Genomic DNA, 144,179 nt, shown 5'->3' with positions numbered 1-144,179 from the left:
GCTGCCACACGTTCTCCTCTACAGTCTATTCTTTACTGTAAACCCAGAGTTATTTATATACTTATCTATTTTTAATTTTTTAATGTTTTATTCTAACTTTTATTGGATATAATTGACATATGATATTGTGTAAGTTTCAGGTGTGGTATGTATTGGTTTGACACATTTATATATTGCAATATAATTACCATGTTAGCGTTAGCTAACATCTTTATCATGTCACATAATTATCATTTTTGTGTGTTGAGAAGTTTGAAGTTTGTAATACAGTACTGTTGAGTATAATCACTGTTATGTATTAGATCTCCAGAACGTATTTATCTATTCGTTGCAAATTTGTATCCTTAACATCTTTCCAACTCCCCCACCACCTAGCCCTTGGTAATTACCATTCCACTCTGCTTTTACAAGTTGTTTTTTTAAATTATATATATAAGTGATATCATACAGTATTTGTCTTCCTCTGTCTGACTTATCTCATTTAATATAATGCCCTTAGGGTTCATCCCTGTTGTCGCAAATGGCAGCTTTCTCTTTCTCTTTCTCTCTCCCAGAGCAATTTACTGTTAAACATAAATCAGATCATGTCATTGACAAACCCAAACCATTTAGCAGTTTATTTCATTTAAGGGGAAATATAAATTCCTTAATGCAGCTTACTGGATCTTTCAGAATTTGACCCTGCAATCATTTCTGCCTCTACACCATTTCTCTACACCATTCTAAATTGGACAGCCTTGAGTAACCCTGTATATCTTCCATTTTCTCAAACTGCTCTCACCAGAGCTGTTTCTTCTTTCTGAAACACATTTTTCGCACTGTACTCTTTTGACCTGCCTAAATCTCATCCTTCTTCCACATCTCAAATTCTTAAATATCACTTCCCCAAAAGACCTTGATGACCTCTACAAGAGTTTAGCCTCCTACCTATACATAGGCATATCTTGTTTTATTGTGCTTTGAAGATACTGCTTTTTGCAAATTGAAGGTTTGTGGCAACACTGCATCAAGCAAGTCTATTCACACAATTTTTCCAATAGCATTTGCTCACTTAGTGTGTCTGTGTCGTGTTTTGGTAATTCTTGCAATATTTCAAACTTTCATTATTATTATATTTGTTACGGTTATCTGAGATCAGTAATCTTTGATGTTACTATTGCAAAAAATTATGGCCAATGAAGGCTCAGATAATAGTTAACATTTTTTAGCAATAAAGTATTTTTTTAATTAATGTATGTAGACTGCTTTTTTAGACATAAGACTATTGCACACTTAATGAACCACAGTATGGTATAAACATAACTTTTATATGCACTGGGAAACCAAAAATTTCTGTGATTCACTTTACTGCATAGAGGTCTAGAAATATGCCTGCAATATCTCTGAGGTATGCCTGTATTATAATATTATCCTGTGGTTTCACTATTGCAACTTTACTCATATTTTAATTAAATTACATATTTAATATTGAATATCCTGGATAACAGAAACCTTTGTGAATATAGAAACTTTTCCCTTTTTTCTCTCTCATATCTCATAGAAGAATGCTTTATGTTAAAACAACACTATTCAGTAGTTAGTGAAAGAATATTATGTTTAACTAAATAATACCTTTAAATGAACAATCACATATCCATGAACTTGTATCCAAGATCAAGGGCATAGAGAGTGTAAAAGAAAAACAAAATAAAATTAAAAGACCTCTTATATGACTATTTCTATTGAAAGGACTACAGCACTGATATCAGCAAACTGACAAGAATGATTACAGATCCTCTTTGACTTATGATGGGATTACGACCATAAACCCATCCTAAATTGAAAATATCATTAAGTCAAAAATGCACTTAACACATCTGACCTCCCAAAAATCATAGCCTAGCTTAGCCTTCCATAAATGTGCTCAGAACACTTACATTAGTTTATAGTTAGGCAAAATTATCTAACACAAAGCCTATTTTATAATAAAGTATTGAATATCTCATATACTTTATCAAATACTGTACTGTAAGTGAAAACCAGAAAGGTTGTTTGGTACAGAATAGTTGCAAGCATATCCATCATTCACACCACATGGCTAACTGGTACCTGCAGCTCACTGCCACTGCCCAGCATCACGAGAGAGTATCACTGTACATCTCTAGCCTGGGAAAAGACCATAATTCAAATTCCAAGTATGGCTTCTACTGAATGAGTATCACTTTTGCACCACCGTAAAGTTGAAAAATCAAAAGTCAAACCATCATAACCTTCTGGATAATATTTATTTTAAAGGCAGCAAGAGCTCTAAATCTTGATATTAGGAGGTACTGATAGCAAAATTGATATTTTAGGACATAGCAATATCTTTGCCTAGCATCAGCAACATAGATGCCATTTTTTAAGTATAAAGCAACTGGAGACATCACCAAGGTAACCGGTGGAGAAAATTAAAAACATAGTATGAGGCAGTGGCCAGCTAGGAAGACATGTTTATAGAGTAATTGTGAGACAGTCACTTGGGATTTCCAGGCTGCTTGGGATAAATCAACATTGGATAAAGAAGTTAATTTCTCACAAGTAGATGGACTGAGATATTTTCCTTTTAATACTCTGACCCTATTAATATTCTCAGTTTTGTGTTTGTGTGTAGCATAGGGAAAATCTGAAATGAGATTGCATGGAAGAACCATTCTTCTGTTGGTAATTTTCCTTAACGAAACCTTTCTGGAACCTGGATGAGAACATTAGAATTTATTATCAAATTGTATATTAAAAAAATGGAGAGCTGTTATTGGAGCTGAGAACATTTTCTCTTTTAGGGAGCCATTATATATGAAACTTAAACTCTAAGGTTCCTTCTGAATATACATTAATCAATGATTTTCCTCTCTGTAAAAACCTGGGAAATATTAATAGATATACAAATAATACACACAAGCACATATACAAATGCAACTTCTACTTATAATAAGATATACTAAAATGTTTTAAAGTAAGAAGAACATGATAGCTGAAGTCAAGACAATAAGCAAAATACATTAAGGAAAATGGCCACTGTCCAGGAATATAAGGCAACCACATTACAGGGAAAAAAACAGGAAAGAAAATAAGGTAAATAAAGAGAAGGGAAGCCTCTGAATTTTCCATAAGTTAATGTCAACATCTTTAATCCATATCTCCTATCACAGATTAGCAGAACCCTTGCTAATAACATAAATGGAAGAAACTACAAACTTCAGCTTCATAAAAGTAAAGCCCCTCAAGAGTGGAGTGTCAGTTGGGGATTGTGTGGAAAGAAAATAAAGTAGCAGATCCCTAGATGTGACAAAATCACTCCATATCAAAGGAAGGCCCATTCTAAGTGACTAAATACTGGTGTGAACCTTTTGAATCAGAGCACTGACTACTAGCATTTGAAAGAAAGGGGTTTGAAAGAGCATGGGAAAATAGGTGGAAGAATACACTGCAAACAATTGGAGTAATTTGAAAGTAGACTACATATTAGTCAATATTATATGAATGTTAAATTCCTTTGCTATGTTGATGGTAGGGTTGTTGTGTAAGAGAATACCCCTGTTCTAAGGAATGGGTCTTCAATCTTTTCTGCAAATGGCCTGATAGTAAATATTTGTAGTTTTGCAGGTCTATGTACAACTATTCAAGTCTGCTGCTCTAACATGAAAGCAGGCACAAACAATACATAAATGTATAAAAACGGCTTCATTCCAATAAAACTATTTACGAATACAGCTGATGGGCCAGATTTGGCCTATGGACCACAGTTTGCCAAAGCTGAATTATTTAGGAAGGAAGTAGCACATCTGTAAGATATTTCCCAATGATCTTCTCCATACGTACACATACACACACACACACACACACACACACACACACACACACACACAAAAAAGGACACTGAGCATGTGCTAATCACTGAATTAGGCACTTAACACATATCGGCTCATTTAATCCTCAGGACAAATGAGGATATAGATATATATAATAAAATATATGCTCCATTCTTATTCCCATTTCATAAGTAAGAAAATGAAGGCACACACACCTTAATTAACATTTTGAAAATCACAGATATAATTATTAGGAGATCCAGAAATTGAGTCATGACAATCTAATTTCTGAGTCTGTGACATTAATGGCTTAAAGACTTCTGTAGGAACACATAAGGTGTAATTTCAGTTCTATAACTTAAAATGTGATCATAAGCATACCATTTATCCTTCTGAGCTTTGTTTTACCACAACTGTAAAATGGGGGACTTGGATAAGAGACATAAAAAATTCCCTTCAGTTCTAAATTTCTAAGATTCTCATGACCACATCATGCACATTTTCCTTTTTGTTTTTAACTCTTTTTAGCCCAAGCTTCAGTAAAATAAGAAGCATGTACATAATGTCTTCTTAGCTCTTTTAGATCGAAAATTGTATGAGTCTATGAAAAGTCATTGCATCTTGAGCCAATTACTGACCTGAATATGAATTAGGTCATCACTGTTTAATGGACTGCATTCTCTGTAGAAGCTCTTGCATTGCCCTTGTATCAAGCTCAGAGGAAAACATCGACACTGATGTATCTGGTGCCTTATCAAGATTACTGCACTGCTTGTTATGTGCTTCGTCACAAAATCATGCCGATAATTATGTTTAATCGTTTTACTCAAGAGCACTAAAACTAATAGCCCTTGCTTTAAGCACACAAAAATCTATAGAGTCTATTCAGAAACAGTGCACTACTTGACATTCTGTTTCTAAGAGGGTATGAGATAATATTAGAAATGTCTACTCTCTGGGGCCCAAGGAGGGGAGAAACAGCTACAACATTGAGGGCTATATTGGAGGTAAGGCTACTGCCAGAAGAGAAATTTTCAACTGTAGTACCATTTCTCTCAGCTGTTGAGTCAATTCAATTTAACATATAAATAGCATGAAGTATTATATTATCTAATCCTATAAACTAAGCATGAAAACTGTGATTAGTCAAATCAATATAGCGTGGTATAAATAACAGTCATAAGTCCAGAGCTCTAGCCATCTAAAAACTGGAACAACTTTGTTAAATTTCTCACTTCCATCAGTTTTACCTTACTTTGATATGGTTCTCCAGACAAGGTGCATGATACAAATAAAAACCTTGTTGTCTGTCTGTACCAGTTGATAATACTTTGGTCAATATACATATTTCTATTCATACTATGGTGGTTTTGATAAAAAATCTTATTTTACAGATCCTATGGCTAAACAAAACAAGTATTAAAATTCTTTTTCCTTATGTCTGGGAATATAATCCAGTCCAAAACTCAACTTTGTATTCTATATATTTCTAGCAATTTTTTAAAGGCTAATGAACACCAATACCTTATTATATTTTTAATGTAATTAGCATGGGTGTAAGATATGACAAATTTTATGAGAATCAACTCTCATTTAATGGCATAGAACTTCAAACTTTCAAACTATCATAGTCTCACTCTTCCAGGCTTCAGAGTTTTTCCTCCATGGGTGGGAACTCAAGCTCAAACTGGGAAATTGCACTCACAGAACATTCCTTAGTCTGACAGTGCCAAATACTAGCTCAAGGGGTAATTTGCATGTCTGAACTAAGCCCCCAGTACCAGAGCTAAGAAGGGAGGGATCTTTGTAGAGCAAGAAAACTCGGTACAAAACATTTCCAGTTACTACCTTTCATATCTTATAACTATTACAAGGCCATTTAACATTTGGGGATGATTAAGTTTTCACACACTTTTCTTCCGTGCTAACTTCTGTTTTCCTTGATTTTAAACAAAACAGCTGCTCCTCTGTTTGCCTTCTAAGGCATTTGGATCATCAAACAGGCATTTCCATTTGATATCACAGGCTGGTACTCATGGGTTTTGCACTAATTAAAGATGATAAGGTGAAAGTGAGACAGAGAAGGTCCAAACCGTGTAAGAGTGTGTATTCCTCAAAATAAGCAAATGTTACAGTAACTTTAAAGTAACCCCTTGACACTTTGAAGTTGTCTGCTGCACTGGCAAGTCTAAAATGAGACCCAGTCAAGGCAGGCATTAGCATGTCAAAGAATAAACTTCATTTTCACTGTGAGGACTCTATTTGAAGTCTTGTGCTCAATGGTGTGGTACTCAGGAAGCAGCTGAATTGCATGCTGTTATTCCAGATGTGCATTGTCTCAATAGAAATACAATTTCACAGTCATTAAACATGTTAGGTTCATCAAGAGACGATTAGAGCAGAAAGCCTGACAGAAGTGCTTCAAAATCCTGATAGAAGATTTGTCTATTAATCAGTTTATTGGTTTTTATTTCCTTGGTATTAGACTGCTGTTTCTATGTATTGTTATCAAATTAATTAGCCTTGTCTAGTTCTACTATTGAATACTGTACAGAAATATTTTTAGTACTAAGTATCTGTGGCATTATGTCTCAGTGAAGCAACTGCAATTATTAGCTGAGTTTCTTTTCTTCTGAAATGTATATCTAGGTACGTCTTAATTAAGAAAAAGTTAGTGTGCCCAGAAAAAGCCAACCCATGCTGGTATAAATACATAACTCCATCTTTGCTAAATCTTTTCACTTAAGATAACATTGGCTTCTTGTCTTTAAACCTAATTTCTATCTGAATTGAGTATAAACCCTAGGAATTTAGCAACTGAACTCTTAAAAGACAAATAGAGAAATAATGGGAAATTACCCTTTACCCAGAGACCACATTTTCAAAATTTAAAAAGGCAAAGACGGTCTTAGGAATTTAGGGACATGTCAATTCTTAAAAATAAATAAACACAAACGAATTCTTAAAAATAAATATAACATGAGAATTAATTTTATGCAATGGTAGGATAAAATAATTTCATTAATAATTTTACACTATTAAGGAATTTTCTTATGGCCTTTACTTTGAGTGAAAGATAAATACATTTCTGTTCACGGGCTTCCCTGGTGGTGCAGTGGTTGGGAGTCCGCCTGCCGATGCAGGGGATGTGGGTTCGTGCCCCGGTCCGGGAAGATCCCATGTGCCGCCGAGCGGCTGGGCCCGTGAGCCATGGCCGTTGAGCCTGCGTGTCTGGAGCCTGTGCTCTGCAACGGGAGAGGCCGCAGCAGTGGGAGGCCCGCGTACCGCAAAAAAACAAAAAACAAAAACAAAACAAAAAAAACCCATTTCTGTTCAAATTAATTTTATCCACGTATAATAACACGAACACGTTGCTATGGAAAAGGTGGAATGGGATTTATTCTGCTTACTTTCTAATTTTAATCACATAAAATTAGCTATTTCTCATAGATGTCACTGTATCAAAGTTTTGGAAAAGTTTTGATCAGTTTTCTTGTCCAATTATAAAACATGCTATGTCCCACTGTAGATAATTTGGAAAGTACAACAAAATGCAAAAAATCCCACTATTTAAAGAAAAATATTATCATGATGATCTCTTTTTCTGTAGTATTTTATTTTCATATATGTATATAACATAAAATTCTTGTTAGTATGCACATGTTTAATCTTGATTTTTATCAATTCTCTATAATTATCAGTACCATTTCCTCATGTTGGTAAAGATTCATCAAAGAAGTGATGTAATGACTACTAATGGCATATCATGTCAATTTATATTTATCATTTACAATTGTTCTATCATTAAACTTCTGGTTGGTTCTAAATTTTTGATACAACACAAAAAACTACACAGTCTATCCAAGTACATGAATCTTTGATCATATCTTTGTTCATATTTCCCCAATATACATTACTAAATGAAAAATTGTGACAACAGTTTAATGAAAATAAATATGCTTATTTTACCTAATTTCTCATTATCACTTCTCTTCAGCCATTAAGAAGCCATTCATTTATCTAATACAGTTTGAAAACTATTTTCATCAGTTATGCACCTTTCTCTATAGTCTTAAAATAATTTTCTCAAGATTTTACACTTCATGCCAACTCAACCTTTATGTTCAATTAAATCATCTGACATACAAAGTGGACAACCTAAGTATAGTATCCATTCATCTCTTCAGTTTTTTAGATTCAAACTACAGCTATATGCAGCATTGGAAATTGCACAATCAAGAACTGAAGAGACTTACTGCTGCTCATCTTTTTCCTTACAAGCATGATTTCACAAAGCAGAGTGTTAGTGATTATCAGAGAAAGCCAATTTATAGCTCCATGTAGGATTTTGTGGTATATAGTGATCTGAATGCACGGTGCTAAAAAGTATATTTCCATACATCTGTCCAAGGAAATAAAATATACTGGAAACCAGTTTCTCTAGTATTAATGTAACATATAAAAAAATACACTGAACCTAGTAAGAGAAATATTAATGATAAACATGTTTTTTCCTTAGTTCTTAGAAATTTTTGCTTCACTTAATTTTTAAAATATTTTTTGATTTTAACAGTAGAGGATAAACTTACTTTTTAAAATCCTGTTTTCATATTTGAATGCAACTATGAAGTAACTTAGAATATAGGAAATGCCTCGTGTTACATGGCAAATGACTTACTTTTCTAAGGTTATCTGGTAAGTGACACTACCAAGCTCTTTTATTATAATGAAAAATTGCTAGACTGACTTGTACATATTAATCTGCCTCTCAGAATTTGTGGCAAATAAACTTTAGTTCAATGTCCTCTGTGCCACCTATCAGGATATGAGAATAACTATTTTAAAATCTTTATTTTTGAATGTATTTTGTTTGTTTGTTTGTTTGTTTTTTTGCGGTACGCGGGCCTCCCACTGCTGTGGCCTCTCCCGTTGCAGAGCACAGGCTCCAGACGCGCAGGCTCAGCAGCCATAGCCAACGGGCCCAGCCACTCCGCGGCATGTGGGATCCCCCCGGACCAGGGCACGAACCCGTGTACCCTGCATGGGCAGGTGGACTCTCAACCACTGCGCCACCAGGGAAGCCCCAGAATGTATCATTTTAATTGAGCACCATATGGAATTTTCCAAGTATGCTTTTTCATTTATCCAGTTGGCTTTAAGATACGGTTTCCTTGTTGTGTCTTAAGTGGACATGAATAAGTTTAATCTATAACATCTATATAATAATCTTCTATATAACAATACTTTTCTATTCTAATTATCATTTATGATAAATGCCTCCTGATTTGTTCTTTGCATCACTTTCCAATTCCTCAGCAAGTTGAGACATACCTAACTGTGAAGGTGTAATTGTACCTGATAACCAATAACCACCTGGAAATGTTTTTATGGGAACTGCTGGTCATTTTTCTTCTTCAAGCTACAGAAGACAAATCTGAATTGAATTATTAAAAAAAAATCTCTGATGTTGTATAGTAGCATTCAAGCAGAGAACTGTCTTGCTGTGTTCACCTCCTTTTTTCTCATCTTAAAAGAAAGTTATATACCAACCCCATGAAACAAGTAGCATGCTTCTAGCCCATGGAATTTTAGTGTGTTTTAAAATAATTCTTCCATGTAGAAGTAACAACCAGGAAGGAGAAACAGACATAACAGTTGGATCTTATTTTAAAGTATTTATAACAGGGACAATGATTAAGAACTCTAAAATTCAATAGGATTCTAGATAAAACATAGTTTTATATGTATAAGCCCTTGAATAACCTAATAAAATTGAAAGATGTTAACTTCTTCATTAATATAATCTTTTTAAAATTTATTGTGATATTCATATGAGTAGAATAAAGACCCAATTCCTAGATAATAACTGTTCTCTATTAGAGAACATAAAATGATAATGTCTATTAATCAAAAATACAGATTCTAGTAAAACACTTCATCTTTAGATACTTTGTTACCAAAGTAGAAAGGAGTGGAGAAATGTATTACGTGTGTTTTTTCCCTGATACCACACACTCTCTCCTCTTCTAAGAGATTAATTAAATTAGGTCATCAGACTCGGGGGTCCTTCCTACTTGCCTGAGACAGTCTGATATTTCAGTCTTCCCCATGGTAGCTCAGCTAAGTGTCCTTCATCTACAAGTTCAACATTCTGTCTTTTCCAATTAGCTAATCCCTTTGGAAGAAAGTCTGTTTTGAACCTCATTTTTTCTCTTTCTCCTGATCCTCTATTCCCAACCGACCCACACCCCTCTCTGTTTACCCTTCTCTCACTACACACACTAGAAGCCCTGGGCACCTTATAGATAAGGGGCTTGATCTAGAATTGGTCCTTCTGCTGGATACATAACATATAGCATTCTTATAGGGAAGTAGGCACATAACGAGGAGAGTGGATGAGATTGCATTCATGTACAGCCCTCCCATCTTACTTTGTTTACTAAACCGTAGGCTGGACTTTTGACTACCAGTAGATGCCATCTTTGTTAGTCCCCTGCTTTGAAATACTCTATCTGATTTTAGTAGTGTATATCCTTAGTTTAAATAATATCTTATAGTTTAAATAATATCTTAGTTTAAATAATATCTTTAGTAGTGTATATCCTTAGTTTAAATAATATCCTTAGTTTAAATAAGATCTTAAAATAATATCTTATATCTTAGTTTAAATATCTTATCTTATATCTTAAATAATATCTTAAACTAATAATCCTTAGTTTAAATAATATCTTAAATAAGTCTGTTGACTGCAAGAAGCAGAGAGATTTATATCATCACAACTATCCAATTATATTCAGTGATTTAGACTGGGGAGCACAAATAAAGAAAAACAAAACCCTAGAACCATAAATATTATTTATATCAAGACAATAATATATGGCATGATGATAAGGCTGAGAGCAAAAGTGTGGCATTGGATTATCAAGTCAAAATGAAATGAGGTTTGGGGATGCAGCTTATTTAGAGAGAATTTGTCTTAATATGATCTGATGAAGTGATGTTTTAGTGTGGGTGGCTAAAAAGCCTAATAATCAAAGGAAAGTAATAGTTTCAGATAGCAAAGTATCTGATACTTGACCCAGTAGCAGGATAAATCTTAGAGGAAAGAGAAAAGATTTGAGTTAACTAAAGGAGCTGTCTCACTAAGGTCTGTAGGATCCCTATAACAATATAACCCCGAAATGAGTAGACATCTCTCTTCTCACTTCACAACAGAATGCAAGCTGTCTTGGTACTGTGAAGATTGAGGCTTGTGTAATTAGAGATCCTCAACTCAGTAGAGATATTGCAAGCCGTTTCAATGTGTCTACAAGTACCTGAGAGAGCAGAAGAGCCTTGGTGTTGTAACTGTTAAATTAACACTTGTTAAGTGGAGTACAGGATACCAGATACTGAGCCGAAGTTCAACAGTAGACCACAAAGGAAACTGAAATAGAGAAATGTATCACTCACAGGTCCTGGAGGAAGTACACTGCAGGCCTAGGGGCCACATGGAGAGGTCAACGCAGAGTGCAGACAGAGAGAGAGACAAGACTTGGGGCACACACCTTTATTAGAGTCTGCAGGCAGAGTGCTTTGGGGTTTTGTGGCAAACACTGGATGGGTCAATTCAAACCATAAAAGCATGATTTTGTTAAGGTCCACAGGGGTCTTATCCAAAAGGCACACAAGAAGAAGGCATTAGGAAGCAGGAAAGACTGTTGATCACAAAGTCTGTTTGAAAGTAATATCAGGAACTTATATTTGCTTGTGACTCTGTGCACTGTTACTTAGGGCATGCACTTGCATGAGGGGCTTAGTGTTAGTTTAAGGCCCCTGTAGGCCATTTGGCCAAAGAAAATGGATGCCGAGCCACCAATACCATGGAATAGCCTCACTAGACTCTTGACATTTGTCTAGAAAGAAGCCAGAATGACAGCCACAGGAGCAGCAGAAAGACCAGTATAAGAGGTCCCTTGGAGGATCCTAAAAGTAAATGCTTGGAACATACTTTCATAATGAAAACCCTCAAAAAACTAGGAATAGAAATGAACATCATGAACCTGATAAAGAACATCTATGTAAGCCCCACAGCTATCATCTTACTCAATAGTGAAAAACTGAACACTTTCTCCTAAGATCAGGAACCAGATAAGGATGTCTACTCTCACCACTTCTATCAACATTGTACTAGTGATTCTAAGCAGGGGAATTAAAGAGAGAGAGAGAGAGAAAAAGAAGGAAGAGAGGAAGGAAGGAATGAAGGAAAGAAAGGAGGGAGAAAGAGAGGAAGAAAGAAAGGATATCCAGATTGGGAAGGATGAAGTAAAATTAGCAATATTAGCAGATGACATGATTTTATATACATTAAAAAAATCCTAAGAAATCAACTAAAAAACTATAAGAACTAATAAGTTCAGCAAGACTGCAGCTTACAAGATCTCTACACAAAAAACAATTGTATTTTTATACACTTGAAATTAATAATCTAAAAATGAAATTAAGAAAACATATTCACAATAGCATCAAAAAGAATAAAATACTTAGGGATAAATTTAACAAAAAAGTGCAAAATTTTTAATGTGAAAACTATAAAACATTTTTGAAAAAAAATAAATAAGTTCTAAATAAATAGAAAACCACGTCATGTTCATGAATGAGAAGATTTAACATTGTGAAGATGGCCATAATCCCCAAACTGAACTCTAGATTCAAAGCAATACCATCAGAATCCCAGTTAACTTCTCCACTGAAATAGACAAGCTGATTTTAAAATTCTTATGACATAGAATGTTCTGCCTATGTTTTCCTCTAAGAGTTTTATAGTGTCTGGCCTTACAGTTAAGTCTTTAATCCATTTTGAGATTATTTTTGTGTATGGTGTTAAGAAGTGTTCTAATTTCATTGTTTTACATGTAGCTGTCCAGTTTTCCCGGCACAACTTGTTGAAGGGCTGTCTTTTCTCCATTGTATACTCTTGCCTCCTTTATCAAAGATAAGGTGACCATAGGTGCATGGGTTTATCTCTGAGCTTTCTATCTTGTTCCACTAATCTATATTTCTGTTTTTTGTGCCAGTGCCATACTGTCTTGATTATTGTAGCTTTGTAGTACAGTCTGAAGTCAGGGAGCCTGATTCCTCCATCTCCATTTTTCTTTCTCAAGATTGCTTAGGCTACTCAGGGTCTTTTGTGTTTCCATACAAATTGTAAAATTTTCTAGTTCTTTGAAAAATGCCATTGGTAGTTTGATAGGGATTGCACTGAATCTGAAGATTGCTTTGGGTAGTATAGTCATTTTCACAATGTTGATTCTTCCAATCCAAGGGCATGGTATATCTCTCCATCTGTTTGTATCATCTTTAATTTTTTTCATCAGTGTCTTATGGTTTTCTGCATATAGGTCTTTTGTCTCCTTAGGTAGGTTTATTCCTAGGTATTTTATTCGTTTTGTTGCAATGGTAAATAGGAGTGTTTCCTTATTTTGACTCATCTCCTAGAGAAATGGAAATAAAAACAAAAGTAAACAAATAGGACCTAATGAAACTTAAAAGCTTTTGCACAGCAAAGGAAACCATATACAAAATGAAAAGACAACCCTCAGAACGGGAGAAAATATTTGCAAACGAAGCAACTGACAAAGGATTAATCTCCAAAATATACAAGCAGCTCATGCAGCTCAATATCAAAAAAAACAAACAACCCAATCCAAAAATGGGTGAAAGACCTAAGTAGACATTTCTCTAAAGAAGATATACAGATTGCCAACAAACACATGAAAGGCTGGTCAACATCACTAACTGTCAGAGAAATACAAATCAAAACTACAATGAGGTATCACCTCACACCGGTCAGAATGGCCATCATCAAAAAATCAGCAAACAATAAATGCTGGAGAAGCTGTGGAGAAAAGGGAATCCTCTTGCACTGTTTGTGAGAATGTAAATTGATGCAGCCACTATGGAGAACAGTATGAAGGTTCCTTAAGAAACTAAATATATGACCCATCAATCCCACTACTGGGCATATCCCCTGAGAAAACCATAATTCAAAGAGTCATGTACCACAATGTTCACTGCAGCTCTATTTACAATAGCTAGGACATGGAAGCAACCTAAGTGTCCATCAACAGATGAAAGGATAAAGAAGATGTGGCACATATATACAATGGAATATTACTCAGCCATAAAAAGAAATGAAACTGAGTTATTTGTAGTGAGGTGGATGGACCTAGAGGCTCTCATACACAGTGAAGTAAGTCATGAAGAGAAAAACAAATACCACATGCTAACACACATATATCAATCTTAAAAAAAAAATGGTTCTGTGCAAAAAAAAAAAAAAAAATGGTTCTGATGAACCTATGGACAGGACAGGAATAAAGATGCAAACATAGAGAATGGACTTGAGGACATGGGGAGGGGGAAGGGTAAACTGGGATGAAGTGAGAAAGTGGCATGGACATATATAAACTACCAAATGTAAATTAGATAGCTAGTGGGAAGCAGCCGCAGAGCACAGGGAGATCAGCTTAGTGCTTTGTGGCTGCCTAGAGGGGTGGGATAGGGTGGGTGGGAGGGAGATGCAAGAGGGAGGGGATATGGGAATATATGTATACGTATAGCTGATTCAGTTTGTTATACAGCATAAACTAACACAACATTGTAGAGCAATTATACACCAATAAAGATATTTTAAAATAAATAAATAAAATTCATATGAAATTGCAAGGGACATTGAATAGCCAAAGCAATCCTGTAAAAGAATGATACAGTAGGACACACACTTCCTAATTTCAAAACTTACTACAAAGCAATAGTAATCAAGAGTTCGTGGCCCTGGCACAAGGATATACCTATTAATCAATGGCACAGAATTGAAAGTCCAGAAATAAAACCATATACCTATAGTCAACCGATTTTTGGCAGGGGTTCCAAGACCATTCAATGAGTGAAAGAATAGTCTTTCCAACAGAAGGTGCTAGGATAACTAAATAAATAGCCACATGCAAAAGAATGAAGTTGGACCGTTATGTCACATACAAAAATTAACTCATAATGAATCAAAGACTTACCTGTGAGAACTAAAATTATAAAACTCTTAGAAAAAGACATAGGTGTAAATCCTCATGACCTCAGAGTTGGCAAAAGATTCTTAAATGTGACGCAAAAGCACGAAAAAGAAAAGAAAAAAGAAATAGCTAAGTTAAATTTCGTGTAAAGTAAAATCTTTTATGCTTCAAAGGACCCCAGCAAAAAGTGCAAAGACTATTTTTATAAAGTGCAAAGACAACCCCAGAGTGGGAGAAAATATTTACAAATCATGTATCTGATAAGAGGCTTGTATCTAGAATATATAAAACTCACACAACTCCATCATCAAAGGAAAAATAGCCTAATTTTTAAGATGGGAAAAGCATCTAAATATTCTTTCTCATCCAAGGATGATATATAAATGGCTAATAAGCACATAAAAAGAGAATCCATGTCATTAGCCATCAAAGAAATGTAAATCAAAACCACAAGGAGGTAACACTTCACAACCACTGGGATGGCTAGAATCAAAAAGTCTGATAAGTACTAGAGAGGATATGGAGAAATTAGAATCCTCATACAATGCTGTGGGAATGTAAAATGATGCAGCCACTTTGGAAAACTGTCTCAGTTCCACAAACTCCACTGAGTTACCATTAGACACAGGAAATTCCAATCCTAGGCATGTACCCAAGAGAAATATCAACACCTATCTGCTAGTACTCTCTTAACCTTTGAATGGGAAGGGGTAAGTAGGAAGAGTTGTTTGGTTCACAATATAGACCCAATGTCTAGTAGAGTATTTGGCACCAAGCATATTCTCAACAGATATTTATTTAATGAATGAAAATATTATCTTTTGCAATCCAAGAAATAAACTAGTAACAAATATTTTCACAGTATATGTCATAGTCTAGATTACATTTAAGGTTTGTACTTTGTTGTTTTTAGGAAGATATGTTTCTATTTGTATCCTCTATGTATAATATTAAAATTTTAGTTTACATTATTTGTTTTATTTTATTTTATGTTATAGTATTTTATATTATTTATAATATGAAATATTAATATTAAATTTTATTCCTATATATAAAATATTAATTTCTAATTTACCCTTATATATAAAACATTAATTTTTATCTTAAATATTATATACAAATAAACATTTGCATCTGATTCCTGAGGGAAACTTTTAAGGTAAACACTTTGCATTAATTTTTTTCAAATTCTAATAAAAAGGGAGGTAACTGACTTAAATCACTAATTTATTTATTCAATAAATACTTATTTGGTGCCTAGTATGTGGCAGACACTATGTTAAATTCTGAGAGTTAAAAAGCATGTATGTTGGGGGATGGGGAGGGGGGTAAAAGCATCTAAAATCTCATGAATCTCACATGGAGCTGCCTAGGATTTTGAAAACCCCTTTGTAAAGCCAATAATTTTTGTCTGTGGTGTTTTAAAGAAATTTATCCTCTTTTTAGTATTTGTTTAAAGCTAAAGTTTAAGAGGAAAAAAAGTATTGATTTTTCTCTGCCAATTAGTTTAATGGGTACTCCATTTCTACTGGATAGAATTGAATTCAAAATGATTAGCCTGCTCTTCTGCCTCAAAATCCCACCATTTCTACTCTTCCTAAGTAGTAAAAATGGCATTTGTTATTTGATAGATTAACACAAGCATCTCATTATTATTTAATTTGTATTTATTTGGAATGATTGTGCTATTATAAGTTCATTAACCATGTATGTTCTTTTTAGGAATGTCTTTTTAGTTTAAATGCTCATTTTCATAGATTTTTAATTTACTGTTAAATGTTCTTTATAGTCAACATTTCACCCTACTAAGGTCTTCACAATGATTGACTTGGGCTCTGGAGAATACAAATACACAATACACTAAAGACAATACATCATGAAACAACAGACAATTAGGCAATAAAATATAGTCATACAATACAACAGAGGTCAAAGACCATATTATTAGTGATATATTGAAACCTTCTAAAGCTAGTATTTATGCCTAATACCTCATTGCTAATTTTCCTAGTGTAACCATTACTTTGGCAGCCTGAAAAAAGAATAAGTGTTTTCCAAAAAAAAAAAAGAATAAGTGTTTTCCATACTTCTTTCAACCAGTCCAATGTATTTGATATGAATCTCTGTATCCAGCCCACTTATGAGTTTAGACTTGTGGCTAAATGTGGCCAGTCCATAAGACTCACATTCCTTCAGGTGAGATCGTTGCTTTGACTTCCCAAGGAATTTTCAGCATGTGAAGATTCTCTAAATCTTCCAAGAACATTCTCTGGTGACCCATGTGCCTATTTTACTTCTTATCCAGCTTCATATAATTACTAATTCTCTTGCTATTACTTATCCATTGAATATGTGTTTGCCCAAACCTTCATGTATATACTTTATATTATCACACAACATTGCACTGCTGTACTCAACATTCTAAAAACCGCACGTTGAACTCCATTAACTTTTGACACATTGTATCTTTTCCCTCTAAATATAAAACTTACAACATAGCTTACATATTTTAACTTGCACTTCATATACCTATATTTTATTTCTGTATCTGACCCTCCATTCCTATAACTCTCCCATATTCCTATATGATTTGCATATCAAACCTTTGTCAGCCATTATGTTACATTGATTTCTTTGTGGAGGCTATAACTTTCAAGTTTCACAGTACACATATAAAAAAATAAATTTTAGTTTATTTATTACACCAGCATTCCCTCCAAACAGCTCCCATTTAATAGATAAGGAAAATAAATCAAAGAGAGATTAAGGAACTTGCTCAAGGTCAGAGCAATTAAAGAGTGAAGGTAGAATTTAAATCCATGTTGTCTGAATCAAGAATCTGCATTTGTCACACAACATTACATCTCATCCCAGAGTGTCAGAGACTAAGTAGCGAAACTTAGTCATCCCTCAGTCTCCACAGAGGACTGGTTCCAGAAGCCCCACATATACGCAAATCCATGGTACTTAAGTCTCATACTAGGCCCTTCATAACCCATGGTTCTGCATCTGCAGATTCCATCAACTGCAGGTTGTGTACTACTGTATTTGCTCTTGAAAAAATCCAGGTATAAGTGGATCCACAATGTTCAAACCTTTGTTGTTCAAGGGTCAATTGCAATTTGATACAAACTGGGCATGGCTAACATCAAAGGCTGTCTGGATAGTTTGAGAGTAACAATGATTTGAACTTCAGATACCATGGGATCCCTTGAGCTGAAAAAGATTGACAGCCTACTTGAGAAGCCTCAGATAAACTGTATAATAACAACGACATCAAGTCATGTTACGACAAATAGAAGCTAGATTTGGGTTTACATTAGACAAGGCTATGATCCTCCCAGACACAAAGAGGAAGACCTTGCATACAATAATAATACTAGAGTGTAAAATGAAGCTTTCTGTACACTTCATCAAAGCAACTGTGATCTAAGGAATTAACATTGAAATGGAATATCTCAAAATTCCATTTAATGATTCACTCATTATTTCTTCCTTTCTCCATAAGCCTAGACTCCACTGATTTAGACATTTTAGTTCTTAAGAAAACAGTACTTCCTTCAAGGTTCCATTCAATTGGAAAGAGCCTAATTTAATATGTGGGTAAAAGTATTACCCTGTCATTTTTGGCTTGGCATTCCATTAACCAAACCAGTAAAAAGAGAGTTTATAGTGTGAGATGATTTATTCTAAATAATTAGTGGAAATATTGTTGCTTCTATGAAAATAGGAACAAGAGGTGTGTGAATTAAAGCAAGGACAACCCATGTCTAGCAATGAAATTAATGGAGTACTACTTCCACCATAAATAGGAAGTACCAGTAAGAGTTCAAGATTCCTTAGGAGGTAAGAATAGAATTACTGTGAGGTAAGAATAGAATTACTGTAACAAACACAGAATTCAGAATAGCTGAAACATTGACTAAAAAGTATTTAGAAGCTCCACCCAGAACATTTAAATCTAAAGCAAGGATGCAAAGAATGGTCAGTGGAAAAGGAAAATCATAACTACTAGCCATGGCCAGAAGCCAGTTCCAGAAATGAGGACCCTAACATCTACCAATATTCTAAATATTTCTGTGTCATATATATATATATATATGTATATATTATCTTAATTCTCTTTATGCTCATTCCCTTTTCACACACACACACACACACACACACACACACACACACACTCAGTGTATCGTTGCCGATGACCTGTGAAATTTAGTCCAAAAGATTAAAAAGTAATCCTAGGAAAGAAAGCTTTTAATCAAGAAATCTTGTGTAGCAAGTTGGATCTTGTAATACATATGATTTAGGGGAGGAATTCAGTTTATATTTGGTTTTATGAGTGATAACTGCATTTTGTTTGGCAAAACTATTTTTTAAGTATAAGCATAAGAAGGAGGGTATATAAGAAAGCTTGTCAATGAAAGGAGATAATTTAAGTAGAACCTGTAGCTTTTATGTCGTTTCAATGAAGGGAGACATGTCCCTTCCTCTCACTATGAACCTCAAGGGAGCAGATAATTGCTCTCTCCACACCCAGACATCTAGGGCATGGCTACATTATCTATACACAGCAAATTAAAATTTCCACCTAGAACTTTAAATATAAAGCAAGTAATGCAAAAAGAACACAGAACTAATTAAGTCATGATAAGTCATGGTGCTAAATTGTCAATTAGTGACTCCCAGAAATGGTGCTGTTGAGCAAAGTAGCAACAGCAGAATTAAGTAACAGATACCCGGTGCTGTCCATTGCAATGGTGCCAACATTATCATCCTAACCATCCTGCTAAGGAATTTAGATTCCACTCAACTTCTATGGGAAGATATCTTGGGAGTTTTAGTCAGGTAATAATATGATTTGGTTAACATTCTGGAAATATTCTATCCAATGGGAGGAGAGCAACAAAAGAGACAGAGACCTCAGTCTGTTCTAATCCAGGTGAATTGATGTTGGTAGTAATTATTAAGACATAAAGACGCTAGGTAACTTTGTAGGAATTAATAGAAAAGGAAACTTTATAAATATTCTTGTTTGTTTTTATATTTCTGTTGTTGGCAGTGGTGGTGTGTAGATAAAATACAAGTATAAATGCTGTCCATTTGATCATATAAAATAAAAACTGTAGTTAGAACCAGATATGGGCTAAGTTTATTTACTAGCATATATTTATAGGCTTAATATGTGTCAGTAGCTGTGTTAAAATTTAAATATCCAAGGTAAGCAAACTAGACTTTTAAAAATTATCTATTAAACTTTGCACAAATTATAAGCACAAGGTCATGCATAGTGTCAGCACTATAAGCCACACTATATTTCCTTTGATAATGTCATAACTTTGAGAAACTGGAGTTTTTGTACTTGAAAAGAAAAAGAATCATTGTGGAAGAGGAAGTTGAGATATGCTTACTTTCTTTTGATTGTTTTTTTCCTTAAACTTGTACTTTCACACTATGAAAGTCTTCTTGATTTAGGTAAGTCTTTATTTTAATCCATCTGAAAACCCATCTTGTAATAGGCAGTTTGATCTTTATATATTCTTGCAGGAACAGAAATGTTGGACTTAATTCTCTCAACATAATTTTTTTGTTTGTTTTCACTGACTTTATCTTTGTCACACTTTTGCAAAATAACTAATCCTCCCCAGTTTTCTCCCTCTCTACTGTTTTGGAAATTGTATACTCTATTCTTTCAGGGATTTTTAAAAAAATAACTTACCATGCATATAACTTTACAAAGCCTAAATTCATTTCTATTTGTTGCATAAAAACTATCTCCAGGGCTTCCCTGGTGGCGCAGTGGTTTAGAGTCCGCCTGCCAATGCAGGGGACGCGGGTTCGTGCCCTGGTCCGGGAGGATCCCGCGTGCCACGGAGCGGCTGGGCCCGTGGGCCGTGGCCGCTGGGCCTGCGTGTCCGGAGCCTGTGCTCCACAACGGGAGAGGCCACAGCAGTGAGAGGCCCGCGTACCGCAAAAAAACAAAAACAAAACAAAAAAATTATCTCCAAATTTAGTAGCTTAAAACAATACTGATTTTAATTTCTCAGTATCATATAATTTAGCAATTTGAGCTGCTCTGCTTTGGGGTCTTACATGGAAATTTGATCATCTGGCCAATTGGCCAGGGACCGGTTCCTGGGTTACCCCAGCTAAGGTGGTTTGTTTTTACTAGAGAAGTCTCCTCTTCCAGTAGGCTAGCCCAAGCTTCTTTCTTGATGGCAGAAGGGTCCCAAGCAATAGAAGAAGACAACCCTAATGCATAAGTGCTTTTCAATATTCTGTTTAAACATTAGGCAAAGTAAGTCAAATGGTCATGCCCCAAGTCAATATAGGAGGAAATTATACATAACTGTGGATAGAAGGAGGCATTATTCATTGGAGGAGGGGAGAGTTTCCTTGTAACTGTGATCACACATTCCTTGTAAATACCATTAAGAACTTATAATATTTTAACTCCATTTCTCTTTCTCCCAGAATTACTTGCTTCTGAAATTCACTATTGTCGTTTTGAACTTTTACCCCCAAAATTGGCATTACTGTAGTTGTGTCTGTTGCTGTGGTTGTCGTTGTTACTTTATTCAGCCAATTAATGTTTTGATTTGCTTATACATTTATAATTTTCATAACTAATATCCTTACTGGCACCTCAACACCTATGGCTGAAATACATCTTCATAAGTTCCTGCAATAGTGCCTCTTTGGACAAATTTTTCAGACTTTGTTTGCTTATTTCTCTGTTTTAATCTTAAAATATTTCATCACTCTTGAAAGATAATTTTCCAGGATACACAATTCAAGGTTAGCATTTATTTTCTCTTAGTATTTTGAGGATATTATTCCAATGTCTTCCAGTTTTCAACTAATTGTTGGGTTTCCTTAAATTATGTGCACTTTCTATTCTATTACTATTAGGATAATCTCTTTGACTTTGGTGCTCTAAAATACTACTACTATGTGATTTGTTGTTGACATGCTAGATTATATTTTATTTAGCATTCTTTGTGCTCTCCATGTTTATACAGTTTTATCTTTCATAATTTTGGCACAATTCACAGAACTACCTCTTTGAATTTTTTTGCTCTCTCATCTCTCTCTTCAGGGGATTTAATTAGAAATATGTGAAAGACCTAGGGGTTTTAAAAATTTTATTTTCCATATTCCTTTATATCACTTTCCTATTTTCCAACCCCTTGGTGCTTAATGTATAACATCTTTAGGTATTTTTTTTTCTAATTTGCTATCTTCCCACCAACGATTTCTAATATTCTCTTTAACACAATTAAAATTTTTTAATACTAACAGCAGTGAATTAATGTCAAAAATTATTTTTATTTCTATAAGTTCTATTTAATTGATTTTAAAATCTGCCTGCTCACTTTTGTAATTTTAAAATAATTTCTTTATTATTCAGTGTATAATCTCTATAATATTATATTCTGAAGCAGATGGATAATACATACAGTCTCTGGAGTCGATATCTACTGTTGGTTGCTTTGGCTCATTTGTACACACTGTTGCCTTTTTTGTTCAGGCAGGATTGGAAATTTCATAATTAAGCTTATATTTCTTATATTTAACTAATCAATGTGTAGCAATGCTTATGTATTGAATAAGATGTGTATTTCTCCAGGTATAATTTGCTTAGATGGGAGTCATTAAGCATTATAACCCCTGGATTTTCTAGCCTTCTCTTCTATCATGTTTGAAGCTCATTTTGAAGCTCCTAGATTCCTAGGGAGTGCAGACTGAGTCACTTTGTGTGCCCAAAAGATTACCCTTAGCTTAGATTCCAATTCATCAGTTCTGGTATTGAAATGTGACTGAGGGAAACCTTTCTGAGTGCAGCTCAGATTTCATCTTACTATGTCACTATTCGTTGTTTTTTTTTTTTTTAACCTTAGTTTAAAATATTCCTCCGAATAGATAGATAAAATGTAGTGCATCCAGACAGTGGAATACTGTACAGCACTAAAGAGAATGTGCTATCAAGCCATGAAAATAAATGGAGGAAATTTAATTGCATATTACTAAAAGAAAGATACAATGTGAAAAAGCTACATGTTGTATGATTCCAACTCTATGACACTCAAGAAAAAGCAAAATTATGGAGACAGTAAAATGTTCAATGGTAACTAGAGGTTGGGGAGGTAGCTGAGGAATGAACACAAAGGCACAGAGTATTTTTAGAGCAGTGAAAATACTCTGTAAGATAATATAATGATGCATGCATGTCATTTATATATTTATCCAAACCCATACAATGTATAACACCAAGAGTGCACCCTAAACTATAGACTTTGGATGATTATGATGTGTCCATGCAGGTCCATCAATTGCAACAAATATACCATTGCTGGTGGAGGATATTGATAATGAGAGAGACTATGCATGCTGGGGAGCAAGAAGGTATATAGCAAATTTCTGTACCTTCCTTTCTATTTTTCTATGTACCTAAAACTGCTCTAAAAATCTTTAGAATGAAAGATAAATCCCTTATAGATGCACTTTTGGTTTAATGATACTTTTACTTAAGGTTTTATGGATACTGAATAAGGAAATTTTGATGAGAATTTACCCATAACCTTGTAATTACAGAGTCTCATGTGGCCATGAAAAGATTATAGGAAAGAAAAATCAGGAACACTATCTTCTAGATGTTCTTTTGTTGTTGTCAATTAAAACGTCAAAGATGGATCTGACTTCCATTGTTATTATTGTTGTTTTTTTACCCTTTTCCTTTTATTCCCAAAGTAAGGTGTTTTGCTGATGTAAGAGCCTAATAAATAAAGAATGTAAAAGGGAAATATTGCTTGTATATGTATGCCTTTAAAGGAACATTTGATTATTTGGTTAATAGTCATTTTCCAATATAAAGCAGGTTTTAGAATCAGAAACCTATTTTTAGTTTTCTTAATATTCAATAAGAGTCACACATCTTGATATTTATAGCCTCATGACTAAATTTTAATGGTCAAATCTGACCCTGAGTATAGTTCTGTTCATTTAATTGAAAGGAACATTACAGTGAAAAGCAACCAGGAGAATACATGAGAATGAAAAAAGGGAAAACAAAATTAGATTACTTATACATACCAAATCTATTGGTAATTTTTTTAATTTCTCATGAAGAATATATTTTTATATAAGAGATATATATCTGAGACATGCTTCCTCTCAAATTGAGTTTAAACACTCATCAAAGGGGAAAATGCAATAAAAAATACTGAGTAACAGCAAAACAAAAGAATTAAGTTGCATTTTTAGTCAATGAATTGGAAGCAGGTGTTAAACACAAAGTTCCTCATTCCATATGTGTCTTAGAGTCAAGAACTATGAGAATAAAAAGAGTAACAGTAAATTCGTAAAGATAACTATAATTTACTTCTATGGATATCTATTAGGGGAAAACAACCACAACATCAACACTAAGATTAAAATTGACTTTGTAATGCCATTTTTTTTTTGTTTCTATGAAATAAATTCAAAATTGAAGCCAAGAATAATTTGAACATTTACAGAATACATCAATAATACATCACTACCCAGATCTTCTTCAATTCAGTGATTTTAATTTTCTGTAGAACAAGTGGGGTTTATCAGAGAACTTAGCATCTGAATGTAAAAGGGAAACTGTAAAATGCTTTCTTTAAATTTGCATGTCTTTGGCTCCTGAATAGCCATCAAAGTAATTGTTTCTTAAATGGTATGTAAATCTTTTCTCCTGTGTTGACCCTAATCAAAGCAATTAATTCCATAATGAAGTCTTTCTTCACAGACACCATCTTATTATTATCTTGGTCTAAATTAATAACATCATGATAATAATTAGTAGATTTGAAATCATCTATTTCTTTCTTACAGCATGTGGACTCCTTATAAAAGAGCAACAGCAATGGAAATTAGAGTAAAACACAGCAGCTGGTTGATTGGTGTGCCCTCCTAACCTTAGCATCTGCAACATTGGCCTTATTTAAATGTGAATGTGATGTGGTTGTAATGTTCTTTGCCTCACCAGACTCAACTACTAAGTATAAATATTATATGTTACATATAGCTTACATTTACTATAGTATATATAATAGTACATATAACTGTGTAACTATTTTACATAACGTAATATATAATAATATACATGTAACTATGTGCAATTATATGTATACACACACATATATATATCCCACATATATTTATATGTATCTATTCTGTGATTATTGGAAGCATCCTTATATCTTTTTTCTATAGTTTTATTTACCACAAAGATTTATACTAATTATATTATTCATATATTCATCACAAAGTTATAATTGATATGATCCTAGCTGAGCAAAGCTAGAGAAAGTGGGCAGATCATAAAATGTTTCAAGGAATTCAATTTACATGGATCTTTAGGGTTGAGAAAAGAATGTGCATGAACTAGGTTTCTATATATTGTTACTTTGTATGATATCCTTGAAGTAGGCTTTCCTCATTGGTTTGTTTTCTTTGATGAAATGTCCTGATATCTTTACAGTTGGTACACTGGGATCCAGGAATTTTACACAGTTTTTCTGCACAATCTTATGTGGTCTGTCATCTTGGCAGTTTTGTCCATAAAAGTATTTCATTTTGTGGGTATTCCTTTTGAAAACCTTTCTCAAACAGTTTGCTATTTCTACCACCAACACGTGAAGGTGTATCATTAATTTGTTCTAATCTCATTCTCTTTGATTACTTATATGTATATATAATTATCTAACTCAAAACAAATAGCAATTATTACTATATTATTTTGTACATATTCTCACAATATTATACTTATGTTTAATATTGTACTGCTTTATGTAAAATGTAGAAACATTGAACCATGTGGGAAATTATCCCAGCCTAGATGATATAATCCTAATATGTATAATAATCTTTGCAAGATAATGTTATGTTACTTTAAACCATATGTGTACTTTAAAGACAATAAGGAAACACAGTCTTTTACATTAATGAAAAAGACCCCTTTTTCATTCCTTCCTGAAAATCCTTGTGTCATTTCCTTTTAGACAACATTTTTTAGCATTTCTTATATTACATACTGATAGCAATAAATTTTGTCTGATAATGTCTTTATTGCACTTTTATTTTTTATACAATTTTAAAAGATTATACTCCATTTACCATTATTACAAAATATTGGCTATGCTCCCTGTGTTGTACAATACACCCTTGTGGCATACCTTATACCCAATAGTTTGTACCTCCCACTCACCCAACACTATAATGCCCCTTCCCCCTCCCCACTGGTAACCAATAGTTTGTTCTCTATATCTGTGAGTCTGCTTCTTTTTGGTTATATTCATGTTTGTTGTATTTGTAAGATTCCACATATAAGTGATATCATACAGTATTTGTCTTTCTCTGATTTATTTCACTTAGAATAATGCAATCCAAGTCCATCCATGTTGCTACAAATGGCAAAATTTCATTCTTTTTTATGGCTGAGTTGTATACCACTTCTTCTTTATCCATTCATCTGTTGATGTATACTTAGGTTGCTTCCATATCTTGGCAATTGTAAATAATGCTGCTATGAATACTGGGGTGCATGTATCTTTTCAAATTAGTATTTTTGTTTGTTTTTTTTTTGGGGGGGGATATATATCCAGGAGTGGAATTGCTGGGTCATATGGTAGTTCTATTTTTAGTTTTTTAAGAAACCTCCATATGGTTTTTCACAGTGACAGTACCAATTTAAATTCCCACCAACAGTGTACAAGGGTTCCCTTTTCCTCAGATCCTCACCAACATTCGTCATTTAGGTTATTTTTGATAATAGCCATTCTGACATGTGTGAGGTGCTATCTCATTGTGGTTTTGATTTGCATTTCCCTAACAATTAGTGATGTTGAGCATCTTTTCATGTACCCACTGGTCATCTGCATTTCCTCTTCGGAAAAATACCTGTTCACTTCTGTTTTTATTCTTAGAGGATTTTTTTGAAGAATATAGTATTTCTGAGTTGACAGAATTATTTTTCTCTCAGCATTCTGAAGACCTCATTCCACTGCCTTCTGTCATCCATAGATTTTGTTGAAAAGTCGCATGCTTCCCTGTATAACATGTCATGTTAGTCCGGTTTCTTTCAGGATTTTTCTTATTTTTGGTGTGCAATAATTTGTCTATGGTATTTGTAAGTATGGTTTTCTTATGTCTTATATTTGCTGAGTTTTTTTGGAACTCTACATTTATATTTTTTACTACATTAGGAAAACTTTTATCCAATATTTTTTCAAATATTTCCTGTTCCCCTTCAGGGACTGAAATAAGAAATATTTTATACATTTTGGTATTGTCTTGGAGGTCCCTGAACCAGTATTGGTATTTTTCAGTTTTTTTATCTCTGTTTTTTATATTGGATAATTCATGTTGATCATTTTCAATTATGCTGATTCTTTCCTCTGTAATCACCATTTTGTTGTTAAGACCAATCAGTAAAATTTTATTCTGGAAATTATATATTTTTCATTGGGATAGTTTTCATTTATCTTTTTTTTTTTTTTAAAGAACAAAGCATTTAATTTATTTTTTTTCCATTTTAAAATGTTTTATTTTATTTTTTTAACATCTTTATTAGAGTATAATTGTTTACAATGGTGTGTTAGTTTCTGCTTTATAGCAAAGTGAATCAGATATATATATATAGTCCTATATCTCCTCCCTCTTGCCTCTCCCTCCCACCCTCCCTCTCCCACCCTTCTAGGTGGTCACAAAGCACCGAGCTGATCTCCCTGTGCTATATGGCTGCTTTTTATTTTTTCTAACTCTCTGCTGATATCTTTTCACTTATTACAGATATATTTTGCTTCATATTAATGAGTATATTATTATGTTGACTTTAAAGCCCTTGTCTGGTGATATCACTATTTGGTCATATCGGAGATCATCTCTGTTGACTGTCTTTTATTTTTGAGAATAAATCACATTTTCCTGGTTCCTCAGATGTAGAGTAATTTTGGTTTATATTTGGACATTGTGAAAATAATACTGTGGATAATAATGATTCTGTTATATTCTTTTTAAGGACATTAGTGTGTTTAACAAGATATTGACTTGGATAGACTCAAAATTCAAACTCTGTGACTTGGACAGAAGTTGAAAGATGATTTCAGTGTCCTCATCTATAGTTTGGTTGCTTGTAGTCTACACCAGGCATGCGGTGCTTCAAGTATCAACCAGATTTTGGAGAGTTTATACATAGAATATGGACAACTCCTCTTTTGCTTGCTTCCCACAGAAATTCACTCTGCATTTTACTGTGGCTATGATTGTACTAAACTCTGTCCTCTAGGTCTTCACACCATAAATATGAGTTTTCTTTCTACCCAAGTTGTAAATATACTATACAGAGCTACGTGTGGCCTTCCTCTGGCTAAAAGTCATAACAACAGAAAATTCACCCATGTCAATAGTCTTCTCTTCTACTTGGCAGCTGATCCTCAAAATCTACCTGGCTTTGTTTATGCTCCAGAGCATTTGGGTAGATTCTTTATGCTGTTGTTTAGTTGTCTGGGTATTTTCTACAGAGTTTTAAATTGATTTCTGCAGGAAACTCAGCCCACTCAGAGTGTATATATCTATATATATATCTGCATGCTTCACTCCTCAAATCATGTTGCAGTTATATCTTTATTAAGTGTGTAGTCTTGGATTTCTTTGTTTTTATCCTGATTACTCTTTATTGAGCTTTATGAATCTCTAAATTTATTTTATTATTATTATTAGGTATATTTGGTATTCTTAAATTTCAATTATATTGATTTTATTTTTTTCTTTCTGAAAAATATCAGTGACTCAACTTAGACCAATGTGGTCTCAGAAATACGTGGTTTGAATAGGGAATATTACAATGATTTGTATTGATGAGTAATGATTTTTATAAAACTTAAAATTTAGGGATAAAACAACACAGTGAGGTAATCATGGAAAACATCATTGTTCTTTTAGAGATGAAGAAATGGAATTGAAAGTTTTAATAATTATTTTCACTTCACAGAGCTAGGAAAAGTGGAGGCAGTACTTTAACTCAAACAAGGTTTACTTAATCTACTCCTTTCTCCCACAATACTTTCAGTTTCAAAACTATTTCTAAATTATCTCTTTTAATTAATTCTACTTGATAGATTAAATCTAAAGCTGTTAAAAATATATAGATCAAGCAGATTTAATGCCACAAATCACAGTTTCATTGCAAATATCACTGAATTCTTAGGGAGAATTCCATATCTACCCCTTGTTACACTCACAGCTTTAATCACCCTATAGGTATGATTCACCAGATCTGAGTTTAAAATATTACAAAACAGCTACTCTAAAATTTGTTGTGGATTAAGAAACAGGCTCTGAGGACATGTGATCAAATGTTTATGTATACTAATATTATTTTATCAATCACAAACAATATTAAAAAAAACATAAACTGCCACTTCTGGGAAGACAGAGTAGATGTACTTTTCCTTATTGCTTCCACGAAGCACAAATAAAAACTATGAACATTATATGTAAAATAAACAAAAGACTATGAAAGCTGGAATGAAGAAGGAAGACCAGAGAAATTACATGGTTGTGAGTTACTTGGGATTCTGTTTTGCTTCTCATTCCTAGATTTAGAGTTGAAGAAGCTGTATACCTAGAAATATAATAGGCACAGACAAAAACAGAGATGAAAAAAGGTGATACTCTCTAGTAATGGACCAGAACCAGCCTAATAGATATAAATCTTTTAGACTGCACCCACTCAATTTCAGACAAAACTGGTTCTAAAGAGATGAAACATTTATCCCTTGTCACTCTGGCTAGTGACAAGGCATTCCCCTCCCCCAGTGTCAGTGAAGAATATATAGCTTGCATGCAATTCCACCACCTCCACCCAGCAGTAACAAGGTGCTCTTTCCTATACTGAGGAGGTGTCAGAGGAGGCTTAGTGGAAAAAGGCAGGACTTTAACCACAGCCCAGCAGTAAAATGATCATTCCCACTGCATTGTCAGTGAAGACAGCATGGGAAGCCAGTATTCCCACCCCTGCTTAGGAATAAGGAAAAGCTCCTCTACCTCTTCAGGTATAGGTGGTGACCTAGTGGTGAATTGAGACTTATCTATACCTGGTAGTAGTGAGGTGGCATCACCTTTCCCCTGACAGAGCAGTAACCAAAAAAATAAAATAAAACCCAGCTAAAATATGAAAATTTAAAAGATCCAGAATCTCATAATACAAAAATCCAGGTTTCAATATAAAATGATTCAGCATACCAAGAACCAGGAATACCTCAAACTGAATGAAAAAAGACAATCAATAAATGACAACACCAAGATAATAAAGATGAAAGAATTACTTGACAAAAAATTTAAAGCAGCCAAGATAAAAATGCTTCAACAAACAACTAAAACACTCTTGAAACAAATGAAAAAGTTGAAAATCTCAGCAAGTAAATGAAAGATACACAGAAGAATCAAATGGAAAGTTTTGAACTGAAAAATATACCAGTGTTGTGGGACATAGAAAGTTACTTATTAACAGTTTGATATCTTAGTGTATTATTTAATCTTTAGTAGGTAGATCCAGAGATACACTTAGTCTAGGGTTAATTTTTTCCCATTAACTAAGGCAAGATCCTACTTAGTGACCTAAATGATACTCCCTGAATTATGAGTTTTTCTACTCTGGGCTGTTGAAAAGAGACACTACTATTGACCCTATAGGAGCTCCAAGCAATATTCCCTATAATCCTGTCAGATAGTTCTCTTCTCAGCATTGGATCACTTCCTCACATACATGTGGTTATCAATAGTCAACTAAATGTCCAAAGGGAACCATCCACAGACCTCTGGAGTTCTTGCTCTTGTAGCTCTGTCCTTTCTGATACTCTGTTCTGTGAACTCTTGCCATTTTGTCTTCCCCAGAATTCCAGCCCCACCTCCTCAAGTCAGAAGACTAATGGTCTTTGCCTGGGTGTCTCCTCTCTGGATCATGACTTAGAAACATTCTCCAGGAAGTAAGCTGGCAATCATATAGCCTACCTTTATTGTTTCTCATCATTTAGGGACATTCTCCTGCTGTCCAATTTTTTGAGTTTCATTATTTCATTTGTTCCATTTTGCATTTTACATGTTTTATGAGGAAAGGGAGATCCATTTCCTGTAACGCCATCTTAACTAGAAGTTGAAACTAACATTTACTTTTAACCTATCTGTATTTATATATTTCTAAGCTGCTTTCTTGTAGACAGTCTATAGTTGTGTCTTGATTTGTATCTTACAATCTCAAAATCTGTGCCTTTAATTGTAAAGTTTAGAAAATTAATATTTAATGTAATAATCCATAAGTTTACAGTTTTAATCTACTATCCTTCTGTTTGGTTTCTATCACTCCCACCTGTTCTTTGTGGGGTTTTTTTGGTCTTCTTTTCTGGTCTTTTATTGAATTTTTTGAATGATTTTATCTTCACTATTGGTTTATTATTTATATATTTAAAAATTTTTAAAAGGTATTTCTAGGTCTTATAGTATATTTAACTTACTAAAATCTATTTTCAAATAATATTATATCACTTCATGCACAGTGAAAGACTCTTACATTGGAACACTTTTATATCCCCTTCTATCCTTTGTGCTATTGTCATATATGTCACATCCATATACATTATAGACCTCATGATACATTGCTTTTACATTTGGTCATTTATTATTTTAAGTGTAAAAAACTAGGAAAAATATATCAACATATTTTCCATTATCAGTACTCTTCATTCATTCATGTAGATTTAATTTAACATATGGTGTCATTTTTCTTCTACCTGAAGTACTTTCTTTCACATTTCTTATAGTATCATTTTGCTGATGATTGATTCTTTCAGATACCATTTGTCTGAAAACGTCCTTATTTCACATTCAATATTGAAAAATGTTTTTTTCTGGTTAAAGAATTCTAGATTATTTTATTTCAATAAATTAAAGATATATCTTTCTTTTGTCCTCTGGCTTATATAATTTCTGATATAAATTTCACAGTCATTCTTATCTTTGATCTTGTCTTGAGTTCTTAATGCTTAGTGAAATTTGGCTGTGTTTGAAATTTTCTCCTTACCTTGTATTTAGGATTTAATTATTATATACTTTGGTGTGGTTTTCTTTATATTTATTCTGCTTTGTTTTATTGAGCTTCTTGGATCTGTGGGTTTAAATTTTTTATAAGGTTTTAAAAAATATTTGGCTATAATTTCTTCAAATATATTTTTTATCTCTCATACTTTCCTCTTCTGGGATTTTGGTTGCATGTATGCTAGTCTGAATAATATTGTTTCACAGTTCACAGTTGCTCTGTTTTTGTTTTTGTTTTTTCATTTATTTGTCTCTCTATATTTGACTTTACATAGTTTCTATGTCTTTAATTTCTATGCTGTTTTCTTCTGTGGTCTGTGCTCTGTATTAATTCCAGTGTACTTGTAATTTAAAATGTTTTATTTTTAATCTCTATAAATTCTATTTTTGTCTTTTATATATCTTCCATTTGTTATCTTCATCAGTCATGTGATTCCTCTGACTTCTTGAAAAGTTTAAGCATACAATATCCCTGTCTTTTCATCATCTCTTTTCATCACTGTGTTGATTTAAATTAAATGATGTTTTGGTTTTTTTTTTTTTGGTTATGGATTTCCCTGTTATTTGCTTGGTTGTTGTCTCTTTTTTTTTCTTTATTTTAGGTTGCACTTTGCCGATTTTAAACTGTCAGTTGTTCAATTTTGATAGAGTCCTTTAAATCATGTTTGATTTTGTTCTTATGTTCAGATAAATTTCCTGAGTTTAGTTTAATCATTTCTAAGATTATTTTTCTAATTTGTTAGAACAGGGCCAGAGTAGATTTTAGTCAAGAGGTAAGTAAATCTTACTACTAAGTTGATATAATTCAGAAGATTCTGCTCATGTATTATTTGGTCTTTCCACTCTCACTTGTATAAACATAAACTATCACCAGCCCAGTATGAGCTTCAATAGTTGTTCTACTTGCTACTTCCTGAGCCTTGAGTGAAGTCAAGGCTTCCTGTTCTTTCCTTGAAAATTCTGTATCTGGTTTCATGAAATTGTACCCTACACTTGCTTAGATTAAAATTCATTAAAAAATCAAATCAAAGAAACTCCTATGAAAATGTCTTGAACTCTTTTCCTGATAGTCATATTCTCCCTGGTACTCTGCCCTACCATTCTAACTGCTTTGTTCTAGATGAACTTGAATCTCTGTCTTCTCTCCTTAGAGAAACACAAGACCAACCTTGCTTTGGAAACTTTATCCCTGCTTTGCAGTCTGAGGAGGTGCCTTTGCACCATACATGAAATTAGAAAGTCGTGAGATCATAGAGGCCTCGCCTTGTTTAATTCCATTCTTTCTGGGATCACAGCCCTGCTCTACCTTTTTTTCCAATTTCTGAAAATCATTATCTCATATAATTTTGTTCAGTTTTATGGCCATGTATGGAAATTGATGCTGGCCTTTCTCTGGGCCACATGTCTCCAGTAAACTAGCTAAAGCTTCTTTGCATTATAACTAGTTTTCAAAAGCAACAAGCAAGAGAGGGCAAACCCTAATGCACAAGCATTTGTCAAGCCTCTTGAGTCATTTTTGCTACTATCCCATTAGCCTAAGCAAGGCACAATGGTAAAGACCAGAGTTAACAAATGAAGGGATTTAACAAAGTAATGGATATGAGAGGGGTGATTTCTTAGGAGCCATTATTGTAATGATCTATCACACATATGTTATCAAAAATTACAAGGGCTGAATAACAAGTACCAGGGGCTGTATTGATTTACTCTGGTAAAGAGATCACATCTGGAACAACAGCCGCAGTGGAAGACACCACCTGGTGTAATGTACACTAATCCACTATCTTCTTCCAAGACCCATCTGTCTGAAAAGGTAAGTTAAATGAGAGTGTAATGGGAATCCCCATCCCTGTATTTTCAAATTTTTGAGTATGGCAATAATCTCTGCAAAATCACAAGGGATATAGTTTTGCATTTGGCTTACTATTTTTATAAATGAGTGAGATCCGAAGCTTTCTAATATTCTTACTATACAACGCTCACTCCAAATAATAGGGCACAAAGTAGAAATTCCCCCATTTGCTGAGTATAATTATTCTAACTATATATGAAGAAACTGGGGAAATAAAAACAACATAGGTCTGTGGATCTGTAGTTCTATTGTACTACAGGCTTGGGTAAAAACCCACTCATCACCTAAACTTAGTGAGTATCCATTTTGACCAGTAAGTGGACTACAGTGGTAGTCTGGATTCAAAGCACCAGCATTAGTTTTAGATTACAGGTAGTGTGCAATAACCTATGAGCTACCTGACAGATGACCCTTTAGAGGTGACTAGATGAAAGATCTGTGGCCCGCATTTATGATTTTATTATATAGTTATTTTTCAAGCTATATGTACTACCCTTTATTGCAGAAACTCTGAGTCTGCAAGTAATCCAGATCTTGGAATGGTATGACTGCAATGACTACAAAGGCTCAAGGGAGGGCTATTTTCAACAGAGGTAGACTTTTCATTGTGGTAAAATATACATAACATAAGATTTACCATTTTATTTATCCACTGTTAAGTGTACAGTCCAATGGCATTAAGTACATTCACACTGTGGTACCACCATCACCACCATCCTCCTCCAGAACTTTTTTCATCTTCCCAAACTGAAATCCATACTCATTAAACAGTAACTCGACATCATTTCCTTCCCCAAGTCTCTATTAGCCACCATTCTACTTTCTGTCTCTATGAATTTGACTACCCTAGTACCTCATATAAGTGAAGACTTAAGGTTTTCTCAGGCATTTCTGGGCATGACTCTTCCCTGGGCCTCTACATGTGCTTTTTTTTGTGTGTGTGTGGTACGCGGGCCTCTCACTGTTGTCACCTCTCCCGTTGCAGAGCACAGGCTCCGGACACACAGGCTCAGCAGCCATGGCTCACAGGCCCAGCCGCTCCGCGGCATGTGGGATCTTCCCGGACCAGGGCACGAACCCATGTCCCCTGCATCGGCAGGCGGACTCTCAACCACTGCGCCACCAGGGAAGCCCCATGTGCTTTTTTTTTTAACCTGATTCCTCCATATACACAGTTGCTGTTAAATGCCTTAATTTCCTTAAGAGCCTTAATGGCACTTTTGCTTAGGGATCCAGCTGTTGTATTCTTCAGTTAGTAATCTCTTGGCCTAAACATCTACGGGTCTATAGTCCCCTTGCAATGCCAGCTGCTTACCACAGTTTCTCTTAGCCTGAGATCTAACTATGCCACTTTTGAACATCTGAATTCTTGAGTTAGGTGACATAGAAACAAATCACACAGGCAACAACCAGACAGGTTACAACATTGCAAATTCCATCCATGCTGATCTCTCTGGTCTTAGGAAGGGTACTGAGAACTGGGTCACTGATTCCCCCAAACCATGCCATGCTGGGGAGAGGGAGGAAAAAGGGCAAGTATAAGCACCACAAAATCTATTACCATTATGAAGGAGGCTTTTTCTTCATGGGGCATTTCTTTGGTTTCTGTAGATCTTTGACTAATTTCTAGAACTCTTATAAAACTATTAAAGTCAGACTCTAGTTGTTTCCATGGAGGAAGGGGGGCTTAGTCTTCTTAGAGCTTCTTAGTCTGCCATCTTGCTAATGTCATATTTCCCAGACTTATATTTTAAATTATAATTGTAGTTGTTTATTCAGCTCAAATAGAATTAATTGGCCTTCCTTTTTTATTGGTCCTGGCGACCCTGTAATCAATTAGCTCATAGATCCATTTAATATTATTAATTACCCCTCCAAATTTCTTCTTATTATAGAAAAGCATGACATTTCCCCTGAATAGTTAGTGCTGCTACTATCTGCCCCACCATCAGTTCATTCAGCATCTTCTACCTTCATCCCTGCTCTACAGAGAATAGTCATTATAGTTACTTTTAAAAAATTCTTGCTCTCATTTTGTTAATGTTTCTCTTAATATCTTGATGAAAGAGTGACTTCAGGCCCCACTGGGAAAATATTTAGATGATGATTAAGATGGTGATATGATAAATCCACTCAACATTGTCTTCTTTTTATGGTTTTGAATTCCTTGCTCTGCATTTTCTCAAGGGCTTTCTGGCATCACAATTTAATTTTGTCTCATTTATGGTAGGATTTAAGCTTTAGTCAGCTGCTTCAGCTAGCTCACTGCATCTAGAATATCTAGAATGTCACACAGACCTGTAATTTAACCTGAGTTATCATGAAATTATGTTCATCATTTTCTGGTCTGGCACTGTTAGAATCTCTCCTCTAGATTTACCACAGTTTTTGCCTAGGTAAATTTGTAAAAGTGTTTCCTTCCTTTTGATTTTGTAATTGGTCCTTAATAAAGCCTCTTGGACTTTTATATAATAGAAAAATTAAACATTTATATTAATTCACAGTTATCTTGGTTGTTGGTTACTCTCAGATGAACCTAATGCAGTTTACAAGAAGATTTCTATATAAAAAACACCTACAACTATTTGTACCAATTTCTTAATTTATTACACTAGATTTTGAAAATTAATTTTGAAACTTGTAAACATTGTTAAAAATAAATTACCTTAAAATGTAAATGTAACATTTAATGTGAATTAATATTTTGAATTCTTCATATACTCAAAGAATAGGCAAACCTGCAATAATAAGTACTCCAAAATTTATCACTAGCCTTTGACTTAAACGTATTCTGAAACTCGATGCCATGGAATTAATTCATTATGCATATTTTTTTAATCCTGGTTTTAATATATTCTTTTATTCATATACATAAATATTTTTGCATCTTCTTGCAGTTTCGTAATATTTACCCTAATTGTAAGTTTGCAGCAAAATAAAACTCTCAGGACAAACAGGGTTACTAGAGTTTAACTGTCATCAGAATTTTCATTAGGGAAAGGGAATTTTTCCAATTTAAGGTGAAGTAAAACTATAGCTACTGTAAAACTCTTAACCCAACACAATTTTATATTAAGATTCTAACTGTATATACATTATGATCCTCCCTACACACACACACACACACACACACACACACACACATCCCTATACACACATACACAACTACAGTTAGAATTTGCGTGTGTGTGTTTCCGTTAAAGAGTACATATGAAAAACACCTTTCATCATTTATGCTGCATTTAAATACATTTAAGGAAGTAAGACTGTTTCTTTGCATTGTAAGTTTTTAATTCATCTTACCCCCTACCCAATTTCTTGGTAAACTCTTGGAGGGCAGGGTCTATATTTTGCTTTTCTTTCATTGTTTACATGCCAAACACAAAATCTAGCTTTAAAGAGGCACTTAAAATTTAATGGAAAAAGCATAGGAAGTATCCTCTATGGGGTTTTTAATAATGACAGATCAAATCCTTAGTCCTGTAATCATGTTTTCTCTATGTTACAAAGACTCTATATTTATAACACTAATATCTCTTCTAAAATATACCTTCCTATTATTTGTCTTGGAAGATTGAATTATGAACAGTGAGGACAAAATCAGCCCACTAGTGCCTGTGTCGCAGACTGCCCTCTTCCTATACGACATCAATGTAGGTTAATTTCTTCTCTCTTAACCACTTGGATAGAAAAAATTACATAATTTATGGTTGGTATATGGTGGAATACCTTCAATGGTGGAGTATATATACATATCTAATAAAAAATTTCACTCTTTACATAGACTGTTAGACAATTTATCCTTTTGCTTATAAAATTTTTGTCTCACTGTAGATTCCAAACAAAAGTTTTAGGTAGAGACTTTTACGACATGTAGAAAATTCAAGTTCTTCTTCCAATAATATATGGCAGGTATCTCAAACTCTAAATTTATGGCCAATTTCAATGAACAGCAACAACAACAAAAATCTTCTGAGTCATTTTGTTAATATCTTAAATTTCACAATAAGTAATATGATTTAAAAAATTATCAGTTTGAAAATACTTCTCTCATTTTCAGATTTTAAAAGCATCTAAGGGAAATATATGCTTTTTCTTTCTCTCTTAGAATTACTGCCTTAAAATGTTTGAAGGTTCCTGTCATTTCTCTGGAAATCTATTCTTCTCCATGATAACATCCACTGTTGCTTCAACCATTCTCAAATGTCTTAAGTATAATTCTTGTCCTAAGATTTAAATCTATTCAGAAATATGTTTTTCCCCCTATTTTGTGACAGATTGTTTTCAAATTTGCTCTGAAACCAGCCACAAAGACTTAAATATAAACAATTAAAGCCCAAGTAGTATGCAAAATTGGGGCTGTTACTAAGTAATAACAACTAAGCTCTGTGAATGACTGCATTATCTTTCAGAGTATGTGTAAAATGAGAAAAAAAAAAGCTGGGAACTGGGCCCTAAAGAACTGGTAAAGAAGCCTGAGAGAGAACTCTGAAAGAAAGCATGAAGTGGGAGCATATTGTGCAAATAAAGTGAGATATTACATGTCAAATAGGAGGGTGTGTTCAGCCAAGTTAAATGTTGTGATACAGATGCAGATAGACTTCCAGTTTGAAGATTATTTCTGAAATCAGTACATTTTTGAAAAACATAGTTATGCATTTTTAGACGTACTTGTGAAGTGGACATTTGTTGCAAAGTTGCCAGTAAGTTAAACATTAAAAAAAAAAAAAAGAAAAGAAAAAAAGGAAGGAAAGAAAATATGTATCCATCTCTTTCTATTCCTGGCACACCTTATTTCCCCATCCACCCCAGCCCCAGACAATATCTATTTACATTTTACTGTCAGCTTTTTGCTCCGTGACCAAATCTTATTCTCCTACTTCCATTTTTTAAGTATTCTAACAAATAGAGATCTTTCTATTTTCCTTTTTTAATAGAAAACAATACTCAGATTTCTCTACTAATGATTCACATACCATGATCATTCCAATGATTTGTCAGAAAACAAAGAATTATGAAATGCTATAAATATGTCTTGATCAAAAAAATTTTTACTACTTCATTAATGGAATGTGTATTGAATATATTTAAATGATTATGCTTTTGCAATTGCAATTCTAGTGAAGAACTCTTCACTTAATGTTAAAGAAGAAAATCAAAATAAGGTCCTTGATTTTCCTATAGTTAATAACTTCATTAAAGTTTTATTTGGGGACTCTTTCATAATTAATAATAACATACCATGGATTTTTCTAGCAGAACAACTTTTAAAAACAAGTTACTTACATTGACATATAGAACCCTAGCTATAAAACAAGAACCTCAAAAATACAATGCCCTGTGTCCCCTGGTTACTAACTCCTGAACTGGGCTTGCACATTGCTCCTTGGACTCCAAATTTTGTTATTTTCACTGCAATAGTGACACTGGTATTATAAACAGATTTGTAAGTCTTTATGCTACTAATAGAAATGTCCATTAGATGACTCAACAAAACTAATTCTCCTATCCTCCTTCCCCATTTTAGAGATGGAAAGATTGAGATTTATAGAAAAGAATCTAACAATTCAAGGAATATACAATAATAAAATAGAAATTAAAATGCATAAGAATTGCCTTCTTTTTCTAGAGCACTTTTCATGGACAAAATGGTTTTAGTTATAGATAAGCAAATTCAAAAGAATAGGAGAATTTAAATGATGCACTTGTTTTTTTTTTACACCTGCTAACAGGTGCTAAAATCTGTTCAAATTTTATGAATAGAGGTTTCTTTAACCAAAGTCTCATTATCATAAAACCCAAGATCAAAAAGACTATGAAATATTGAGGCTGATTTAGTTTTCAAATGCAAAGCAGCAGCTGGATTAAAGCACAGGCTACTGGAAAAACCTAGGGAGAAACAACTGACATCTTTAGTCATCGGGTGAGCTCTCAGACAATGAACAGACTGATTGGACATACGGAAGTGGTAAAATTCATCATATTATTATTCTAATAAGTTTCATCTCAGGAAACTGATGTGTTGCAAGCTGCAGCAGGTCATTCTTTTACTCAGTAAAGAAAAAAAGGATGATTGATACTGGGAGGACTTAGGTAGAAACAAATTGCTTTTGCTAAGATTATATTTACTTTTTAAATAACTCCATTTATGAAAGTTTTTACTTCAAGAAAAGTTTTCTACACAGATATGTATATATAAAAATACGAATATGTTTGTATATATTAATGTATATATATGGCAATGAATGTGTGTGTATTTATTAAAAGGAAAGAAGAAAGGAAAGGAGGAAAGAATGGGATCTCAAAGCCAGTCATTAATAATCTCACTAATGCTATTTCTTATTTAATATATATTTTACTTCACAAGTGCATGAAAATGCAAAAGAAGGTCTAATTTACATATGCATAAACATGTGTACATTCATGGAAGGTAGCAGAGAGAACTCTGTCTCAACTGACTCTGAAAAGGTGAAACACCAAGGTAATACAAACAAAGAATTTTTTTAAAAATTGAGATTGATATACTCAGCTTTGATGAAAGTCCAATACAAGAAGAAACTCTTAAAGGATAATTTCATCATATGGCAAAAGAGTTGTTAAATGCCTTCTCTGTTATGCCACCTGATGGCCCTTATCTGATGATAATCTTTGCATTTATTGCTAAGAGGATTCTTTTTCTTTCAAAGTAGGAATAATTCTATCAAGCTATAGAGTGTCTTAGGGAACAAATCACACATACTTACTCTAAAAAAGAGAGAAAAGAAAAGCAATTAAAGCTGCTCCATGTAATTGCAAACTCCAGGGATGTTTTTATTTATTTTTTTAAAGAAGGTCTTAGCCTTCTCATTTAAAGTGAGGGAAGAAAAACCTAATCAGTATTAACTCTAAGGAACTAATATAAGTTAAGTATTTGAGAAATATAACAGGATTAAAAAGCAAGAAGGAAGAAGCGTGCCTTCAGGGAAGAGTTAAAATTTTAACATGTATATAATAAGGGTAGGATAAATACTAATTATTATTATTAGCGTTGATTAAAAATATGGAGACTAGAATAAAGGAGATTAGTTTGTAGAATATCTTTCAATTTTATGGGCATAATATTGTTTTTTTCCTTAAGCCATTGTCTTCATGCTCCTAATATTACTTAGTTTACTTAGTTATTGCTTTGTTTCATATATACATGTACACATTATAACATTAAAAAGTATATGCTCTTTGCAGAAAACATGGGAAAATGCCAAAAAGTACACATTAAAAAAAATCACTAATTACCTAGCTAGAGATTATCACTATTAAAATGTGTTGCATATATCTCCAGCTATTATTTTCATTTTTTCCTCAATTAAACAATTATTCGAACTCCACATACTAAGTAATCTGCTCTCCTCTGTTTCCTCATTTGTAGAGTTATAAAAAGTACCTTCATGAAAAACTTGTGAAAATAAAATGTAAAACTTTTAGAGCAATTATTGGCCTTAACTAGAATGCTCTTATCAAACAATGACTATTTCTTTAAAACTGTTTATATCCCAGCTACTGTATGAGATCACAGCTATGTGGTAGAAATATAATGTGTAAGCACCTACATCGAAGAAGAAGAAAGATCTCAAATAAACAACCTAAATTTACACCTCAAGAAACTATGAAAAGAGCAAACTAAGCTCAAAACTACCAGATGGAAGGTAATAATAAAGATTACAGCAGGGTGACTTCTCTGGCAGTCCAGTGGTTTCTTAACTGCAGGGAGTACGGGTTCAATCCTTGGTCGGGGAACTAAGATCCCACGTGCCACGCGGTGTGGCAAAAAAAAAAAAAAAAGATTTTTTTGAAAAGATAAGGAAAGGTGACAAATCTTTAGTTAGACTAATCAATGGAAAAAGAAAGAAGACAAAATCAGAAACAAAGAGAAAACATTGCAAATGATGCCACAGAAATTTAAAAAAAAAAACCTTAAGAGACTACAGTAGGTCCCCTACATACAAAGCTTCAAGTTTCAGACTTTCAAAGATGTGAACATGCATTTGCATGTCCAGTCACATAAATTAGTTCCTGTGTCTGGTATACATTGTCACGTGTGTGCGTAGTCTACAAGTGGTTATGCTTCTATCTACTTTACTGTACAGTACTGTATAGAGTACAGTAGTACAGTATCTTTATTTCAAGCCCAGGGTGTCTGGAAGCAAGCCTAAAAGCAGTGGTGATATAGCTGGTACTACTAAGAAGTACCAAGTAACAACGATGGAAAAAAAAGTGAAAATAATTGAGAGTGAGGCGAGGCAAAAAGATGGTAGTCGTCACTTGTTTTATAACATGAATCATTCAACCACTGACATGATTCTATAGAACAAGATCATGGAACACATGAAGTCTGCTGTGCCAACATTAATATTGAAGAAGCGTGGAAAAATGATGGAGGAGATGGAGAAACTTCTCAGTGTGTGGATGCAGGATCAACGTCAGCGTCGAGTCCCGCTCAGCTTAATGCTGATTCAAGAGAAAGCTAAAAGCCTTTATGAAGACTTGAAGAAGAAATACGGTGAAGAATCAGAGGGCGCATCTGCGCAAGTGCAGATATGGTAGCTGCCTGGGAACTTCCTGAAACGCTTTGAGAAATTACTGATGAAGGTGCATATTTACCTGAGCAGGTTTTTAATGTGGATGAGACAGGACTGTACTAGAAGAGGATGCCAGACCAAAGTTACATCAGTAAGGAGGAAAAGTTGATGCCAGGCTATAAAGCAGCAAAGGATAGGCTAACTCTATTGTTTGGTGGCAATGCTTCTGGCAATATGAAGCTGAAGCCTCTCTTAGTTTATAAGAGAAACCAATAGCCCTTAAAAACAAAGCCAGACATCACTGGATCGTTTTTTCCAGAGGGTAGATAGAATTGAATTCAGCAAGGAACCAGAACCTGTGCCATCAACATCAGGCATAAGTGAAATTGCAGCTTGCCCTCCATCTCCTATTGCTGACAATCCTTGGCTCTACCATCTCCCACCTCCTCTCTTTCCTCCAGTCAGTAACTCTTCTTGCCTATTCACTTGATGCTAGCCCCTGTATGCCAGCTGTTGTACAGTGCCAGTACTGTACCACTGTACTTTTTAAAGTGGTGTACTGTAAGATTAAAAATGTTTATTTTTTGTGTCTGTTTTCTATGTATTATTTGTGTGAAAAGTATTATAAACCTATTGCACTACAGTACTATATAGCCAATTGTGTTAGTTGGGTACCTAGGCTAATTTTGTTGGACTTATGAACAAACTGGACTTATGAACGCGCTCTTGGAATGGAACTCTTTCGCATGTGGGGGACTTACTATATTATGAACAATTGTATGACAACAAATTAGACAACCTAGAAGAAACTGAGACATTCCTAGAAAATACAACTTACCAGAACTGAATCAAACAGAAATAGAAGTGCTGAATAGACCAATAATGAGTAAGGACATTGAATCTGCAATCAAAAACCTCCCAACCCAGAAAAGTCCAGGACCAGACGAATCCACAAATGACTTCTACCAAACATTTAAAGAATTACTATCAATACTTCTTAAACTCTTCCAAAAATAGTAGAAGAAGGAACACTTCCACACTCATTTTATGAGGCTGGCATCATCCTAATAACAAAGCCTAATATAGACACCTCCAGGAAAGAAAACTACAGGCCACTATTTCTGATAAATATAGATGCAAATCCTTAATGAAATATTAGCAAACTAAATTCAACAGTGCATTAAGGGCTTTCCTGGTAGCGCAGTGGTTAAGAATCCACCTGCCAATGCGGGGGACATGGGTTAGAGCCCTGGTCCGGGAAGATCCCACATGCCGCGGAGCAACTAAGCCCGTGTGCCACAACTACTGAGCCTGTGCTTTAGAGTCCGTGAGCCACAACTGCTGAAGCCTGTGTGCCTAGAGCCCGTGCTCCGCAACAAGAGAAGCCACCACAGTGAGAAGCCACCACAGTTAGAAGCCAGCGCACTGCAATGAAGAGTAGCCCCCACTTGCTGCAACTAGAGAAAGCCCACATGCAGCAACAAAGACCCAGCACAGACAAAAATAAATAAATAAAATAAATTTATAAAAAAAAACCCAGTGCATTAAAAGGATCATACACCATGACCAAGTGGAAGTTAGTTACCTCTGGAATGCAAAAGTGGTTAAACATATGCAAATCAATGAATGTGACACACCATTTTGTCATAATGAAGGATAAAAATAACATGATCATCTCAAAAAATGCAGAAGAAATGTTTGACAATATTCAACACCCTTCATAATACAAACTCAACAAATTAGGTATAAAAGGAGGTTACTCTTTCTGGCTTACTTCACTCTGTATGACAGTCTCTAGATCCACCCAGGTCTCTACAAATATCATATATTAATGCATATATGTGGAACCTAGAAAAATGGTACAGATGAACTGGTTTGCAGGGCAGAAATAGAGACACAGATGTAGAGAACAAATGTATGGACACCAAGCGGGGAAAGTGGTGGGGGTGGGTGGGTGGTGGTGTGATGAATTGGGACATTGGGACTTACATATATACACTAATATGTATAAAATGGATAACTAATAAGAACCTGCTGTATAATAAAATTCAAAAAAAAAAAGTAAAACCCTGCATATTACTAAAAAAAAAAAAAAGGTTATTTCAGCTCAGTAAAGGCTGTATATGAAAAGCCCATACCTCACATGATACTCATTGAAAGCAAAAATGAAAACTTTTTATCTAATATCTGTAAGTCAAAGATGCCCATTCTTTCTTGCCACTTCTATTCAGCAAAGTACTGGAAGTCCTAGCCAGAGAACTTAGGCAAGAGAAATGGATAAAAGGTATACCAATTGGAAAAGAAGTAAAATTGTCTCTGTTTATAGATGAGATAATCTTATACATAGAAAACCCTAAAGGTTTGACAAAAAACAAAAAAAAAACAAACAAATGAAAAAACTGTTAGTACTAAAAAACTAATTAAGTAAAGTTGCAGGATACAAAATCAACATACAAAAATCAGTTGCATTTCTATATACCAACAATGAATTATTTGAAAAGAATTTAAGAAAACTATCCCATTTATAATTGCATCAAAAAGAATAACATATTTATGAATAAATTTATCTAAAGACGTGAAAGACTTCTACACTGAAAACTATAAAACACTGATAAAAGAAATTAAATTATAAACAAATAAATGGGAAGAGATTCCATGTTCATGGATTGAAAGAATTAGTATTGATAAAATACCCATACTACCAAAAATGATCTACAGATTCAGTGTAATGCCAATCAAAATTTCACTGGAATTTTTTTTACAGAATAAAAAAAAAATCCTAGAATTCACATGAAACCCCAAAGACCCCACATAGCCAAAGCACTCTTGAGAAAGAAGAACAATGCTGGTGGCATCACATTTCCTAACTTCATAATATACAGTAAGTCCCCTATATACAAATGAGTTCCATTGCAAGAGCACGTTCATAAGTCCAATTTGTTCATAAGTCCAACAAAGTTAGCCTAGGTACCCAACTAACACAGTCAGCTATATAGTACTGAACTGTAATAGGTTTATAGTACTTTTCACACAAATAATACATTAAAAACAAACAAACACAAAAAATAAAGAAAACATTTTTAATCTTACAGTACAGTACCTTGAAAAGTACAGTAGTACAGCACAACAGCTGGCATACAGGGGCATGCTTGCATCTTTGAACGTTTGCAACTTGAAGGTTCATATGCAGGGGGACTTACTGTATTATAAAGCTACAGCAATCAAAGCAGTATGGTACTAGAATGAAAATAGATGTATAGAACAATGGAACAAAACAGACAGACCAGATATAAACCCATGCATATATGCTCAACTAATCTTTGAATATTCCCCAAAAGTACACAATGAGGAAAGGATACTCTGTTCTGTAAATGTTTTTGAGAAAACTGGATAGGCACATGCAAAACAATGAAATTGGACCTTTATTGGAAAAAATAAACCCAATTGAAAAAAAAATTAACATAATTCCTGAAAGCATAAAACTCCTAGAGGAAAACATAGAGAAATAGCTTCTTAACATTGATCTTTCTAATGACTTCTTAGCTATGATACCAAAAGCACAGGCAACACAAGCAAAAATAGGTAAGTGGGACTACATCAAACTCAAAAGCTTTTTTCACAGCAGTGGAAACTGTCAACAAAATAAAAAGGCAACCTATGGAACTGGAGAAAATATTTGCAAACCATATCTGAGGAAGGGTTAGTATGCAATATATACATAAGGAACTGCTACCATACAATAGCAAAAAAAAATAATAATAATAAACCCATTAAAAAATGGACAAGGAACTTAACAGACATTTGTCCAAAGAAGACACACAAATGGCCAACAGGTATATAAAAAGATGTTCAATGTCACTAATCATCAGGGAAATGCACATTAAAACTACAATGAGATATCACCTCAAACCATTTAGGGTGGCTATTATCAAAAAAACAAAAGATCAGTGTTGGTGAGGATATGGAGAAAAAAAGAAAAACATTGGACACTATGAGTGGGACTGTAACTTGGTGCAGCCACAGTGGAAAACATTACAGAGATTCCTCTGAAAATTAAAAATACAGCTTCCGTGTGATCCAGCAATCTTACTTCTGGGTATATGTTCATAGGAAATTAAATCAAGATCTCAAAGAGATACCTGCAATCTCATGTTCATTGCAGCATTATTTACAATAGCCAAGAGATGGAAGCAACTGAAATGTCTGTCTTCAGATGAATGGATAATGAAAATGTGGTATATATATTCAATTGAATATTATTCAGTCTTGTGACAACATGGGTGAACCTGGAAGATATTATGCCAAGTGAAATAAGAGAGACACAGAAGGACAAATATTACATGCTACCACTTATATGAAGAATCTAAAATAGTCAGGCTTACGGAAGCAGAGAGTAGAATGATGTTGCCAGGGCCTAGAGGGAAGGAAAATGGGGAGGTATTAGTCAAAGGATACAATGTTTTAGTTTTACAAGATGAATAAATCCTGGAGATCTACTGTATAGTGCCTATAGTTAATAATACTGTATTGAATACTTAAACATTTGCTAAGAGGATAGGTATTATGTTGTATTCTTATCACACACACAATAATAATAATACGAAAAGGGAGTGAAAGGAAACTTTTGAAGATAATGGATACATTTACAGCATAGATTCTGGTGATGGTTTCATGGATGCACACTTATCTCCAAGCTCATTAAGTTCTATACCTTAATTTTATACAGCATTTTGTATATCAATCATATTTCAATAAAGTAATTTAAAAAAATAGATTCGTGAGCCACAATTACAAGCCACATATATAATTTTAACTTTTTGCTAGCCATGGTCAAGTAAAATGAAGCAGGTAAAAATAAGTGTATTAATATATTTTATTTAAATATGTCCGTAATGTTTTCATTTTAACATCTGATTCAATATAAAATTATTAACAAATCTGACATGCTTTTATATAAAACATTCAAAATTTGGTGTGTATTTTACACTAACAGCACATTCTAATGGGTAAACACATTTTTAAGTGCTCAATAGCTTCATTTGGTTACAAATTTGGGTAGCACAGCTCTAGCCACTGATAACAAATCACAAAATGAAACAGTTACAGTCCCTGTCTTCAAAGAGGATGTCCCCAAACATAAGTAAACGTGAAGAAACTAAAATAGCATAGCATGGTGGATAGCAACCAGAAGAATAGAGACAGATTTTTTTTTAACTTAAACAAGAATTCTCTGACAATGTGGCTGGCACTTAACACTGAGAATTTAATAATGAAAAAGTGCCTATAAAAACCTGGGAGGAAAAGCAGCAAATACAAATTTAGTACACTGCCCTTAAGGATAAATAAAAGACATTTAGTATTGTGAGAAACAAGGGGGAAAAATTCAATATGTCCAGAATGTGTTGGATGGAATATAAAGTGGATGAGGTGAGGAAAAATACTAAGGGCCAGTTCAGCAGGGCCTTAGCACTCAAGGTAAGATGTTTGGATTTTATTCTGTTTGTCAAGAGAGTCACCAGATGGACATAGGCAGGGGGGTGACATGATCTGTTCTTTGATTTAGAAACAATAACAACAAAAACAATAAGCAAAACACTTGGTGCTGAGTAATGAATGGAGAGTAGTGTGGGGAGTAGGAAAATAGAAGTGAGTGGCTTAAACAACAAAAATGTATTTCCACACAATTCTGGAGTCTAATATTAGGGTATCAGCAGGTTAGTTTCTTCTGAGGCCTCTCTCCTTGGATGGTAGTTGGTCATCTTTCCCTGCTGTCTTCACATGGTCTCCCCTCTGTTTTTTCTTATAAGTCATACCACCCAAATGGTTTTATTCAATTATGTCTTTAAAGGCCTTATCTCAAAATATAGTCACATTCTTAGGTCCTGGGGGTTAGGACTTCAACATATGAATTCTGGGGAGGACTCTGTTCAGCCTGTAACTAGCATCAATACTTATTTTCAAGGCTTCCTGTGGATCACATTTGGGTATTCTGATAAGGAGAGATGTGGTCCTGCCTTTCCATTCAAGGTGGCTAATTAATCATCTCCCAAATACATCTTCTGTTTACTTACATATACACCTTCCCATTCCTATCAGCTTATCAATATTCTACCCATCTTTCAAGGCCTGACTCATGTTATATATCCTCTTCTTAGCAAGATTTGGGTTAGGACCTAAAATGTAACAGAAAGAATTTACCAAAATCCATGGCACATTGCTTCCTGCCTCCCTTCTCTTCCTTTTTTTCTCTCCTTTTTCTCTTCGTTTTTACCTCTACGCTTTACTCCTTTCTCCCTTCCTTCCTTTTTCATTTCTAATTTCACATGGGTGGTGGCCAGGTACCGCCGAGGGGCTGGAGTACAGCCAGGGAGGGGTGCTGTACTCATTTTACTTCACTAAATATTTTCTGTTCCTGGATTCATAAAATTTACATATCAATTTGAAAATTGTTTGCCTAAAAATTTTTTAAAAATAATATAATTACTACATGTGACCCAACTTACACACAGAAAATGGCAAGGGAATAGTTTTGGATTTCTGATTTTAAGGATGTAGGCTTGACATCAATGTTAAGGAGAGTTCTCATCTTATTTGTTTAATATAACAAGAAGAAGAAACCAGATATATATGAATATAATATTTTATAATATTATAGATATATGAATATATATGTATATATATATGTGTGTGTGTATATATATATATATATATATATATATGCCCAAGTCAGAACATGAGAATAATTCGTTATCACCTCAACTACTGGCTCCTTTACAGTTGACACACAGGTGAAATGAAAGAACAGTTACGGAGATAATTAAAACTAATGATGACTTATATTTTAAGTGATGTTTGAAGTGGGAGTCTACCAGATCAGGTAATGAAACTGATTGATGTATTAATGGACTGAATGAATCATTCATTTGTTCATCCAAAAGTATTTAATGAGAGAATTATATGAGGTAGAAACTGGAGACATAGCAGGGAACAAAAAGATAGGATTTTACCTTCATAAAATTTATATTTGCTTGGGCCTTGAAAATAAATTAATGAATAAGAACATTGAAATTTAAAATAATATTGTTATGAAGAAAATAAACAAGTTGATTAAACAAATAGTTATTTGGTGAGAGAGAGTCTAGACAGAGTAGTTAGAAACTGTCCTCTGAGAAGGTGACATTTATTTGATTCCAAGGATCAAAAGAGTGAGTTTCATACAGATGAAGAAAATGGATGAAACAATTATGTAGGTACTGTCTCTATATGACTATAAATCAGATATTTTCCATATGGAGAAATAAAGTTGTCTCTATTAAATTTGACCACAGTATGCAGTGCAACAAAAAAGCCACAAAATCTCAGCAGCATACAATAATAAGCTTTTACCTAAATCAGAAATCTATGACAGTTGGGAGTCAAAGGATCTAGGCTGGGCTTAGTTAGGAGAGGTAGGCTGTGCTCCACACGCCTCTCACCCTCCTGGGACCAGCAGGTGAGGCTAACTAAGCACGTTCTTATGATGATCACAACTGAGGAGCAAGTGAGTAAACAAACACTCACAAGCACAATTCAGGCTCATGCCCCATTATGTGTGGTGACATCCAGTGGTCCCAAGTCACTCACAGTTTTAAGATCAATGTCCACGATCGAGTAAGTATACTCCTCCTATGGACATGAGGGAATGGTGTGACTATTTCCAAACAATAATCTAAGCTACCACATAAGTAAGAATAAAGATAAAATTTTAGAGCATCCTTTAGCATTCAAAGGCATTCCTATGTACCTTTCATCCTGACTTTACTATTTTACTGTTAATTTACTACACAGTGTAAAGGCATGGAGGTATTGTCCTCATGAGAAGCAGGGAAACCTCAGGAAGCCATGGCACCACTGTGGCTAGAGTTTGGGTACGAACAGACTGCAAGATCACTGTATTTTTTCTTCCATCAATGTGAGAATTGACTTCAGACAAATGAGCGCTTCTAAGCAATCTCAAAATTTCAAATTTGTAACAAGGTTTAAGTTGGTACTGAGAAATTCGCTAACTACTTATCCTCCACTTAGCGGGAAGAAACTAATCCTTGTTTGAAAAACATTCTTAAGTATCACTGGACTTGAACAGATAAACGACTGACTTTATGTAATATTTTCACACAGCATAAAATCTGTAATTTAACTTGTGACATTTTGAACACTTAATAGCTGGAATAACTAATTATTAACATTGAGTATTTTTGGTGGTTGTGAGGCTGCTAGTGTGAGGCATGAATTTTAGTTTATTGTGAAATAAGTTTATAGCTTTAAAATTAAGAATTAATTAATAATATGGTAGTGAACATGATGGACAACTTTAAATATTAATTAGCTAGTGTTTCATTTCTTAAGGCTAAAAATCTCAAAGTAGTCAATATTAGTAATCAAATGTTACTGAATATCCAGGACTCTGGTTCGATACCTTAAAAATAATGCTACTTTATTAGATTAGTAGAATTTATAAGAATATTGTTAAGGTAATTTTTAGCTCTCAAGTCTACCTATTCCAATTCCCATTGTAAGGATCCAGACCTGAAAAAAGGTAAACAGTTGTAGTACCAACTCAAGCCACAGGAGGGTAGCCTTCCCATAGGAAAATTTTAATATTTTTGTTTTCCTTATATCAGCATGACACTATTAAAATTCAAATTTTAGAGATTGTGTTGAAGTTACAATTTATGACCTACCATTTTTACAACCACAACTATTTAAAGCTGTTTTGCTACAGAATAATGTAGATAAAAGGAAATAAATGGGGATCAACCATGATACATTAGTAATCATAACATCCAATTTTAGCAGTAACGGTGTCTTGATTAACTAAATAATGCTTTTCCAAGTACAACTATTTTTCAAAGAATACTATACTTGTGGAATTTTGTGAAGAAAAAGCAGAGAATCTCAAATTATACATGGATTCTATTAGTTTGGGTAAATTATCCTCTTCTCTCTTTAGGAGAAACCCGCACATTTTACATTTTCTTTTTCCACTAATTTACTACATGATTGGTTTTGCTCTTTATTCTACTCAAGTGCTTGGCTGAAAATATTTACCAAGATCTATACCAAGAGAAAATGTTTATTCCTCTGTTGTTTTTAAATTTGGATAGCCCAGTGTATGAAACTCTATTGCAAATAAAATAGGAGATATGAATCTCATCCCAGGTCTATTGCTTATTAACCAAGCAGTGTAATCTATGGAAACCAATGTATTCTCACTGATTACCTTGGTTGTTTTATGTGTAAAACGAAAAGCTTGAATATCTATACTTGGAGATGTTTCCTTTACTTTTTTCCCCCATTCTTTCCTTTAATGTTGATATGTCCTTTTCACACTGTGAAAAAGATCATAAAGTGCAGGAGTTAATTCATGCTGCACCTGATTCAGCTCTATTCTAGCATTGCTTTGATAAGGATAGTGTTTCTCTGTGGAGTAGATTTAAATGCCAACTGATTTCAAATCAATAGCATTTAAAAGTCTGTTGGTTTATCTTATTATTATTATTTTTTACACTGCTTCTTAAACTTCTTACTCAAATCCTTAAAGGACATAGGACTCAGGACTTTAGATCAAAGGTAAAATGAGAGCTTAATAACAGCTTTCTTCTTGATGCAAAAACACATCCCAAGAATTGTATGTAGTAAGCAGAGTGGAGCAAATTATGTTATAACCTATAATCTATAATACGAGCCCCCAGGCTTTCTCAAAGTCTACAGTTAGCACGCTAAGAAATGAATTTCTCTTTATGAAAAAGTTGAGTAAAGGGACTGCGTGCTGGGACTCCCTCACTGTGATATCCAACACCCCATATTTGCTGAGGATTAAGGCCATAGTTTCAGGGGCTCTCCTTTTCTTCAGCAGGTGTGATATTAACAAAACACCATGAGAGAATGACCTTTCCAGCTCTAGGAACGTGATTCTTCAGTCAGGGATGTGCAAATAGCTGGGCTTCTTGACTGGAGCTTCAAAACAGCATCTCAAACTCAATTCTAATTAGCAATAAAAGAGCTATTTACCCAGAAATGATGTTGTTACACAGGTGTGTTGCTGCTGGAAAAGCCATTTCCCCACTCAGTTCAACAATGTGCAAATGCTCATCTTGTTTGATTTGGTTTATGATTATATACAATAGTGCCGTCAAATAAATCGTTTTCAAAATGTTAACTACCTTATGGAGAAGAATGGTTTGCTGTCTTTTTAGTATATGGCTTTGCTTTACTCATTAGATAAGTTCTATCCTCTAAATTTTCCCAAAGTCAAAACTGAACAGAGTCTCAATCCCTCAGTCCCTGTGAGGCTAGAGAATGGTGAATCTGAGCATAAAGTGGGTAGGATGGACCCCTCTTTATAAAATAGAAATTTTGCTTTTCTGTTCTCCCCATTTCTCTTACTGCTTAAGGCTAAGGAGGCAGAGAAAATAAAGTGAACAGAAGGGATATAGAGATATGGTTCATCAGGCAGGTAGTTAAAGCAATTCTAAGATACTCTATGGATTCACAGAACCAGAAATAAATGCTAATGACCATAGATTTATATAGCTTTGCCTCACTGACAGCTGAGATGCAGGGCAAGGAAGCTACTGCAATGTCTCTCAGCTATTATTCTTACCAACAGTCAAAGGACTAAAAAGCATGCAGGTAAGGGAACATACATTTGCCTTGTCCTAACTATATATCAGGTCTCTGTCAGAACCTCAAAACAACCCTGAAAATTTGATGCTATTATCTCCATTGTTCATGAGGGAACAAAGACTGAGAACTTGAAAAATTTGTCAAATTTACATATCTCATTAGTGCTGGAGCATGAATTTAGACCCAAGTCTGCGTTATTCAAAGACCAAATATCTAAAATAGTTTTTCAAGAACTCTAAGTTGCTTCTTAAACATGAAGTACCAAGGGACTTCCCTGGCGATCCAGTGGTTAAGACTTCACTTTCTAATGCAGGATGCGTGGGTTCGATCCCTGGTTGGGGAGCTAAGATCCCACATGTCTCCGGGCCGAAAAAAAACAAAACATAAAACAGAAGCAATATTGTAACAAATTCAATAAAAAGACTTTAAAAATGGTCCACATCAAAAAATCTTAAAAAAAAAAAAAATGAAGTAGCAAACAACCCTCACTGACCTAGTCTCGTCTTTTCTATACCCTGTTTCTTTGTCTAGAGGTCTTCAGTGGAGTTTTGCTTTTGTTACTGAAGAGAACAGCAAGTTCTTTGTCATTGAAGACTGTTTCTGAATCAGGACACCTCAGTTTCAATGAGGTTTCTTCCTCAATAATATATTTCCCTTTTTTCTTCTTGCCAGGGAAAGTAAAAAATGCTTCATGAATATTCAGAAAGAGAGATGTTCTGATACCACTATCACTCACCTATAAGGCAATATTGTATGAAAATAAGGACTTACAGTCTTCTAAAAATAACTGAAACTGTGGAACTGCAATTCAAAACATGCCTAATCCATTGAATTAGTATTCAGAATAACTGTAGGCCCTTAGCGCAATATTTGTAAATACATAATATCATACTTCAAATCATCAATGATTAGAATTCTCTGATTTAGAACATATGCCTGTATCAAAAAATTGAAAAAAAAAGCATAAACTTTAAAGGGAGTTCTGGTCATAATAGCAAAAATCTGACATTTGCCAAATTCATTTGATATTGTCCTCTTCCCAAAGCAATAAAGGGTAATTGTAACCGACAAATAAAATTGAAGCCATTCATAAGCTGTAATGTAATGACTAAACTAGCATGTGTCAGAGGAAATAAGAATGAACAGCAATCAGCCCTGACCTCTTCCCTTTGCCTAGGACATCAGAGGGGCATTCCTCTTCAATGACTGTTCTTCACATTTTGCTTGGACACTTGCAAAATATGCCATTTACATTCTAAGAAAATGCAATAAATACATTTTCTTAAAAATATTTTAGTACTTTTAATAAAAACCAAATACGTTGTCGATATAACAGACTTAGGGAACATTGTGTTCAATTCTGAATATAGCTCAGGAGGAATTAAACATTAAAGCATCTTCAGTACTTCTCCAAAGGAGATAATTTTTGCCCAAAAGTTTTGGAAGTAATAAGCCTCCTTTATATTTACCAATAAACAACCATCACCACACTACAGCCACCTCTTGAAACAGTTTGGTGCAAAAAAAGAGCTTTGGTCTGACTATTCCAAATATATTAATTAAATTACAAAGTGTCACTAAAGTTTTAGGGATGTACAAACACACATACATACACGGTCTTACATGATTTGTCATTTAACATTATTAAGGCCTGAGGTCCAACCTACCTTCTATCTGGTTAAGGGGAGACTTTTTGTAATGGGTGGTGGGAAAGCCACCAATATTAGGCAGATTCCTTAACAAAAAAATAGTAAGATTTAAGAGAATTGTTCCCTCATCCAATGGTTCTCAGTTTTGTCTCCATTTAATATCTGAGGAGCTTTTAAAAAATCCTAGGTTCCATCCCAAGAGGTCCTTGTATAATGTTCCTGTACTATGTTCTGGGATTAAAAAAAAAACTTCAGGTGATTCTAATATGCAACCAACACTGAGGACAACTGCCTAAGCTTTGTATTTTTGACTAGACTCCCTCTTACCCACCGTGTCATTTGTTCTCATCAATTCAAGAGGCTGTAGCTGGAGACCATCTCAGGCTTTCCCTAAAGCCAAATCAATAGCTGGGGAGATACCCCTCTCCCCACCTATTACCATATGGTAAAACAATTCTGTCTCATGCTTGAACAGAACAATGAGTGAGTGACTAAGCCTCTTTGAGTTGAAAGCTTTCAGTTCTTCAGAAAAAAATGAAAGATCCAAAATATCTGATTGCCCCCACCCACATCTGTCTCAGCAGCTCTCTTCCCTCCATTTTTTTCTGTCTCAGGCTTTAATTAGTTTCTGTCACAGAGTTTTATTCATCTACCTGTTCATGACTGATTTGTTCTCTCTCATGATCCAATGTAATCCATGAGAGTAAGAACTTTTAATTCCTGTACCTGAGCACATTGCCAAGTATACAGCAGGCCTCCAAAAAGGGTATCTGGTTTGCATAAATAAAAAAAGATTGTAAGGCTTCCCTGGTGGCGCAGTGGTTGAAAGTCCGCCTGCCGATGTAGGGGACGCAGGTTCGTGCCCCGGTCCGGGAAGATCCCACATGCCGCGGAGCGGCTGGGCCCGTGAGCCATGGCCGCTGAGCCTGCGCGTCCGGAGCCTGTGCGCGGAGACCACAACGGTGAGAGGCCCGCGTACCGCCCCCCCCCCCCTCAAAAAAAAAGATTGTATGAAAGAGCTGTAAAGTAAGAGACAAAAGGTAGATAGGTGGCCTTCCCAGAATTCCTTCCCATAAGTGCACTTTTTTTTTTTTTTTGCGGTACGCGGGCCTCTCACCGATGTGGTGAGCACAGGCTCCGGACGCGCAGGCTCAGCGGCCATGGCTCACGGGCCCAGCCGCTCCGCGGTATGTGGGATCCTCCCGGACCGGGGCACGAACCTGCGTCCCCTACATCGGCAGGCGGACTCTCAACCACTGCGCCACCAGGGAAGACCACAAGTGCACTTTTGAAACAGGAGTGTGCAATGGTGGCAGGAAGAAGGAGTTGCTGCGGCGGACCCGGATGAAATCTTCTGTTCCTACAGCTGGGGCCCTAGCCCACCTTACAGGATTGTAGGATCATGTTTTAGATTGAATATGTATCCTTTTAGTGTATTCTAATTTAAGTAGTGGGTGGTTAAGGCTATTACTTTTGCTTTAGGGAAATTCATGAGGAGGAAGCATCAACCATGTAGGTCAAACACTAAGATCCTCTAGCACCTCCTCCAAGCAACAGGAGAACGAACGGGCTTAGGATTTTCAATAGACTCCTCCAATGGATCAAACTCTGACAGTTACAATCCAATGTTGTTATAGATATTTTTCTTGAGATTTTAAATAAGAATTTCCACAGTAGTTATTCTTCTTATTATTCCAAAGTATAATATATGGGCAGAATTTATAAAGAAAGCATATATATTATTTAGCAGTGGGTAGTAAGGGTCTGTTGTAAAAGTATATGCCGGTATGTAACTGTGCATATATATGTGTGTATAAATTTGTTTTATTTTATTTGTAGGTATAATATATACATATGTGTACATAACATTGTGTATGTGTATATATATAATTGTATACATATATAATTGTGAATATATATAATGTAATTGACTAATACACCAGGAATTTTTACATTATTTTTTTCATATTATACAAATGAGGAAACTGAGCTTAAAATACTTAACTATATGTTAAACATATGTTTAATGTCACCTAGCTAACAAGGAGAAGAGTTAGAGTATTTGCTCAGAACCCCAATTACAGTCTCATAATGAGTATCTCATAGTTTCCCTGTTAGAAAATTTGTAAAGCATAAAGACCCAAAATATATTTTATCTACATGTCATTTTTCTTTCCTGATTAACTGTTAGCTTAGGTATCATATGCCAGCATGAGCACTACAATGCATTCAGTTGACTCAAATCTGATATATATTCATATGCATACATACATTTGATATGCAAAACCTTATAATTAAATCTCTTCAAGTGTTGGAGTATTGGTGGTGGATTTAGAACACTGTGAATTCTTTAGTCATGATGAATAACAAAGAATATAATTTTGATATCTGATTGCTTTCATTTCTTTCTAACATACCTGTTAGTTCTCAAAAGAGATAAAGCAAGGAAAATAGGATAGTAATAACTTTACATGAAGAAAATCAATCAGTAATAGGAATAGAGGTTTCATAACACTTATTAGGTCATCTTGTCAAACCCTAAGGGTTGGTGTAGGATTGCCATTGAAATCTGCTTTCTAGTTCTTTATCAAAAATAGTTACAAAAAGTGTCAAATAGAAAAGTATTTCTTCTGAGCTATTAATGCCTGATGCTCAAAATAAATGCCATTAATATTCATTGCAGCAGAACTTTCATTGTTATCATGGTCAGAGATCATTTGAAAATGTTTTTGTATGAATGCTAATAAAGAAATCAGTAGTGCTAAAGGCATTTATTAGTGGCTAAAAATTCCCACTTTTGAAAGGGAATTGATTAGAATATGTGAGGGTTTGTTAGAATACAGCATTTGTTTGTTTATTCATTTGTCTAAAGCCACATTTCAGACACTGCAGGCATCATTCTACCAAAGCTTTGGAAAGAGTCATTAACAATAAATATCAATTTTAAAAACACAAAAATGAAAAATATAAAATTGAAAATCTGTGGGTAAAACAGTCACTAAAGGCCAAACTAGTTCAGAGCAAAGAAGAAGGGTGGAAATTTAGAGATCAAAGGTCTAATGCTCTCAAAAGTTTTCTGAATTGGCCTCAAATGAGAGTATCATGTAGTGATGCGGGACAGAAAATTTCATTGGCTCAGCTAAGACACCCTTACACTGTGTGACTCCATAGTCCCCAGGATGTGTGGCTATCTCACTTCCCCATTTTCACACCATTAAGAATGATATGGTTCCTGACTACTACTATGATTTACTTATGAACCTCTCAGCTTTTCTCCTCTTAAAAATTCCCCTTCTACTATATGTCATATATTACTTGCAGTTTAAGATGAGATAATTTCATGTTAATTTCAAGTGTCTGTTTCATCTTAATATAACTACTGTAATTTTACTGATTTTTTAAAACTGCATAATTTCCATATTCATCTGAATTTTTTAACTGGTGTATACTTTAATTAGTGTAAATGTTCTTTCAAAGTATAATCTGAATAAAATATGATTTAGTTTTTCATATTATAAACTTTTATAGATGACCAAAGAGTAAAATAGTCATGGGTAATATCAATTAATTATCTTTAAAATAATAGTAATGAAAAATCAGATTAAAATAGTCAATCTTCAGTTTCAGATTTTTTTATAAAGCATCGGCTATTATGTAGGGACAGTGCTGCAGATGAAGTGGAGTGGGGAGCTATCTAACTGTGGTACAGTTAGTCTTCATAGAGATGGTAGGGTAGAACACAGACCATCGTGTGCTGATGTCACTCCTGCCAAACCAATGACATGCCAAGCACATTACCTAAGGCTGTGGGTCTTTGTGGACTGGTACAGTCTTCCCTCCACCCTGGCTACATCAATAATGAAACTGTAGGCTTGCTTGCTAGAGGAATTAAAGAGGCATTGGGAAGCTGTTACCACTCACTGACATACATGTTTATCTCATAGCAATAGCCTAAAATTAGTTTTACTTCCATATGCTTCAAAATTATTTTCCAAAACTACTGCAAGTAGATATGTAGTATATACACACACACATATATATATTTATATTTTTCTTTAAGTTTAAGTACTCGCAAATTGAAGTGGATTCCATTTTGTGCGGCACGAAATTCATACAATTTTGTGAACTCTCTTTAAGGAAAACAATATAAAATCATGAATGCAAAACTAGATGTGAAAAATATTTACATAGAATGAGAAAGAAATCACAACAAATTACACATTTAAAAACTGACAAGTAACATAAACACCAAAATATCCAGAAAAACAACATATTTTTATTAATTTATTGCCTGATAGTCATCTATAATACTTTTTGATTCCAGTGTTGTTGGTAACATAGTTTTTGATCATGTCTTCATATGATAATGATTTTGTCATACTCTCTACAAAGAAAAGAAAGACAACCAGTCTCTCTTTTAATATAGTTGGTTGGAATTTATTTTCCATTATTTTGGTTGGGATATATAATGCATGTGACTTTACAAAGATATATACTTACTATTTGTAGTAATGCACAGGTTTTATCCCATGCACCTTAAAATTCTAAAATTTCTGTTTTGTGCAATACCCAGGCAAAAAACTAGAGATGGTATAGTGTATTTTCTAATTGTCAAAAAATGCATTATCAAGTATATTTCTGAGAGGAGGGAATTTCTGTTTAAAGTAGGTATTAATAAGAATCTTCTATTAGCAATTGTATACATATAATGACTGGAAAAATTGTCCTCAAACCAGCTCTGGCTCTTCTCAAATCTTGTTTCTCCTCCATTATCCACATATTTCAAGTACTGGATGCCAGTGGACATGCTGATATCACAACATGACCTCTGGCCTTGTGATGATAATGATAGGCTGTCACAGTGAGTGGGAAGAATATAGAATGGTACAGAAGCCATTTTTACACTAGAACAGCTAGCAATAATAGCCCTACACCAAGTGAGTTTGAACTGTATAAATTTTTCTCACCAAACTAAATGTATTGCAAACTCAATTTCCCCTTTGGATCACAAAATTCCCAAGGCCACTTTAAAAACATATACAGAAGGAATATGATGGAGGGTAAGTCGAATTGGAAAGCAACAGAGATCTTAACTGATTACAGTTAAAATAACTTGGTTTTTAAAATTTAATAGGAACATGTGGCCTTATAAACACATTGTTAGAACCTTTCTCAGGCTTTGATAAAGCCTGTGCAAATGAAGGGTCCTGAACTTAAGCTTCATTAGCTCCACAGTAAACTGTGCCTCTAATTGCAAAGGTTATCCTGTTTAGCATATTGTATATATTGACACTCGATAGAAATTTGGCATATCTCTTTTAAATGTACCCAAAGGCATATAAATATGATGATTCAATACTACCATTATTTATTCTAAAATATATGAACAAGGTCTTTGTTAAGAGATTACATTTATAGTGTTTACTTTTCTCCTTGAGCTAATATTTTACAACATGAGGAATACAGGCAAAATTTTATAATAATTATAAATGGTGTGTAACTTTAAAAACTGTGAATCACTATATTGTACACTTGTAACTTATATAATATTGTACATAAATGGATGTTGAATTTGGCCAAAAGCTTTTTCTACATCTATTGAAATATCACATGATTTCATTATTCAATTTGTTAATGTGGTATATCACATTGATTGATTTTTGGATATTGAAAAATCCTTGCACCCCTGGGAAAAATTCCACTAGATCATGGTACATGATCCTTTAAATATATTGTTTGCTAATATTGTGTTGAGGATTTTTACATCTATGTTCATCAGTGATACTGACTTGTAATTTTCTTTTTTGTGTGATATCTTTTTCTGGTTTTCATACCAGGGTGATGCTGGCCTCATAGAATGAGTTCAAAAGTGTTCCTTCCTCTGCAATTTTTTGGAAGAGTTTAAGAAGGATAGGTGTTAACTCTTCTCTAAATGTTTGGTAGAATTCACCTGGTCCTAGACATCTGTTTGCTGGGAGATTTTTATTACTGATTCCATTTCATTATTGGTAGTTGGTCTGTCCACATTTTCTATTTCTTCCTGGTTCAGTCATAGGAGATTGTACCTCTAAAAATCTGTCCACTTTTTTAGGTTGTCCATTTTATTGGCATATAGTTTTTCATAGTAGTATTCTCTTATGGCCTTTGTATTTTTGTGGTGTCGGTTGTAACCCCTTCTTTATTTCTGATTTTACTGATTTGGGCCCCCTCTGTTTTTTTCTTGATGAGTCTGGTTAAAGGCTTATCAATTTTGTTTATCTTTTCCTAGAACAAGCTTTTAGTTTCATTGATCTTTTCCATTTTTTGTTTTAGTCTTTATTTCATTTATTTCTGCTCTGATCTTTATGATTTCTTTCCTTCTACTAACTTTGGGTTTTGTTTTTCTTTCTCTAGTGCTTTAAGTGTAATGTTAGGTCATTTATTTGAGATTTTTCTATGGCACACAGCAAAAGCAGTTCTAGGAGGGAAGTTTATAGAGATTCAAGCTTACCTTAGGAAACTAAAGGATTTTTGAATGAGGTATAATAAGAATGAAAGCATGGCTATCTATATGGACATTTCATTTAGTTTTGCATCACTTCTTTTCCAAAGTAGTCTGGTTTCCATATTGTATGAGATTTCTATTGTTTTACAACAAATTACTACAAATTTAGTGGCTTAAACTAACATCCACTTATTAGGTCACATTTCTGTAGGTCAGAAGTCTAGCATGACATGACTGGGTTCTCTGCTCAGTATCTTACACAGCTGAAATCAAGGTGTTAGCCAGTTATGTTCTCATCTCCAGTCTTGACTAAGGAAGAGTCCAATTCCAACTTATTCATACTGTTGGAAGGATAGAGTTCTTTGTGGCTACACGACTGAAGTCCCCTGAAGCTGGGGGCCACTCTCATCTCTTAGAAGTGGCTAGCATACGCTCCATCTTCAAATCCAATAATAACATAACAGAGAACTGAATCCTTTTTGTGCTTTGAAACACTTTGACTTTCCTTCTGCAACCAGCTGGAGAAAAATCTCTGCTTTTTAAAGGGCTCAGATGATTAGGTTAGTATCTATTAACCTAATAGAGATAATATCTATTTTTAAAAATTATCTATTTTTAAAAATTATCTCTACCATATAACAAAACCTAATCATGAGAGTCATTAAGTTGGGAGGACATCTTAGAATCCAGCCTACCACATACATTCATGAATTTGCTGAATCTCTATTACTGTCAAAGACCTTTTTATTTCCAGATTCAAAGTTCTCTTTCTTGAGAACACTTTAGCTTAACAAGTTTGATATCATCTTTGTTGAATCTCCTTCCTGTCAACTTGTGCAATGGATTTTCTTTCTTTTTGATTCTTCTAATTTTCATTTTAGTCTTAGTCATTCTCTTTCACTTGATCTTTATTCTCTACCTATTTCATGAAGATTGGTTTTTCTTAATATGTTCAGCCATCCTCTGTCTCTCTCTCTTTCTCTCTCTCTCTCTCTCTCTCTCTCTCACACACACACACACACACACACACACACACACACATAACATTTCCATACATTTGACATCTAGATTGAAAAGTCTTAACTGTTCTTAAGAGTTCTTTTAAGTGCTAACTGGACATCTTCTCCCAGAAGTTTCACTGTTACCTCACTCTTAGCATAACTGAAACATTTATTCCTTGGGAACTGACCTATGTTACTGCTTGAGATTCACTAAATACAGTATTTACAATCTAAGACCCTGAAGCCAGATTTCCTGGGTCCATTCTTGGCTTTACTTCTTATCAGATGTGTTACCTTGAAAAAAGTATTTAACCTCTCTTTTTCTCAGTTTCCTACACTAAAGGATGGGAATTAAAATTTAGTTTTATTAGCATGACAAAGCTGAGTACCTCACCCTTCAATCAATCTTTAATCAAGTCTTACCAGTAGTAGGAAAAATATGATTCCTAAAAATATTCATTTCATCCTCACTAATAGCCCTAAATAGTTCCATTTTTTGGTTGCAATTTTATTTCTAAATATTATTTAGAATTTCTATCTCTGTCTTATTCTTTCTCCAAACAATTCTTCAGATCACAAACGAGATGATACAGCTTCTTTCATTCATTCATTCATTCTTGATTTGTTTCACTTTAAGCACAAATGAGGTCATACTATTTCCCTGTTTACAACTTTTCATAGGTCATCATTACCTACCAAAGTTAGGTACATTTCTTAAGGCACTCATAATTACCAAATTTAAATCAAGACATTTTTATCCATCCTGAGTTGGAAATCGTTGGAAACCCATTTTCCATCTACTCTGAGAAGTAGATATCTGTCAGCATCACATTCAAAACCTTATTTTAATAAACTTCCAAATTTGAATGACTGCAAGTTGTGGTATACAGTCTCCAGTTTGTCAGTCTTCACTGAGTCCACTTTGTGCTTGGAGATTACCCGAATGTTTTTGGAGGTAATAGAGATTTTACATCTTGCCTACCAAAAAGTCATAAAGGCATTATTAGCAGGACAATATAGATACTTTACAATTTGGCCTTTCTAATCTCATTGCCTGTCATTTCTTACCTACTTTTTACATCCAAACCCATTAGTACTACTGGAGTTTATTTCCTAGATGATAGCATTTTAAGGTCACATGAGCCTTGGCTCAATCAATAGTCTCTATCCAAAATCTCATTTTTTAACCTGAATTCTTTTTTCAACCTACTCATTTTCTCAGCTTCTGCTTGAATAGAATCTACTACAGGGAGATGAAATTTCCTCCTTTAAGTGTCCATAACACTTTGTATATTTCTATAACATATATCCTATATTATAATTATTTGGATAGATACCCATCTTTCTAGAGAGAATGTGAATTCACTCACAGGAATATTATGTTTCCTTACTTACAGAGTCCTGGCATGGTGTTTGGAATATAGTAGAGTGGTAATAAGTGTAATGAATAATTTTTCAGGTTTTACAATGGCAACATAAAATTTCAGAAACTGGATGAAATTTTACTGATGCACTTTCTTTTAGTGTTTGAAGGATAAGGAGGTGGTTAGGAAAGGTAACGTGATGTAGACAGGAGGTCCTCACAAATTCTACCTGTCCTCGTGTCTACCACAGATATTTTTAATATTAAATAAATAGAGAAGAGAGGTTTGCAACTGATTTTTAATTATTGTAATCTGATCCTCAGTTTGTTTTGCTTTGCTCACTTGAGCAAATAAAGGAAGTGAGAATTGAATAAAAATGGAAAAGAAAAGAAAGCATTATCTATTTGGAAATTTTAGGGGAGTGTTTAGGCAAAACTGGTAAGGCCTAGAATAAAGTTCTGGTGAGAACAATAGAGATGACAGATTTCTGCTCTTTGTATCACACACATTGAATGCACCTATAAAGATTTGTCTTTGGTTAAATCAACGTTAAAAGAGAGAATTGAGACAGGTTTAAAATGTATATATCCAGTAATAATTTTTAAAAATATATATTCCTTCTGGAGTTGAACCTTTAAAATTATCAGTACATTTGCTATCTCCGAAAGTAAGTCAATTTTGTAAGAAAGCATTGTGAGGCATGATCATAAATAGTATCTTTACTGTTAAAGAAATGTATAAGGAAGATTTTCTCAGTTTCTTATGTTGGGAAGTATTTTGATGTGAAAAGTGGCAATTCCAACCCTTTGTTCCTAAATCATGTCACGAAATAATGTTGTAAAAAGCTTTTTAGAACTCATATAAAAATATGATCTCCAATTTAGACCACATTTTGAAAGATAGCTTCACTATATGCATATTTTAATTCCTCCTTACATATCTTAGAAAAAAGCATGCAAATAGTTTAATTGTATGCACTGAACAATATCCGTAAAAAGGAACATGTCTTCAATTCCAGAACATGTGTGACACAGCACCGAAGGACGACAGAGCATCCTTCTCTGTTATCCATGCTAATAATATTTTTTCAAGATTAACTTTTAAATTATATCTCTATATTTTTCTTAGCAATTTAAAACCAAATAAAAGAAAATATCTTGTCTAGATAGCATCAATATATAACTTAAAGGTAGTATCATTTACTGAAACAAGTGAAAACAGTTGAATAGTCACTAACAGTAAATGATAACAATAACCAATAACAACTAACAATAAACAATAAAAGATTATCAGTCATTGGTTTCATAATTAAAGTGACTTTAAGAGAAAATGGAATATATGGTATTATAAGCATATTCACAATTTTAAATTTGGATTGTCCATGATAATTCAAGATGTATGGCTGCCAATATCCACTTCACTAAATTGTAGTAGATGACATAACAAAGGACAAAAAAAATCGTCATGAGACTAAAGAAAACTCTAAATACATAATCCTGTTTTTGCAAGTTATTTGCATGGATTATGAAAATAAGTCTATACATATAATGATTGATTTTAGATTATTGGTACCATATTAATTGACATAATTAGTTTTGTAAATAAAAATTCCCTGCCGCAACCTTCTCCCTTTTCAGTCAAGTTTACCTCAAGGCTTAATCCCATTTGTTGTTTGTGCCCTTGAAATCTACCTCTCAAGCTGCTTCCTGCTGTTGCTACAACTTGGATTTCCCAGAAAGGACTTACATTAGACTGCCAGGGCCTAATTCATAAAATATTTCTAACGCCACAGATTAGTTCTGAGCCATTTTACAGCTTTGGAAAGTCTATACCATAAAGAATGCTCACTTTCATTCCAAAGCCATTTGCATTTTATTTGTGCCTCAAAGGAGGAACAATCCACACTGATTAGAATCTGCAGACACTGTGTGTAATGAAAAATTAATTGCATCAATCTTTTCACTGTAGTGGTCTTAACAACTCATTTTCAACTGGTCATTTTTCCACCTGCTCACCAGGGCCCAGGCAGCTGAGGCAAGCATATCTCTGACATTTACAGAATACCAATGAAACTAAGGTCATCAGTATATCATACAAGTGGGAGCTGAGAATCCTGAAAGAGATGTAAGCTGTTTGGATGAGCTAGAACTATTATGTGACAGTGGAGGGCAAATACATGCTATGACAACCCATCTAGGCATGGTTTGAATTAACAAAATAGAAAGGAAGGAAGAAAGCCTAAATTACCAACAGGAAAGGTTAGAGTAGTGCCAGCTCATTGGAGATTGAGTGTTATATGCTGCTGACAGTGGTGATAAATCAACAGTTGCATGCTAGCATCATTGTAGGCAATTTGATATGTCAGGTGGCAACAGTAGCCAATGCATATACATCAAAATGGGGATTTTGCTTTTGATATAGGGTTGTAATTTACTATACTTTGTAAAATATACATTTTAGTTATTTTTTGACAACACTCCTCATGTTTTTATTGATAAAGTTACACATTAAATTTCTCCTCAATATAGGTTTTATATTTTAAGAAAATTCTTACAACTGCAGGTTTTCAATAATTTTCCATGTTTCTCACAGTTTTCTGGGTCTTCATATCAAAATAAACACTGTGTTTTCTAGATTTTTCTTGATTTTAACATCAAAATAAACACGTAGCAAACAAATAAGCAAATTAAAGGCAGTGTCCAAGATCAGATTAATTTCAGATGTTCACCGGGGTTCTATAAGACCTTGCTATTTGAATTGTGGTCCACAGACCAATCACCCAGGAACTACTTAAGAGACACAGAATCTCTGGCTTAGCCTCAGATTTACTAAATTGCAATTTGCATTTTAACAAGATCCTCAGATGCTTTAAAGCAGTGCTTCTCAAATTTTAATGTGATGCTTAATGCATAACTGGAGGGCCTGATAAAAATCCAGATTCCTGAGCCCACTTCCAGACATTCTGACTCAGTAGGTCTAGGGCTGGCACAAGAGTTTGTATATCTAACACCCCCAGGTGATACTGATATGCTGGGTCTATTGAACACACTGTGAGTCACACTTCTTTAAGAAAAGTTATGAATGAAAGACTCATTTTGGTTGTTTTCCTTCACTGTTCAGAATGTCACAGTAAAGCCATTTTATTGGTAAAAATGTGTCATAAAAATAAAAGAAATAGAGATTTCTTTACCCTGTTCCATAATCTTTAGGGTTGCAGTGGGTATTTACTTAATATGAAAAAAAAAGATCAGAGAAGGAATTTTAAATTACACAGAAACGTTTTCAGGCCTTCATGCTAATGAGGGGAGAAAAACATCTTCTCTATAACTTGCATCGCCCTGATGTGGTAGAACAATGGGGGAAAATCTCAGTGAAAGAGGCCCAACCCTATAGCCCTGAGGGTTCTTCGAGGAAAAGATTCTGGGAGCATGAGATATAGGTCTATAAAAGAGAAGACCTTAGCTTTGATGGAGGAAGATTTTAGTTTTAAGGTATGAAAACTTTGATGTGAAAGAGTGATCTAAAGAGCCACATTATTTTGAAAAAACAAGAAAAATTGTCATTCCATATGGTAGAGTTTTATCTTTAGCAGACGAAGATATAAATGTGTGGTAATTACAAAAATACCTAGAACGGGGGCTTCCCTGGTGGCGCAGTGGTTGAGAGTCCGCCTGCCGATGCAGGGGACACGGGTTCGTGGCCCGGTCCGGGAAGATCCCACATGCCGCGGAGCGGCAGGCCCAGAGCCTGTGCTCCGCAACGGGAGAGGCCACAACAGTGAGAGGCCCGCGTACGGCAAAAAAAAAAAAAAAAAAACAACCTAGACGGGCGACTAGACAGAATTGTAACCCTCTGAATACCTATCCAAATTGTATGGAAGAGCATTTATAACATTTAAAGAATCATTATTCAGAAAAGGAGCTTTTACAAGTACTCAATTTACAACTTCACTTTGATACCCCATGACACTTTGCCTTTCTTTCATGCTTTCTTTCAAGTCTCTTTCAGCTCTTTAGTCAGCAATTTTATGCCAAAGACAATTCCAATTATTATGTAAATAATTCATCCTATGTATGAAAAGAATTAAATCACACTGGTAAAATGCAAATCATACAAGATATTCTCTGTTTATATAGTCACCTTTATTACTTTTTTTTGAAATATAATTGATAGTGATTACAATGACTCCATTATCCCCTGAACTATTTACAGGGATGAGTGGTAATATATTCATCATGGTATAGAAAATGCACACTTACCCTCACAGCCAGAAACCTGAATTTTACTCACATGTTACTTATCAATAATTTTAGTAGAAAATGTGTACCCTTATTGGGTACAATAGAGATTTTACATTGCTAAACATTTTTATTTGCATACTGATAAAGTAAAATTTTCCAAAAAATTGAAATCATGATAAGGAGATTCAGTAGCTTACAGAGTTCCAAAATATCCCAGTAGAATACAATCAAACATATATATATCTATAGAATCAGATAATCCTAGATTACTGGTTGCTGTCTGGTTGCTAGATTGTAACCAGTAATCTCATTTGCCCATTTCAAAGTGTTCACAATGTTTCCTAAAAATGCTGAGTATTCTTAAGAAATACTAAAAAAAAGTAATCATTTTTTTCTAACAAAAAATTACATTATTTTCCTCCAAAAGTTTTATGGAGCAGACTCAAGGGAAGGAAAATAAAAAAGATCTTTTAAAAAAATTAAAAATGTATAAATGGGACTCAGTATTACAAGAATAAAATTTAATATCTAAATGTGCTTCATTCCTAGAGAGTTTTCCTATCCAAAGTGAGTGTTCCTTTGGAGAAAGTACATACTTTCTAGCCTGGAATTAAGTTCCTCAATGATGCTAAATGTGTATAAAGGAGGGGTTTTTAGAACAACTTAATAGGAATTTATCTAGTTGTGATTTGCCTGTGGGTGTTGTAAAATTTTTTGAGAAAAATTATTTTAAGTATCTGTTTGCAAAAGATAAAATATGCTGATATTATTCATTTATTGTATGAAATATGGCCTTTTACTAAGTAATTATAGCCCTTTCCCATTCATTTAGAAACAAAACTGAAATAGTAATATATATCGCCAAATATAAAAACCATCACATTAGTTAATAGCTCACATCCTCAATTTTTGTTGTTGTTGTTTTATGTGTGTGGGAGGCATGGAAACAAGATTCCTTTCCTTTCCTCCTCTTCGGCAGGAGGCTGCTACAAGACTATGCATATGCATGTCCTTATCTAAAAAGCCCTTCTAACTGACATGGTCTCTAACTGAAACAGGGTCAGGTGAGAATAAGTAGAGTTGTTTGTAAGGTAAGTTCTCCTTTACAGCACTACAAAGTTCCTCACATCACCTTCAAATGCTAATTTTCCAAGGATACCCCTTTGGGTTGTTCAGTAGACAGAAAAGTCTCAGTATACATGAAAAATATTGGGCAGCCATTCTTGACAGGCACGTGAAAGAGTTCTAATTTTATACTAATTCAAGAGCCTTCTACATTTCCCCTGTATTTAATGATTGCTACAGCCTCTTCTATGCAGAGTACACATGTAAATTAAAACAAAACAAAACCCAATAAAAGAACAAAAACACCTTTGCCAGAAAAATTTGGTGGGAGAGGCACAAAATTGATGTGTTTAATTGAGGTTTGTTTCTAATTTTTTCATTAAAAAATAATCAGCAACTTGTCAGAAAAAGTCTTTTAAATGTTACACATGCTATTCCCCATCAAATTTTCAAATTTCAACCATGGCCAAAATCTCAGGATTTAGGTAAGTGAGGTGCTTGAAAAAGTCTCACAAATGATTCAGTTTTCTCTCTCTCCTCTGCTCAAAGTGGATTCTGTCACACCTGTCCTCTCCACCTTCTTTTAAGAATCATTGTTTTAAATGTAAAATATATTTTGAAGGCCAATTAGATTGGGGGTCATAATATTAAGTTATTTAAAGGACATATGTGTGTCCTTTTGCTGCGTTGCGGTCCCTAGTTTTTAGGTACATATAATTAGGTTCTCAAGAAATCTCATGAAGACCTTGATAACGGTCTATGTCGTTTTCACTGTAGTCATGCAGTTTGCTAAAACACACATTCACACAATATACACTAATGGTTACAAAAGAACCATAAAATCTATTGAGTAATAAATCTGCCTTCTAAGTGTGTTTCACATACTGCTTAACTATGGAAACCTTTGATAAAACACAAATGTGTCTGATTGCCCAAATTATGGATTATGTGAAAACTACCACTTTAAAGCTTCTAAAATGGTTGTTTTCAATACTCTAAAAACAAAATAGTTCTGCCATAATTCTCCCTGGTGTTTTAAATACAGCTTGAATGGTGTGTTCAATTCTACACATAATATTTTAAGAACATTTTAGGAAGTTAGTGTTACCAGCTGATGGTGATTAGGATGGTGAATGTTCTGAAAGTATATTATTGAAAAATAGTTAAAGAAACTGGGGCAATAGCCTTTGAAAGAGAGAACCTGAAGTCCTGTCACATGAAAGGAAGTAGACACAATAGAGCTGCACAAAGCAGAAATGCAATTATGGATAAATATTAAATGGAATTTTTTTTTTTTTTAGCCTCAGCATAATGTAAGTTCTCGCCTCAATCTGAAATTTCCAGAGATAGAGTAGGGAAGTGCTGCCATTGTAAGTGGCCAAGTAGAGCCACTTTTTTTTTTTTTTTCTGTTTTCCTAATTACCACCTATTCTCTAGACTCAACAGTGGCATTCTCTTCTCCAGATCAGTCTTGCCTAACCTCCTACTCTGCTTGGATCTTCTCCTAAATGCTTAATCATAATAACATTTTATGCCCTTTATTACATTTATTATATTGTCTGTTTACTTGTATGCTTCCCCCACTAGGCAACAGTTTTTCAATACTAGTATCTGACATGGTAGTAAATATGAAGAAACATTCACTGAAAGGATTCCTACACTGTGATCTCTAAGAGCACATCAAATAATTGTTGAGGACCTACAATGAGTCAATGATGTGTCAGTAAGAAATAGCTTCTTCCCTCCTCTTTGGGAGTTCATAAAGTACATGTTGATCAATGTTAAAATCACATATGTAGCTCTTGCCAGTTGAGTGCATATGGCACCATCTCTTACTGATGACACTGATGAAGACATTGCCCCACATAACAAGAAAAGAAAGTTATGTCTCCACAAACCAACTGCTATAGTCTTAGCAAAGTGATTAATTTTTAAAATGTACTGGGTAGACAAAATATAAACCCCTTTCTGTGCACCTTTTGAAATATGCTAACCTTTCTGGATAACACTGGCCTCCTCCCATGGATAACAACACAAGCCTTTTCCTCCCCAAACATCACACTCCTAACTTTTTGATGTAGCTGCCAACTTGGATGTTCAATAGATTCCAAAATAAACTCTCAAAACTATTCCTCCCTTGATCTTTCCACTTTGGTAAAAGCCACCACTCCTAGAAGTCTTTCTTGATTCCTCACTTGCTTCTATTTCTCGCATTTGACCTGCTAGCAACTCCTGTCGCTGCTATCTCCACATGTCATGAGGCCATCCTCTTTTGCACTTCACCGTTGCCATTGCAGACCAGGCCACTATCATCTCTCACTAGTTTAACTCCCATGGCCTCATACTAAACTTAAATTCTCATATATTTTTATCCTATTTTGTAGCCAGCTATGCAACTGATCTCTTTGGTAATTTACCACTGAATTTTTGATAGAAATATATATTTGAGGAAAGAAGACCCATATATATTTTTTCTTTATTTTGAAATAGTTTAACTCAACAGATAAGTTTAAAAATTAGTACAAATATTTCCAATATACCTTTCACCAGCTTCTCTAAATGTCATCATTTTACGATATCTGTTTTATCATTCTCCCAGATATAATTTTTCTCAGAGATATAATTGACATATAACATTGTGTAAGTTACCCAAATATAATTTTAAGTGGAAAGTACAGTTATAGAAGTTATAATCCAATTTTTGGACACACACAAAAGTATATGTATGTGTTTGAAAGCATGTATAATAAACTGGTAACAGTGATTATCTCTGTGGAGAGATTCTACGTTAATCATTTCCACATTTGAATTTTAAAATCAGGCATAGGCATTCCTTTTTTTAATCAGAAAAAAATTAAAAATTAAAGTGACTCAGAATGGCAGAAATGCACATCATTGGTAGTCAGTATTGTGATAATGTTTGTGCACCTTCTTGTCACTAGACTCTTAACTGGTCCATTCCTAGTGCCTTAGAAACCTGTATAGAACTCAGAACCTGTCCATCCTTTCAACGAAAGATTGAATGACAATGACTTTTCTAAACTGTAAAACTAAGAGAGCTAATTATATACCTCTTTTTCTGTAGTATAGTAAAAACTGACATTGACTGTTACCATTTATTTAAAAATAAATGCAGAGAAGTATAAAGATTAAACATTTTTGAAGGCAACAAATACACAGATGAAGATCACGGAGTGACAAGTTCATCTTCCATATTTTTGATGTTTACTGTTCTTTTTGACAGGAAGTTTTCTTGCTGAGCAATAAATGTCAGTTTTTTCCATTTTCTACTTGAAAAAAGATTTATCATATGCTTAAGGTTTAAATAATTGTTCTTAACTCCTCAGCATGAGAAAAAAATCAAAACAAAGAGGTGAAATAAACTGCCTAAGGTTATACAATTAGAGGGAGGAACAGAACAAAAATTACAGTTTTTCTGAACTTCATTCTAGGGCTTTCTCATTTTGCCTGGTCTTTGAGGGATCTCCAGGGACTTTATAGCATAGAGTTAAAAAAAAAAAAGAGAGAGAGAGAAAAGAAAAAGGATAGAAAAGAGAAATCTAGATTGTGCATCTAACCAAAAAACTGCATGATATAACCCCTGCCTACCATACATCAAATTGCTTGAAATTAATGAGACATAGACCTTGCAATTGCACTGGCCACCTGAACCTATTTTTATTGTAATTTAGTATCCTTTTTCAAAAACAGAGTTCCCAGAATCGTACAAGCTTTGAGACCTACCAGACCTTCTCTAGTCAGGCTTCTCATCCTTTAGTCTCAACTCAGTGTTTATCTTTTGGCAAGAGGTAATTCTCCATTTCATATGTTCTTCTCATACCCCCTTCTCTCAGGTCTTCATATAACTAAACATATTCTATAATTGTCTGATTTAATTACTAACATTTATGATTTCTGGGTTTGTGCCTTAAATTACAAGTTCTGAGATGGCAAGGACGATGTCTGCCTTATCCATTACTCTTCCTGCATTGCCTAAAATATAGAAATCTGTAAATTTTGCTAAATGAATTAATGAATGAAAAGATAAATAAATATATGTAGGATTTTGTATGTAAGACTTTGAGTTTTTAACAAATGCCCCTCACCCTCTTATCCTTCTGGATCTTTACAAGAAGGTAAGAAAAGAAATAAGTACCTTTAAAAACATTAGTTAACAGCATTTGAAAAGATTGATCATTTATAGATAAAGCAAGCAAAGAACACATTTGTCTATCTTTTGACAACCAAATCATTCAATTTTCTGAAAACATGATTGCCTACAGTTTAACTCAGTGATCTAAATATTATCTTAAGTTGTAATGAGGACAAATTAATACATTGGTAGAGAAAGCAGTCAACCAAACACCAAAACTGTACGGGAAAAGGCATATATTTCACCCACAAAGTAGCTGTGTAAGAACTGTGATTTTTATCTTGTGGCTGAACATAGATTCAACTTTGGAATCCAATTCTGCCCTATGAAAATCTCAGTAAATTCAAGTTTCTTCTTTTTTCTAAAGTTAGAGTGAATGCCAAGATGTTTATATAGTGTTCTTGTGTTTGGGGGTTATCTGGTCATCTGTCTATGCTGGTATCCTCTGAGTCTTATACCATCCTATCTGGTCCTGCCCACTCACCTATCTGTATTTTAACTGTCAGTGTATGTGGTCACAGCTGCATTTTTCTTTCTCCTCTTTACCAGGCTTGGCTCTATTTGAGAATTACTAAGTCTCACTTAAGCACAGAGATAAACATTGACCACTCCCCTTTAGTCTGCTCAATGGATATGTCTACTGTGGTTTCCCACTGTTAGGCTACACATGAACTGTGATGGTCAATGTGACCTCTCCCTTTACAGCCCTGTAGATGTTTCTTCTGCTCTCCCCTCTAAGTATTAGGAGAACTATACACATATACTGGATAAGTCTTTCCCTATTCTCAAATCCTGAAATCTCTCTGGTATTCTACTGCAGAAGACACAGTTAAAACAATTATTGCTTTCCCTTTGCTCCCTCCTTCCACAAGTCCAGGGAATTTTTACTAGTCTTTGAATGGAGCACTATTTAGCCACTGATTGCATATTCTCTATATCCTCTGGGGAAATTATTTTAAAAGCCTCAAATGTGGTAATTATAGATACTCAAAACATGTAATGTGTGTTTTCTGCTTTCAGCTTCAAGAATTTGAAATACAGGCCAATATTTAGCTCTGTTCTGCATTTCTGCACTTATTCTGAGGCATCCCTACTTTGAAGCATGAAAATACAATGTCTAGTTACCCAAGTAAGCAAAGTGATACCAAGAAATTTCTCTCTCTTTCTCTCCCTCTCAAACTCTACATGTTACCCAGCAAGACCCTCCTAATGCAAACAAATTATTAATTTCTTTGAATAACAGATATTAAAAGAAGACTTACAGATTCTTTGAGCACTGGGACTCTGAAAATATACAATTTTTTCCCTACGGTTTACAAATCTAAATTTAATTAATTTTCTTCTAGAATAATTTATTTTATTCTGGAACATCTGAAATCTCACATCTGTGGCCTATTCCAATTGGCAAGCTAGAACTAATGCTGCCCTAGAGAAAGCCACTAAGCAGAAATGACATAATGTTTCACATATATTAACACTGTGGAAACAAGCCAAGTTGGCACGAGGAAAGATTTTATCAGTTTCTCAAGCTACTCATTCATCCACAACTTGGAGTGCTGCTTCTCTCAGCTATACTGATTGTTTTGTTTCCAAACTTCCCTATCAAGTTCTTGGTCTTTTACTTTCATCTTTATGTCAAGAAATTTCTCAGGTTTCCTTGTATTGAGAAAAATCAATATTTCTGATCTGAAAACTTTGTTTGCAGGAAATTTTATTGTATACTTATTAGCTACATATTAAATTTATGAGAAAATGCCTTTTCTCCTTTCATCATTTTAAAGGAAGAAACAGCATTCACATTAAGAGTTCTAGGAGTGAGTCAAAGGAAATGAAAAGAAGAGGTATGCCAGCTTCTGAAAATGAACTACACAGCTGTGCACCATATGTCTATCTAAAATATGCCAACTGTACGTCATGAGAGAAAAAGGGAGGCAAAATCTGGCTAAACCAGTGAAAAGCCATCTTAACCAGTGAAAATCACCTGGTTTGAATGAAAAACCCATTCAAGAAGCTGCATCAACACTGAATGGAATCAAAGAATTAATTTGTCATGATCTTATGTTGGTCTAATTCAACGGATTTATTTTTTCCAGCTTATATCCAAAAGTTTGAAAGCATACAAACATCAGTTCTTAAGGCACAGATCTCTAGGGGGATCTGTTTACAGAAATTTTCAGTTTATAAATTATAATTTCTGAATTTATTATCAATTTTTCCCAAATGGGTTGACATAGAAATTTGTATTGAAGATTTAGTCAGAGTAATAGACAACTTTGATTATTTGTTTTTCCTATAAATTATATACATTCCTAATTTGGAAAAATATATAATAAATACTTTATTTTAAAGGTTTATTGACCAATACATCAGCTTTCCAAAGATAAAACACTGAAAACATGTATCCTAAATCAAATACTTGGCCACTCCCCTGTTAAAATAAGATCTTAAAAAAGAAAGAGAAACAGAGGATAAAGAAACTAATGGTAAATAATTGTCTCTCTGATTGTGTCTTTTATGTTTGACAATTCTCTGTGGCAGTTTATTCACATAGACTATTTCTAGCTCTATCTCCACAGGCCATTGCATACTACAAGTAAATTTAGAAGTCTTTATGAAAGGTAAGAAACTGGCTTATTTTTAGATGTATAGATCAAAAGGAAATAAGAGAAATGGCACATTAGAAAAAATTAGAGAGTTCCAAAATATGGATGTATATGAGATACAATATTGAAAAAAGAATTTTTCTTTTGCAATGATAAAAATTTATTAAAATTTTCATAAAATTGTCCTCCTCACAATTGCAACAAATTGATAAGGTATGTAAAAATAACCATAACAAGAAATATGTGAGATTTTGGTAAGAAAAAAATAAATTTTAGTCAAAAATATTAAAATAATTGAAACAGGTACAAACTTCCAGTTATAAAATAAGTACTGAGGATGCAATGTACAGCATGATAATGATGTTAATAACACTGTATTGCATATTTGAAAGCTGCTAAGAGAGTAAATCTTAAAAGTTCTCATTACAAGAAAAAAATTTTGAAACTATCTGTGGTTATGGATGTCAATTAGACTTATTGTGGGGCTCATTTTGTAATATATACATATATAGAATCATTATGTTGTGCACCTGAAACTAATATAGTGTTATATCTCAATAAATGATGCAAAAAAATTTAAAAAAGAAAGGAGTTGAAATGAAAGAAACATACAGGGAACATTGGTTCAAGATGGCAGAGTAGAAGGACATGCACTTACTCCCTCTTGTGAGAGCACCAGAATCACAACTAACTGCTGAACAATCATCGACAGGAAGACACTGGAACTCACCAAAAGACAGAGGAGAAGCTGCAATGGATGGTAGGAGGGATGCAATAACAATAAAATTGAACCCCATAACCACTGGGTGGGTGACTCACAAACAGGAGAACAATTATACCACAGAAGTCCACCCACTGGAGTGAAGGTTCTGAGCCCCATGTCAGGCTTCCCAACCTGGGGATCCAACAATGGGAGGAGGAATTCTCTGAGAATCTGACTTTGAAGGCTAGTGGGATTTGATTGCAGGACTTCAATAGGACTGGGGGAAACAGAGACTCCACTCTTGGAGGGCACACGCAAAGTAGTGTGTACATCAGGACCTAGGGAAAAGGAGCAGTGACCCCATAGGAGACTGAACCAGACCTAACTGCTAGTGTTAGAGGGTCTTCTGTAGGGGTAGGGGGTGGCTGTGGCTCACCACAGGGACAAGGACACTGGCAGCAGAAGTCTGGAAAGTACTCCTTGGCGAGAGCCCTCCCAGAGTCCACCATTAGCCCCACAAAAGAGCTCAAAGGTTCCAGTGCTGGATCTCCTCAGGCCAAACAACCAACAGGGAGGGTACTAATCCACACCCATCAGCAGACAAGCAGATTAAAGTTTTACTGAGCTATGCCCACCAGAGCAACACCCAGCTCTACTCACCACCAGTCCCTCCCATCAGGAAGCTTGCAGAAGCCTCTCAGATAGCCTCATCCACCAGAGGGCAGACAGCAAAAGCAAGAAGAACTACCACCAGAGGGCAGACAGCAAAAGCAAGAAGAACTATAATCCTGCAGCCTGTGGAACGATAACCACTTTTGCAGAAGATAGACAAAATGAAAAGGCAGAGAACTACGTACCAGATGAAGCAACAAGATAAAACCCCAGAAAAACAACTAAATGAAGTGGAGATAGGCCACCTTCCAGAAAAAGAATTCAGAATAATGATAATGAAGATGATCCATGACCTTGGAAAAAGAATGGAGGCAAAGATCGAGAAGATGCAAGATATGTTTAACAAAGACCTAGAAGAATTAAAGAACAAACACCTAGAAGAATTAAAGAACAAACAAACAGGATGACCAATACAATAACTGAAGTGAAAACTACACTAGTAGGAATCAATAGCAGAATAACTGAGGAAGAAGAACGGATAATTGAGCTGGAAGACAGTATGGTGGAATTCACTGCCATGGAACAGAATAAAGAAAACAGAATGAAAAGAAATGAAGACAGACTAAGAGACCTCTGGGACAACATTAAACACACCAACATTCACATTATAGGGTTCCCAGAAGGAGAAGAGAAAAAGGACCAGAGAAAATATTTGAACAGATTATAGTCAAAAACTCCCTTAACATGGGAATGGAAATAACACCCAAGTCCAGGAAGCGCAGAGAGTCACATACAGGATAAATCCAAGGAGAAACATGCTGAGACATATAGTAATCAAATTAACAATAATTAAAGACAAAGAAAAAATATTGAAAGCAACAAGGGAAAAATGACAAATATATATATATTTGGGAGTTCCCTTTTATATATATATAAAAGGGAACTCCCATAAGGTTAACAAATGATTTCTCAGCAGAAATTCTACAAGCCAGAAGGGAGTGTTATGATATACTTAAAGTGATGAAAGGGAAGAACCTACAACCAAGATTACTCTACCCAGCAAGGATCTTATGCAGATTTGATGGAGAAATCAAAAGTTTTTCAGACAAGCAAAAGCTAAGAGAATTCAGCACCACCAAACCAGCTTTACAAGAAATGCTTAAAAAACTTCTCTAGGTGGGAAACACAAGAGAAGAAAAAGACCCACAGAAACAAACCCAAAACAATTAAGAAAATGGTAAGAGGGACATACATATCGATAATAACCTTGAACGTAAATGGATTAAATGCCCCAACCAAAAGACACAGACTGGTGGAACGGACACAGAAACAAGAACCATGTATATGCTGTCTACAAGAGACACACTTCAGACCTAGGGGCACATACAGACTAAAACTGAGGGGATGGAAAAAGATATTTCATGCAAATGGAAATCAAAAGAAAGCTGGAATAGCAACACTCATATCAGATAAAATAGACTTTAAAATAAAGAATGTTACAAGAGACAAGGAAGGGCACTACATAATGATCAAGGGATCAATCCAAGAAGAAGATATAACAATTATAAATATATATGCACCCAACATAGGAGCACCTCAATACATAAGGCAAATGCTAACAGCTATAAAGGAGGAAATTCACAGTAATACAATAATAGTGGGGGACTTTAACATCTCACACTAATGGACAGATCATCCAGACATAAAATTAATAAGGAAACACAAGCTTTAAATGACATAATACACCAGATAGATTTCATTGATATTTATAGGACATTCCATCAGAAAACAGAAGATTACACTTTCTTCTCAAGTGCACGTGGAACATTCTCCAGGAGAGATCACACCTTGGGTCAAATATCAAGCCTTGGTAAATTTAAGAAAATTGAAATGATATCAAGCATCTTTTCTGACCACACACTATGCGATTAGAAATCAATTACAGGAAAAATAAAGGAAAAAACACAAACACATGGGGCCTAAACAATACATTAATAAATAACCAAGAGATCACTGAAGAAATCAAAGAGGAAATCAAAAATACCTGGAGACACGTGACAACGAAAACGTATGGGATGCAGCAAAATTAGTTCTAAAAGGGAAGTTTATAGCAATAGAATCCTACCTCAAGAAACATGAAAATTTTCAAATAAACCATCTGACCTTACACCTAAAGGAACTAGAGAAAGAACAAACAAAATCCAAAGTTAGTAGAAGGAAAGAAATCATAAAGATCAGAGCAGAAACAAATGACATAGAAACAAAGAAAACAATAGCAAAGATCAATAAAACTAAAAGCTGGTTCTTTGAGAAGATAAAAAAAATTGATAAACCATTAGCCAGACTCATCACGAAAAAGACGGAGAGGACTCAAATAAAATTAGAAATTAAAAAAGAGAAGTTACAACAGACACCGCAGAAATACAAAGCATTATAAGAGACTACTATAAGCAGCTCTATGCCAATAAAATGGACAACATGGAAGAAATGGAAAAAATTCTTGGAAAGGTATAAATTTCCAAGCCTGAACCAGGAAGAAGTAGAAAATATGAACAGACCAATCACAAGTAATTAAATGGAAACTGTGATTAAATATCTTCCAACAAACAAAAGTCCAGGACCAGATGGCTTCACAGGTGAATTCTATCAAACATTTAGAGAAGAGTTAACACCCATCCTTCTCAAACTCTTGCAAAAATTTGCAGAGGAAGGGACACTCCTAAGCTCATTCTTTGAGGCTACCATCACCCTGATACCAAAACCAGACAAAGATACTACAAAAAAGAAAATTACAGACCAATATCACTGATGAATATAGATGCAAAAATCCTCAACAAAATACTAGTAAACAGAATCCAACAACACATTAAAAGGATCGTACACCATGATCAAGTGGGATTTATCCGAGGGATGCAAGGATTCTTCAATATATGCAAAGCAATCAATTTAATACACCATATTAACAAATTGAAGGAAAAAAACATATGATCATCTCAATAGATGCAGAAAAAGCTTTTGACAAAATTCAACACCCATTTATGATAAAAAACTCTCCAGAAAGTGGGTACAGAGGGAACCTACTTCAACATAATGAAGACCATATATGACAAACCCACAGCAAACATCATTCTCAATGGTGAAAAACTGAAAGCATTTCCTCTAAGATCAGGAACAAGACAAGGATGTCCACTCTTGCCACTACTATTCAACATAGTTTGAAGTCCTAGCCATGGCAATCAGAGAAGAAAAAGAAATAAAAGTAATACAGATTGGAAAAGAAGTAAAACTGTCACTGTTTGCAGATTACATGATCCTACACATAGATAATCCTAAAGATGCCACCAGAAAACTACTAGACCTAATCAATGAATTTTGTAAAGTTGCAGGATACAGAATTAATGCACAGAAATCTCTTGCATTCCTATACACTAAAAATGAAAGATTAACCATTGCAACAAAAAGAATAAAATACCAAGGAATAAATCTACCTAAGGAGGTAAAAGACCTGTACTCAGAAAACTATAAGACACTGATGAAAGAAATCAAAGATGACACACACATATGGAGAGATATACCATGTTTGTGTATTGGAAGAATCAATATTGCAAAAATGACTATACTACCCAAAGTAATCTACAGATTCAATGCAATCCCTATCAAATTACCAATGGCATTTTTTACAGAACTAGATCAAAAAATCTGAAAATTTGTATGGAGACACAAAAGACCCCGAATAGAAAAAGCAATCTTGAGGGAAAAAAATGAAGTTGGAGGAATCAGACTCCTTCACTTCAGACTACACTACACAGCTACAGTAATCCAGACAATATGGTACTGGCACAAACACAGAAATATAGATCAATGGAACAGGATAGATAGCCCAGAGATAAACCGACACACCTATGGTCAACTAATCTATGACAAAGGAGGCAAGGATATACAATGGAGAAAAGACAGTCTCTTCAATAAGTGGTGCTGGGAAAACTGGACATCTTTATGTAAAAGAATGAAATTCGAACACTCCTGAACACCATACACAAAAATAAACTCAAAATGGATTAGAGACCTAAATGTAAGACTGGACACTATAAAACTCTTAGAGGAAAACATAGGAAGAACACCCTTTGACATAAATCACAGCAAGATCTTTTTTGACCCACCTCCTAGAGTAATGGAAATAAAAACAAAAATAAATGAATGGACCTAGTGAAACTTAAAAGCTTTTGCACAACAAAGGAAACTATAAATAAGATTAAAAGATAGCCCTCAGAATGGGAGAAAATATTTGCAAATGAATCAATGGACAAAGCATTAATCTCCAAAATATATAAACAGCTCATGCAGCTCAATAGTAAAAAAACAAACAATCCAATCAAAAAATGGGTAGGATACGCAAACAGACATTTCTCCAAAGAATATATGCAGATGGCCAAGAGGCACATGAAAAGCTGCTCAATATCACTACTTATTAGAGAAATGCAAATCAAAACTACAATGAGGTATCACCTGATACCAGCTGGAGGTATGGAGGTTCCTTAAAAAACGAAAAATAGAATTTCCATATGACCCACCAATCCCACTACTGGGCATATACCCATAGAAAACCATAATTCAAAAAGACACATGCACCCCAATATTCATTGCAGCACTATTTACAATAGCCATGTCACAGAAGCAACCTAAATGCCCATTGACAGACGAATGGATAAAGAAGATGTGGTATATATATACAATGGAATATTACTCAGCCATAAAAAGGAATTAAATTGGGTCCTTTGTAGAGATGTGGATGTACCTAGAGACATTACAAAAGAAATGAGAGAATATTTGTCCTACCAGATAGAAATGCATATTTTTAGTTCACATTCATTAAAATAGTAATGCATTAGTGCAAGTAGAGTAGTGGACCAATGGAATAGAATAAAGAATCCAGAAATAGATCCATGCATACAAGGTCCCCAATGTGCTTCATGTCCTGTTAGTGATGCCTTTCTGTACTTCCCTACCAAATTAAATAGTGGTGACCTTTGTAGCCTATAGGAAACTGAGGAAATGGTGTGTGACTTTCTGAGGTTAAGTCATAAAAGACACTACGACTTGTGACTTGTTCTCTCTTGGTAATGAACTGAGGCTTTGTGCTAGCAGCCAGCACTAACTTGACACAAATTAAATGAGTCATCATGGAAACTGATCCTCCAGTCCTAGTCAAGCCTTCACGTGACTGCAGCCTTAGCTTACAACTTGACTGCAATTTCATGGCACACCCCAAGTGAGAATCATCCACCTATGCTACTCCCAAATTTATGGTCCACAGAAACTGTAAGATAATAAATGTTTATGGTTGTTTTAAGCTACTAAATTTTGAGATAATTTGAGATAATTTATTACACAGCAATAGCTAGTACAATTTTCTGTACCTGGACATAGGATGTGGTCATAACAAAAATTAATGTGTAACAAATTACTTAGTCTCAGATGCCACATAATATCTGTGAATACCACAGATATCCTATTGGATATCCTATTGGTAACGTATGTCAGGTTAATTCAGTAAAAAGGGAGAACATACAAGTGCATGAATAACAAGGGGTAAGGCTCATTGGAGACCATCCTGGAGGCTGTCTACCACAAGCACTGTTTCTTTGAAACTGGATACACAACCTAGGATGGATGATAACCTGGAATTTTTGGCACACTATCTTATTTCAACCATTCTTCGCCACTCGTGTGTGTGTGTGTGTGTGTGTGTGTGTGTGCGCACATGCACATATGCGTCTACATATTTGTCTAATTACATTTTAATATTAATGCTAAGTCCATATCCCATTCATTTTCCCTCCAAAAGGCATCCACTTTTATGTAGTTTATTTACACACACACACACACACACACACGTACACTACTCATTTTCCTCATGCAAATGCTGAAAGATACAGATTTAAGATGTGTTCATTTTTGTTTTATATACATAATATATATATATATTTGTTTTATATGTGAATATATCTCATTCCTCCTAAATTATAAATATGCCATATGTTATTTCTTATCCTTCATTTATGGGAATTTGTTTTGTTTACAAATATTTGCCATAATAAAAATACAATGATAAACATCCATATACAAATCTCCATGTGCCTGTAAGAGATCTTCCCTGGTGTATATACATAGAAGTGGGACTGTGGAATTTCTGGGTTCTAGTCATGTGTGTACAAAAGCATTTCCCCACATATCTTTTACATTCTGTCCAGAATGTCTATACTAACATGTACTTCCACCAATAGAGCTTGAAGCTTGCTGCCACTCCACAGCCTTACCAATAATTATTATCAGACTTAGCTTTTTGCTTTTGCTAATATATGTACAGAATTGTATCTCATTGTTTTAGTTTTTTTCATATTTATTGACAGTGAAGCTTAACACATCTTCCTATGCTTATTTGATATTTTGGTTTATGCTGTATTAATTTATTATTTTTTACTTGCTCATTTTTGCATTGGGTATTCTCTACATTTATTAAACACTTCTTATACATTTGCAATAGCAATCCTTTGTTGATTTTGTATGTTGCAAATATTGCTGTTCATTATACTACCTTTTAACTTTGACCTTTAATGCATCTGATACATTTCATCACCTCTTTGTGAATAAGAACATATATCACAAAACTAGATATACATGGTAAATTGATATCATTAATGGCCTCAGTTAATGATCTCCCTTTATCTATGCTTTCCCTGAAAATATGTGATCTCACTCCCCTCTGACTTTGGTTATGGGTATCTGTGACTATCTTCCATGAGTAGAATGTTAGCAGATTTGATGCATAAAAAGGCTTCGAAGAGTGCTGAGCTTTTCTACTTCTGTCTTGATCCTCTGCCTTTAATAAAAGAATATGCCTGGGCTAGTTTTCTCTTGAGAACCTACCATTACCATAAGAAAAAGCTCAATCTAGCATGCTATAGAAGAAAGAACACATGAGTAGAAGTGAGTTGTCCTGGCTGTGGCCTTTTAGACTGGCCAGCTCCCAGACCCACAATTTTCAGTAACACAGGTCAGTTGATCAAAACTGAGACCAGGAGAACTGCCCAACTGACTTATTTCAGATACCTAAGAAGTGATAAAAGGTTTTTGTTATGAGCCACTCAGTTTTGGGGTGTTTTTCTCACAGCATAGAAAGTGTATAAGTCAAGTCGTTTTAGGGAAATCTAGAAGAAAGATGTAAAATTTGCCAGTGTATCGAGATTATTCCTCAGAAGGACATGTCCTCTCCTTAATTTAAGAGGCAATGCATCTATAAACTGGCTCAATTCTGAGGATTGTTTAAGTAGTGATTATGTTGTGATTCAAATCAGACTTCTGTGCAACTGCCCTGAGCTCTTCTACTTGTACAAATCAATGAAATTTTAGTAGGTTGCCCACCTACTGCAGTCCAGGGACATCGAGATCAACTACCAAAAGCAAACGATCTCTGTGACCTCTATATGGTAATCACATGTACCTTGTCACTAGTGTGTAAATGGCACCACTTGGCCCTTGCCATTCAATAGCAGCATTTCTCACTGTTATTCTTAATCTGCAGAGAACAGTCATTACAGGGCTTTAAAGGATGTCATTCTTTCATTTCCAATATATTTCTCAAAGCCTTTGTTAAGAGATTGTTCTATGAAACCTCCTACAGGATATAATTAACAAGAGGATAAGCAAATCTTACATAATAAATCCACAGCAGCTTTCAACATTTCTTTGCCTTTGTATATCTTCCACTACAGGAACCAAGAATTTCTGTCATGTCAATAGAACTTAACGTAGGTCATCTTCATGTCCTGGTTTCAGTCAACAGTCAACCTGTTAGAACCTTTTCCAGCCAGTTGAGCTAACACAGTAAATCCAGAATCTCTGTAAAGTACACCCACATAAAGGAATAGAAGATTCATAGCTTGGTCCATGGGAAGCTGACATGTAGATACACCACCAAGAATCAGGTAGTAAACCTTGGACTGCAATTGGTTTATGTGGTCAGCAATCAAAAAGGAGAGTTGAAAGTGAAGCAGATAAAGTGAGAACAGTCTGGAAACTACCAGCACTTCTGCATCCCTGTCTCTATACCTAACGGCACTGACTTTCACAGAGTAATACCTACTGCTTCACTTATTACTTCCAACTTCTGAGCAAATTTCTCCTTCAGAGAATTTTAACTTGGAGCTATACAGAAAAAAATGCATTCTGGGGAACATAGTTCCAGCCTAATAAAGTTAACCTGTACAAACCACCACAGAAAGCAAGTTCCTTAACGTCAAAAAATTCATATAAAAATAAATCCAGGCCAACATATATACACTACCAAATGTAAAATAGATAGCTGGTGGGAAGCAGCCGCATAGCACAGGGAGATCAGCTTAGTGCTTTGTGACCACCTAGAGGGGTGGGATAGGGAGGGTGGGAGGAAGGGAGACACAAGAGGGAAGAGATATGGTAACATATGTATATGTATAACTGATTCACTTTGTTATAAAGCAGAAACTAACACACCATTGTAAAGCAATTATACTCCAATAAAGATGTTAAAAAAATAAATAAATCCAGGTCAAATAGAATATTTAAGAGATACAAGTATTCCCTTTGATATTGAGAAGGCAAGGAAGATCAGAATCACTACGATTATTAAACATAAAAAGCCTGACCGATGCAAACAAATGAAAAAGCAAAGAACAAAGCAAAGCAAAGAAATGGATGAGATCAGAAAACCCCATAAAATGATCATTTACATAGAAAGCCTTGGAGATCAATAAGATCATTAATATTTCTGATGGATACTAGATCAAGATATATGAATCAAGGATGCTTTTATCACCATAAAAAAGCTAATTGAAAATATAATAGAAAATCTATATCATCTGCAACTGCCAAAAAAAAAAAAAAAGCTATAATGGACCTAGGCATGAACCTAACCAAAAGCCATATAACACTGGCTATTATAACAAATTACTAAAAACTTGGTGACTTAAAAGAACACACATTTATTCTCCTACTTTTGGAGAGGTCAGAAGTCCAAAGTCAGTTTCACTGAGTGGAAATCAAGGCGTCAGCAAGACGCTGCTCCTTCCCCAATGCAGGGGACACGGGTTCGAGCCCTGGTCTGGGAAGATCCCATATGCCTCGGAGCAACTAGAGAAAGTCCGCGCACAGCAATGAAGACGCAACACAGCCAAAAAGAAAAAGAAAAAAAAAAGGACGTTTTAGAGGATGATACATTCCTTGACTATTCCAGCTTCAGGTGACTGATGGCATTCCTTGACTTGTGAAGCTTTATTCCTAATTTCTGCCTCCACGGTCACACTGCCTTCTCTTCTGTGTCAAATATCCCTCTGCTTTTCTTTCTTAAGAACATTTGTGAATACTTTTAGGGCCCATCCAGATAATCTAGGATAATTTTCCTATCCACATAGCATTCACAGATTCCAGAGGTTAGAATGTGAACATCTTGGAGGTCACTATTTAGCCTACCACAGATAGTTTTCAAACATGTTTATATATAAAAGTTCCAAATAAATAGGGATTCCATGTTTGCAGAAGAAACAACTACATATTATAAACATGTCAACATTCCTCAAATTAATCTATATCACTTCTGCAATTCAAATCAAAACCCAAGCTAGATTTTATTTTTGAAATTGTACAAACTGATTCTAAAATATATATATTGAGAGAAAAATAATGATTCACAAATATCTTGGAAAATTTATGAAATGATATTCACATTTCAAGGAATGCTCCTGTACAGATATATTAAGAAAACACTTTAATTCATGATAATAAAAATGGTGTGCTACTAGTGAAAGTGGAATAAACTAAATTGGTGTAACAGAAAGATTTATACATATGCAGTAATTGTTATTTGAAAGAAATGTTAAAAGATCAGTTGGAAATTAAGGATTTTTAAAATAGTTTTGTAAAAACTGGCATAGTATTAGTAGTATTGCGTTGGCCAAAAAGTTCGTTCGTGTTTTTCTGATAATCTTACAAAAAACCTAAATGAACATTTTTGCCAGCCCAATATATGGATAAAAATATAAATTGAAACCCTAACTTAGTTCATACAAAAATATAAACTCCAGATGTGTTAAAGACCTAACCATGAAGAATTGTGAACTGGGAAAAAAAATGAAGAAGAATAACTTTTCATGTTGGACTAAGAAAGGATTTATTAAAGAAGATACAAGGAACAAAATCACAGAGGGAAATTTGATGAATTTGCTTATATCACAATCAAAGATATCTCTTTAATGAGTCATACATTTATTTCTATGGTTCACATATTAAAATACAGGAATATATTTGACAGGAAAAGTAAACTTTTAACAGAACTGGTTTTCAGAATGTGTTCTTTCTTTTATTTTGTGGGGATTTAAATACTTTCTGTAATAATATTTGAATTTCTTTTATGGAACATTTACTTATATATTACTTGCTTGATTAAAAATACTTAAAATGAAAACAATTACCAAAAAAATTAGGACTTACCCATTATTTGTGGGTCTCAGAGTTGTGGGCTATTTTAATTTTATTTTTCATGCTTTCTTTTATTTTTTTACATTTCTACAATGAATATTCACTATTATATAATGAAAAATAAACATTAATTTCAATAGAAAAGAATGTATTTTTTTCTCCTTCATCGTCTCATTTATCTTACTAGAAAATAAATGCAAAAGGAGTTTTTGTAGTTCTAAAAATTAATATAACTCTCTGTTGAATCATGGCTGACCAGTTTAAAATGATCTCTGATTCACTGTAAAATATAAACCAAATCTTACATATTACAAAAATGTAACAAACAAGAACAAAAAATAACCAAAAAATATGACTTGTGTATCTTTCAAATATTTTCAGGGGCCAGGATGTGAAAAACATAGCATAATAGTACTCAGCAGTGGAAAAATTCCCAGTAGACCACTAATACCTAATTTTATGTTGCTTTCAGCCAATGAATCACAGATTTTATATCATCACAAATAAGTCTTTAGGAAATATTCACCATATTATGGTGAATCATAATATGTATCAGTTTCCACTACAATGGCACAGTTATAAAGTTGAATAGGAAAATTCTTAGTCACAAAATAATATAAAATTGTTTTTACATTAATAGTAATAATAACCTATTGTTTTGCATAAAGTCTCTCAGTTTCTCCGCTTTAGGCCAGAATTGTAACAAACTGGTGAACTCAGATTAAATGAGATAATCATATCTTAGGCCTATTCCAGATGACAGTTTTCACACTAACTTAAGGTCACAAATACAATTTTAATTTGCTTCTTAAAAGGCATATTTATCAGAAAGAATATACAGAAAAAATAAATTTTTGCACCTTAAAGAAATATCAGAGAAAACTCAGGTGATATTCTTTCTAAGTTGATTCAGTGGCAATTGTGCCAGAATGTACTATGTACTGAGAGGAAATGCAGTTTTTTGTTTTTGTTTTTTTAACATCTAACTATATAGTCATCTTTTACTTATAAGAAGAAACATAGTTTTGACAGATCAAATATAAATATAACCAAAGGTTTATTACAAGTATACTTATAAAAGGAGTGTTTCCTAATCTTTAGCAATGCTTACTTTTTATCTCTAATTTTACTTAGGTAAATTATTTAATGGTGTTTTCTTATGCAGCAACTGGAATATATCAGTTTTTAATGAATAATCATATGTTTCAGGGACCATGATCTATGGCAGGTTCAATATAATATTAAAAACTGTGGATTAAAACAAGTTTAACTTAACACTGACATGCTTTGGGATTTTTTTAAATAGTGTTTATAATGACGGGTTTTACTCTCTCACTTCAGCACGTGAACACAACTGTCTAGGTGGGAGGCATGAACCTCTATCCAATTTCTTTTTTGTATCCTGAAGTATCCTTCATCTCTTTTTTTCCTCCACATGACTAATTAGTCATATTTCTAGATTTTAGCCAATCATTTTTTGTGTTAATATGACCTGCCCATCAAGAAGTTATGGCAGAAACTCGTGTGTGTGTGTGTGTGTGTGTGTGTGTGTGTGTGTATGTGTGTGTGTGGTTACTACTGTGGTGGAATTAAAAGGACATTGAAAATTCCATTGGCTCAGATATTCCTATGCCATTACGGCACATAATGTTTCAAATCCCATCACTGTACTCATTCCTTCAGGGTAAATAAAGTAAGAGGCATTCAATATTCACATTTAGTTTTAAATGCTGATATATAATTTATAAAACAGTTTTCATAACGTTTTTATTCTCCAAGAGGCAACATGAGTCATTCACATAGAATTAGGTAATGTTAAAGCTAGAATGTGAGTTAATGCTCATCTGGTACAATCTGTTCATTTTTATAGACGAGAAATAGGTTCAAAGATAAAGCCTTGCTCAAGACCATAAAAAAGAGAGTCCTTTGACTTTTCTAACTCTTCCTAAATAAATGTTTTCACACTAATCACAGTACTTTCCTTTTCCATACTGATTGTAATTTCCAGAAATGCAGGATCTGAATTTTTGTAGCTATTGTCCTTTTCTCAAGTTATCTGAAACTCACTAGAGAACAAACATGATGACTATTTGACACTTCCACTATTGAAGAAGGTGATGTTTCTCAAGACAATATATATTTGCTTCTTTTCAAACCATAGGGACTGAGAGCTATGATTGTGTGGAGCCCAGTAAATGAAAGACTGCTGACAAAGTGATTTAATACAGACTGTGTAAAGTGTCAATTATTAAATGTTTCATACCCAGTGATAAGGGACAAGGAGAGATAAATTACCACTTTGGTGACACATTAGAAAATATGCTCTGCAGAGATGAAGCACCTGAATTGTCAAGTTAGAAATGACCCCATTAGAAGAGTAAGAATCATGGGGAAAGAAAGAAACAGAAAAAGGCATGCTTTACACTGAATGACAGTGCGAGAGGTTATCCTGGATTTCCCTGACATTTAGTAAACACGAGGCTCATCCTTCAGCTGCATTTGGGCCCTATAGGGTTATTTCTCTAAGAGATTATTTTTCTATTGCTAAGTGTACATAATATTGATTCTTAGTAGCATTCAAACTAAGATTACAATTTTTCAAATTAGAAATGAAGATAGCATATAAATAAATCATGATCTCAATAGTTCATATAATCCAATAATCAATACTATTCAGCTGCTGTATAGTAATCCTATCTGTATTCAGTACTTTTAATAATTCCCATGATCTTTTTATCTATGTTTGTATTTCATGAAGTATCACATAAAGTGAATCATTCCAATTTCCTTTTACCTCCTGTTTCATGTTAATGTACACAAAATTTTAGAGCATATAAGAGTATGGTAGGTCTCTAGAGTTAATTTTGTTATACAGTGTTCATATTTGCCACGTTCCCGAAGAAAATTTCCATATTCTTATGCTCTGGGTATTGCTTCTCAAACCATAATGTACATATACATCATCTGGGAGTCTTGTTAAAATCAGATTCAGTAGGTCTGGGCTTCTGCATTTCTAACAGTCTCTCTGGGGAAGTTGAGGTTGCTGCTGTACAGACTAGACAGTGGGTAAGTAGCAAGTAGGGGCAGGGTTTCCAGACCAGCAAAACCAGCAGCACCTGGCAGGTTGTTAGAAAGACATTCCTGGGCTATGCCAACAGTTGCTATATATTAATCTCTGGGCCCAGGAACCCCAGTTACCACTGTAAAATGCTACTCATTCTTCCAAAGTTTTCTTTCTTTTCTTTTCTTTTTTTCTTTTATTTTTTGAATGCAAATTGGCCTTAAACAAGAACAGTATAATGTATATATATATACATATATATATATAATATACTTGGTACTTCGCTTAAAACTCTTGAGAAGTTTTAGGATAGTCACAGTTTTTCTCTTTTAAACCAACAGGGGTGAACTCAATTTAAAATGAAATTCAAAAGCAGAAAAATGTAGAGTAATAAATTGATAAAAAAATTAGTTTTAGCATAGATTCAGTTTTCCTCTTTTTCTAGTATAAATCTCCCTTATAAAGAACAAGCACATCAGTTTTATGAAATTCTACTACACACCAATATTATATTTATAATTTATTAGATATTTAATTATTGCTCAATAAACGTCCTAGTTTCTATAACGTTCTACCAAGTTCAGTATTTCTTTGCTTTTAATTTACATTACTTTACTTTTACTTTACATTATTCTACTTAGAGTAGGTAATGTTTTTCTATGCAATTAAGCCAAAACTTTAAGAAGTGGTAAATTTCCAAAGTGACTTACTGAAACTTCATGCACAATGCACTATCAAAACAGCATTTCTGAGATATACATATATATATATATATATATATATGTCATGTTAGATTATGTTAGATATTAAAGATATTAACCATTGTATGATTAACCAGCCCTAATTTTCTGGAATTTATTTATTTCTAATATTTAGAGAAGGAGAAAAAAATGAAATGGGTACCATTATTTTGAAGGCCTCAATCTACTTGATGTCATCTATATGAAAATGTATCTGTATTTTGCTTTGCAATTTTTCTTTTAGAATATTATGAAATAGTTATTCTTACTTCGGATTTTAAATTTAGCCCAAAGTAACTCATCTAATGGCTATGGCTTGTTATGACAATTATCATGTATTCTAGGAATTCCTTTGAATCAAGAAACCTGACTTTCAGATTTAAAAATTATATATATAATCTTCCTTATAAAACAAGACATACTCTTATCATATCATATAAGCTCTTGTACTCCTTGGTATTTACCCAAAGGAGTTGAAATCTTACATCCAAACAAAACCCACACATGGATGTTTATAGCAGCTTAATTCATAATTGCCATACCTTGGAAGCAACCGAGATGTCCTTCAGTAGGTGAATGCATAAATAAACGGTGGTATATCTATACAATGGAATATTATTCAGTGCTAAAAAGAGTTGAACTATCAAGCCATGAAAAGACATGGAGGAAACTTAAATTCATATTACTAAATGGAAGAATCCAGGGTGAAAAGACATATATATGGTTCCAACTAGATGACATTCTGGAAAAGACAAAACTATGTACATAGTAAATATATAGATCAGTGGTTGCCAGGGCTAAAGAGGGAGGGAGGAGTAAATGGGCAGAACACACTGGATTTTTAGGGCAGTGAAAATATGCTGTATGACATAATAATGATGGATACATGTCATTATACATTTGTCCAAACCCATAGAATATTCTATACCAAAGTGAACCCTAATGCAAATTAGGAACTTTGAGTGATAATGATGAGGCACAGTAGGTTTATCAGTTTTAACAAATGTACCACTCTAATGCAGGGCACCCATAGTGGAGGAGGTTGTGCTTGTATAGAGACAGGGAGCATATGGGAACTCTGTAATTTCTGCTCAGTTTTGTTATGGACCTAAAACTGCCCTAAAAATAAAGTTTTTAATTTAAAAATGTAATAATTGAAAACTTATGAATAAAAATTTTACAACTAATGAAGTTAACATGATACATATTCCATACATATTCAATTAAACTTCTTAGCTTTTCAATCAACTTTGTATTGAAGTTTAAAATACATATAAAGAGTACACATTATAGTGTACTTGATGAGTTTTTATGATGTGAACACAAGGAAGTTTAAGATACAGAATTAATGATATTAGTTTTATTTCATTTGTATATTTAAAGGTCTCTCTCCAGCATTCCTGATGCTGGGCTCCTTTGGGAAGGAAGTGATACCATGTTCATCTGTGAATTCCTAGGGCCTGTATTTACAGGTATATAGTAAACAATTTTTGAAAATATAAGAATGAACAAACATAAAATCACCATGTGAATTATGACAACATTTTCTCAATTAGACAATGTCCTAAATAGGCTAGTATTAACTTATTTGTTGTTCATAAATTTTTATAGTGGAATAGCAAGGAAAAAAAGTAGCATATCAAGAAAAATTTGTCATTAGCATTATTTAGAATTGACATATGGTAATAATGAAAAACAGAGTAACCTTTATTCACTGTTATTATTGCATTTAAATTCTCTGCAGGCAGGTCTTATCTCCTCAAAAAGGAGAGAACCATATCCACTGCCCATAACCCCTTGCTATGTTCCACTGAAAAGTACATACCATCATATACACATACATATATATATATATAATTATTACATATATAATGTGTCATCATTACATATAATATATATTTGTGGCAATATAATTACTATAAACTAAAACTTTCTTCATGACAGATCAACTTCAAGGTAAACTGGAAATAACTGAAATATATTTAATATAGAATAAGTTATGAAAATAGTGATTGTGTTATTACAATATTTTTACTATTCTTTTGGATAAAGGTAAACATGTACCTCTCTTGCTCTCTATTTTCCTCTTTCTCTCTCATACTTTACAAATGTTCTTTAGTGTAAGCCTGGACATGACCAAACCACATGATGTTCTACCACTTAAGAAAAATATCCTTTGTAATATTGAGTTATGAAAACAATAAAAATGAATGATAACTATAATCAACAAGTTCATTCTGTTACCTTCTGTACACAACCTTTTGTTTACTTATCTATTTATTTGGTAATAACATGCAATCTTTACTACATTTTATTGTAGGATATTTAAGGAATAATATTTGAAGCATAGATTTGATTAAGGGACATATTTGTAGACAATCTAGTTGAAATCACCTTTTACATGACAATGCTTCTTGTTTCCTATTAAGAATTATTTTTCTCTTAAAAAGAATTTATGGCCCTAATAACTGAAATAGTATGCATATGAAAAACTTTCCTGTCATCCCAGCATCTTTAATCAGTCATTTAATTTTGTTATTTATAGATTTATAAAGCTCATAGCTATGGTCCTTTGTTCTTTCTATGAAGAACCTAAAACACTCAAGGTGCTATCAGTAAAGTATCTTAGGGTAGTGGCTAAGATTGTAGTGAAAGTAATCAAATATAACTGGGTATAAATTCTGGCTCTTTCACTTGTTACCTAGTGTTTCTGCAAAATTTATCTAATTTCTATATACCTTAATTTATAAAAATTCTGCAAAATAAAGATAATATTAGAATACACTTCAGGATTATTCTGAAAAATTCAGTAAGTTGATACTTGTAAGATGCTTATTTTCATGTCTGGAACAGATGAGACATTCTGTCAGTGTTGGTTATTATTTGCCATGTACTCTTTACTGATATCATAATTAGTCATTTTGACAGTGTGCAAAGAAGGAAGTTTAACAGCTGATTCAAGGGAGTGCAAAGGAGAAAGGCCTGAAAATTATGCCTGAGTCCCTCTGGTTTTTCAGCCAGCCAGCACTAAACAGGGAGTATGGTCAAAGACTGCCACACTTTAATCAATGTCTAAGTTCATCATCAAGCAATTTATTCAGATCAAATAGATGGAGACCAAAGGCTTATAAAATCCTCCCTACAAATTATTGATCAAGGACAACTGTAACAATAAGCCTTACTTTTCCTACAAAGTTGTAGCAGTTATATTAATCTTGACTTCAATTTTATTTTTACCTTTATTAAGACTTGAAGACAAAAGATTGAAAAAGATTTTCTTCCTTTTCTGTTGGCTTAGCAGTCTTCTAATTCAGCAGTAATTTAAATAATTAGGTAATAGAAACTGGGTAATGAGGATAATAGTCCTTTCAACTTCCCATTCATATTTTTTTTTCCTTACCATGTTTCCTGCCCCATGTTTGAAGCATTTTTTTAAAAGTGCTTCCAACCTGGGAGCGGAATAACATGGTGTGTTGGAAGTGATTAATGCCTGTCTAGAGAGCACAGTGTAACATGAGTACCTTCAGTATCACCCAGGCAAGCATTAATCAGTACCTCAGCACAGCCTGAAGTGACTTTCTGTGATAATAAAAAAGAAATTTTTCCCCAAAATGTATGTCAAAAATGTGTGTTGCAAGTATTTCTCTGGAAAGAAACAGTTTTTGATGAAAGCATTTTCTTTTTATATGAAATGAAACATTTTCTGATTTGACACACAGCATGTCAGTTCTGGGGTGGCTAAGAAAATATACCACTTACAACTCAAACAATGAGTGGCAGCTGTAAATTATATCAAAGACTATTACACAAAGAGAATGTTCCTCAAAGCTAGGTAACACCACACATATACATAAGGGTTATCAAAAACCCATTAAATTCGACCCTTTTAGGTTTTCCAGTTGAGATTAATTTCCCAACATAACACCCCCCCTTTACAGAAAACCTTTCTTTCTCAGAAGCTCTTGTGTCTCATGGGACCTTTCCACAATTTCCCTGATAGCCAGGGGCTAACCAGCAATCCTTCACAATCTCTTAAGGCATTTCATTTAAATTTATATTGAGAAATTTATAGTCTTATTAAGTTGTCTTCCCCTGAGATTAATTTTCCTGTGTTTCATTGGTATTTCATTTTAAATAGGTGCCATTTAAAAGCTTGGCCCATATTTTTACGGGCCATACTACAATCAAATGAGGTTAAATCAAAACTTGAATGTTTCCATGCGGATAACCAAAGAAGACATTTTTCAGTACTTTGGTTTTGTATTACTCATTCACATGTGCTGCTTAAAGTTTCTGTGATGGCTCAACATATTTAAGCCTACATTTTATAGTAAAGATAATCATTATAAATGATTCATTGTGCCTGTATTAAAGAACAACAGTCAATAACTTAATAATTTAATATTTTAACAAATGTTTTTTTCATCTTACTATGGCCTACTTGATCACTGAGACAGTATTTCTTGATCCTGGTAATTAGTTGAGGCACTTCTTTCTTCTTTTCCAAAGCCAGATGTTTCACTGTAAATCTGCAGACCCAGCAAAGATCCACAGCTCACATCAGCTGTAATAATGAGTTTTGAAACCTCCTAATCTACATGTCCTTGAACAAATTATCTTTTCTTTATATTCCGGTGAAAAAGATCAACTGATCTTTGGAACAACTGAGATTCCTGAAATCTGACATGCAAGTAGTATTCCCTATGGGAGCTTTAGGAAGCAGTTCAAAAAACATCACTCTATGAGGGGGACCCTTAGCAGTCATCCTCAAAAATAAAACTGTTCAGAAGATGATGATTACAGCCATATTAGTTTCTTAGGGCTGTTGTAACAAACTACCACCGACTGTATGCCTTAAAACAAAAGAAATGTGTTCTTATTGTTCTAGAAGCTGGAAGTTCAAAATCAAAGTGTCTGCAGGGTCATGCTCTCTCCCAAGACTCTAGGAAAGAATTTTCCCTAGTCCCTGCCCCACTTTCACTTCCTATTTCCTTCCATTTCTTTCTTGCTTTCTCCCGCTTTTTGTTTTCACTGAATCTTTTTGGATTGTCAGGAGTGTAATGTTAGTAGAAGAGGTTATATGTGAGAAAAGAAATAACTTATAAGAAGTTGTTGGTATACCCAAAAGACGTACTAACTTAGAAATAAAAGATTAAATAAATTTTGACATCAAAGTAACTATGTAATATTGAGCACACCAATTAATTACCTTGGGGTGCAGTTTTCTCATTTATAAAATTTTAAAAAGGATTATTAAATTATTGGATATGTAAAGCATGTATACACCTGGAAGATAAATGAAGGAGATGCCAGCAGAAAAATAATATTTATTCTAAAACTGCTAGTAAATTGCTAGTAAAGCCATGTTACGAATCCCATTTTATAAATTTTATATGTACATCCTTAAGTGATTACCTGTTCTGTTTGGAACCAAAACGATATATCAAAATGAAAATTAGAAGACAAATCTCAGTAAACTGTGGGAAGAATGGTGATCTCCAAATTAAAAAGTATCATATTTAAAGCATACATAAATATCAGAGAACTCATTTACTTTATATATCTTATTATTACAATTGGTGGTTTTGAATGGCTGTAACCGTTTGAGATTATCTAAATTATTTCTAAGATAATTTAAAAGGTTTTTTCACTTGTATTTTTGAAAAGGAAATCAGAATTCCCCCCAAATTATCTGGGACCAATATTTATAATTTTTTGAGTAAATATAAGTGTAAAAAAAGCACTCAAATAACTGTACAGTCCCTTAAGGGAGCATATTTATTGAGGGATTTCTGTTATGGGATTTGCATGCACAATCATATTTAGCCTTTACCAAAGCTCCATAAGTAATGAGATTGTTTCCAATATATAGGAGGAGAAACTGAGGCTTAGGAAATTGACTACCTCATAAAATGACATCATTTAAAAAGGATGAAAGTGAACTACAAATTCTGGTTTATCTGAATCCAAACCTAACGTCATTTCCTCAGTATGAAGGTGCCAGACAACAAAGTGTATGAACTTTTGTTCTTGCCCTTAAGCCATTTGTAATGTCCTTTGTGAAAATCATATATGTGAAAAGTTACTGTCTTTCATTTGTCTCCATGTTCTAATGCTACCATCTAAATCCAAGTCACCATTCCCTGCCACACACATATAAACTGTAATAATAAGCTACTTTGCAGTTTTTTTTTTTTCTGATCAACCCTTATTTCCCTCCAATCCATTTCTAATAGAAACAGCCAAGGTTATATTTTAAACAATATAAGTATGATCATTGTAGTTCTTTGTAATGACTGCTCAATGCTCTTAGGTTAAAATCTTGTATAATATAACTTGGGCTTCCCTTTCCAACCACTTGGTGTACATCTTATACCACTTAAGCTGCATGAACTATTTTAGAGCAACTATTTTAGACAGGCTATTTTTTCATCAGGACAGTTCATTGCAGAAAAACATATATAAATCTTCCAGATCTTAGATTAAATGTCACTTATCTAACTAGGTTATTATTTTCCTTTTCAAGAGCTCTAATCCTAGGTTAATTTTGTGTTTAATATCTATTGCCCTCCCTAAATAGTAATCCCATGAGTTGTGTCTGTATTGTTTACTGCAGTACCCACTGTACATGGACTAGTGTTGATGTTCACTTATTCAACAAATTTTTGTTGAATGTCTACTTGGTACTAGGCATAATTTTAGATACTGGGAATATATTAGTGAACAAATTAAACAAAAAACTCCTGTATTCATAAAGCTTTCATCATAGTGCACAAAAGAAAGTGTATACAATAAGCATAATAAATACATAAATGCATGGTATATTAGAAGTTGATGAGTGCTATGAAAATAGAAAATAATGGGGATTGTCAGTATGGAAAAGTTGCAATGTTTAAATGGGTGGGTAGGATTGGCCTCATTAAGAAGGACATGAGATCCTCAACAATTGTTTTTCAAAAAAATGTTTGAAACCTTAAGAACAGACAGTTTAATAAATACCACCAAAAGATGAGATGTGATGAGAACTTGTGGAAAATGATTATATCAATAAGGAATAAACTAGGAATAGTTTTATAGAGGAAGTGATATAAGAGCTAGGTTTTGAAGAATGTACAGGTTTGAGAGATTGAGATTAAACATGAGCTATTATTCAGTAAAAACAAGTGGAACAAGCAAATGTAAGAAAGTACAGAGATACTCAAGGACTGGTAAATTTGATGGTATATAAGTGAGTACAGGAAAATACTCATAATACTTGTTGAAAAGTCCAATTAATATTTATTTTTGAGAGTTTAGAGGTTATAAAAAGACAAAGTTTAATACTATAAACAGAAAGAATGATTAAGTAATTATTTGGGAGTGTTTATTTTTATGGCGGGTCAGTAATGATTGGAGTCCCTAATGCTATTTAAGAACCTATGTAAACAACCCAACAAAGGGTAATAATTTATATCAGAATGCTGACAATTTAACAGAAAGCAGAATACACAGGTTTTGGCAACTATTAGGATATATGATGTGCCAAACTTGAAAAAGTAGAGTATTACTTCTGAATATTAATTTGGGGTAATTGTAATATGGGACCTGCTAGTTACTAAGAATAGAATTGGGATAAAGGGTTCACCTGTGAGAAAATAATGAACTTGGATATGATTATTATAAATGTAAAATGCCATTGTATATTTAGGTCACTATCTTCAGCACCCTATGGAATCCACTCATAGAACTTGAGGACAGGATTGTGATATTTACATTTGTTCATTACCTTCAACTATTATCTCTATGCAGCTAAGGGACTGATGAAATACATCAGAGAGAAAATGTAAAGAGAAGAATAAGGATTTAAAACAAAATTTTAAAAATACTTACTAGATTAAGAAAAGAATGCTATAACAAGAAGGAAGAGACGTCAAACGGATGAATAAGAAAAAGTGGTCCAAGAAAAACGAAGACTGGAAGTATATAGACTATTAACGTCAAGGAATGAGATAATGTTAAAAATAAGAGGTAATTTAAATACTACAGAAAAAGATAAGAACTAAAGAATGGTTATCAATAATCTGGAAACAATAAGGATTACTTTGAGAGGAGCATTTGTTGAAATATGGAATGGGATGATGAAAATCGCCTTTTATGAGGTATTAAGGACTGACTGGATTAATATTTGAGAAGAAAGAAATCAGGTCTGTAGACTGTCCTTTCAAGAAGTTTGGAAATTACATAAACACGAGATAATTCAGTAAGTAGTTAAATTCAGAGAGATTATTTTCATTTTAGTTTAGGGAAGTAGTGGGTGTGGTTGTGGTTATGGGGACAGAGGAAGTAAAGGACAGGGAGAGAGAGAAAAGAAAGTAATTTTCTAAAGAAAAGAAATAATAAAAACCTGATATTAGGTGAAAGGGTATATGTAAGAGGTAAGAGGTCACATCTGAGAGAAAAAGAAGACAAAAATAGGAGAATGAGAAATAAGTTTAAAGACGACACTCAGATAAAGTATTACAAAAGAAAGTCAAGAAGACATGAGACAGGATTGGCTACAGACTGGTATGTCCAGGAATGGAAGGGCCCTGAAGATATGACAACACCAGGAAGCCAGGGAGCCAATCAATGGTTAGGAAGGTATTGAATCCAGTAATGAGAAGATAATGTAAGCATATATTTGGCTCTGAGTAGGTTTGGCAAGATGTGACAAAGGCCTAATAATAGGAAGTAAAGTTCATGGCACACTGAAAGAAGGTAGACAGGACCTTGATCCCAGAGAAACTGGCAGTTCCAGATACATTAGTGAACATGATGAAGTCCATTTCTAAAACTAGTAAAAAAGTGACCAGAACAGGCTAGAATTTACTGACTGGAAACCACAATTTATAATATAAGAAGCATCAATGTTCACTTGTTTTTAAGACTTCTCATGTTTGAGATGTTTCTTATTTCTATAGTGTGACAATAAGATTTTCCATCATGTCAGTGATAGGATTAAAGCTACAATTTGTGATGATCATTCAATATGCAGAAATAGTTGAGATTAGAAGAGAACCAATGGTATATTATGTCAAGCAACAGTGAAGATTTGATTGGTTCTAATCCATAGAGTATAGCTGTTTTTTTTCCCTCCCCTCTCCAGTTCTTCACAGAAGTGTTTGAAAACACCCACTGCTTTACTTTCAGTGATCTGTATTATATACCTTCTTGTTTGTTTTTTAAACTTGTCTTCAAGATCATGAACTTACGTATCATTATTTACTTAGGTGAAACTTAGGCACCAACATCAGGTACTTCTCCATAAATTAACGTCTTTAGTACAATAGGAATGTCTTTGGGAATTAATATATTAATTGAAGCACATTATACTATATTGCCATTCCTTAAAAAGACTTTTGATCCATTACTAGGTACCAAGTAGATAGCAAGATCTGTTAAACTGAACCTATTTTTAAAATAAGCAGGTGAAAGAAACATAGTTTGTTATTTTTTGTAGTGAATTGTTCAGTGTTTTAAAAAATAGCATGTGCTTTCTTTACCAAACATTATTATTCACGTGGCCTGAAAGAGCTAATATCATTTTGAACATGGATATATAGAAAGGAAAATGCATAGTACATCCATAGAGTACAGTTTTGTGAAATTTTGTACTATTGTCAAACTGCAGGGAAAACACATAGTAGTGATTTCTCATGTCTGATCATTATTGAGAGGCCCTGATAGAAGTTAATGTGGAAATGTAGTACTAATTTATTGATGACAACACCTTTAAGAAGGCTAACTGTGGGGTCTTTTCTTGGTATCTATATCAAAGAGATGAGAAAAAATGATAGAATAATAGGGTTTGTCCACTGATGTATTGAGAATGTTGAGATATAAGAGCAGGCAGAAGTTTTAAGCTTGAAGGGAGTAATTCAGAAAATAGAACAGACAGAAATAGGAAATAGGTCAAAGTAAAGATTTCCAAAATGAAAGATCTTGGTGGTAGAGAACCTCTCAGGTATGAGGTATTCCAAAGTAATCATTTATTTTATCATTCCACAAACTTATATGCACACTTACTTTTAAACACTAGGCATTCTTCTATATGCTGGGTATAGAGAAATGTAGCTACAGAAACAGAAAAAGTCCCTGTATTCATGGAGGTTAAATTCTAATATGGAAAGATAGACAAAAATAAATAATTAGGCATAGAGATCAGATGTGGATAGATGCTATGGAGAAAAATACTACAGACTAAGAGTTAAGGAATCAGAGTGGTTAAGGGGTTGCTATTTCATGTTGGGTGAACGGAAGGTATTGATGATATGGGAATAATTAGGAGAAACCTGAAAAAAAATGAAGAGTGAACCGTTCTGATAGAGGAATGTTTCAGGGGGAGAGAAGAGTACATTCAAAGATCTACAGCAGCAGGGCCTTCGTGTGTTCTAGGAACTGGACTTACTTAGTGTGTTCTAGGAACTGGAGTAGAGTAAGCTAGAGGAAAGAGGTAGAAATTCAGGGAGCAGAGGGCTAGATCATAAGGGGCCTCAACATGAGTATTTCTTTGTCCAGTAGAATTTCTTCACATTGGAGAGTTTTAAGTAGATGGTTTTAATAATCTGACTTTAAAAAAATTTTTATTGGAGTATAGTTGACTTACAATGTTGTGTTAGTTTCAGGTATACAGCAAAGTGAATCAGTTATACATATATTCACTCTTTTAGATTCTTTTCCCTTATAGACCATTACAGAGTACTGAATAGAGTTCCCTGTGCTATACAGTAGGTCCTTATTAGTTATCTATTTTATATATAGTAGTGTGTATATGTCGATCCCAATCTTCCAATTCATCTCTCCTCCCCATACCCCCTGGTAACCATAAGTTTGTTTTCTACATCTGTAACTATTTCTTTTTTGTAGATAAATTCATTTGTACCCTTTTTTTAGATTCCACATATAAGTGATATATGATATTTGTCTTTCTCTGCCTGACTTACTTCACTCAGTATGACAATCTCTAGGTCCAGCCATGTTGCTGTAAATGGCATTATTTCATTCTTTTTTTATGGCTGAGTAATATTCCATCGTACCACATCTTCTTTATCCATTCCTCTGTCAATGGACATTCAGGTTGCTCCAATGTCTTGGCTATTGTAAATAGTGCTGCAATAAACACTGGGGTGTATGTATCTTTTCGAATTATGATCTTCTCCAGATACATGCCCAGGAGTGGGATGGCTGGATCATATGCTAGCTCTATTTTTAGCTTTTTAAAGAACCTCCATACTGATCTCCATAGTGGCTATACCAGTTTACATTCCCAGTAACAGTGTAGGAGGGTTCCCTTTTCTCCACACCCTCTCCAGCATTTCTCGTTTGTAGATTTTTTGATGATGCCCATTCTGACTGGTGTGATACCTCACTGACTTTCATTTTTGATTCACTGGTGATTTATGGGAAGGAGTAAGGGTAGGAGAATGGAAGCCAGCAAGAAAGCTACCGTAAAAAGCTAGGTGAAAAATAATAGTGCTTTGGATCATGATGGGTATGGTGAGAAGTCAGATATAATTTAAACTTGAGCTAAAAAGATTTGCTGATGAATTTTATGTGGACATTGAGGGAAAGAGAAGTTAAACTCCAGGGTTTGGGGGTGAACATTTGAAGGAAAGCTATCCATATACTGAGTCTTTCAAAATTAAAACTCTAATCCCAGATTTAATTTTGAAGGTTCCTTGTGGATTAGTAACTTTCATCTTTAATTACTATCATTTTAGTTCAATTTCAGGAGGGAGTAGGGATAAATGTGTTCAGTCCTCCCTGTTTACCTGGGACCTATATGGGATCTATTTGGTTTATTAAATTAATGCAAACAACAGAACTAATGATGCAAAATTTTCTATGAAACACATTAATATTGTTTTTTTCCAAGTTATTTTAATTATTCCTATGTAAATATCTCTTACAATGATGTTTAAAGTAATTTTTTCAAGTCATTTTTAAAAAACTTATTTCCCAGTTTTATTTTGCCTAATTTTTTACCTATAAGGTACACTGGAGAGAGAGCAGTGGAAGAAGAAAGAAAAAGTCAATAGAAAATAAACAAGATATGAGTTTTAAAAAGGATTAAGGGCACACATTTTGCCTACACATGTAAGTGTATCTTTAGTGGCAATTCTCATTTAGTATCTGACCTACTATTGATAGGGCTACTTTTATATAAAATAAAAGAATATAAGAAAACTGCAGTTCAAACTATGTGTCCTGCAATGATGGATGACTATGTGTGCCCCAGTACTTCAGGGATGGATTAGCTATTGAAAAAGCAGTCAACATTGGCTAAAGAACAGTAATATATGTGAAATTCTACAGTTAATGCATCATTAAATAATTTGCTACAACTGATTTATCGGTGCAATATACTACCCTGTGTCAAACAGTGCAATGTAATAAATGATATCAAAAATATACTCCCAAAACTTTTGTTATAATCAGTCTTTTGAGTTTAGCTGAGCACTTATCTAAGTACTGAAGGCATCCTATTTTTTTCTCTTGATAGTGTCCACAGTCTAATAATGGCTTTTGGCTACCGGCCTACATTTGCTGAATCCTGTAGTCTCAAGAAAATTATCTGATCTACAATAAAGGATTAAGAAAAATGTCCAGTCCCACTAATGGCAATAGTAACTGGTAGACTTTTCCTGATTAGAGTACTAAAAAAGGGATCTAACTTTTGTTGCAGGAAAAACCCCTAAAATCTAAGAAAACTGACTCTTACCTTGTACATTTTTATTGATTACCTGGCAATTAGCTTTGACTGTCATAAAAAACCACCCAAATCAAGATTTAAGTCAAGATTCTGTGGGTTAGTAATTTGAACTGTGCTCCACTGAGCAATACTCTGCTCATCAAAATGGCTCCATTTCTGGTTGTGGGATGATTGTCGGCTGGGGAAATGGACTGGTGGATGGTAGGGAAGTGTTGCTGAGTCATGCGCCCAGGGTTATTCACATGAAGATGGTCACAGGGTTTCCAAGAGAAGCAAGCAAGCACCAGCCTCATGCACCAGTCCTTCTCAAGTCTCTGCTTATATCATGCTTATTAATATGGCATTAGCCAAAGCAAGTCATGGGATGGCACTCAAAGTTACATGGCAAGGGGATCTGGTTACAGGGAGGGTGTATGAGTTTGCTAGAGCTGTCATAACAGACTGGGTGCCTGAAACAACAGAAATTTATTTCCTCAGCCTTCTGGAGTCTAGAAATCTAAGATCAAGGTGTCAGCAGGGCTGGTTTCTTCTAATGCCCTCTTTCCTCGGTTAATAGATGGCCATCTTCTTCCACTGTCTTCACATGGTTTTACCTCTGTGTCTGTCTGTGTCCTAATTTCCTCTTATAAGGACACCCATTATATTAGATTAGGGTCTGCCCATGTGACCTCATTTTATCTTAATTACCTGTTTAAAGGGCTTTTCTCCCAATATAGTCACATTGTGAGGTACTGGGACTTAGGACTTAAATATATGAATTTTGGGGGTATACAATTCAGCCCATAACAGAGGGAAAGAACTGTGGCAATTTTTATTTTTTCAGTTTACCTCTTATCTCACTAATTTTTCTAGGAAAATGTATATGTATAGCAGACAGCTGCTTATGAGGATCATAAGTTTCTGATGTGAAAATACCTCTTTAATAACAGAATATTTCCAAGCTTAGAGATTAAATTTTAAGTTAATGCAAGGATCCTCAATTTCAGCATGATTGATATTTTGACCAAATAATTCCTTGTTGTTCTGTGCAATGTAGAATGTTTACCAGCATCCCTGGCCTCCATCCACTAAATGCCAGGAGCACCCTTTCACCAGTCCTGACAAGTAAAAATGTCTCCAGATACTGACAAACACTCTTGGGGAAGTAAAAATTTTCCCTGGTTGAGAATTACTGGGTCAAGAGAGAAATTCTAAGCAGAGGAAAGGTCATTTCTTAAACTAACAAGTTATTAAGAAGGAATAAGACATGAACTTTTGGCATCTGCATCTATATTTTTCTAAAATTAAATGGATTTATCAGATTTTATATTTTCTACCTTGAGAACATGAGCATGATACTGAGCATGATACTGAGAACTTCCCCATTTTGAACCAGATAATACAATTTCTAAGACATAGGTTAGAGTGTCACAGAAAAATTTTCTTAAAGCACTGGCCCCAAAACAAAGTTTAGGTTCAGTCTTTTAAGAATTTAATTCAGGAAAAAAGAAGAAAAATATCAATGAAACATTAAGATATGAAAACATTTTTTTAAAATAAGTCAATGAAGACATAAAACCACATTTTCTGACAAATATAAATGATCTGACCTTCTCCTAATAAAAAGAAAATACTGTCGTTTAATGTAATAAATAAAACCTAATGATATGAGGCTCATAATAACACATCTACATCTGTATTTCATAGAGGATGAGCAAAATATACTATGCAAATACAAATAAAAATGGAGTCATTACTAATCTCAAGCATGATAGATTTCAAAATAAAAATTAGTGGATTATATAACAAAGTAATTTAACAAAAACAAATTTATATAAATCCTTACATGTAAAATTACATGTCAATATATTCAAGTCAATCAATGTAGATCATATCAAAACTTAATTTTACTTAGAGCTGTTGTCATATCACTAGAAGTCAATGACAGGTAACTAGATGAAAATTCAACTACAGAATATTTGGATAATGTAAATAATATAATCAAATTGTGTTTGTATGTATATAAATCAATATTTAGTTATAGATACCTAAAGGTTAGATAGAAGTTTACATCCTAAAATTAATGTATCTTTTTTAATGCCTATAAAACATTACACATGTTTTATATTTATACTATAATAGATGAAAATAACACAGGATTTAGTCTCTGATCACAGTTGAGTAGATTTAGAAACTCATTACTAACGAGCTTTTAAAAAACTAACAAAAAAATCTATCTATTATAGTATCAGTCTCATGAAGACTGGGTGAGAAAAATAATTTTGTGATAGCTATGAAGACAACAATAAACAAAAAAACAATTCTGGGAAGAATCTCAGCTAAGTACAATATAAATGGACCTGAAATGAAAAATACTTTACCTCTGATCTTGCTAAGTATCACGCCAAAAATGTTGTACTAATTTTCACTTCTACTATAAATATACAAGAACCTTTTGCCCTATACTGTTTATGTTTGACTGTCACCCTATATGCAAACCTTTCCTTGACTTCTTACTCCTTCCTATGAACATTTGGCTGTAACTTCATTAAAAACTTTATCTTTTGCATTATGTTTGTGATGGAAATATATTTCAAAATAGTAACCACAATAATATCCTCTGTCCTGTATTCATCAAATGCCTTCACTTGGGTACTAAAGATTTCTCAACCCAATATCCCAGTCTAAATAGCCAGACATTAATTATTCACTGCTCTGTGGGAAAAAAGACAAACATGAAGCAAGAAAAAGGGAAAGAAGATCTTGATCATTAAAATTTTAAAGATATGCACCTAAGCATTGGACTAAAGATTTGTATGCACACTTCATCAGCAGCAGTTTTCCACTCTGGTCCCATTGACTTTAGGAGGGAGATAAAGAAAAGACCATACAACAGGACTAGTATGTTCAAGACAACACAAGATTCTTCATGAGCAAACAGTCTTTTGCCAGCACCTGAGAATTCCATGAAATCAGAGTCCTCACCCACCTACTGTCTTTCTCCATTAAGGATCAACATTCAACAGCAGCCAGCCAGCTTGTTGTCTGGTCATTTGCTTTTTAGGTGTCATACTTTGAGTAGACAGCCTAAGACATTCAAATCATCTAAGGATTAAAAGTTGGGGTCTATAAACGTACAGACGTTTCAGTGGCTTAGAAAGACTCCTGCACATGACTAAGATTGACTAGAGGAAATATTGCCAGAAAAAAACAGTGGAACGCACTTCCACTATCATGTATGTTAGTCTCTGCTAAGGTATGAATTCCCTGTGGTTTACTTGTATATTAGACTACCTTTCTTATGTAAAGACGCCTTAAGTTAGAGTTGGCGAGACAGATATCTCATAGAGTCTAAATGTCAAGTATCTCCAGACTATTTCACAGTGAGATCTATAATATTTAAAAACTATGTGCAAGTTAATCAAGGATAGTAGTTAATTGTGAAAGTCTGAGAATAATTCTAAATTCTTGGCCCAGGAATGGATCAGACTACTTCATCAGAAGTATGTAACAAAAGATTGTGCATAAATCACCAGCTCCTGCACCACCACAAAGGTTTACTGTGAAACTGAAAGAAATTGAAACATAAAGTACCTAGAACACCTAACACATACTTGTAAGAGTTACTACTACTATTATTAATTCTAATTAACCATAAAGTAACAGATTTCAAATGCAATGATATTAAATGTCAACTAATAATGCTAGCAGAGAATAACAAAGTAATAGTGGCATGATTACAAAAATCAAAAATCACTGGCAAAAACCACCCCCACAAAACCCAGAAAAGATAATACCTACTCCTAGGTAGTAGTCTGAGCTATCTGGGATTGAAATTTCCCACACAATTCCAACTGGATATTTAGGAGCACACAGAGCCAGCCTCGACTCCCAAAGACCTTAAGTGTGTTGACTTGTCTTTCACTGGAAAGACTGAAATCAGAATGCTGCTCCTTTTTATTAAAGGAGAATTTGGGGAAATGTTTCCCTTCTGGATACAACATTAGTTCAAGACAAATTTGTGACATGGTCATTTAACTCTTCACTTTTCCTTTTTATAAACCTCCCTCCCCAAATTTAGCCCTTTTCTCCTCCATGTTTGCAGAAACTAAGAATTTCATGCTCATAGCGCCTTAGTACTTAACCTTCTGATAACTCTTTACAAAATACACTAAAAACTGAGCGCCCTGATGTAAAGAATACTTAAAACTCACAAGAAAATAATATCAAAATTTTGAAAAGTGTATATGAACAGATCTAAAAATAACTAAACCATAATTTAAACTATTAACATAATTATAACCACAGTCTTATAGCATACAGTACAAGTTTCATAACTGGAGAAATACAAATATAAGTAATAAAAGATACCACATGAATAAAAGATTTTCACCTATGAAGTGGGCAAAAGCAAAGACAGAAATGGCCATAATATTCAGTTCAGAATATATGGGGGGGAAAATGCTCACAAATTATAGGCTTTTTTTTGATAAAATGATTTGGTCATTTCTATCAAAAGAATATGTTTGGTGCAATTTCAATTTTAGAATACATCCTAGAAATATATTTATGAATTAACAAAGATATATGGAAGTTACATGGTTTGCAACATTGTGTAGAGAGAAAAATCATAAGAGATAGCATAAATAACCTCAAAATGGGGAAGATGAAAGAATTAATATTATAACCATAAAATTGAGTGGCATAAAGTATTAAAGAGAATGAGGTATAATTAATTAGAATGGTATAGCTATATATCCAAAATACGTTTTTAAGTGAAAAAGTAATTTTCAGTACAGAAATCCTGATCACATTCATATAGTGGTTATTATAAGACAAAAGACCTAGTAGGGGGAATATAGCTTGGAGTCTTTTTTCAATACATAGTTTTCTTTTTTAAAAAAATAGTTACCATAACATTCATTACTTGTATAATTATAAAATTTTGTAAAGTAATGGTCCCATTAGTGTTAAGTATAACATTAGGTATTCATTTAGCAACATCTAGATGAAAAGCTTCCTCATGCATCAAGGCACTTGAGTAGGTGTCATATCTTAGAACAGTATGCTTGGCAGTATAATATAGAAATCATCTTGATATTGAAGTAATATTCTTTTATTTTTAAAGAATAGCATGGAAGAGTAGATACCTTCTTCAAAGGCCTAGATCCTAAGGAAAACTGAACCTTCAGATGGATGCAGTGTGGTCCAAACCATTGTTTAACAACAACAATGAAAATGTCTGTAGAAAACATGCATACAATTTCCTGAGAGATTTTTAAAAACTCAGGTTCCTGGGACCTACCCCAGACCTGAGGAATTAATAGATGGGATTAAAGAAATTATACTTTTAATAGCACCACACTACAGAATAAAGTTTGAAAACTTGTGTTCTAAACTTTGTAGATCTGAGGACTAAGATAAAGGAAGAAATGGAAAAGGCTCAGATAGGTCTTTATATTTCACAGTTCTAAAAAATAATAACTGGGAAAAATAGTACTATTTCTTTACTGCCTCTAGCCATTTGGTAAGTAAAATTAAGAAATAAGGCTAGTGGTTTCTTTTAGTTAAAGCAATGACTTGCTTTAACACTTTTATTTCAAATGAAACAAAATAAAATAGGAAGCAATAGTCTTTGTAAAATACACTAACTTTAGTGGGATTTCTTATCAGTTCACTATAATTTTCTTGGTTGTGGTATAATTGAGGTTTTGAATTTGTTGTTTATAGTCATAGAGTTCTTTAACTTTATGATGGACAGCACTATGTATAAATATATTTAGTATGGATGTCATGATCTCTTCATTATTGGTTGGCAAGATCTTTAAGTATGCATTTAAATGATCTTTTACATTAGGCTCAGTAATTTTTATCATTCATTGTTTCTTTTATTTACCTAAATGATTCTCTGTGATTTTTTAATACACTTATAAGTTTATAAATCATGTCTAAGAATCAACAATAATTGATAAAAGTGATGAATTCATAGTTCTTTTTCATATAATCACATTTTGGAGTCATGTTTTCTGCATTCTTTTTTGTTAGTTTTCATGTGTTATCCAGCTTTGGGATCTCCTATATATTAGCCTTTTAGTCTTAAAAGTAATTGAAGGAATTTATTTTTGCCAACGTAAAAGCTTTTGGTCCAATTTACCCATTTTGCATAATTTTATTGAAGAGCTGTTCTCTAGTTCTCCCAATCTCAATCACTTTTGTTTAAAGCATCTGGTGTAACAGCTGTCGGTCTTTTCCTTGCCTCCTTTGTTTTCCTCCTTGCCTCCTTCATTTTCCTCCTTGCCTCCTGCGTTTCCATCATATCCCCTGTTCATCATGCCTCAATATCTTTATCTTTATCATAAAATTACTCTTCTAAAACACTCTTAAGTACTATTTCTACTTGAATCAGATTGGTGTTTTTTTCTTCATGAAGTTATCATGATTCAATCACCAGTGTTAAAAAGAGAGTTATGTTCTCCTACCACTTGAAAGGATTACATGTGCATGTGTATGTGTGTAAATGTAATGATATATATATATTTATTTATATAAAATACATATAATAAACTATATAAATATATCTAATAAAATTATAACATCAAAGACAGGTTAATCAATTGATGTCACCTGGTATTTTAGAAAGGTGCCATGGAATTTTGATTGTGTTTCTAGGAATTTTGAACTATCATATTCTTTCTTTATCATTCTCAACTCCCCAATTTTTTTTGTAAAGAATCAATTTTATTTATTTATTTTTGGTTGCGTTGGGTCTTCATTGCTGTGCGCAGGCTTTCTCTAGTTGCAGCGAGCGGGGGCTACTCTTCGTTGCAATGTGCCGGCTTCTCATTGTGGTGGCTTCTCTTGTTGTGGAGTGCCAGCTCTAGGTGCACGGGCTTCAGCAGTTGTGGCATGTGGGCTCAGTAGTTGTGGCTCGTGGGCTCTAGAGCACAGGCTCAGTAGCTGTGGCACACGGGCTTAGCTGTTCTGCAGCATGTGGGATCTTCCCGAACCAGGGATCGAACCCGTGTCCCCTTCATTGGCAGGTGGGTTCTTAACCACTGAGCAACCAGAGAAGTCCCTCAACTCCCCATTTTGTAATTTAACATTAACATATTATGAGAGTTATTGTGAATTGGATATAATATGTACTCCACCTATTCCAAGGATTTTGAGTACTATTTGAGGATGATTATAAATATATACAAATATTAGAAACATTAAAATTAGATATATATGCTTATATATAATTATACCTTAATTTTCTACACATATAGCTTGAGTTGGATTGGTATTACTCTCCTCTTCTCATAGTGTTCTAACATTCAAAGAAATCCAGCTAATAAATATAGTGTCTTTGAGAGAAAAATGCTTTGTTTTGAAACGTCTATATTTTGGTTTTTATCATTAGGTCAGTCTTATTGATCTTTGCCATCTCTTGCCTAAAGCCATTAAATGGAAATTTAGGTAGTTGTTAATGGCAAAAATATGATGGCTAAATGTGTGCCTTTATTACCAAAAATATTTGATTCCTTTCTATTGATCCTCTTCATCCTGCCTGGTCAGTAATTTGTACAAAAAAAACTAGGTGTTGTTGTTTCTGTCACTGGTTAAATATTTGAGCTTCAAATATAATACATCAGGTATATGAAACAAAATAGTAAACGCACAGCAAAGTTTTTACTCACAGTGATATCAAATGACGTGGCAGGTGCAGCAGGAACTGTGTGTGTGTCTGTGTTTATGTTGGCAGGGAAACCATTTCTAACATGGTAGGACTGATATTTATTAGTTCTTCTGTTACCTACATGATATACCAAGTCCAACACTTCTCATGAGCATGTGAAAATGAAAGCATACAGAGGTTACAACATACAACAGATACAACTGGACAGGAAATTCTAGATTGCTGAAAGTCAGCTGAAAACATGTTATAGTTTCAACAAATACACCACCCTTAGCAAAAGCACTGCCTATAAATTTGGCAAATAATTAGCAGCTGGTTTTTGAAAAGGCAGGAGCCAGGCAGCAGGGCTCTTGAGCACATAAGCAGGCAGCCCATAGGTAGCTCCATTTTATCACGTTAATTGACAAAATTGTGTCTAATTAAATTAATTAAAGATGCGTTGGATTCCCCCCAAGGTGTGTCTGTAAAAGGATTGAATATGCTGTTGGAGGCAGTTGCTTGAACTCATCATGTTCATGTTTAGTTGGAGTTGAATTCCTCTTTTCAGTATAGCTGGGTTTGGAAAGAGAAATCTGGAGTGTTTATTGCTGTTTGTTTCTTTTCCTTTTTCTTTTTTCTTGATAGCTTCTTTCAGTCCATTCTAGGACTTGGACATGTCTCTAGATAAAGCTGGCAATTAAAATTTACACATTAACATATATAAATATATTGCATATGTCAATTGAAGTAGGTCTGTGGGTTTTGAGGATTTGCTATCTATGACCCGGATTATCCACTGCAGTCCTGAAAGAGCATAGAGTGATTTTTTACACTGGTAATACTGTTCCCGGGGTGGAAAGTTTATTATCTCTTGCAGAAAGAACTCAGAGATGAGACAGGGAGATCAAGAAAGTAAAGTGAGCATTTATTTAAGCAGAGGGCAGACAGGTGAGTAGCTATCCAGGATTTCCCTGGCAAGCCGGTTATGAGGGGCATACAAATGAAGGAGCAGAATATTCATTGGGGAAGGAGGAGTTTGGGGGTTGTATTTCCTGATTTTCATCCCAGCTCCACCTTCCTGAGGGGAGGAGGGATTTTTGTCCTTATTTAGCTTTTCTCTGAAGTGTCATGGCATTAGTGCACAGTGGGTACTTCTTATCTGCAAGGCTAATTTTATTGTAACGAAAGCATAATGAGCAACAGGTTACATTCAGATACAGGAGATTCATGTTTTTCCCCACTTTTCTTTGCCTGTCTCCAGGACCCTCATCAACCCAAAATGTGTGGTTTCCTGTCAGTCTGAAGGTTGCTGCTTTTCTTTGCCCACGGACCCCCCCTGTTTACAAGATGTGTGATTTCCTGCCACCTGGCCCATGTCCCACCCCCTCCTCTCTGCTCATATCTAGCTATCTGCCTGCTGTAACAATACTGCAGAGGTGACTACTTGAACCAGTCACCTAGCTAATGTACAGAGCCAAATAAATTTCCCAGAATACCTTCACTCTACATACCATACACAAGCAGTATGTGATATGAAAGAAGTAAAATGGTAAGCAAAAATTGGTGTCTTTTCTGCTTTCAAGACTTCAATGCCTAGAGGAAACCATCCTCATTGTATCTCTGCCATCATCATTGTGCACTACCATTAGGTAAAACATGCTTTACAAAAGAAAACTTCTTGGTAGTGGTCATGATGGAAATGAAAAAAGTTCCAAGAAGAGGATGATAAAGGTTTTGGAATGTATTCTTAGTAACTATTAGTGCTGTGCTATATTACTACTGTTACATTTGATTACCAATACTGTACAATGAAGCCCAGAGGGTGGGGTTGAAGGGAGGAGATCAGCAGTTCCTGGACAGAGGGAGGAAAATGTTGGGAAAATACTAAAAATAACTCATAGTCTAGAAGAATCCTAAAGGGTATGCAGGTTTCTATGATGGATTTTTACTCAATGTCCAAGCTAGCTTACCTATGTTGACTTGTACAGTTTATGCTATATATATAAATGGCAAATTAAATATTATATTAGAACTCAACAGTGTTTGGGAAAAACTAAGAAGTAGTATAAGGAGCAAGAAGGTTCTAGGGGAACTTGTAGTAGGGAGCCAATTGCTGCAGTAAATAGGGTGATTATGGTATTACATATTGAGACTGAAAAGGTGTTATTAGATTTTGTAATATTGATACTGTATATCTGTATAAAATAACAAAGAAAAGGTAGACTATGTAAAGTTGTTCTGTAGTCCAACATTAATGGAGCTATTATGCATTTCCTTAGGTTCTACTATACCATGTTCAAGGTTCCATCTGGTTTTGGAGGTACCTTCTAAATGATACTAGGTTTTATCTGTCCATCTGTCTATCTGTCTATCTACCTATCTATCTTAGGGCTGGATAAAATTCAAATACATCTTCCTTTTACATATGGAATATATTCAGCATACCACTCAGGACAATGCTTTTTAATTAAGACATAAATAGTCAGCCAATGCAACCACCCGTCTACATAGAAAAATCTGTGTTAGTCAAAAGAGCATTTCCTAAACAAAGATTTAAAAGCCCAAAATAAAATACTTCAAACCAGGAAAGAAAAAACAGATCAGATCTTATTTAAACTTTTTTTTTTTTTAACCCCAGAAAGACAGCTAACCCTAGTTTATTTTCTTTTTGGAATCATCTTTCTATATGTATAGTCGAATTCAGGCACTAGATTGCCTTATAAATATTAATTTATAGTTAATTAGTCTTTTTATTTGAAAGAGTGCTGCAAATGTCTGGTTCATCGAAGCATGCATACTAATTATAAGTAAAAGTACCTTCACAGTCTTCATAAGGAAATGATAGTTTAATCTTAGGACTGTCACTTATTGCGATGGATGATGCCTGGCAGCTCTACGTCAAAATGAGTGGTCAGAAGGGAATACTTCAAAGGCACTTAGGTTCTCAATTGACAAAACAATAACACAGAGAGACACTCCCCAGTTAAATGAGCAGCCCCATGTATATGGAGTTTCCAACACTTCATTTGGCACACTTTGTAACTTTTTACTTGAATAGAGGAAATCCCACATTATAGGCCAGGATTTGGGACAAAACTCAGAAGTTCCTAAAGGCACATGCTAATGTGAACTTGCTTACATTTGAATTGTTTTAATTGCCCTGTAGATTGGATGAAACTACTGTCTACGCACAATGTTTTTTCCTTCATTCTAGCTGTTCTTGCACTTCAACAGTGTTGTAAAATATTTAGAAAAATGTCTGGTAGATAAAAGTGGCTATCTACTCTATATTGGATCTCATCATACACTACTAGGTATAGCATGGGTGGATATCTCCTTTCCTTGAGTTATTCTTAAATTTCTGAAAGGTACTATGTGAAGCTCTGGAGGAAGATTAAGAAATATATTTTAGCTTACAAACTAATATTGTCTTTAGACTTCTAGGAATGTGCTAGAAGCATAATAACTGTTTTATTATTATTCTTAAATTTTAGATGATAAAATTACAGCTTAGAAAGGTTACAGTAAATAATGTAAAAAAAAGAATAAACAGAAACTTCAATTAAATACAGTCAGGACGCCAGAATGGGGTCATGTGCTGTGACTACAGCAGAGCCCAACAGGAAAAAGAAAGGCTCCTCTTCTTTCCTGGCAAGGACTCAGCCTCTGAAAAGCCATGGACTCTTTACTAGAGCCCTCCCAACTTCCTTTTCCCTCTATAAAAAGAGTTCTTCTCACCATTTTTGTTGGGGACTTGCATGTGGCTTTTCATGGTTGCAGACCCCAAATTGCAATGATCTGCTGATCACAAATAAACCTATTTTTACTGGAGAAAAAACTGGTAGTCTGTTTTAGGTCAACACTGTAAATCACATACTATGAAAATAGAAACTACAGATTTCAGTATAAGCTGGCCTGTGACAGGGGCCCAGAGTCTTAAACACAGTGCAATATTGATTTTTAATGTTAAATTAGTTATTTTTCTTTTTAGAGAATTTCTGGCTTTCTTTCCATTCAAACAGCTACTAAATTCTGGAAATTCTTCAAATGAGAAATACGCTTTTCATGTAAAGTATAAAATTAGTAAGGATGTTTGGGAATTTCATCATCAATAGCTACATGTACCCATGTAATTTCAAACTGAAATTTCAATCGAAGTTAAAACTCACTCTTTCCTTGATTGTTGTGCCTCCCATCTACTGCATTTCACACTCTTTTCCTACCACTCTCCCTCTCACTCAGTTTGCTCAAATTGCTTATGCCTGCTGGAAAAGACAGGCATGTGTTTGACCTTAAGACCTGGGCTGGAGAACTTGGTTTGCCTATCTAGATCCTCTCTTCATGTTTCTCCACCTTTCTCTGTTCAGCCAATGGGGATCATCAAGACAGGATCAGGAGGAAAGAGGGTAGAGGTCCACATGTTTTAACCCTGGCTCCTTCCCAGTGGGGTCAGTGCAAGTGGACTGAGTTCCTCAAGCAAAGGCTATTGGAGCTCCTGTGAGGCTGTGATCTTTCTACATTGCTTTCTTTGTCTTACCTTAACTGCTCTCTCATCCCCTCATTTTGTCACTGGCCCTAGGATATTATGCTTTTCCTTGTGGCTTCCCTACACAATGTCCACATACTTGTAAATAGTCCCTTTAATAAGCTCTTCTCCAGTTACCCATTTTGAATGAACTATGTATTCTCTGCTAAGACTTTGATTTTTACAGGGCATATGCACTTAAGTATTCTTTCTGCCAGGAACACCCTTCTCCCAGATATCCTCATTGCTATTCGTTTATTCCCATCAAGTTGTTGCTCAAATGTCACTTTTCTCAGTGAGGTCTATTTTGACGTTTTTATTTAAAATTACAGCTCCTGCCCCTATCCCAGCATCCATATTCCCCTTACCTAAATCTGTTGCTTTATAGCAATCATCACCTTATAATAAGCTACCTAATTTATGTATTAATTATTCTCATTGACTTTGCTCATCATTAATGTATAAGAACCACGAGATGAAAAATATTTGTCTATTTAGTTAATTTATGTCTCCCAAGCTCTAACACAGCACCTAGCACATAGTAAGCAGTCAATAAATATGTTGGATGGACTTAAAAGTTAACGCAGGGGGCTTCCCTGGTGGCACAGTGGTAGAGAGTCCACCTGCCGATGCAGGGGACACGGGTTCGTGCCCCGGTCCGGGAAGATCCCACATGCCGCGGAGCGGCTGGGCCCGTGAGCCATGGCCGCTAAGCCTGCGCATCCGGAGCCTGTGCTCCACAACGGAAGAGGCCACAACAGTGAGAGGCCCGCGTACCGCAAAAAAAAAAAAAGGAAAAAGAAAGAAAAGTTAACGCAGGGGAAGTAAGTTTGACAAGGGAAGCAGCATGGTATGGTGCTAAGAACATAGTCTATGAAATCAGATATATCTTCTTTCAAATCACAACTCAGACATTTGCTAGCTTTGTGAAGTTAATCTTGATGAAATTTAATCTCGTTATCTCTAATATAGGCTAACAATACCTCGCAGAGCTATTGTGAGGTCATAGGTTGCCTGGTGTCTTGGTGATATCTGTAAATATCAGTCTTCTGCTACGCCTTATTTAGTGGTGTTGTATTCTACCCATATTATATTACATCTAAAGAGTTAGGTCACATGATTAAAATACAAGTACAATTACTAAAAATGCTCATAGCACTCTACTTTTTCTCACCCTACTAGTCTTCACTCTTCTTTTCATGTTGTGGGCCTTCCACACATCAGGGAAAATATTTATCACCATATGAGCTCCACTGTCAAAGGGTAAATATTCCAAGGCACAATTACTAGATTTCCCTCTCAAAAATGGATAGCATGCCTTCTCTCCCCACCCCCACCTCTTTCCACATATATATATGTATAATGTCATATCATAGGAAGGACCTTGAGGGACTATGGCCTTACTATTTCACTCAGTTTTTTATAACAGTAAAAGGGGGAAGATAAAGGAATTAGGAATTAGATGAAATTTTTTTTAAAAACTGCTTTTGATAATATCAAAAACTTAATGTGGCCCTTAGATCACTAATATTTTTCTTGTTTTGACTATTAGTTTCTGGGATGCAAACTCAAATCCCATTCTTAGCAGATAGAAACTTTATTTAATATAATATTTCAGTGCAATCAAACTTGAATTTTGATGGACAATTATGATTTTTCTGTTCTTATTCAAATGTATCCCCAACCTAAACCTTTTGCTGTGAACCAGGAAAATCTACAATGTCAAATGGACATCTATTCTCTGTTGTCCTATAAATACCTTAAGCTGAAAACATCTCAAATTGAATTCATCTTCCTCTCCCACAAACTTACTCATCCTCCTCTATGAATTGCTTAACTATTCAAATAGTTGCTAAAGCCAAATCTAAGAGTCATCCTTGCCTCCTATTTCTCTGGCTAAATCTTCTGCATTGATTCAAATGTCCATCACCAAACACTTATTGAGTACCTCCCAGACCCTATATGATACATAAAATATTTCTGTCCTCATGAAACTTACATTCTAGTGAAGTAAAGAACTCATAGACATGTAAACCGATGAGCAAAATAATTTCAGACTGTCATAATTCCAAAGAAGAAAATAAGAGTGCTGTGACAGGTGTGAACGGAGGGTGGGTGAGGAATCACTGAGGAAAGGTCTCTCTGAGGAAATGATAATCTAAGATGAAAAGATCATTGTCAGGTGAAGTCAGCCATGCAAAGATAAAGGAACAGGGTCTATTCCAGAAAGAAGAAAGAACCAATGTACATATATACATTTCTGGGCACATTCACAGAACAGAAAGGCAATTAGTATTGATGGATGACCATACTGATAGAGAACATATTAGATGAACCTGATATATTAGCAAGGACAAGGTGAACTAAAGATTTTGTAAATTATGTCAAGACTTTGTTTCCTGGTGTGAGGATAAAACATTGAGGGAGCCAGTGACTCACTAAATCTATGCAAATCTCTTCAGATCTTTTGACCCTATTTTCCTCTGACTTCAACTCATGGCTAGCTGTTCCCTCCATTCAGGCCATGATTAATTAAAACATTAATTGAATTAATCCATTAATTGTTCTTTATCCATACTCTCTTCAGTCTTTCTACCCTCTAAGTCTACTCTCCACAATAAAGCCAGATTTACTTATTTAAGACTTTATTTTTTAGAGAAGTTTTAGGTTCACAGAAAAGTTGAGAGGAAGGTATAGAGATTTCCCATATATTCCAGGAGATATATAACTGGGGGTCAGGCTTGGTGCTATTTTCTTGTTTGCTTTGTTTTGTTTTAGCAGACTTTACTTCCCATATACTGCCTGCCCCCACACAGGCATAGTTTCCTTCCTTATTGACATGCCCCATCATAGTGGTATATTTGTTACCATCAGTGAATCTACACTGACACCTCATTATCACCCAGAGTCCATAGTTTACATTGCGGTTCACTCTTGGGATTGTATATTCTATGGGTTTGGACAAACATAAAATAACATGGATCCATCATTAGAGTACCATACAGAGTATTTTCTCTGCTCTAAAAATCCTGTTATCCTCCTAGTCATTCCTCTCTTCTTTTCTACCCTCTAACACCCTGGCAACCATTGATCATTTTGTTGTTTCCATAGTTTTGCCTTTTCCAGAAGGTCATCTAGTTGGAATCATACAGTATATAGCCTTTTCAGAATGACTTCTTTTACTTAGAAATATGCATTTGTTTCTTCCATGTCTTTTCATGCCTTGAAAGTTCATTTCTTTTTAGCACTGAAAAATATTCCATTGCACTGATGTACTACAGTTTCTTTATGCATTCACCTACTGAAGGACACCTCTGTTGCTTCCAAGTTTTAGCAATTATGAATAACGCTTCTATAAACATTCATGTGCAGGTTTTTTGTGTGGACCTAGGTTTTCAACTTCTTTGGGTAAATACCAAGGAGCACAATTGCTGGATCATATAGTAATAGTATGTTTAGTTTTATAAGAAACTGCTAAACTGTCTCCAAAGTGGCTATACCATTTTGCATTCCTACCATTAACTACTGTGGGTTCCTGTTGCTCTACATCCTCACCAGAATTTGGTGTTGTCAGTGTTTTGGATTTTGGCCACTCTAATAGGTGTGTGGTTTATTCATTTTTAAGGAAATTCTCTCACGTTACTCTCTTGATGAAAAGTCTTTGATGACTGAATAAAGAAGGAAGAAAGGCAAAAGGAAGGTACAATTCTCCACTTGTTCTTCATTGCCATGAAGGTAAAATCAGGTTCTTCAACAAATGTTAAAAGATCCCTTCTGTATGATCTCTTTCTCCAACGTTACCATCTCTCTTATGCATTCTCTATGTTCGAGACAGTGAACTATTTATAGTTCCTGAATAAGCCCTGCTTTTATTCCTGGAATTTACATGTGTTATTTTCTTTGCCTAAATAATTTTCAACCAGTTTGTCTGGGTAATTCCAACATAATTTTTGGATGTCAGTATTATTCTGGACAACCATGCCCCGCCACCCCAGAAGTGGTTAGTTGGCCTGGTGTGTCCTCCCATAATGACCCTTTATTTACTCCCATCATGGTAGAATCACACCATGTGGTGTGATTGTTTCTTGTCATTTTTAAACTGTAAGCACCTTGAGGGAAGACTGCATTATTTTCATTGCAGTATTCATAAACACTTGATATTTAGTAGATGTCAATTAATATTCACTGCATCACACTCAATTGATTTGATGTCTGTGTGTCTTTCCCTCAAAATAAGAAAATGGAGGTGGGCAGGGTGGGAACAAAACTATATTTTGGTAACCTCCTATACACAATCTCACCTGACCTTTTTTGGTTTGTATACATTGACATCAAACTTCTGGTGAAATATTTGAGAAAATATTATATAAATATACATATATAGAGATTTGATAAATATTTGAATGATAGCAATAAGGATAATCACTGAAAAATATTTTCATGTATATAACTCAGAGTGATATCTATTTATTGGCTTTAGTGAATGAAATTAATAAATATGTATATGTAATTTATCATTTGACTATGATATTGCTTTTTAGAAATAAACTATTTAATTTAGAATAGCTTTAGATTTATAGAAATAATTATCCACATCCATTTTTCCCTATAATTAACACGGTAGTATGGTACATTTCTTATAATTAAAGGACCAATATTGATACGTTATTATTAACTAAAGTCCATGATTTATTCAGATTTTCTAAGATTTACCTAATATCATTTTTATGCCACAAGATCACATCCAGGATACCACACTGCATTTAGTTATTATGTCTCAAAGCTACGACTCACTTGACTGTGACAATTTCACAAACTTTTCTTGTTTTTGATGACCTTAAGAGTTTTTCAGAGTATTGGGTCAAGTATTTTCCAGAATATCCCATTATTGGGATTTGTCTGGTGGTTTTCTCACAATTAAACTGGTTATGGATTTTAATGAGGAAGACCAATAGGAAAATTGCCATTCTTATTACATCATATCAAGAATACATACTATCAACATGACTTTTTGATGTTGAAGTTGACCTTGATTGCCTGGCTGAGGTAGTGTTTGTCTGATTTTTCTACTGTAATGTTAATTCCCCCACCTCTTTCCATACTGTAGTCTTTGGAAGGATGTCCCTTCAGAGTGAGATATCTACATAAATTATTTGGAATTCTTGTACATCAGAGATTTTTCCATAGAAATTCCTTTTTAAATATTGTTTTTATTTTTAGCCTGCTTCAAATAAAAGTCTTACAAACTACACATAAGCATAGATGTTTATCTCTGCCATTCCTGGCCTCAGAGAATTAAATCTTAACCCATAAGCAAGAGAAGGTGTATATTTTTGTTTCTCAATTTTAATTACAAGAGACATAAAACTAAAATGCAATATACTTATCATTTTCTTCTTTTTTGGCTACCTGTTAAGTTTTTTCTGATAGGTGAGAAGAAAGATTGATTTATGTACTCACTGTCCCCTGCAAACACACACATACACACACACACACACAAACACACACACATACATACATACACACATACACACACCCAACACCTTAACTGAATATCCAGATCTAGTCATAGACCAGCTGTGAAGGAATTGAAGTTAGTCAGATTGGTTCAAATCTGCTTCCCTTGTCAAGATTTCATTGCCCCTACTCTGATGCCCCTAGTCTTCTCCCCATCTCCTTCTATGAATATTCTACACACAATAATCCCCTAAAGAAACTCCTATAAAATTATTTGAATACTGCTCTGTCTACAACTGCCTCTTTAAAATAAATGAATTTAATTCATTAAGATAACATACTATCTGGCACTTTTAATAAATAAGGTGCCATGTAATAAATGCAAATAGGGAATACATTTCAGACAAAAGAGGAAGACACAGAATCATATGATAGAGTGTACAGTATTAATTTTGAAATCTGATATATGGTTGACTTGACATCCAACAAGACAGCTTTGAATTATAACCTGGGAAAAGTTAAGGTTGATCTCTGATCGACAGTGAAGACAAAAGCAGAGCAGTAAGCAAGTGATCAAATAATTAAAGCAGAGTTTACAAACCAATTAACTCATAACTATGCCACAGTGTAAAGTAATTTTGCAAAGTGATGACCAGTGAATGGAGACTTGTAAAAAAGGGTCTTGCTTAGCACTTGGAGAAGCAAACGTAAAAAAGCCTATCTAAGCAAGTATTTAGATAAAACTTGTAAGACAAAATACGAGATCAAATGTCCTGATTTTAGTTCAGAGCTTGTTTTATTTTTTTGTAAGTTGGCATTTGGTTTGTTGTCTTTTAGAATCATCTAGTTAACTAGTAGAATAATTTCTTTATACATAAACATGTAAATTTAATGATGAATCTATTCCCTTGATACAGTAGTGACCGGATCAGTGTGCTTCCTGCCTGCAGAGTTTACCGTAGTCAAGAACTACAGAGGGGGGCTTCCCTGGTGGTGCAGTGGTTAGGAGTCCCCCTGCCGATGCAGGGGACGCGGTTTCGTGCCCCGGTCCGGGAGGATCCCACATGCCGCGGGGCGGCTGGGCCCGTGGGCCATGGCCGCTGAGCCTGCGCACCCGGAGCCTGTGCTATGCGGCGGGAGAGGCCACAGCGGTGAGAGGCCCACGTACCGCAAAAAAAAAAAAAAGAACCACAGAGGGCTCATTATAACATGTTGTCCCCGATAGATAGCAATTTGGAAGCATAACACAAAGTAAATAGCATTGCTTAACTTTTATTTATACCTGACCCTAAAATATCATGTTGTATTAAAAAGTGTTTGTCATGTGGTTGAGAATGAATATACCACTAGAAACACTTTAATAGTTCCTTACTGGAATTAGCTTTATTATAAATAAATTTTTTAAGTCCAAAATAGAATTTTAAAATCATTTGTAGAAAATAGCTCATGTTTCTTTTTCTTTTTTCTTTCTTCAGAATATATACTAGCATCATAAAAATAAAATAAATTATAAAAAGAATTAGGGCATTTCTCAGATGGAACTAAGTGAATAAATCAGCATACTTCTATTTGTTTGATGTAGCAGGCAATTACATTTCATAGGAAACACCTAGTTAACAAATCACGCACATTGTTCCCTTATTTCTATTCAGTGGATCACACGGTTAGACTATAGTCTTTGATAAGTATTTCCATTTGCAGACTCAGAAATCAGAATTGTACTTCTGTTCATTTCTCTCCCCTCCCTAATGCTATTTAGATTAATAAGATAAACACCATTCTAAGTCATTTGTATTTGGCCAAGGTAAAGTACGTGGAATGAAATTTTATTCTTTCCATCCAATACAGTTCTCTCTGCAAAGAAAAAATAATAGTAAAATATTGGAAAATAGGAAAAAAATTGACATCTTAAGATGCTAACTGATTTATATTGTTTTAATGTTCATTTTATTCTAACATGCTAGAAAAACAAATGTTTGTAATGTTGTCTCATATCCTAACCCCTATCTTATTTTGCAATTTATGTGAATATCATTTGCAGACTAATCTTATTTTTAAACTTGAAGCCCTACAGGCTTTTCTGTCTGAGTAGGCTAGATAATATTTTTATTTATTTATATATTTCATTTATTTAGGGTGTTCCTTCAACCTTAGTCTTAGTCTTGTAACTAACGCAGATTGCTTTCTATGGAGTAGATTCGTTCATGTCACCTACAACTTCCAATTATCCCAGTTAGCTGCCAACCAGAAAAGAATAAATGAAAGGTATGAAAATGTTAATTACTCATGTATTCCATTATTGTGGTGTAAGTGAAATGGACTGATCAAAAAAATTGAGTCTAGTGTAAAGAAGTTTAAAATTGGACAGAACTGAGTCTGATTACTGGCTCTATCACCACCTGTGTTCTGCCCTTGCTTCTTTCTTAATTTCAGTTCAAAATATATAAAATAAGAATAGAGTTTTGGGGTTTTTTTGTTGTTGTTGTTTTTTGTGGAACGTGGGCCTCTCACTGCTGCGGCCTCTCCCGTTGCGGAGCACAGTCTCCGGACACGCAGGCTCAGCGGCCATGGCTCATGGGTCCATCCGCTCCACGGCATGTGGGATCTTCCTGGACCGGGGCACGAACCCGTGTCGCCTGCATCGTCAGGCAGACTCCCAACCACTGCGCCACCAGGAAAGCCCATCAAATGCATGTTTTTTTAAGAAGAGTTTTTCAGAAGCAGAAATTTGATAATTGTTTGAGGAAGTTACATAAAAGGAGAAGGGACAACAGTGCCTTGGAAATTCAGGTTCTATGGAACTGGAGAGAGAAAACTGAGCCCTTTAACTGTGGCAAACAAGATGGGTGAGAGACTAGGTGTGGTTGGACAGGTCAAAATACCATGAATCCGTGTGGAAACAAACTCAGGGCCAATACGCATATCTTGTTACTAGCACCCAGCGAACTACCAACTGATTGTTCAGTTTGGAGCAATGAATGCCTTGTTGTGTCTAGAGATTTTATTTTAGCGTATTAATAATTTAATTAATCCTCAAAGCCAATAGAATAGGGGTTGAGAGGACTCTGACATGCTTTTGTATAATAGTACATAAAGCGGAAGCTTAGTCCCTGAAGAAGGGAACAGGGCAGAATCCATTTGAACTTGCTTCTAACCTGGACTCCAGTAGAATAGAAATGTGCTTCTTAAATGATCTGTAATGAAGGCCAATTTTAACTTTGTAAAATATAGTATAAAAGATTGCAGTTATGCCATTATATAGCCAGAAGTAGAAGTTATTGTACGTTGTAAAGTAATAAGATGCATATTGTTCCCAGTGTGTCATTTTAAAAATATATATTAAAAAGAAAATAGCCATGGATTTATCTAAAAAAATAATATAAATATTTGTTTATCAATTTGTTAATAAAGAGAAATCAAACTGGTAAAATCTAGTTTTATTTTCTTGAGAGTACTCTGGCACCATTAATTATGATGGAATCTATTATCAAGGAACTTTATTATGTAATTTTTAGGCATACTGGACTATTATACAGGCTTAAGCTGTAGTGTGTAGATTTTTGAAAGATATTTTCAGCTTTAAAAAGGCTAGTTAAAAGATATATAAAGTTAATTTTTAGCCTAATAAAAGGTAGCATAAAATTGGGGAGTTAAAAATTCCCTATTGTAATAAGAGTTTTGAACGGTTTCTTCTTACTGAAAATTATAAATGCATTTTATAAAAGAAAAACATTTTCCAATATATAGACTTCTGAGAAAATAGCTTTCAAATAGATAGAGAAGCTTAATCTCCCTTCTCATTGTGTTAAGCAGATTTCCAGGTACAATCTTTGTCATATTACGTCATGGGAAGGTGATGCATAACCACAGTTATACAATGACATTTCCTCAGTTTAGATCAATTTCACAGGGTATATTTTTAGCTTATTTCAAGGTTATCACTTAAGTAAATGAAAACATCTTGCCAGTTTATTCACCCTATTTTTTACATGCTTTCCCTAAAAAAAAAAATTCTGTGTGGTTTATTACTTATTAAATCACAGTTGCCTTCCTGAATTGTAAAGGAGCTTTTAACAATTCAGCATTTGTGAAGTATACTTGAATTAACAGATGTCTGCTTTTATTGAGGAATATGCTTGGGTGTTTTGATCAATGGAAGTTTAGAAATACTAGATAAAAGGTTGTTTTAGAAATATAGCTGGCTGTCAGGTAGCAGTAGACTCTTAATACTAGGATTTAGAACTCATAAGTTGACTGATGTATTTACAAAGCAGATAAGATAAAATGTAGAAACATCAAAGTTGTGTTGACTGCTGAGTCTGACATGCTGAAACATTTTGATACTTGTTTTGGATTTTTAGCAGTTCATATCAGAAGTTGAATCAACAGAAGTATCAGGTAAATTATAGCATTATTTGTTCATGGAGTCTCCTGTAGAAGCACAATCCTATTTAAGAATGAATAGGAATATGCTGTTACACTTTAGATTTTAGTCTCCCAGTATGTCTTATATAACTGGCACCAAATTTGTTGTTCTTTGTTGACACTCCTTAGCTAAGGAGGAGGAGTTAATTTTTGGAGCTAACTCTGAAAAAAAGACTCTACTATGTGTTTCATTCTCCTTGAGCCAGAATAAGGCGTATATTTGCTCAGAACGTGATTTAATGTGATTTTTTTTCCTGAGGGATGTGCTTTCTTCTAGCAGTTTTAAATCTTTGGCACACTAACAACCTAGAAGTAATAGATAAATTCCTAGAACATATAACCTATCAAGACAGGATCATGAAGAAAGAAAATCTGAACAGACTGATTACTAGTAAGGAAATTGAACCAGTAATCCAAAAAACTCCCAGCAAACACAAGTCCAGGGCCAGGTGAATTCTACCAAACATTCAAAGAATTAATACCAATCCATCTCAAACTCTTCCAAAAAATAGACGAGGAGAGAATACTTCCAAACTCACTTCACAAAGCCAGCATTACCCTAATACCAAAACCAGACAAGGATACTACAAGAAAAGAAAATTAGAGGCCAATGTCACTGATAAATATTGATGCAAAAATCCTCAGGAAAATATTAACAAACTGAATTCAACAATGCATTAAAAGAATCATACACTGTGATCAACTGGAATTTATTCCAAGGATGCAAGTATGGTTCAACAACAGCAAATTGATCAATGTAATATGCTACATTAACAAAATGAATGATAAAAAACAATACAATCATCTCAATAATAGCAGAAAAGGTACTTGATGAAATTCAACATCCATTTATGATAAAAACTCATAACAAAGTGGGTATAGAGGAAATGTACTGTAGTGTAATAAAGGCCATATATGACAAACCCACTGTTAATGTCATCCTCAATGGTGAAAACCTGAAAGCTTTCCCTCTACGATCAGGAACAAGGATGCTCACTCGTACCACTCTGTCTAATATAGTACTGGGAGTCCTAGCCAGTGCAATTAAACAAGAAAAAGAACAAAAGACATACAAATTTTGAAAGGAAGAATTGAAACTGTCACTATTTGCAGATGACAGTGAAACTGTACTACTATCTTTCGCCACACATAAGAATTAACTCAAAATGGATTAAAGACTTGAATGTAGGACCTGAAACTATAAAACTCCTAGCAGCAAATATAGGTAGCAGTAAGCTCCTTGATATTAGCCTTGGAGATATATATTTTTTTGAATTTGACACCAAAAGCAATGGCAACAAAAGTAAAAGTAAAAAAGTGGGACTACATCAATTTAAAAAGCTGTTACACAGCAAAGGAAGCCTTCAACAAAACGAAAAGGCACCCTACAGAATGGTAGGAAATATTTGCAAATCACAGATATGATAAGGTACTAATGTCCAAAATATATAAAGAAGGCATCATAGCTCAATAGCAACACACACACACACACACACACACAAATCTGATTTTAAAAATGGGCAGAGATTCCGAATAGACATTTTCCCAAAAAAGACACACAGATGGCCAACAGGTACATGAAACGATGTTCAATATCACTAATCATCAGGTATATGCAAATCAAAACCACAGTGAGATTTTACCTCACACATGTCAGAATGGCTATTATTAAAAAGACAAGAAATAAAAAGTTTTGGCAAGGATGTGCAGAAAAAGGAACAGTTGTACACTGTTGGTGGGAATGTAAATTAGTGCAATCACTATGGAAAACAGTATGGAGGTTCCTCAAAAACTTAAAAAAAAAGAACTACCATATGATCCAGCAATTCCACTTCTGGGTATTTGTCCAAAGAAAATAAAAACACTAACTCAAAGATACATACACCCCCATGTTCACTGCAACATTATTTACAATAGCCAAGACATGGAAACAACCTGTGTCCAACAATGAATGGATAAAGAATATGTGATATATATAACATATATAATTAAATATTATATACAAATATTATTCAGCAATAAAAAAGTAGGAAATCTTGCTATTTGTGACAACATGGATGGACCTCGAGGGCATTATGCCAAGTGAAATAAGTTACACAGAGAAAGACAAATACTGTATAGTCTGTCTTATATTTGGAATCTGAAAAACAATCCAGAAAAACAAACTCATGGATACAGAAAACAGACTGGTGGTTGCCAGGGGCAGGGGCTGGGGGCTGGGAAAGTGGGTGAAGGTAGTCAAAAGGTATGAGCTTCCAGTTAAAAAATAAATAAGCCACTGGGAATGTAGGTACAGCATGATGATTACAGTTAATACTACTGTATTGTATATTTGAATGTTGCTAAGAGAAGAAATCTTAAAAGTTCTCATCATGAGGAAAAAAACTGTAGGTATGTATGGTGACTGACGTTAACTAGACTTACTGTGGTATCATTTCAAAACATATACAAATATAGAATCATTACATTTATGGCTGAACCTAATATGCTATATGTCAATTATACTTCAATTTAAAAAAGAAAAGCATTTTAAAAACTTTGTGTAATTTTATTTGTAAAAAATTTTCAAAATAAACGTATTCAATATTTAATTATGGACCGTGGATCACACGCATGCTTTAAAAATGAACATGCACATATTGGTGTGCACATTTTTTTTTTTACAAAGGGGTGCACAATCAAGCAAGTCTGGAGAAAACAGCTGGCACGAGCCTACGACAGCTCAGTGTGGCCGGTGCAGCCTAGCCTTGTGCCTGTGGTGGAGGAGTGACAGGACGAGGATTGAGGAAAGGATTGAGGTGTGCTCCAGAAGACAGGGTATGCGAGCCTTCTGAACAGGTGGAGGAGAAGGAACCTAGCTTAGAGGGCATCTGAGGGACAAAGAAAATCAGGAGCTGCCTGAGTCACCTAAACCCACCCAGCAGCAAGCACAGGTGATTCCAAAGACCTGAAGAAGGAAGAGAGGGCGTCTCCAAGCCCCGTCTAATGCTAGGGCAGAGCCCTGTTCCAAGCCTGGGCACCTGCTCCCACCACTGCTCACCTTCCCGCCCTAAAGCCCCTGAAAGCCGCAATTCTTTTAATTGTTGGGGGAGAAAGGCAATTAACACCATTTTCCAAGTTCCTAATTTTAAGTCATAGCATCATAAATGGACAGACCTGTATCCACTGTCTCGCAAGAAGCACTTTTGATGTTCCGAAGCATCCACTCGATGGCGGCCGGAAGCGGGTAGCAACGGAGCTGCTCCTTTCAAGGTACCGCCCAAGTACAGGTGGGAAGGTGGAAGGGAGATGCTCAAAGGCAATGGCAGGGATTCTGAGGGACAGAAGTGCACCCGGGAGGGAGGTTGCACAGGGTCTGGGTAAGGAACGAAGGCGGGAGGCTGCTAAAGGCTCCGGCCAAGTCGCTGTCTGGGCCTCGTCTTCCTCACCTTCTTCAGCTGCAGGCCGGGTTCCGGTCTCTGGGCCACGCCTCCCGAGTCTCCTGCTTCTTCCTCTCCTCCAGCAGCTGACTGCTGACTTGGCGGACCTCCTCCTCGAACAGCTGCCTGACTTTCTCCAGCCTGGGACGCTGCTGGTGATGGAGCTCCTCCTGTCCTTCAGGGCAAGCTCTCTCTGCTGAAAGAACATGGAACTGTCTCCCGGGTCCTAATGTTCAAGTCCAGGGCCTGGTCCAGTCTCGCCCAGCTTTGCAGCTTCGCCAGCAGCCTCGCCTTCTCTAGCTCCAGATTCAGCAGATTTTCCTGCATCTCCTGACGTCCCAGCCTTCGCTGCAGCCCCTCCGGTTTTTCTCTGAGCAGCCTGTTTGTTGTTCTCTCACTTCTCCGGCGGGGAGGCTTCTCTTCCCTCAGTTCGTTTAGCTCCCGCCATCTTGCGCAGCGGCACCGCTCAGACTTCCTGTTCTTCAGCATCGCAGCAGGAATAATTGATGCTCCAAATCCTGGTACGCGGGCCTCTCACTGCTGTGGCCTCTCCCGTTGCGGAGCACAGGCTCCGGACGCGCAGGCTCAGCGGCCATGGCTCACGGGCCCAGCTGCTCCGCGGCATGTGGGATCTTCCTGGACCGGGGCACGAACCTCCGCATCGTCAGGCGAACTCTCAGCCACTGCGCCACCAGGGAAGCCCCTCCAAATCCTTAATCTTATGCGCCTGGTCTGCTCTCACTTCTTGGCCGGCCTGGAATTCCTAAATTTTCTGAATAGCTTCCGGCCTTTTTTTTTTTTTTTTGCCCGTGTGTGCTGCAAGGCAAGCTGCACGCACCTTCAGCTTCTGCTTCTCAGACTCTAGGAACTTCAACTGCACCTCCTAGCTCTGCACTCGACTGCCATTCCGAGATCTTCCCCTTTAAAGCACTGATGGTCTCACTGGTTTCTGCCAGGGCCTCCTTCTCCCGCGGGTTCTCGCTGGCTGCGTCCAGGCTCTGCTTATGCAATCTGTTGCGCTCCAGCTGCTCTTTCATCTTCTCGTCCACCTCGGCCTCCTGTTCCTGAAGCTGCTGAATGCGTGTCAAGAGCTCCTTGTTGTGGTCAGGTTCGAGATGCCGACCCCTGGCACTAGTGCTGGACGCTCGCTCCAGTTCCACTCAAGCCCTCTTGTGACTCGGCTCCATCTGCACCTTTTCCAGCTCCATCTGGATGAGGCAAGTCTGAATCGATCTGCTTTGTGTGTTTGTCCAACTGCATCTCTGCTGGTACTTAATCTGCAGAGAACCTTGGGTAGAGGTGGAAACATCCAGTCCAAATCCTCCCTCCACACCCTGAGAAATGAAATTTTTCAAGACCTTAGGGTGGATAGGAAGGTGGTGTTTTCCCCCAGGTGTTCCATGCCTCCCTCCCTCCCTCCCTCCCTTCCTTCCTTCCTTCCATCTTTACCTCCTTTCCTTCTCTCTTCTTTTTATCCTGTACTAAAGGTAACATCATCATGCTGGTTTTCCATTTTTGGTTCTTACTTTCATCAGTCCCAGGAAAAGGGCTTCTAGGGTGCTGCTTATTTTCTTAAGCTGGGTGCTGGTTACATTTGTGAAAATTCATGAAAGTAGAGAATTATCATTTGTCACTTTTCTCTATATAAAATTCTGATCAAATATTTTATATGGGCTATATTTTGTCTCTATTGAACATCCAAGCTTGACCTGTTTTTGATATTAATTCTAAAATTCCCTCTCAACTTCTTTATAACATCTGTTATTTCTGAAGGCCTAGCTCATGTTTCCTCATTCAGTTCAATGACTAAATTCTCAAACGTTATCCTTCTTATACTCCCACTATTGATTTTAGCATTGGTATTGCTGTTGTTGCTATTTAAGTCCTTAATTTACAGGTGCTTACTTTTTGACACTTGAAAATCATTTAAAAAATTAAATTGCAACTTTAAAATGAAGTTCTCAAAAATTGCAACTTGTTCAACTTGACTGTATATGAGAATGTGAAATCTAAAGGTGCCTTAAAAAATCTAGACATAAGAAAAAATATTATCAAAAAGGGACATTATTATATAAATACAATAACAGAACTTCTGCTATGTAGGTAATGCAGACAGTTCTAGTTATCTAGTCAATGAGCATGTACTTAAAAAATTTTCATTTCCATTCTTTTGTTCATCTTCTCCCTCCTTCCCTTTCTGTCTCTTTCCTTTCCCTGCCTTTTCTTTTCTTTATTTTCCATTCCTTCCTTCCTTCCTTCCTCTCTCCCTCCTTCCCTCCCTCCCTCTCTCCCTTCCTTCTTTCTTTCTTGGAACTGGAACTAGATTCAGGTTAGATATTTTTGGCAAGAATGCTTCATAGGTGGATTGTGTACTTCCATCAGGAGGTACAAATTAGCTAGTTGTCTTTGTTTTTATGATGCCAGTGGCCATTCATTACCATTGCCTAAATTCAGGATTTCATTAGGAGTTTGAAAAATGGTATTTTTCTATGTTTTTTTCTGTGTTTTTTAGCTGCAATATTTCCATAGAGAGAAACATGTCCTCAATAATTTGTTGGCTGTCTCTGATGTCGTTGTCAGGATAAATGTCTGGTTATTTCCTTTCATTTACGAGTTTTTAAACAAGTTAATTCTAGATATCTTCCTAAAGCGAAGACTGGGAATTAAAAAATATATATTTTTGTATCTTTACAAACTCATAGAATTAGCTATATTATGTTTTAATATATTGCAGTGGTTATTCTTATCAATACTCGTATTTTTCCACCTATGACCTTGTGGGAACCTTTTCAAGGGAGTTTATGATGCAACTCCAGCTGTGTTTGATAGCATCTTTGCTTTCACATACAGCAACTTATCCTGTACATTTTCTAGATTCACCATATGTCACTTAGGAATAAGAATATTATCATAGATAACCATATTAGAAATATCAAATTTAAAATAATGATAAAATAGTATTCTCTAAAATATATCCTATATTTGACATTTGCTAGCCCAATTATTCTAATTTGAACTAATTAGCAATCCTGCATAGCAATTACTTTCCAATCTAGGATCCATATTAGAATCATACATTGCATTTATGTTATATCTAAGGAATATTACATTTTAAAGATATGCATCATGAGTTCATAACAATATTTCCAATTCAAATTTAGAAGTTCATGGGGTTTTGAAGTTCTGTTTTTTATTAACCTAGTATCTTAAATCTTATATCTGTAAAGTCTGTCTCCTACGTGGAAAATTTGGTTGCCAAGAATAACAAAAGGATTACTTATTTTCATATACTTTTTTCTTTAGATGGCAAGTGATATTAATTTTCTTATTTTTGCCATGTATATTATCATTATTTTACTTTTTATTTTAAGATTTATTGAATCAAATGAAAGGTTTCAAAGATAGTCTTTAGAAATTTATACTTCTAAATATTTTTCTAACATCTGAGCTCTTTCCATCTCCTTTAGCTCAAATCTTATTGCTGTAATTTTATGTCAATTACTTCCAGTTGAATGATAAAACTGGATGAGGTTAAAGTTGCTAAGGCAGCGTCTAATCAATAATCCCTTGCACAGCCTCAGAGCAGAAGTATTTTGCTCATCTGGTGGATCTGATGCTAATAACTTTTTGCCCTCTTGTGAATTAAGGCAGTGCTTCTCAAGCCTGACGTGTATACATGTTCACCTAGGGATCTTGTTAAATTGCAGATTCTGATTTAGTAGGTCTGAAGTGGGACCTGAGTTTTCTGCATCACTAACAAAATCCTAGGAGTTGTTGATGACACTTGTCCCTGGATCACAGTTTGAGTAGCAAGAATTTAAGGTTTTCTTGGCTAAGTTTAGGGTTTTCTGGGCTAAGAATTTTTTCAGATGATTAATGTGCTACATTTCTTCTTTTTGTCATTCTTGTAATTTATAGTTTTCTGGATGTCTGGGCAGGTAATTGACGATGTAGCAGTACCAAAATTGAGGTGGCTGTTTTTCCTGTGTTTCATTTTCTCCATTTTACTCATTCTCTTTATTGATGCCCTCTTTAGGCTGTCATTGGTAAAGAGGCCCTCTGCAGAGCATTAATCTGCAACCCTAGTGTCTAACTGATCTACTTCCTTTACCTTAACCATGGCATGGTTGTCAGCACCCTCCATCACTGCCCAGGGAGGATTAAGAGTCATAGTGTCTTCACACCTAGCAAGGTGACAATCACCACTGTTTGCAGTAAGGATGGCGTTATTGGGTTGCTTTCCAGGGGCCAGTCTTTGAGTTCACCTTTTTCCCATTCTCATTATGTTGGTGGTGGTGTTGGTAATTTGGTGTGGTTAACACCTGTGATGGTCATGATCTGCTACGTAGTTAATGCCTTGCACTGGAACACGATCTATACGGTAAGTCCCCTACATATGAACATTCAAGTTGCGAACTTTCAAAGATGTGAACATGTGTTCGTATGTCCAATCACGCAGTCACTTCACATGTCTGGCATACATTGTCACGGGCAGCTTGCCCTCTGTTTCCTATTGCTAATGATTCTTCAGCTCTACCATCTTCCACCTCCTCTCCTTCCTGCTGTCAGTAACTCTTCTTGCCTGTTCACTCTATGCCAGCCCCTGTATGCCAGCTGTTGTACTGTACAGCTGTACTTTTCAAGGTACTATACTGTAAGATTAAAAATGTTTATTTTTTGTGTTTGTGTTTTATGTATTATTTGTGTGAAAAGTATTATAAACCTATTACAGTACAGTACTATATAGCCGATTGTGTTAGTTGGGTACCTAGGCTAACTTTGTTGGACTTACAAACAAATTGGACTTAAGAACTCGCTCTCGGAATGGAGCTTGTTCTTATGTAGGGGACTTACTGTAACAGCTGCTGTTATACCTAATTCCCTTCAATAACATCAAACTAGTTAGTTTCTCCACTTCTATACCACCAAGTTGCTTCCTGATTTACCTTCTTTATGGCAGTCTTCTGCACAAAAATAACTTTCACAGTGTCATTTATTTGATTATATATGAAGTACTTTTTACAGTAGATACTACTGGAAAATGTCATGAATGAGGTCACTGAACTGCTGATTCCTCTGCACTTCATCTCTGCCACTGGTTCCAGGCTCGATTTTCCAGAACTGAGGGAGATTCAGTGGTGAGTGACAGCTGGGTCCCTTCCTCCCTGCTCAGTCACTGAGACGATGTCTAAGACCTGCTGTCATGCCTGCAGCACTGCTTTATGGTGATGTTAGCCAGGCCAGTGATGGTGATCTGCTAAGGGTGGTCTGCTAAGGGCTTTCTTGGACTTACACTTCATTACCAGGATTAATCAGACTCAATCTTAGTTTTCTTATCTGCAAAAACAGAATAATCATACCTACTTCACAAGAGAAGTAAACACTTGCAAAGCGCATAACATAAAACAAACATACAAAATACATCTTAAAAAAAGATAGGGCTTCCCTGGTGGCGCAGTGGTTGAGAGTCCACCTGCTGATGCAGGGGACACAGGTTCATGCCCCGGTCCGGGGGGATCCCACATGCCGCGGAGCGGCTGGGCCCGTGAGCCATGGCCGCTGAGCCTGCGTGTCCGGAGCCTGTGCTCCGCAGCGGGAGATGCCACAACAGTGAGAGGCCCACGTACCACAAAAAAAAAAAAAAAAAAAAAAAAAGATAGTTTTTGAAAATGTTTACCACAAATTTTCATGAATTCAGACAGACAAATTTGTCACCTTTGAATAGTTAGTTAATACCTAGTGATCATTTTACTCATCTATAAAATGATCAAAAAAACCCAATTCCTGCTTTGCAGAGTAAGGCTGGTATCAGCACAATCCTTTAGTAATCAGGTTCCCTAGACATGTGAATGTAAGTTAATGAAAACAGAGATGATTATGACTTGCATCTCTTGGGAGATCTTATTTTTCTCTAAGAGCCTAGGATTACAAGGAAAAAAAGACATCATAATGCGTTTTTCGAGTTCAACAAGTCCATTTCAAATAGAAACATTATATATATATATGTATGTATGTATATATATATAATTTTTAAAGAAATATCTTTATCCAGTGCAATATTTAATAATCTTGTCCTAAATTCAGTTGTCTCTCATGTCATTAAGTTTCACAAGTCAAGAGAGATGACTGGGGAACAGTATTAGGTGAGACACAAAGAGTGTGCCAGTTTTGCCCCATGATTTGGAAGTGCTTGTCCTTGAAGGTGCCCTGCTTTCTACCCATTTTTAGCTCTGGGTACCTTGTGAAATTTAACAGCTTCCACATGCACATAGAACATCTCTTCTAATGAAAGTGGAACAAAGGAGAGAAAAATGAATGTAAGTGAAGGAAAGTTTATATGTATGTAGGTATTGAGAAATTTGTAACAGTTTTTGTATTCTCTTCAGTGTTCTCTGATGACCTTGGGATTTAAGGTCATCTGAGGTGGATGAGGTGCCAGTAGATTCTAGAATGTTTTTAGGAAAGTGTATATATTCTCTTTGGGATACACAAAGAGGCTACATAAACAATTTGTGGCATTAAGCATACTGGAACTTGCTTGATAATAATTGCAGAAGCAATTGCTGTAGAAACATCTGATGGGTGAAAATACCTTCACTGATGATGTTTAAGCAACCCCTATAGTAAGGTTTACTCTGTAGTAATAGGCTTTGGGAAAGTCCCAGTGTTTGTGATAAAGGTGAGTTGAAAAGTTTAAAATAAATCATCAATGTATATAGCAACTGCTAAAAACAAAAAGTTCATACCGAGGTAGTACTCAGTGATAGAGGTGGTTTCAAAAATGATTAAAAGAATGTTCCATTAAAGATGCCCATAGCAAAATAAATAAAAAAAAAAAGATGCCCATAGCCACATGAATGTTCATGTTGCTAAGCTCATATGCCTGCCATCAGACAAAATATGACTGAAAAAAGAAGTCTCTCAAAGTGATCATAGAAAAATACATTTTTCTTCCTTCAGAAGTATTTTTAAGGTGCTCCTTTTTCTTAATGAATGATGTTGCTTTCAGTAAAAGTGCCTCCCTGTGGTCTTCCAAGCTTTGCCTCTCAAGTTTTCTAGTTTAATATTAGTTGAGCAAATGCACTAGATCCCATTCTTGCCCTGTTAAGTTCACAAAGGCAGCTGAAATTGCTTAGGCAAATTTTTGTACTTAGTACCTTAGATTACAGGGTGATTTCTGCTTCCATTTGATAGCCTTTCGAACTACTACACATTGTTGATGTTATATGTAATTCTGCCAAGGTTATTGTGCTGTTGGTCTCCCCATAAGTGACATGGATAAACTTTCTTTTATCTCTTTCAGCTTAATTACATTTGATCTCCCCTGAATTATAACAGAAAGACTCACAATTATCTAAGATCTGGCAATATTTTTTAGTTTTGTTGATGGGTCTGCAGAGGCCAAATTCAATTTGAAGAAATTTGGGGAAAAGAAAAACACCCACCCTTTTCTTTGCATTATTGCATTAGCCTTTTAACTGATCTCTATGATTTCAGCAACCTTTTCTTACCATTCTCTTCATCAAAGTAATCTTTGCAGTATGTATATTTGACAATGGTAGTCTCCACCTAAATAAACAAATGAAAAACACACATTTTAATGGTTCTCTATTGCCAGTGAATGAAATCCATAATATTCAGAATCCTTGTTCTGTTGTTTCTACCTTTTTCTTACCACTCATTTCTAAACTCCTCTCTTTGGCAACATACAACTGTTATTCCCCAAACACATTATATACTTCATTTTTTTCCATGTAATTTTTCATTCTGCCCCAACTTGTAGAAATGCCTTTTCATATCTTCACAATACACACACACACACACACACACACACACACACACAGAGTCACAGATTAGCAAACCGTGGCTCTGTCCTTGAACCAGTCAGGCAAATTAATCTTTCTGTCACATATAGTTGTATTTATTAAACTAGTTGCTTATAATTGGTGCTATATTCAGTGCATGTTTTTATCTCCTCCTGCCCATTAAACTATGTACTTTTTGAGGGCAGAGACTGTGGCTTGGTAATAACTGTGGAGTTCAAAAACATAAGAATCATTTTGTTTGAAGAATTAGGGGGAAAATGAAGGCAGTTTGTTCTTTTTTACTAAAAGTATAATCAGCTAAGTGCTTTTTCTGCCTTTCCACAAGCATTCGATAGAATTCTATGATCATAGTTATGAAAATGGTTCTCTTTTCCTTGAGAAACTCCATTGCAATTCAGTGTTCATTTTGCCTTTCTGAAATATTTACTTTTAGAACATATGATAGTCAAATATTATTCTTCTTTTGAAAATTATTTTTCAGAATTAGAGTCAATAATCTGGAGCTGCTTCTTTTCACTTCTCCCATTTTTGCATGATAAAAAAGAGAATAAAAATAATTCACAAATAGCTGACGAAAAATTAAATAATTAAAAAAAATTATCACATGGATAGCTACTAAGGGTGTTGGCTGATTTAGAAATCCTGTGCTCCATTACTCTGGGAGGTTTAATTTTACAGACTCACTGAGAATTCATTTGTGCATTTTGAGTCTTTTAGAAATTGTTTGATAAAATAACATACAAATGAAGAGAATGAAGACCTGGACAAATTTCAAGTGGCTAACTAGAGAGTCAAGCCTTATATTCTCCACTCATCATCCCCAAACTTGAAAATAAATCAGTGAATCAAGATGATTCATGAATAAAAAAGAATAATACTGGCACTGCCACCAAAGTTTCCTTTATAAAAAAAAGAAAGAAAAACAAAGAACTAAACAGCCATGTATAGTAGCACTGACAATATCAGAATTTCCTTCTTTTGTCACTTCTAAGTATATTTATTGTAGTTTGGTTTGGCTCCAGTCCTCCTCCTCTTGTTTTTACTTTGAATTAGGTCCAGGCTTTTTAGCTCCAGGGAAGCTAGTTGCAGTATTGAAATTGCACTTTCCTTTAAACAGTGCTAATTGCAGCCATAATAACTAGTTCATGACCATGGAAATTAATGATGGAAAAGACTTGTTAGATCATCTCTTCCATCAGATTCTGACAATACAGGATTATTTTTTACATTATGTCCTGGAGTATTCTGCCTGGTTAACTTTAAGAGACTGAAATAATGAGGCTTTAACCATTTCCCTTGGGAGAGAGTCGTGTATCCTAATAAACTTAGACATCGATCTGAAGATCAGCCTAAATTTTCTTTTTATTTCATTTCATGACATTACGCCTAGGTATACACCCTTGGGTCACCCTAAACAATTCCTTTTCCTTCTGCATTCAATACAACAAATTTCTTGGCTACCATCCTACAAAGAACTCCATGGATGGTTTTATTCTCATTTACAGAGAAGGATGTGGTCTTAGCTAATAGTGAAGCAAAATGCAGCTATTCATTAATTCATGAATCATTCTTGTCCTAAAAGAGGCAAGTAAAGACTTTTTAAAAAATCCTCAAAAATGTGACCGCTTGCATTATATCTGTGTATTTTATTAGTCAGCTTTAAAAGTATATTAAAAGTAAAATTCTGTCAAAATATTTTCCATGACCTATAAATATATCACTTTCATTCAGATTATCAACTTCTTGAAATCCTGATAGTGAAATCTGTTTTTGGACTCAATTTTTCACCTCCATCATAATGTTCACTTGTTCTGTAAGTGTGAACCTGCTATTTTAATTTATTCATTTAAAATATATTAGAACATGATTTTTTATAAGTATTTGATTTCTCATTGTGTTATTTAAATGGAACACATCTGATTTTGAATTATAAACTGATGAAGTAGCCAATAATGTACTGTATCATTTAGGTTTGTGATTGGGGGGAAAATACTTGGTCTCTATTTATAAATGATGATAATAAAAATAAAGCATTATTATTATAAAAGAATTACAGTAGAAGGAAAACATTGTTGCTGTTATTGCAACTTTATTAGCAGATTTGATAAATTTCTGGGGTTTGGAAAATAGTATATTTTAAACTCTAATAATGAATTATCCTTATGTATATTTTATATGGCACTGATTCTAAATGAAAGAGTTATGAGCAAGTTATACACTACTCACATCATCATAGGCAATAAAAATAATCATCATTATTTTTGCAACATGAACTTATTTAAAATAATGTAGAGCATGAGAGTAAATTACTCACCCATGTTAAGTAAAATAAATGGTTCTGCTCACCAAAATAAAGAAACAGAAGTGCACTATTATAATCAGACTGCTCATGGGAATTCAGCTTAGAGAGTTTCAATATATTCCAATGATAGGTAAAATTTTGAAGAAATTTGAAAAAATTCATATGTAATTTATATTCTCATATTATGTATACAAGGAGAAAATTCAAGGGTAATTATCAATAACTTAACTTTCTAACTCTGCAGGTAAACACTTTTCTTATATCTTTTTATTTTCAAATTCAGTGAGATGTCATTTTGACTCTTTAAGACTAGATCCAGGGACCTCCGTGGTGGTGCAGTGGTTGAGAGTCCACCTGCCAATGCAGGGGACATGGGTTCAAGCCCTGGTCCAGGAAGATCCCACATGCCAAGGAGCAACTAAGCCCTAGTGCCACAACTATTGAGCCTGTGTGCCACAACTACTGAGGCCAGTGTGCCTAGAGCCTGTGCTGCACAACAAGAGAAACCTGCGCACCACAACGAAGACTAGCCCCCACTCGCCACGACCTCGCATAGCAGTGAGGAACTTGTGCAGCCAAAAATAAATTAATTAATTAATTTAAAAAAAATAAAAAGACTAGATCCAAGGAGATTGGTTCAAGATGGCGGAGTAGAAGGATGTGCACTCACTCCCTCTTGCAATAGCACCAGAATCACAACTAACTGCTGAACAGTCATTGACAGGAAGACACTGGAACTCATCAAAAAAGATACTCCAAAGACAAAGGAGAAAGACAAAGGAGAAACCACAGTGAGATGGTAGAGGGGCACAATCACAATAAAATCAAATCCCATAACTGCTGGGTGGCTGACTCACAAACTGGAGAACAGTTTTACCACAGAAGTCCACCCACTGGAGTGAAGGTTCTGAGCCCCACATCCGGCTTCCCAACCCTGGGGGTCTGGCAATGGGAGGAGGAATTCTTAGAGAATCAGACTTTGAAGGCTAGTGAGATGTAATTGCAGGACTTCGACAGGACTGGGGGAAACAGAGACTCCACTCTCAGAGTGCACACACATAGTAGTGTGCACATCAGGACCCAGGAGAAGGAGCAGTGACCCCATAGGAGACTGAAGCAGACCTACCTGCTAGCGCTGGAGGGTCTCCTGCAGAGGCGGGGGGCAGCTGTAGCTCACTGCAGGGACAAGGACACTGGCAGCAGAAGTTCTGGGAGGTATTCCTTGGTGTGAGCCCTCCCAGAGTCCGCCATTAGCCCCACCAAAGAGCCAGGTAGGCTCCAATGTTGGTTTGCCTCAGGCCAAACAACCAACAGGGAGGGAACTCAGCCACACCCATCAGCAGACAAGCAGATTAAAGTTTTACTGAGCTATGCCCACCAGAGCAACACCCAGCTCTACCCACCACCAGTTCCTCCCATCAGAAAATGGACACAAGCCTCTTAGATAGCCTCATCCACCAGAGGGCAGACAGCAGAAGCAAGAAGAACTATAATCCTGAAGCCTGTGGAACAAAAACCACATGAACAGAAGATAGACAAAATGAAAAGGCAAAGGACTATGTACCAGATGAAGGAACAAGATAAAACCCCAGAAAAACAACTAAATGAAGTGGAGATAGGCCACCTTCCAGAAAAAGAATTCAGAATAATGATAGTGAAGATGATTCAGGACCTCAGAAAAAGAATGGAGGCAAAGATAGAGAAGATGCAAGACATGTTTAACAAAGACCTAGAAGAATTAAAGAACAAACACCTAGAAGAATTAAAGAACAAACAAACAGAGATGAACAATACAATAACTGAAATGAAAAATACCCTAGAAGGAATCAATAGCAGAATAACTGAGGCAGAAGAACAGATAAGCGAACTGGAAGACAGAATGGTGGAATTCACTGCCGCAGAACAGAATAAAGAAAACAGAATGAAAAGAAATGAAGAGAGCCTAAGAGATCTCTGGGACAACATTAAACGCAACAACATTCACATTATAGGGGTGCCAGAAGGAGAAGAGAGAGAAAGGACCCAAGAAAATATTTGAAGAGATTATAGTCGAAAACTTCCCTAACATGGGAAAGGAAATAGCCACCCAAGGCCAGGAAGCACAGAGAGTCCCAGGCAGGATAAACCTAAGAAGAAACACACAGAGGCACATGGTAATCAAATTGACACAAATTAAAGACAAAGAAAACATATTGAAAGCAACAAGGGAAAAACGACAAATAACATACAAGGGAACTCCTATAAGGTTAACAGCTGATTTCTCAGCAGAAACTCTACAAGCCAGAAGGGAGTGTCATAATATATTTAAAGTGATGAAAGATAAGAAACTACAACAAAGATTACTCTACCCAGCAAGGATCTCAGTCAGATTTGACATAGAAATCGAAAGCTTTACGGACAAGCAAAAGCTAAGAGAATTTAGCACCACCAAACCACCTCTACAACAAATGCTAAAGAAACTTCTCTAAGTGGACAACACAAGAGAAGAAAAGGACCTACAAAAACAAACCCATAACAATCAAGAAAATGGTAGTATTAACATACATATCAATAATTACCTTAAACATGAATGGATTAAATCCTCCAACCAAAAGACACAGGCTAACAGGGATACAAATAAAAGACCCATATATATGCTGTCTACTAGACACCCACTTTGGATGTAGGAACACATACAGACTGAAAGTGATGGATGGAAAAAGATATTCCATGCAAATGGATATCAAAAGAAAGCTGGAGTAGCAATACACATATCAGATAAAATAGACTTCAGAATAAGAATGTTACAAGAGACAAGGAAGGACACTACATAACGATCAAGGGATCAATCCAAGAAGAAGATATAACAATTATATATGTACCCAACAAAGGAACACCTAAATATATAAGGCAACTGCTAACAGCTATAAAAGAGGAAATCGAAAGTAACACAATAATAGTGGGGGACTTTAACACATCACTTACACCAATGGACAGATCATCCAAACAGAGAATGAATAAGGAAACGAAAGCTTTAAATGAAACAATAGACCAGGTAGATTTAATTGATATTTATAGGACATTCCATCCAAAAACAGCAGATTACACTTTCCTCTCAAGTGCACACGGAACATTCTCCAGCATAGATCACATCTTGGGTCACAAATCAAGCCTCGAAAAATTTAAGAAAATTGAAATCATATCAAGCATCTTTTCTGATCACAATGCTATGAGATTAGAAATCAATTACAGGGAAAAAAACATAAAAAAAACAAGCACATGGAGGCTAAACAATACACTACTAAATAACCAGGAGATCACTGAAGAATTCAAAGACGAAATCAAAAAATTCGTAGAGACAAATGACAATGAAAACATGACAATCCAAAACCTATGAGATGCAGCAAAAGCAATTCTAAGAGGGAAGTTTATAGCAATACAAGCCTACATCAAGAAACAAGAAAAATCTCAAACAATCTAACCTTACACCTAAAGGAACTAGAGAAGAACAAACAAAACCCAAAGTTAGTAGAAAGAAATCATAAAGATCAGAGCAGAAAAAATGAAATAGAAACAAAGGAAACAATAGCAAAGATCAATAAAACTAAAAGCTGGTTCTTTGAGAAGATAAACAAAATTGATAAACCATTAGCCAGACTCATCAAGGAAAAGAGGGAGAGGACTCAAATCAATAAAATTAGAAATGAAAAAGGAGAAGTTACAAGAGATACCACAGAAATACAAAGCATTATAAGAGACTACTATAAGCAACTATATGCCAATAAAATGGACAACTTCTTACAAAGGTATAACCTTCCAAGTCTGAAGGAATAGAAAATATGAACAGACCAATCACAAGTAAGGAAGTGGAAACTGTGATTAAATATCTTCCCACAGACAAAAATCGAGGACCAGATGGCTTCACAGGTGAATTCTATCAAATCTTTAGAGAAGAGCTAACACCCATCCTTCTCAAACTCTTTCAAAAAATTGCAGAGGAAGGAACACTTCCAGACTCATTCTATGAGGCCACCATCTCCCTGATACCAAAACCAGACAAAGAAACTACAAAAAAAGAAAATTACAGACCAATATCACTGATGAATATAAATGCAAAAATCCTCAACAAACCACTAGCAAACAGAATCTAACAACACATTAAAAGGATCCTACACCATGACCAAGTGGGATTTATCCTAGGGATGCAATGATTCTTCAGTATACACAAATTCAATGTGATACACGATATTAACAAATTGAAGAAGAAAAACCATATGATCATCTCAATAGATGCAGAAAAACTTGACAAAACTCAACAACCATTTATGATAAAAACTCTCCAGAGAGTGGGCATAGAGGGAACCTACCTCAACATCGTAAGGACCATATGCAACAAACCCTCAGCAAAAATCATTCTCAATGGTGAAAAACTGATAGCATTTCCTCTAAGATCAGGAATGAGACAAGGATGTCCACTCTCACCTCTATTATTCAACATAGTTTCAGAAGTCCTAGCCATGGTGATCAGACAAGAGAAAGAAATAAAAGAAATACAAATTGGAAAAGAAGGAAAACTGTCACTGTTTGCAGATAACATAATACTATACATAGAGAATCCTAA

General features: G+C 34.8%; 1 pseudogene; it reads right to left on the bottom strand.

Moving 5' to 3' along the window:
• Window positions 1–129,465: 129,465 nt before the first annotated feature.
• Window positions 129,466–130,853, bottom strand: LOC136123177 (mitotic spindle assembly checkpoint protein MAD1 pseudogene; annotated as a pseudogene).
• Window positions 130,854–144,179: the final 13,326 nt, after the last annotated feature.

The sequence above is a fragment of the Phocoena phocoena genome, chromosome 5 (genome assembly GCF_963924675.1).
Source record: "Phocoena phocoena chromosome 5, mPhoPho1.1, whole genome shotgun sequence".
In the NCBI taxonomy this organism is placed as follows: Eukaryota; Metazoa; Chordata; class Mammalia; order Artiodactyla; family Phocoenidae; genus Phocoena; species Phocoena phocoena.
This window is presented reverse-complemented; position numbering and strand designations above follow the sequence as displayed.